The sequence below is a fragment of the Pempheris klunzingeri genome, chromosome 16, assembly GCF_042242105.1.
Source record: "Pempheris klunzingeri isolate RE-2024b chromosome 16, fPemKlu1.hap1, whole genome shotgun sequence".
Taxonomy (NCBI): domain Eukaryota; kingdom Metazoa; phylum Chordata; class Actinopteri; order Acropomatiformes; family Pempheridae; genus Pempheris; species Pempheris klunzingeri.
The window spans coordinates 12020785-12126442 of NC_092027.1; the positions used below are offsets into that span (position 1 = coordinate 12020785).

General features: G+C 41.6%; 9 protein-coding genes, 2 long non-coding RNA genes and 1 other non-coding gene across 15 annotated transcripts; 9 read left to right on the forward strand and 3 right to left on the reverse strand.

Moving 5' to 3' along the window:
- Window positions 1-531: 531 nt before the first annotated feature.
- On the forward strand, window positions 532-9393 carry mapk15 (mitogen-activated protein kinase 15). The gene is made up of 14 exons (XM_070846159.1): window positions 532-685; window positions 2035-2133; window positions 2362-2391; window positions 3300-3390; window positions 3872-4002; window positions 4755-4918; window positions 5095-5234; window positions 5334-5391; window positions 6625-6762; window positions 6956-7061; window positions 7207-7516; window positions 7805-7926; window positions 8034-8186; window positions 8283-9393. The coding sequence occupies exons 1-14, from the start codon at window positions 596-598 to the stop codon at window positions 8475-8477; spliced, it is 1827 nt and encodes a 608-aa protein (XP_070702260.1). The 5' UTR covers window positions 532-595; the 3' UTR covers window positions 8478-9393.
- Window positions 9394-10228: 835 nt separating this feature from the next.
- grinaa (glutamate receptor, ionotropic, N-methyl D-aspartate-associated protein 1a (glutamate binding)) lies at window positions 10229-24966 on the forward strand. The gene is made up of 7 exons (XM_070846873.1): window positions 10229-10314; window positions 17587-17926; window positions 18295-18410; window positions 18536-18736; window positions 19975-20103; window positions 21122-21265; window positions 23503-24966. Exons 2-7 carry the CDS (start codon window positions 17623-17625, stop codon window positions 23650-23652), a joined length of 1044 nt encoding a protein of 347 aa, XP_070702974.1. The 5' UTR covers window positions 10229-10314; window positions 17587-17622; the 3' UTR covers window positions 23653-24966.
- A 3421-nt stretch (window positions 24967-28387) lies between these two features.
- On the forward strand, window positions 28388-28518 carry LOC139216080 (U8 small nucleolar RNA). Its single transcript, XR_011585542.1, has one exon. It is a non-coding gene; the product is annotated as a U8 small nucleolar RNA (small nucleolar RNA).
- Window positions 28519-29225: 707 nt separating this feature from the next.
- On the forward strand, window positions 29226-30668 carry LOC139216062 (uncharacterized). The gene is made up of 5 exons (XR_011585537.1): window positions 29226-29281; window positions 30024-30113; window positions 30199-30262; window positions 30394-30460; window positions 30577-30668. It is a non-coding gene; the product is annotated as an uncharacterized lncRNA (long non-coding RNA).
- Window positions 30669-31268: 600 nt separating this feature from the next.
- fam83hb (family with sequence similarity 83 member Hb) lies at window positions 31269-44543 on the reverse strand. 2 transcript variants are annotated; one of them, XM_070846298.1, is made up of 8 exons: window positions 44267-44543; window positions 39137-39333; window positions 38666-38998; window positions 37116-37280; window positions 36840-36964; window positions 36181-36738; window positions 33647-36035; window positions 31269-32917 (listed from the first exon to the last, which is right to left on the reverse strand). In XM_070846298.1, exons 2-8 carry the CDS (start codon window positions 39257-39259, stop codon window positions 32897-32899), a joined length of 3714 nt encoding a protein of 1237 aa, XP_070702399.1. In that variant the 5' UTR covers window positions 39260-39333; window positions 44267-44543; the 3' UTR covers window positions 31269-32896. The 2 variants fall into 2 exon arrangements, with proteins under 2 accessions (XP_070702399.1, XP_070702398.1); XM_070846297.1 differs by lacking the exon at window positions 31269-32917 and having other exon boundaries at window positions 33131-36035.
- Window positions 44544-52608: 8065 nt separating this feature from the next.
- LOC139215905 (receptor-transporting protein 4-like) lies at window positions 52609-55559 on the forward strand. Its single transcript, XM_070846943.1, has 3 exons — window positions 52609-52717; window positions 54443-54614; window positions 55055-55559. Exons 1-3 carry the CDS (start codon window positions 52702-52704, stop codon window positions 55398-55400), a joined length of 534 nt encoding a protein of 177 aa, XP_070703044.1. The 5' UTR covers window positions 52609-52701; the 3' UTR covers window positions 55401-55559.
- A 1072-nt stretch (window positions 55560-56631) lies between these two features.
- On the forward strand, window positions 56632-74994 carry LOC139215372 (ankyrin repeat and IBR domain-containing protein 1-like). 3 transcript variants are annotated; one of them, XM_070846321.1, is made up of 21 exons: window positions 56632-56841; window positions 60230-60587; window positions 64042-64213; window positions 64347-64478; window positions 65236-65427; window positions 66567-66684; window positions 66797-67017; window positions 67289-67377; window positions 67469-67613; window positions 67927-68087; window positions 68352-68440; window positions 68686-68816; window positions 68944-69078; window positions 69315-69401; window positions 69530-69596; window positions 69823-69968; window positions 70888-71066; window positions 71237-71288; window positions 71461-71517; window positions 71677-71800; window positions 72170-74994. In XM_070846321.1, exons 2-21 carry the CDS (start codon window positions 60400-60402, stop codon window positions 73669-73671), a joined length of 3987 nt encoding a protein of 1328 aa, XP_070702422.1. In that variant the 5' UTR covers window positions 56632-56841; window positions 60230-60399; the 3' UTR covers window positions 73672-74994. The 3 variants fall into 3 exon arrangements, with proteins under 3 accessions (XP_070702422.1, XP_070702423.1, XP_070702424.1); XM_070846322.1 differs by having other exon boundaries at window positions 56632-56811; XM_070846323.1 differs by lacking the exon at window positions 71461-71517.
- Window positions 74995-75026: 32 nt separating this feature from the next.
- Window positions 75027-75738, forward strand: LOC139215373 (uncharacterized). Its single transcript, XR_011585518.1, has 2 exons — window positions 75027-75185; window positions 75245-75738. It is a non-coding gene; the product is annotated as an uncharacterized lncRNA (long non-coding RNA).
- A 1765-nt stretch (window positions 75739-77503) lies between these two features.
- snrpd1 (small nuclear ribonucleoprotein D1 polypeptide) lies at window positions 77504-81043 on the forward strand. The gene is made up of 4 exons (XM_070846705.1): window positions 77504-77627; window positions 78303-78379; window positions 79650-79841; window positions 80816-81043. The coding sequence occupies exons 1-4, from the start codon at window positions 77614-77616 to the stop codon at window positions 80890-80892; spliced, it is 360 nt and encodes a 119-aa protein (XP_070702806.1). The 5' UTR covers window positions 77504-77613; the 3' UTR covers window positions 80893-81043.
- A 694-nt stretch (window positions 81044-81737) lies between these two features.
- Window positions 81738-85417, forward strand: ggcta (gamma-glutamylcyclotransferase a). The gene is made up of 4 exons (XM_070846542.1): window positions 81738-82072; window positions 83651-83796; window positions 83884-84016; window positions 84164-85417. The coding sequence occupies exons 1-4, from the start codon at window positions 81956-81958 to the stop codon at window positions 84287-84289; spliced, it is 522 nt and encodes a 173-aa protein (XP_070702643.1). The 5' UTR covers window positions 81738-81955; the 3' UTR covers window positions 84290-85417.
- A 711-nt stretch (window positions 85418-86128) lies between these two features.
- adnp2b (ADNP homeobox 2b) lies at window positions 86129-93257 on the reverse strand. The gene is made up of 4 exons (XM_070846541.1): window positions 93022-93257; window positions 91755-91876; window positions 89480-89584; window positions 86129-89341 (listed from the first exon to the last, which is right to left on the reverse strand). Exons 2-4 carry the CDS (start codon window positions 91860-91862, stop codon window positions 86615-86617), a joined length of 2940 nt encoding a protein of 979 aa, XP_070702642.1. The 5' UTR covers window positions 91863-91876; window positions 93022-93257; the 3' UTR covers window positions 86129-86614.
- A 2804-nt stretch (window positions 93258-96061) lies between these two features.
- Window positions 96062-102674, reverse strand: azin1b (antizyme inhibitor 1b). The gene is made up of 11 exons (XM_070846173.1): window positions 102483-102674; window positions 101523-101666; window positions 100927-101125; window positions 100595-100768; window positions 100155-100327; window positions 99724-99937; window positions 99506-99580; window positions 98894-99059; window positions 98493-98602; window positions 97673-97878; window positions 96062-97579 (listed from the first exon to the last, which is right to left on the reverse strand). The coding sequence occupies exons 3-11, from the start codon at window positions 101026-101028 to the stop codon at window positions 97504-97506; spliced, it is 1296 nt and encodes a 431-aa protein (XP_070702274.1). The 5' UTR covers window positions 101029-101125; window positions 101523-101666; window positions 102483-102674; the 3' UTR covers window positions 96062-97503.
- Between the last annotated feature and the right edge of the window lie 2984 nt (window positions 102675-105658).

Below are 105658 nucleotides of genomic sequence, written 5' to 3' on the forward strand. Positions count from 1 at the left end.
AGCCATGATGCGAAAACCTTTAGTGTGTGTGTATAATTAATAAATTTAGATCCTCTTATAACGCCATAATGCTCTCCCATCGCCTGCAGCGCTAATCTCCTTGACAACACACAGTGCCCGCCATATGAATGAGTATACCCGGAAGTGTGTGCGTGTTTACGGCGGTCCCTTTAAGAAGCAGAGTACTCGTTACCAGGACGACAGGTAATGACAAAAGTCTACGGTTCGTCTGAGCAGCGGTGTGGGAGTATCGAAACTTAGCTTGACAAACAACATCAGTGTGTCCAGTGCGGATGAAACAGAGAGTGTTTTTTCAGTTTCTAAATGGAGTTTAAACCTGCTGCGTCTCCACCGACTGACTTGAATAGCAAGCAACGCTGACCGCAAGCAGAGACACGGGGTCGCATGGAGGTTGCCAGATAATCAACGGAAATACTCGACTATCGCCTCCATTCATTTGTTTTTAACTGTGCGAATTGTTATTCAGTTTCATGCTGCAGCTCCGGACCTGCTGCTGAACGTTTTGACAGCAGTTTTCCGGATATTCAACACCGAGCTGTTTCGGGAGTATGGTGGTGTTTTCTGCATAAACAAAATGAGCAAAACATATGAATCAACAAACGTGTCTGAGGTGGAGGAACACATTTCTCTCAAGTATGAAATCAAGAAGAGACTTGGAAAAGGGGTGAGTGACTTTTTGTGTCTCTGCTGGAGAAATGAAAGTTAATTTACTCCACACTATTCAATGCAAGGCAAAACTCCTTGTTGCACCTTTGGCATGGATCCAATTTTGGATTCAATCCATTTACAAAAAAAAAACCACCCAACACTTTAAATGCTGTTTCAGATTGCACCCCTATTAACATCAATCTGCTCTGTACCTGCACATCCATTTTAAGCCGCCTCTGTACTTTAGCCTTAAGAGAAATTCCTAAAATGATCCAGACTTAAGGTCCTCAGTGAATACCAGTGTTGTAAGCAAGGGGTTTATTTACTTTGGCAGGACAAATTCTTACTCTGCAGATCAGCTGATGTGTGAGGATACTTGTTCCCATTAGACTCCAAGCCCTTTTGTTTTTCTCTCCACTGGCATGGTTGCCACATAACTAAGAACAGCCTGCTTTCTTTCCATAAGCTGTCCACAGAGAGTCACAAATTGCTGCTGTGCCTCAGATGGCCAGGTGGTAACTGCCACGTCATATTGACTAACTAGACATACCTGAGGCCGGCCGGTTGTGACTCATGTTACACAGCTGTTGAACCTGTTTACAGCTGACAAGTAAAGAAGTGGTATGCTGCACAGTGATGCTTCAGGGAGCAAAAACAATAGTGAGGTGCACTGTGCCAATTATCTTCAGTGAGTCAGAGATTACTTTTACAGCTGGAGAAGTTGGTTTAAATTGTTCTGACCTAAACTGTGTCCCCTTCCCACAGTGACAGTGCTACTCCTTGTGCCTCTACAATAGGAGCGTGCTCTGATCTCCGGCCTCACTGCTGCCTCTGTTATGCTTGACTTCACAACCTTTGACCTACATCAGGCCATTCTCAGGGCTGTAGCTTCCTTTGAGGTCATGTCCTTACCCTATTCCTTTCAAGGAATATAATGATCAGAAGTGCAGTTTATGTTTTCTGAATAAAAGTTACACATAGTGGGTTTTTAAAAGGCAGAAACCCACATTTTTAGAACTTGCGTTGTGCCCTTAATTTTGACATATTTTGGGACCAATAGAGAGAAAAGTGTTTTAGACCATAATAAAATATATATGATATAACAGCTAAATGAATTAAACAACATATAATCAAAATGAACAGAAACTTATGCAGGGTTTTCAGGTATCTATTGTCTGAAGATGGAAGAGCTGCGTGGATCTTTTGTAGCTACAGCCTTGACCACTGTGTTTCCCGAACTTACTTCTCCATAAATCTGCAGTTGAAACCTTGTTCAAGTTTGACTTGGTACAGAGTGTAAGCCGCCTCCTGCACGCAGAAGAGGTGACCAGATGTTGTGTTAACAGTGTTTTGTATCTGTCTCAGGCTTATGGGATTGTCTGGAAAGCAGTTGACAGACAAACAGGCGAGATTGTGGCTGTGAAGAAGATCTTTGATGCCTTCAGGAACAGAACAGATGCCCAGGTGTTTGACAAGCCATTATCTTAACCTGTTAACTTTATTCATACCTTCAGCCTAATGTTCCCAACCTTTTTTTCACTAATGTAGTCGCTCTGTATAAATTGGCTCCCTTGCTTGTTTCAATAGAAAGACAAGAGATGGAACAGGAAACATTGGTGTGCCCTGTTTATGGCTGCACATTGTATATAGACTTCATATCCTAACTGTAATTTATTTTCTCTCCTTTTGCAGCGGACATTCAGGGAAATCATGTTCTTACAGGTAACAATAGTACTTGTATTTGAGTTTAAGTGTCACAAAGTCCCAACGACTGAAGGATTATTCATCTCAGACCAAACTCTTCACATTTGTTTCCATTATTTCTTTCTTTCTGAATAAGTGAAATGTACAAAATATTAGATACTCCCAATTGCTTGAAAAATATGCACACATGACAACAGGGATATTCCTTTTACATTCCTTTTATCCAAACATTTTATAAGTAAATTATTTATAGTTGGTTTCAATGATATTACTACAGTAGTTGCACCATGCCCTTCCTACTCTGGCATAGGACTGCTAATTCTTCCATCTGCTAATGTTTCATCATAATTTATTACTTTATAGGTCGAAACATGCTGTAAAGGTTTCAAAACTAATATTGCAGGTGTTTACTGTGTGAAAACCACTGAGCCATGACATTGTGTGGATACTCATATGTGGACCAATGCTGGTATAGCATGGTAAAAATTGCACAGTGGCAAAAATCAGCTGAAAACTTTTGCTTTAATGTAAAGTCACTATAAATCAGTAAAACTTGTACCAAGAATGATAAAAGTGTGGCAACGGATACGCTCAGCTTGAAGTAGCACCTGTCAGTTTTAAGTGCATCAAAATATCTTCAACTTTATTATTATACTTGTGTAACATTCCTGTTTTGCTCTTTATCTGCTGACCTACATTCATGTGACCTTCAGCTGTACCGCTGCCCCCTAATCAGCTGTTGTCATCTTCCAGCAAGACCAATCATGGGGTTTATAGTGACCGTTATGTAACCTCTGTCGAAACGTTTGTTTACACAACGTTGACACAATACCTGCCAGTTATTAGGGGTCAAACAGTAGCCAGAGTGGGCTTTCTGTGTATGTTTGTGCGGTGTCTTTAACAAAATGTTTCTGTGTTGTGTGCAGGAGTTTGGAGATCATCCCAACATCGTCAAACTTCTAAATGTCATCAGAGCGCAAAATGATAAAGACATTTATCTCATCTTTGAATATATGGGTGAGTGTTGGAGGTTATAGTGCTGCACACAAGCATAGCTTCGACAAATAATCGTCATTATGACTTGTCAACATGGGGAAGAGTGAAGGCTACAGTGGTTCATGGCTGTTAAACTTGGCACTGAAAATAAATGCCTGTGTGTGTGTGTGTGTGTGTGTGTGCGTATGTGTGGAAGGACCTCTGCTTCTCTTGGCTGACTGCGCTGTCTTACTGCTGAGTTCACAGATTGGCCTCCGCCTCTCTGCAGTCTAATCCATGACTGTACACCAGCATCCCAGCACAGTCCCCCACTGTTTCTCTTGTCCATTTTCAGAACGCTGCTTGGTTGAAATCATTGTCTCTGTGATTGTGGAGGAGCATGTGTTTAGTAACTCAATGCTGAAATCACAGTTGATAATGATCATGATAGTATAATTGAGGATGATTACAATCTGATCATTGGTCGTATTATCATCAGCTTTTGTTCTCTGCTTTGTACCAGATACTGACCTGCATGCAGTGATAAAGAAAGGCACCCTGCTGAAAGACATCCACAAACGTTATGTGATCTACCAGCTCCTCAAAGCCATCAAATACTTGCATTCAGGAAATGTTATCCACAGGGACCAGAAGGTAATGTTAAGCAGTAGTCATAGATTAATTCATACAGACGGTAACATGACAGTTATTTAAACATATCAGTAACAAACTTATTATTTTTGCTTGTTTTGATTGTATCACATAGGCCTGTTAGTGTTTTCCTTTATCACTGTTTTGTGGTGCTCTTAAATGTTGTTCAGTGGAACATTTGGAATATGGTATTTATGTATTTACTGTAGAGCTGCAACTGAAGATCACTTTCTTTATTGATAAATGTCCGAAATACTTTCTCAAGTAATCATTTAATAATTTGGTCTATGACATGTCTGAAAATAGTTTTAAAAAAAACCTGTCAATTTGCTCCACATTGCTTGTTTTGTGTGACCACAGATATACACCGACAAAAAAAACAGAAAAGCAGAAATTCACAATTAAGAAGCTGGAACCAGTGAATTGAGCTGGTATTTTTGCTAGACAAATTACTTGAGTTATTAATAGATTGTAAAAGTTGTCAAAAAATCAGCTAAAATCTAAGCTATATTGTCCAAAATATTGTGTTTTTGTAATCACATTTGCAAAACAGCAATACAAGTCTGCAGGAAATCTGCTGACATGGCAACATAAAATGGCTCTAACACTAGAGGCTTTTTTTTTTGCTACTCCTATTTTCTCGCCGTGTGTGATTTCTGTTTTCATACCTTGGCCCTGACCTCTCTGTAGACAAGTGAAAATCAAACCATCATTGTCCTCGTGAGTAATGTTTCTCTTGTCCGCGTTTCCCACAGCCATCCAACGTGCTGCTGGACAGTGACTGCGTTGTCAAGCTGTGTGATTTCGGCTTGGCCAGATCACTCAACCAGGTCCAAGAGGACAGTGGGAATCCAGCACTGACGGAGTATGTGGCGACGCGGTGGTACCGAGCTCCCGAGATCCTGCTGGGATCCACAAGGTATCAGCTGTGATGAGCATCTGTTGTCAGTATCTTCTGCTTTTTCTTCACAACAGTTGATTTAACACTGATGAAAGATGAAGATAACATAGCATTTTAACTGAAGGGACAGAGGACTTCTTTGGAAAGTGGGGCAGAGCCTATCTGACTGTAAAAGGAGTGCATCTTGTCCACAGGTACACAAAAGGTGTGGACATGTGGAGTCTTGGCTGTATCCTGGGAGAGATGCTGCTGGGAAAAGCCCTGTTCCCAGGGACATCCACCATCAACCAAATAGAGAAGATCATGAGTGCCATACCACACCCCAGCCCAGAAGGTGATTTAAGTATTAAATTCATTTAAACCCCACACAGTTTGTTTTAGCAATGGGCAGTATTCATTACTATGAGTTAATTCAATGCAATTTAATTTTCAGATATTCTCGCAATCAAGTCTGAATATGGATCCTCTGTCATTCAGAGAATGTTACTGAAGTAAGAAAAATCTTTTCTTTTGTTTTATTTATGTTGTGAACGCAGATCATGTTAACATTGGTGGGCGGGGGGGGTCATTTCATGTACATGGAAATATAAATAACCAACAATGCACCTGTTGCATTTTAATTCACACGGATTAGAATATTTATATGTGAATACAGAGCGTGCAGAATTGATGCGTGGCGACTTTCTGACCTTGTCACCCCAGGCGCATAGCTAATTTAGGGAGTGATGATAACAAATTTCCTCCCCTCCACTGGGAGGACAGTGATCAGAGCCTACAGGTATACAGGTGGTGGAGGTGATTACATGCTGAGAGAGCACGAGCAGTGGTTAATGCAGAGATGCAATGACACAGCAGTGACAAAGCAAAATCATGAACTAAGCAATGACAGCTTAAATAGCCCACCATGTGGATTTATGAGGTGTGATGGACATGTGTTGCAGAGAATGATGAGATGTTTGAGTCAGTAGGAAGAATCAACTTGTCTCCCAGCTATATTTCTGACCTCTGCACAGGACAGGATTATTAAAGGAACGGCAACAGTTCCGTTAAAAACACATACACACACCTGATTATCTTCCTCCTGCTGCTTATTTGTATTTGAAGTTAAACACCTATTTTACACATCAAAGTCTGTCTCTATAAAGCCGTTCCAGACGGAGCTGCATGAAGTCTAATGAACTGCCAAGTGGCTGAGTCAGCATCAGTCAGGGCTGAAGACTACCAGCTCTGGGGGTGTGGAGTAAGAATGAAGAGAGCTTACCAGACCTCTGCAGCCCACTCCTCATCTCTGATTAGTGGCTTGAGGCTGCTTTGCATTGCGGGCAACGTAGGCGTCATGTTTTCACAAGGAAGACAATTGCATTGAATAATATCTGTGCAACTAATTTCATTGTTGAAAGCGGGAAAGTGCAACATAGTCAATTACATATCACCAAAGTTTGTTCTAACTATACCTACAATATCGCAACTCTGGAAGTTGTAAAGACAAAAACAAATAAACAAACCTAGACCAAACAGCAACATAAGGAAAACAAGAGGAGGGCAAAGGGAGACACTTCAGGGAGGTAAACGTTGTTATTTAGTGGAGTGAATGGGATAGAGTGGCAGGTTAAATAAGTACCTACATACTTAATAGACCAAATTATACTACATACAACAGTGCTGTAGGCGTGCAATGCTAAACCACTGGAGTATTCTCTGAAACATTACTCCTCTGTCACCAGGCCACAGGTGCCTTTGGAGGATCTTCTCCAGCCATCTGTGCCTTCTGATGCTTTGGACCTGTTGAAAGGTTTACTAGTTTTCAACCCAGACAAGCGGCTGACTGCTGAACAAGCCCTCCAACACCCCTATGTAGCCAGGTATTAAGGATCACCAATTGTTTTTCCTCTCTGCTCTTTTGTTTGCTGAACAGTTAGAATCAATAAGTTATTCTGAATGCTATGCTGCCTGTGCTAGATCGAGACTACAGAAATCAATATTTGTATCATTATGTTTGCGTTATTACCATAAAGTGCTATCTTTTATCCATAACTATATTTTCTGTCCCTGGAGGTTTCACAGTCCAGCCAAGGAGCCAGCTCTCAACTATGATGTAGTGCTGGCAGTGGATGATGATGTTCAATTATCTGTGGTTCAGTACCGAAACAAACTTTATGAGGTACAAAATAGATCATTAATGTTCAGAAGGCAGCATTACATTTCATTTTTATACAGTAGACCATATACAAGCACACTTTCCAAAATACAGTTGTTTTTTTTATCTGACACTGATTAAACCTAATTTTCCTTTCCTTTACCTGCAGATGATGCTGGAGAGGAGAACTAATCAGGGGATGGTAAAGCTCATCCAGCCAAAGGACAGAGGTTGCGTCAGCAGTGGGGAGAAGCACAGTGTGAAGGATAAAGTAGAGAAGGGCCCAGGAGCAGTGAAGAGCAGTGACGATGATGACAATGAGGGCAAAATGCAACATGAAAAGACTGAGACAAGCCACGTGCCTTCACATACAGGCATCACCAAACCTGTGAATGTGCCAGCCCCCCCTGCTGTGGAGAGTCCATTAGCAAGCCCAGACTTGGGAAAAGTCACATATAACCCCATCACACATGCCCCAAGTATGTCTGCATTTATCTGTCCTACACAGGGCTGCCCATCAGATCTCTGTACCTTTTTGGTGCTGACCAAAACATGTTTACTGCATAGAGTATTAAAAACTGAAAGTACTGTACGCACTCTGTTCAGATTTGTAATAATATACTGGTCAGATAGCTCATGATTTAAATTAATCAATTTTAGACTGGATTTTAGTCCTTGAAAGATTTTCAGTGTTTAGACATTTTTCATTTGACGTCTTTGGTTAAATCAAAAGTCCACACAGTCACAGTCTTCTTTTCTTAATTCAGATGGTTTTGTCCGGGGTCCAGCTCATCACTACCGCTCCACTGCAGCCAGCAGGAAACAAGTGGAGCAGGCCAGTAATGGAAGTGCAACAACATCACCAACAGAGGGCACCAACTGTAATGTGGTAAGCAACAGACCGAAGTCCACTTAACATTCAGTTTTGTTTTCTCTTGCTGTGTTATAATCTTGTTTTCTTGATTTCTTTCTGTCTCTTATCACCACCCTAACTAGTCCATGGACCAGATTCTCCACCGTGGTCGCTCAGCCCCTGTAGCCCATAACCGGTCTTTCTCCTTGACCCTAAACCAAACCCAGAACAACCCATTGGTTCGCAAGGATGAGCCATCGCTGTCCTCTGGGCTTTATGTCACATCTGCACGCCTGGTATTTAAAAAATATATATATTTTACAGCTTGGTGGCTTTAATATGGTATAGCTAGAATGTCTGTCATGTCTACCTATATTTTTCTTCCCATCCAGAACCAGCGTTCAAATTCTCAGGTTCGCGAGACTCGGCCACTGCCACGGTTCAGCAAAAAAGTATTTCAGAGTAACTGTAATGTGTCAGCTGCAGGCGACCCTCGAGCCAAACTGGGCAGCTATTCCCAGGCCTACGGCACCATCAACAAGACTGACCTGGACAATCTGCTTCAAAGCCGCCCTTACAACCAGTAACTGCTGTCATGTCCCTGGTTACACACTGTGGGGGCAATGTGTGGTTGGAAACACAATAAAGTTTGCCTTGTACTAGGACAGTAGGCATGTGGACTGAAAGAGAACTTGTAAAAAGAAACTGATTAGACTGTTAGGTCAAACACCTCTTTTTTTACTGTGTAGATTGAAGCCATCAGTGACATTGTACACATATTGTAAAATCCAGTTTGACTTCATATTACATGTATCACACTGTATCAGCAATTCATGAAAATGTGTACATATGTGTATTTTCTTTCAGCAAGTTACAGCATTTCTCACAATGCTGAATTACCAACTGGGCAAAGAGAGTGAAGACCTCAGGGATTCAGGAGGTCTTCATGGGCCTTCACTCCTGAAAGCCCACATTAGCTGTGTCAATAAGTTTGTCATCATTTCCAGATTTCTTTGGGAATATGTATATTTTCAGCATATTATCAGCAGAAATGTTGAGTTGTCTACCTGTCCATTTGTAGAGAGACCATTTGTCAACAATCACATGCTAAATATTCCTAAATACATTTGTGTTTTAACCAAGTATCACAAACAGGGGGTCAATAGAAGTCTGCGAATACTTTCTGATCTCTACAACATTAAACCAGCCAGGATTTTTCATGTTGATCTATGTAGCTAATGAACTATAGCTTTAATGTCTTATGCACATTAAGCCAGTTGGCTTCAGATGGACACAGAATAACTGTAAAATATGCAAATAATTGTTAAAATTGATTATATGCACACAAAAAAACAACTTTTCATGTGAATATAGAAGCAACAAGCAGCGTTCCTCTAATGTGTACAGAAATAAAAAGATTTGTCTTTCCTGAACACAGTTTATAATGTTTAACAGACACGGATGACTGGCAGCAAACCACCGTAATGTTTAATTATAAACAGACATGGAAATACTCACTCAGATTTTTGCCTTTCATCAATGCAAGGCAAGTTTATTTGTATAGCACCATTCGAATGAACAATCATGTAACCCATTACAAGTGAAACTCCTGCATTCAGAATCTTACATTAGTGCAAAAAAAGATGTAGTCCTATTATGCCTCACAAGAAACACAAGCTAAATCTGAGGGGTCATGATATGATTAATGGGAAAGGAAAGAAAAAACAACTTACTTTTTACTCCACAAGTTTGTATTCATTTTCAAATGTTTCACTGATCTTGCTCTTTTTTTTAATTATCTCTTTGGGCCTCAAACGCGTATTCTTTCCCCTTTTAAGTCTACAGGGGAAATAACTCTTTGCTGGATAGTTTCCTATGTGATTTTTTAATTTGATAAGTGACTAGTAACTGTCAGATAAATACAATGGAGTAAAAAGTAGGCAACAATATTTCCCACTGAAATTAAGGGTTTTTTTAGGAGAAAGTGACACAAAAAGAAAAGTTTCGAACAAAGTGTAAGAACCTCAAATTTGTACTGTAAGTTTGGTGGCTGAGTAAAATATGGGTACTTAAATTTTAGTTGCATTCAACGTCTGCATACAGAAGTACCTCCAAACTACACTTGAGCACGAGTCTTTATTTAGGCATCTCTCCAGCAGTGTGTAGATGTTCCTATTGCGGTATTTTAGTGGCTAGTACAGACCTTTAACTTATTCATGGACCCGCACGTCCTTATATAAGAACACACTGCGTCATTATAGCAGCGGGACGTTGCGGAGGTTCCCATAAGTCACGTGATGACGTCGTGCGGTAACGTCAACTGCTCTCTGCCGACCCAGTTGGTCAGTCTGAGTCCAGAGCGTCGGAGGAGGAGGAGGGAGACTTGATGTCGGCAGCTACCCCGAAATAATCACATAAAAAAAGGTAAGAGCGTCAGACTTTGGCTCGGATATGTTAACCGTGTGTGCGGTTTGTTTAAATCAGTTATTTTCGGTGAGTAGGGTGGTCGTGCGGCTCTCCGTCAGCATCACTGCCTGCCGCCAACTGTCAGTCACCGACTGCAGAGATAGAAAGCGGTAAATTAATCAAACAGATGGCGATAACACACAGCAAATATTTAGTTATAAACAGTGAGCCACACACTGGGAGACAGAAATGTGGCTTTAACAGGAGCCGACAGCTCGGCACTGTAAACGTGGGGGCGCGGCGTGTGGTCGTCGAGCTAAACAATTATTATTGTTTAGCATCCTTATTTTAAGGATTCATCATGGCGACCAGGAATACCGGATATCAGTCGCCCGATCAATAGCATTTTATTAGTGTTCCTCTGCAGTGACAGTCTGGATACCTTGGGGCTATTATTTGTGACTTTGATGTAACAGATGATCGCAGTGTCGCATTTATCTGCGGTGGTGAGGCCTAGATGGAGGTGCGCCCGCTGCAGGTGCAGCATGAAAACGAGGCTCACTGTTTATATTGGCCTCATGGTTCTGTTTTGGTTTCATAACCTCTAAATACAGGACCAGACTGCTGTTTTAGTTCAGTCTACTTTGTGTTTAGAAGTCACTGTACATCACATATAGGACATATCTGTGGTGCTTTTCTACTGATTACCCTTCCACCTTATCTAGCACATGTCGGCGGCAACATTTGTTACAACGTATCACGCTGAAACAGAAACTGAGGCGAACTGAGTTGAGTTGAGATATTTTTGAGACAAAAATGTCAAATATTTACTGGTTCCAGTTTCTCAAATCTAAGAATTTGCTGCCTTTCTCTCCCTTATTTCATTGTAAACGTAATTTCTATGATAACAGTAAACTACATACATGTATACACATTTAAAGTTTTTAATTTTTGGTTGGACAAAACAAAACATTTACTGTATTGATATCTCCCTGGGCTTCCCCCCATATTCTGTCATTTAAGAGATCAAATCAATTTCAATGAATTTGTTTTTATTTTACCAAACATGATTTGTAATGTGGATTTGATCACAGATAGCAGGTCATATTCGTTTCACCTGCCTACAGAGGATAATATGGGTAAAATCCTCTATTGCGATCATTTTATGTCATGATATTGATATCTATCAAAGTTAAAGCAATTATTCTATTAGTTGATTAGTTAATTGGCTACTGTTTTTATAATTGATGTAATCATTTAAGTCATATTTTAAGTAATAAATAGTGAATATTACCAAGTTCCAGCATCTCAAATGTCAAGAGTTGCAGCTTTCCTATGATGTCTTGGACATTTCAAGATGTTTAAAGATGTCACTTTGTACTGTGAGGGACAGCTTTAACAATTGTATTATTTTTTATAGAAATGGTTAATAGATGCACCGTGAAAAGTAATGTGCTCAATAATCTGTAATGAAAATTGGCAGTTGCAGACCTAATATATTTTGTGTAGTAGTACATTTTAGAGCAATCAACTGAAAAACCATCCTCAGCTCTTTACAGCCTAGATCTTATGCTGTCTTTATCAACTCTCCTATGAATGTTTTTTATTCAGAGGTTGACAGAGTTATAGGTTGAGGTTCTCAATCGACAGTCTGGCTGTCCAGTGCTGACTGAAGCTAAGGCAGTACACCTAAACATGACGCTCATCAGCTCACACAAACAGCCTCTCTGTTATTCCCTGACAGCTTATTACCAGGACATGCATGATGCCATGTGAGCAAATTAGTTTGCTCTTCTTATTGTCCTGTTTTAAATTGATTTGCTGGACTCAACTGGCTTGTTGAGGGATTGTGAGGGAACTTTTTTTCTGTAATGTTGGTGGTTACATTAAAACTGTTGCCTGTGGATAATCATTTAGTGGAGAAACAATGTGAGGAGACTTGTAATAAGTGAGGCTAATGGATGTTTCTGCTGTTGTGTCACCACCTGACTGTGAAATAGACTTAAACTAAGAAACTGCCTCATTCTGAAAAAAGCATTTATGTGCCATTCAGTTTTCCTGTGGATTGATTGATATTGGGAGGGGGTATATTTATTCATTTGGATGAGTCTGTTTTGCTTACTCTTGAGTTCTGTTTGGCAAGATTTGGATTTTCAAAGATCAGCTGGCTTATATATTGACCAGAGCAATAGAGCGGAGCCATCTTGCCAACACCGCCTCCTGAAAATTGCCAACTGCTTACACACTGTAGGAAGTGAAAAGTCGTCTCACCACTAAGCTAGTGATAAATTAGCCATGCTTTGTTAGAGCTATGGCTATGCTACGTTGATGTGTTGCTGCCACCAGGAAAAAAGCATTTTCTTCTTACCTAAAGATACTATTAATTTGTGGGGGTGGTTCAGCGGTACCGCAGCGGCACAAGTTTGAATCAAACTCCAGCCCTTTGCTGCTTGTCATCCTCTCTCCCCCTTCCCCTCCCATCTTCACTGTCCCACCATTTAAAAAAATAGATAAATAAAAAAAAGTTGAAATGCCCCAAAAATAGTCTAAAAAAAAAATAGAAGATAATTTCAATTTATTACAACATGTTTTTCCTGTTTTTACGACATGTCAGTACTGGAAAATGTTGTTATAGTGCATGAAATGTTGATGTCATAATGACTAATCTGAGGTTTTCATGTCGATACACAATAACAAATAAAACATTGTTATAACAATTGATATTAACTGCTTTTATCACTTATAAAGAGAAATAGAGCTTTCTTTCACGGTGGCAGCAGGATGTTGTCATACTATGCTAACCTTCCTAAAGTGCTGCCATCTGTCACAAGGCCAAGTGTCTGCAGGTTTGACATAACCAGAGCTGCTGCTGACACGGCGGGTCACGATGACAATATCTTACCAGACTGCTGCATCTGTCGACAGATAGACAGACAGCAACACAGTGCAGGATTTATCTACCAGGTGGTCCAAGGGACTCCAATTTCATAACATCATATCATCGTATCAGTGTGCACTGAGCTCTTTGGGGAGTTTGACTGAAGTTCAGCCGTTTCAGCGGTTGGTTGATTGCGTCAAACAACCATGTGACCACACAGTCAGTCAGTCATGCTGCTATGAAACAGCATTTTATTTATTTGGTCTAATTATGTAGTTCAATGATATCACTCTTTGAAGCCCTGTGTGGCTTTTAGACAGGATTGCATGTTCAAAAATTGTATACTTAGCCTTTAAAATGAGTGGTATTTTCATTTTATTTTCCCTCCATCTGATATGTCCTCCCACTCCTTTTAACATGCTGACCTTGGTATAGGCCCCACTGCTTTGTGGGGCCCTTCCTGTTTTGTCACTGTGTTTCCTGGCATTGCTCGGGCATGCACATAGCATGTTGTAAATGGGTTTGTCGAGGTATTGTGCTAGCTTAATTGTGTTAATGTGGCTCTCTGGCTATCTCTCTGAATCCCTCCCTTTAACCCAATTCCCCTAGCAATAGCTATCAGCGGAGGCCATAGGGATAGCAGCACTGTCTTTATCCACAGCATTGGGGCGTCTCTCCTAAGAGGATTTGAAATCTCCCACGTAATGCTTGTAAAGCCCTTCATACAGTGCCTCAAACTGACTCACCATGAGAAAAAAAATACAAATAAAAACTATATTGTTTGACCACTTCTCAGACATGGAAGTGAAACTGTTGAGGTTAATGGATTGAAACTACTGTGGTTTTTGACTGTGTGTTCTTGTGAGATGAGTGGCTTGCAGAGAGGGGACTAACTTTTAATGGCCATTACTCAAGTGCCTTTAACCTTTCTTCTTTTAAAAACAGTGATATTTGTTTACAGTTTTTGACATCAGTCTAGTATTTTTTTAGTCATAGCATCCACACACATCAATGTCATTAGACAAATATATTTGCTATCAAAATATCTACTGAACTAGCTGTTGACACTTCATGCTTCATGTTTCAGACATCAGTGTCTCATTCTCTTCACTGCATGGTGTGTCACTGACGTTAATCCATCATACACAGTCAAAATACAGACAGATCAGAGCGGTGTGTGAAGCGACTTAATAATTCAGATAGTGTTTGTTGAGGTTCTGCAAAATCATACTTGGATGATATAATTTTATCATCTTATCATTCTATACATTTCTGTTGTCCAAACTCCTGATTCAGAAGAAGCTGTAATTATAGATTAACACTCTTAGTTACTGAAGTGTTCCCTTGTTACAACTTCTCGATTATGAGATTTTTCTGCTTGTCTTTGTGCTTTGTGATAATAAACTGAATATCTTTTGGTACTTGGACTGTTGGTCTGCCAAAAAGCAATTTGATGACATCACCTTGGCCTTAAGGAAATCATGATGGGCCTTTTTCACTTGATTTCTGACATTTTGTGGCCCTATAAGATTATTTTATTGATGGAAAAATTGTTTCATTGTTTCTTACCTCAAAATGATTATCCTGAATGTGATTTCAGTCTCAACCCTGATGTGGAAGTCAGGTCCTGAGTCACAGACCTAAATGCTTTACATGGACATTGGACAGGGAGATCATCACATGCTCTGACTGTTTGTGTCACATGATGAGTTAAGGACTCTTGGGCCATTCAGTTACATTTCTGGTTTCGTTCAGTCGACAGATGCTCTGTGTTGTGTGACGCAAGCAGACAAAACCTTTGATGTGTTACACAATCATAGGTAAAGTCTTTTTCAATTCAAAACCAGAAAGTGATTCTTTACAGTAAACCAAAATTGACTACAGTACAAACATTTTACTGATATGGCAGATGAATGGATTTTTCATGTAATTCAGCAAAACTGCTGCGCTCAGAGTACAAATGCCCCCCTTACACAACCATTGTTGTCCGGAAAAGCCGCGAGGGATTTGGCTCCTCAGATAATGATTGTAATCTGTTATGATCTAAATGGAGACTGTCAGTATGAAGCAGAGCCAGCACTTGCCATGTTTGTCTGCAGTCTCTCACTGCACTGTCCTGGTGATGGACAGACAGGGATCATGAGGACACACACTGGAGTCTGGGTGTGTTTGGCAGGGCGAAATAGAGCAGTGTTGCATAACACTCACAGTTAATTCAGTGTGGCCTGGGTAGAGAGGAGGAGAAGGATAGGGGGAGTATGAGAAACATGATTTTTAGCTGTCTGATCTGCCAGTCAATGGATATTTTTGCACACCTGTATATTTCTTTGATTGCTGTGTGTGTGTGGGGGGGAAATAGCATAAGGAGTGTGTTTTCTTGTGTTGTAGCTGTACTGTATACAAACGGTAGCTGCAGTTTAAACAGCCCCAGTCTATGCACCACTGTGAAGTCAGTCTGAGCTTCTCTTTTGAAGTCAGCAATCAGGGGAATGGCTTTTGGCTCCCATCCTGCTCAGCACAAGTTTTCCTCTGGGGGCTGTGGGCCATTTCAGCAAACCTGCACAGCTCAAGTGAAATCACCAATCAGCCATGTAAATCTGACCTCACTTACGGAGAGATTTCTGTTTTCCAGTGTGCAGCTCTGTGTCGCATGTGTCAATGCTTCATTAGCATTATAGATTGCAATGTAAATAGCACAGAGACCTGTTGGCTGTGCAGGGGCCTGGTGGGGGGAGGGGAGGTACACTGCAGTATTGGCCAGTATGTCCGGTCTCTTCCTGAGGCCAATCAAATTAATAATACATTTGGTTACCAAGGCACCACCTGCGTCCATAGTAACTAGGGTGAACAGTGTTTGCAGTCTCCTCATTTCTCTCGCAGCGTCCATCCCTGCTCCGCGTTCTCTGCTAGCTAAGCCCATAAAGCCAGTGTATGAGAGTGACAGTTTTATGTAGGTGTGACATCTGGTTAATTCACAGGAATCCACCATTCTCACTGCTGTAAAAGGGATCCAGCCGACCTCTGGTTGAATCTTGTCATTGGGAAAGTTTCAGATCAACAAAATAATTTTTCCGGTGTTTATTCACTACTGCCACCAAATTCCCCCATCACGACCCCCACCTGGCTGAGTAAAACTGACTGAAACGTAATTGTGAAAATAACCAGAAAATTAACTGATAATGAAAAAATTCACAACATAAATTCAAGTCAATTTGGTAGCACTAATTACATTCACCCAATGTGAACCATTAGATAGTGGGGTCACCCAAATAAGATTAAAGTGTGGGTGCATTATTTCATTGCGGTGGTTTATAATCTGTCACACATTAAATTCACACTGTCAAGGTAAAGTAACACATTTCTCTCAGAGCACAGTGACGCAGGTGTCTTATCTGGTGTTGATAGTAACTTGTGGCCTATTTTCCAACAAAAAATCACTTGCTGCTGCCCACCGCTCTTCAGTGAAACACTACAGGATTATAGGAGTGTGGACTTAGAAATAGTTTTCTTCTCCTCCCTCATCAGCAGAAAGCCTTACATTATTATCAACATTTTATGTGCATCATTTATTCATAAAGTTTGTTCATCAGGGCAAAAAAACCAAAAACATAATACCACACTTAAAGACATAATAATTCACACAGTGAAGTACTCTCTGTTTCTTGATGTGTCTTGTAGTTAAGTGCTCTGCCTCTTTCTCATGAAATCACTCAAAGTAAACGGAGCTGATTAATGACCACGTTCAGAAATAAACACATTTTCTCCTTAAAGTACTTCAGTCATCAGAATCCATGAAGTGAGCAGTGAGGCTGATCCCACTACAGCAGATAAAATAGAAGCATATTGGGCAACAGGTGACATGCTCGTCTGCATGACCTCAATGTTTACTTAATCATGTGTTCTTCTCCTTGATGCCCTGGTTGCTGAACTTGCTGAACCATTTCAAGGCCTTCAAGGCCTTGATTACAGCCAGTTGCTCTTCATCCCCTGTAGCCCCGGTCTCCTCCTGGGCCTCTGTGCTCTCCTCTACTGCAGGCGTCGCAACAGTCTCTGTCGTTAAAAAGAGCTGTATTGACTCCTCTCTTTTCCTCGTGATCACCCATAGGGTGGTTTTCCAAAAAGTAAGGTAAAATGGCACAAAATGATAGTATGCTGCAGCTCTGCTCTATACCGCTATCCTGTTTGATTGCCTGTCACCATTTTAATCAAGCAGATGCAGTGTTTGTGTCTTTGCCAATTTGGCTTAGGTAGTGTACTGTCATTACTTTTTCTCTGCTTCCATGTGGGACTTTTGAGATGTATTAAAGATGTTGAAATTGTATGAATGGTCATAGATTTAAATGTGCTTAGCTGGATTGTGCTGGATACAGATGATTTTGTAAGCAAACCTAATTCTACGTCCCTTCATATAGATTGTTCCAGCAGCAGAGTGAGCCTTCCCCCACACAATGTCCCAGGACAAGAGTGGATACCCTGTTATGGGTGAGACCAACCCACTTCATAACAACGTCTATGGACCCCCTCAGCCAGGTTTCGGCATGCCACCTCCCAACTACAGCCAAGCCCCAGGGGGACCGTACCCACCAGCAGCCGGCTACGGACAGCCGGGCTTCCCCCAGGCTGGCCCAGGTTTCGCCCCTGGCCCCTACCCTCAGATGCCTTATCCTCAGATGCCCTACCCACAGGGACCCTACCCTCAGGGGCCTTATCAGCAAGGACATGCACAGCCAGGCTTTCCTGGTGACCCCATAGGTGAGTGGTTAAACTAATTTGTAACATTTACGACTGGACCTTACTCTTGGTTTATCGCCTTGGTGACACATTCAGAGGTCTAATAACAAGCTGTACCTCCAAGAAAGTGAGCACATCATGTCATTTGACAGAAACCAGCGTGCTCAGTTTAAGTCATGCTCATTTATTGCTTTATTGCTTTGATAGAGTTTTCTCTGTAAACGGATTCATCACATTTATATCATTGCTGGCTCCACTCTCGACTAAACGCACATAAGTTGGCAATCAATGAGAAGATCAATGCTGCAACCACAGTGTACTGAAAACACCACAGCCATGTGTCCATTTCTCCAGCCTTTTTTAAAATAAATGTTGTGGATATTCACCAGCACCTGCCGGCAGCCCGGGTTACCATGGTGATGGGCCTCCATCTTACTACGACAATGAGGAATTCACCAACTCTGGCTTTGAGGACAAGACCATCCGACAAGCCTTCATCAGAAAAGTAGGTCTTTAACTGTGTTGTATGGGTCTAATAAAGGAGCAAATACAGAACATATAACTCAATATGAAAGAACACAAAAAAATGTTCATCTCACCAAAAATTGCATCATTTCCCTTTCCCACCAGGTCTTCATGGTCCTCACAGTGCAGCTCCTGGTCACTTTCTCCTTCGTTGCTGTCTTTACCTTCGTCGATGATGCCAAGTTGTTTGTGCGACATAATCCATGGACATACTATGTGTCCTATGCAGTCTTCTTTGTGGCTCTGATCGTCCTCAGCTGCTGTGGAGACTTCCGCCGCAAGCACCCCTGGAATTTGGTTGCACTGGTAAGGACTTGATCGAATACAAAATCATAAAGTGTAAAGCGCCCACATTTAAATTCTGTTTACATAATAAACAGATTCATGTCCTCTGATATGCACACAATGTGTGAACCATTTCTACAACGATGAAAATGTTTAGATGAACGCAAAGCTGTAGATGCTCCTGAGAATCAAATGCAATCAGAAGATAAATATACGATATGAGCTGTATTCCCATCACAACTCACAACTGTTGTAATTAAGTATGAGCAGGTTTGAGTACAGCTTGATGAACTGTCAGACACAAAATGCTTTCGACTGTCAGACAGTGGCTTTTTATACTTCCAGAGAGTGAGTGAAGGGTTGAGCAGAGAGGAGACAGAAGTAAGGGAGGAGCTGAAACTGCAACAGTAGAAACAGAAACATGAAGAAAGCGAATAAGAAGCAGCTGATGAGGAAAATATTCTGAAAGTGATTCAGAACGAGGCCAACAGTCAGAAGATGGAGAGAAATAGAATGAAGGGACAAATACTGTATAACAACTATATTCATGTATTGTTTAAGGGAAGTACATCTATGGTGTTTGTACACAGCACAGTCAAATTTTCATACACAGTAATTTCAGTTCTGATCAGCTGACAAACACATTTTTTTCATCTGTTGATCAAACTGTTCACTTCTGTGTGTGATTTTAAGTCAAATAAATTACTTCCACATCAGTCAGTTATTGTTATTCTGTTATACTCCAGAATAACATATCTATAATGAAGATGATGTCCTTGATGTGAGCCAGGCCAAAGGGTTTTCACCTTCTATTTTCCCGCTGCAGCTTTGACGTAAAGCAGGGAGTGCAGTTGGAAGGCTTTTATTGTGATTCAGCTGCAGAAAGTACCTGTACTTTCTGGCTAGTTTTGCCTGCACTGGTGTAGGGAGGTGGATTAAAACACGCCACAAAAGTGTAAAGGTTTTTTTTTTGTTGTTTTTTTTTCCACACTGTCACGACTTACTTGGACACTGGAAGTCAAACTATGCCTATGCCATCTCCACATTGCACCAAGTTGTACTTAAACACTGTGCCTGTCAGTGTACAGATTACATCAATTTAAGATTTCTAGAGAAGCCCTAAAGGCCGGTGTTACTTATCAAACAGTTAAATATAAAGGTAGGAAAGTGCTTCCTTGTAAAAGGGTGCTCTGAAATTGTCACCTGAATCTACAACATGTGAAGTGCATCATCATTTGTGTGTTTTCTGTGTCTTGCAGTCCATCCTGACCCTAAGCCTCTCCTACATGGTGGGCATGATCGCCAGCTTCTATGACACAGAGACTGTCATCATGGCCGTGGGCATCACTGCAGTGGTCTGCTTCACTGTCGTCCTCTTCTCACTACAGGTCAGCACACACAAACAGCTCCTTCAATACATGTCTTTATATCCACACACACACACACACACACACACACACACATATACATATATATATATATACACACATACACATACACACACACACACACACACACACACAGACAAAGGTCGTCTCTCCACTTCGTTATCTGAGTTGTTCAATTGTTTCCCAATGAGGTGTGCAACCCTGTTAATCTCACACTGTCCACTGAGGTCACACTTTTCTATGGGAATATTGTTATTTTAGCATTATAGCTGCTCTTCATCCCTCTGGAGTCCGCCTGCTAATCAGTGATTACACTGAGCATGTTTTATTTACAGTAGCAACTTTACTTGTATATCGTGTAGAAACAAGCTGAGAAAACCAGTTTAAAGTCCTGATGTGCTGGTTTTCACACAGTGCCTCATTTTTGTCTCAAGACCATTAAATATTTTCAACAGTAAATTATCAATATTTTAGTGATTTACAATGATATGCACACTTTGAATGCAAGAGACACAATAACAGTTTTAAATAAAATCACTTTACATGCAGATATACTGTAATATAATTTGGTTTCTTATATTTCTCTGCTCTATAGGTGTGTTTCACAACATAGAACTATTCTACAATAATATTGTAGTATTGTTGAGTAAATTAGAATTTTTATAGGTGTCTGTCATTTTTTTGGGTTCCTATTAGCTTTTTACTTTGTTAAACTGACTAAATGAGACATCAGGCTGATACCTGAGGTGCAGAAAAAATATTCTTTTCATGTGGGGTAAGCAGAGTTTGAAAGGTGCTAAACAAAGACAGAAATAAATACATAGAAAGTCTACAAAATAAAATCAAAATCAACCTGGACTCCAGAAGATTAATACATATATAAAAATATATGAGAAATATTAAAACCAGCTTTTTATGTTTTATTATTCTGCATTTGAATAAAATTTCTGTGAGTCTCATGTTTCATCACAGCTCATATTTCCCAACATCTTGTCTTTTCTCTCCTTCTTCACCACAGAGCAAGTATGACTTCACTTCCTGTCGGGGCGTCCTGTTTGTGTGCCTGATCGTACTGTTGCTCTTCTCCATCCTCTGCATCTTCATCCGCCACAGGATCTTGCACATCGTCTACGCCTCACTGGGGGCCCTGCTCTTCACCTGCGTACGTTTCACACTCATGTCTTTAAAAAATGTCATCCCCTCTTCCAGTTTTAGTGACTGCAGCTTGGTTTTTGCTTTTATGTTGAAAATTTTGCATTTAGTGCAACAGTAATGATCATCAGTAATGATGTCATTATTTACAAGGGCAGTTAATTTATCTGTAAATAAATTCTCCAGATGGGTAATTTGATGTTTGTGGGGTAATGGTGTCCCGTCGTCTGGATACAGTTATGAGACCAGTGGCATAGACGGTTTCCCACCTTCCAGTGAACTCTATCCTGCTCAATAAGGGATCATTACATCTGCAGAACGTTACAGACCAATTCACAAACAGGGTAGGAAAAAGATTCATGCTTAGCAGGAAAGTGGGACACTAACTTTGCTATTCAGATCTGAATATATGACCATGTATTATAAGAGCCAAACTCAACCAAAACAGCAGTTAAAACACTTACAATATTTTATTATCTAGAGGGTAAAAACTGTTTGGGGCCAACAAAAGAAGTAGACAACTTATCAAAGAGTAGGATTCAATCAGTCGGTCCAGGGGGTCAATACGTCCATGGGTTTAAAGGTTACTGAGGTGTCAAAACACTGTAAAATGGGGGCAGGGATTTACTGCTTTGGAAAGATCGCAGGGTAAACAGTAGAAATACAGAATCAACGTTACTAAGTAATCAACCAGGAATGTGCGCCCACACGTGTTTGGTTGACCACTGCAGGCCAAATGACATCGCATTGCTTTTCCAGCAAAAGTGGAGCCTTAAACTTCAACTCGCCGCCTGCATTGGCACCGTCACTGCATCAAAACAGTGGCTCCAGTCAAATAAAAGCGGGGCTGTGTTTTCTCTCACAGTATGAGGCCTGAGTGTCATAATACGTCCAACACTTATAAGATTTAGATATGTATGACAATATGATCTTTAATGCAAATAGACATGTACGGTATATCATGGTCACCCAGTGGCGGGCCGTTCATTTTACACCTGGGCTTTCAGTGGCGTCCTACCTGAATCAAACCACCTCTTAATACCATCATTATGACGTCATGGCTATAGAAACCATCAATATTATACAGAAAGGCAGTAATAACAGGACGTTGCATTGCAGACAGGTATCTCATGTTACGAGAATGAATGACGTCACTAAAGCAAGAAACCCAATTAGAAGAATTCAACAAGTCACCAAACACTCTAACCACCGACTCTGCATTAAACACAGAGTCGTTCAGTTGCCAATACCAGACATTCTCAGCAACACAATTTGCTCCTCGGAGCCTGTAAGCCGAGGGTACCGCTCGTAGTTGCTGACCTGAAAGTGGCGGACGAACCCTTTTCCCGGCTGGGACAGGCTTGCTAGCTTCGGGGTGGGCCGGCATTTCCTCAAAATGTCCAGCTTTTCTTGGAAAGTCCGCCTTGAAAATGGATTTCTAAGTAGATCTGCGACCAAATTAACATCTTCTCCTCCGTCAGCCATTGTGGGTTAAAAAAACTGCTATTAATACTTACGATTATGATAAAGTTTTAGCTTGTGCAGGTCGCTACAGATAAGAATCGCTAGCTTTGGCTAAGCTCTCTGACCAGCCAAAGAGAGGACGTGAAAATACTAACATCATCGTACGCCTGCTAGGAGGCCCTGGGGTCACCAACTCGAAATCTGATTGGTTAGAGCAACAGTTTCAGTGCGATGTATTTTAAGCTACGGGCGCCTGCACTTTTGATTCTGAAGGCCTCAGGGCAGATTTCTTTGACCCTGGCAACACATGATGGCTGAAATATGATTGGATAAAAGCTCTAATATAGACATACACTGCTGGAAGCACCCCAGCCCAGAGACACAGAGACACACTATGAAATGAAGAGAATAGACTGTTAGGAATAATCTAAAATGATTAATGGGAAAATATTAAAACGTAAATCAGTGATTCTGAGTTTAGGCCACAGAGAAGGCCTTGCTGGCCCTGACGGCCCACCACTGTGGTCACCATATATGAACATGCGCCGCAAAAACAATGGCGATGGCGAGGTGGATTTAGGAGGTTGTCAGTGGGCCGGGACAGTCAGCCGGGGGAGGTCACATGATCAACAGATGCCTTTATAACATCTATGACATCATAAAGAGAGCCAAATCTAACTGCTCTATCTATTTCATAACTATCTCATAAAATACATTTTTACATCATTTATCTTGGAAGTGTAGAACACTTGTGAAACGACTAATACCGTCCTTTCTCTGCAGTTTTTGGCTGTGGACACTCAGCTTCTCCTGGGCAACAAGAAGCTGGCCCTGAGTCCAGAGGAGTACATTTTTGCTGCCCTCAACCTCTACACCGACATCATCAACATTTTCCTCTACATCCTGGCTATCGTGGGACGCTCCCGTGAATGAGGCTGCACGCTAACAGGAGGGAGATAGAGAATGCCTCCCTTTATTGTCAAATGTTACTAACATGCCCTTTTCTCTCCAACTCCTTCAAGTTTTCTTCACTTTTTTCACACAGTACTCCTCCTCTCCTCTCCAGTCACACACCCACAGTTCTTTTTTTTAAACTGGTGGTTGGGCTGAGGAGGAGATGCAACCTGTTAATAAATGCAGCTGAGAGGGACACTATTTATTTAATACAAATCTTGCCATTAACGAGAGAACATAGCGATTTGTCCTTTCCTCAGTTTCAACCACTCCGCTTGCTGTAACTGTCCTCTGCCTCTACTAACACAGATGGCTACATTATGTCTACATTACTTATAGTAACGCCCAACTTCCACTTTGGCTCGGCACATAAAACATGTTATTCCGTGGGTGCTTGGCACTCAGCCTCGCCTTTCTGCAGAGTTTTAACAGAAAAAGAGCGGGGAAGGTATCAGTAGCGCTTAATATTGATGTAAACCAGCTTTGCCTGAAGAGAAGAAATTAGTGCTAGAAATACCCCCATCCTTCGGTCTGTTTCCCCAAACTTCTCTCTCCCTTCCAGCCTGCTGATGTAAAGTAACTCTGCATGGCAACACTGGAAACACAACTAAAGATGTGTTATGATTCTTCACAACTACCAGAGGAATACCTCTAGCTTGCTTCTCACAGCTGTAAATAGTTAAGTGTATTACTGTTGATGACCCCCCACATTCCCCTACTCATAACTTATCTATTTATTGAGATTGATGTAGATATCTGGGTTGCTCTGACGTTGCTTTAAGCTGGTGTTGAGGAAAACAAACTGACTGTTGTTTGGAAATTTAATAAGTTTAATAAGTTCATTATGAAACCATGACACACTGGTCACTCTTACTCAACAAAGTGAAACAGGCAAAAGAAATTAACATGCACTGGAAGCCAAAAATACTCACACACAACTTGAATGATATATTTAACATGAACAAAAAATTTTTTATTCTGTGCTTTCTGTTTTTATTTTTCACCTCGTGCATGACCCTCTCCTCTCATTTGCATGTGCTGATAATGCACACTGTACAGGTATTCCTGTTTTGGGGAGACAGTGTTGTTTGGCAGCCCTGTTAGACTTTTTTTTAACTCTTGTGTTTGTATCTAACTAACGTATATGTGTATATAGAACTCCCTAGTGGTTTGACGTGTATAGATAAAGTAATTCTGGGCTTTGTAGATCTGTTTGCATTGTATATTTGCATTAAATCAAAGTGGAACCACATTCCTCTACACTGCTGTTCGCTTTTCATTAAAACTAATACAGTGTAAAGCTGTTGCACTCTGTGTGGTCATTTATGTTGGAACAGTGAATTCTGTTAACAATTCTCATAACAAACCGGATGTGTTGTTTAGTACTTGAGCCTGACCAATGAATCAGCAATTTTTATCTGATCACAGATATGATATCAGCATTTAGCTGTAGTCTGAGAAAGAACAAGAAGTTAGTTTAGGTTGGCTGTCAACCATAGAGCTGAAACTATTTTTCAGTTATAAAACTTCAAACTCAGTGGCTATCTTTGTCACATTTCTTAACCAAAGGGAATACAAAATCACATTAACCAAAATAAGGGTTAAGGAGTCCTTATTTAACTTTTTGACAAGTAATGTGTTTGTTTTAAAATATCAGCCAATTCATCATGATTGATTTTTACCTCTTTAATATTGGCATTGCCCACAAAAATGTAGTATAGGTCAGGTTTAAGGCTTTTGAATGACAACATGGCTGATTTTTCCCCCAGTCATTGGCGACAGGAAGTCTCTGGCATGGTTTGCTTTCCCACCACAATCTTTAACTGTAACTCTAACTCTTCAGCTGGAAATAAATAAATAAAGACAGAAAGAAATAGGATAGTCTGCCACTGTGGTGCACGCGCACTTTTTACACGTTTGGGCCAAACGTCGCGTTCCGTGCTCGTGCGCACGTGCCTTTAGAACTCAGAGGGACAAACTGAGGACTTCAGTCACCTGGATAGTTCACTAAAAGACTCACCTGGCAGGATAAAGATGAGCGAACCGGCAGGTTGGACGGTGTAAACTTTGGTTGAACTTTAAATCTCTACAGTGGCAAATGTAATACGGATTTTAGAAACCAAAACTACAAGAAACCTGATGGACTACAGTTGTTGTTTTAACTGGTACCGCTAGCTAACAGCTACTAGCTAACGCTTTCAATTAAAGATTGATAACTGCATTGTAGTAATGCCGAATAGAAAGACTGGCTAAATGTTCAGTATCTTCCCTTATATAAAGCTTTTTAATCACTCCGTTACTTCAATTTTTCTAAGGTTATTCTTGTTAGCTAAAGGAGAAATGGCACGTTAAAGAGCACTTCGGCACATCCGGGAACTTCAGTTTACAACACGCCACACCCGCCCTCTCTGGGGGTAAATAAACGACACCCAGTAATCTTTGATGTGAAATAGCGGAACAAAATTACACCAACAGAAAACCATCTGATAAACAGTCTAGATCAGGCTGATGTCAGTCATTAACTCCACTCAGTGGTCAGAGGTCTGTTTTTTTTTTTTTTTTTTTTACCTTACTGAGTCTCCAGTTTAGCTAATTAACGGTGATATATTTTACTTTCAGCCCTGCTCCACTAACAGTGTGCTAGCTAACATTAGCACTGTGCCCTGACAGCTGACCAAGTTAACACTACCTTACAGCCTTTAAGTCAAGGTTAGCTTATGTTAACCCGGTCAGTGTAGCCGTTAACTAAACGTTAATCAGCAGTTGACTGTTGGTAGCCTTTAAACAACATGGGTCCAACTACGAGTTATTCTTTAACAAACTACGGTTTTATGCAATTATTGGCTACCTTGATTCTGCGGAGGATGAGCGCTCACAGGCTCTCTGTCGCAGTCCTGCTTGTGTTAGTAACACAGCTACAGCTGTTATTGTAAGTTCATGCAAGTAAAATTAGTTTGGCTCTGCGGCCCTTAAATAAGCTAAACTGGTTCAGGGTGAAGAAGCACTTGGAGCCCTAAAACCTTTCTATCAGGATCTTTTTCAGGACATGTCAGGGGAAGAAATCAGAGATCAGCAAAAGCTAAAGGGGGCTCTGGTTGATGTGTTGCCGAAGTGATCTATTCCCAGTTAGCTAAAAACTCAACTATCCTCATGTTAACTTATGTGTTCAGTCCGCTCTTACAGGCGTGGATAATGTGCAGAGATGTTGTTAAAGTTTAACCCCCAAAGTTGTAACATTGTGATGTTTGCTAAAGTTAGAGCAACCTGAAGCTATCTGTTAGTTACACTTTTAGGTAGCTAACACTTGGGAGTAGGCACAGTGAAACATGATGGGAAAACAAAATACTTTTAGATGATCTAATACTTCTTTTTATTTGAATAGCACGACTCAACATTGAGGACTTGGTCAGTGGCGCACCACTGAAAGGAGGTAAAATGGTCAAAGCTGCACAAATTAATGAAACATGTTGTGAAGCCCCAAATCAGGCTGAATAATTTGTATGTCGTCAGATGGAGGCACACAGGAGCTCAAAGTTGAACAGTTGCTGGGAAAATTAAGGAAGCTGCAACAAGGTAGGGTTTGGCTGTTTAAATAATTGGTAAAGGAGATCCTTTGAATTGTATGTAAGAAGTAAGAAGAGTTAGTTGACATGGACGGTATGTGTTTGTTTAGACCCAATAGCGACATCTTTTGAACAAATGTGGGATGAGTTTTGTTTTCTGGTGCACAATTTACACACCTCCATGTATTTTACATTTAGAACTTTTTTTTTTACATCCATCACTTGGACTGATGTAGTACAAAAAACTAAAAGCAATGTTAGAAGGCTTCACATTAAGGTTTAACAGCTTTTAATTTATATGTTGTAACCGTTTTGCTGTTTAATATTGAACCGAATTAATCACCTGAACTGGTTTCGTTCTACCATTGTATCTATGTAAAATATTTTTATTATCAAAGTTTTAATCGACTGTGAGGCAAAAAGTACAAGTGAAGTCGGAGAAGCCGCTGCATGGGTGGATAAATTGAGGATGTTTAAAGTCGCCGTCGCGTCCATCCGTCTTCGAGTTGAATTACGGTCTCCTTTGCGCATGCGTGACGCTGCCCTTGGATAAATCGACTATTAGGTTATTTAGCTGTCTTGTTAGGATACTATTCACGTGATAAGAATGAACAATAATCTAACGATAATCAATAGTTTGCTATTTTGCACACGCAAGCACGAACTTCGACTCTTAACCTAGCAAGAGCAGGATATGAAGTAACTATCTTGACATTTTAGATAGTCTTTGTCAAGCCACACTTCCGCTTCCGCTGGTTAGTCTCGTTGTTTTTGCTTTAATTACATCAAAAGCAGTTAAAATGACAATGTGAACCACGTGTAGCGTGTCTTAAAGAAGTATACTGCTCGTACAATGTGAAAACACCAAAACACGGAGCTCCGAGAGCTACTGAAAGCTTTGTGGATGTTCACCAATGAGAAGGCGAGTAGTGCTGGCTATCTGCATATGAACACGCGTTTCCTTTTAGTTTCAATATAAAAAGTTGTGGAAAGAACGAAAACCTTTATTTATGAACAAAGTAAGGATCGTAGGTTAATGAAAGGTATATTTGACCGCATCTAAGAAGTATAAATTGAACACAACCACGTCAACCCTGAGTTAGACAGCTGTACGTACTGATCATAACGGATCTGTTGACGGTTTAAAGACATCTTCAGTGAGGTATATCCTTACCTGTTACTCCTTCCGAGGAGTATCAGAAAATGATGAATGGAGCTTATGAGATATGATTATTATCTCCATCTTGTAGGGAACTGCAACACCCTGCAAGACCATTCTGACAATTGTGTTCAATGAAAACATCTCTCAGAAAGACATTTAAATGCTTTATGAACATAACTTTGTTCTTGAACATTTTAATTGTAATAGTTTAAATACTCTGGACATTTTTATGTATAGATGTGTATCTCATGTCACTCTGTTATATTTGATGATATTTCATGGTTTATATTAAGTGACTGAATGTTTCTGTATAACAGTCACAATGTAACAATCAGAACAGTGATCATGTTTTAGCTACACTGTGTGTGTTTAATCAAGGAAAAAGAGCCCTGGAAGGAGAAGTACAGGAGGTCAAATCAGTCTGTGACTCTTTGCAGAAAGAACTGGAAACTTGTAAGACACAAAATTATCACTAAAAAATGTATTTGATCCCATACAATATACGTATTTTACTTATTAGTTTTAGGCTGTCATTTACATCATGTGTTATTGACTATGTTTTAATGTACATTGTTGTTTTTTTTCACAGTACAAGCTGAAGCTTACCAACTGGAAAGAGTCCATAAAGAAAAAGATGGTACAAACACAGTCTAACAATCAGTTGTAAGGTGATTTATTGAGGCCCAATCAGTACTAAGACTTGATGCCAGGCAGAGTTATGGTTTTGGTTGGGTGTGTTAAATACTCTTCTAAATTGACTCTTTTAAATACACAGACAGTAATTATGGATAACCTGATTAGCATAATTATTGTGATGTTTTTCTCCAGAGTTGTGCAGGAAGCTGCAGTTCCAGTGTGAGGAGTCTGAGCAGGACTGCGCTGGGTGAGAATAACATTGTCCTCATCTATCATCTATCTGTTTCAGTGCTTTGCTGATGTTCAGACATCATGGACCTTCAACATCTCTCTTTCAGATCTCAGCTGTGTGTTTGTGATATGTGACACTAGATGGCAGCAAACCCTCTATTTTTTCTCAGATAAATTGGCTGAAGTCAGACTAATTGTATTTTTTAGATGTACTGAGAAAAATTGGACTTGGTTACTTCAGTCACAATGTTGCCATTTTCCATTTTTACTATTTAGATTTTCCTTTTAAACTTTTAAAATAATGCACAATTTACAGTACAATAATTTACCTATTTAATGCTAAACTTTTATTCAGCAGCATAGATTGACAAGAGTCACCTCCACTGAGATGGATTTAAATTATTGAACTATGTATATGTTGAATTTGCAGTTTTTGTAAAGCCCTGAAGAAATCTTAGTCATAGCATCAAGGCTTATGAGTGTTTGACTGTATTTCTGCCATCCTGGACATCACCCGTAGATTTGTCGGTGGCAGAAAAAAGACTTTTGAGTTTGTCAGCTGTTCACTCTTTTAGTTTTATGCGTTTATATGTTGTCTGTTTAGTTAAATTTCATTGCTCTATTCATTCCGTACATGCAAGTCATTTACATGCACATTTTCTAGTATATGATCATAATAGACTATTTAAATGATGTGTGCTTCACTCTGTATTTATACCACATCTCGTATTAAGAGATGCGTCGTGTGTGTTTTGCAGGCAGGTAAAGCAGAACAAGGAAAGTGACGAACTGCTGGAACAGTACAGATGTGAAATCCAGGAATTCAAGCTTAAACACAGAAAGCAGCGGTACTTGTTTAACATCCAATGATTTATTACATTAAACAAACAACCTTGTAAATGCCGTAAATAAATGTCAGCCTTGTTTTTGCAGGATGAAGTTTGAAAACCAACTGCATCAACTGATTGAGCAGCATAAGAATTTGCACTCCATCTTTGTGAGTTTGTGTATTTTGTATAAAAACATGTGAGACTTAGTTCCCATCTTTGTTTTTCCCACATCGCTGAAACAGAACGATGAAAATGTGACTTGTTCATATTACTGATGACCGTTGTCCTTCAAACTTAGACTCCAGAAAGACTCCCAGATGAAATAGAGAGTGCTGAGACGACAAAAAGTCAGCTGTTATCTGCTGGTAAGTATCTATGCACATTCTGCAAGCATGCACGCAGCAAAACATTGTTGTATATGTGTGAATGTGGTGTTTGTTGTCCATATCGAACCTCCTTCATCTGGACTTGATCCTCATAGAACAAATGAAGTTGGCTCAGCTGCAGCACCTCAGTGACGAGCTGGAGGAGGTGATGAAACAGACGCAGCCAGAGACAACAGCTGCAGAGACTCAGGAGGAGTAAAAATACACATTTGTAGAACTGGAGGTAATAATCTTGTCTGGTAAAAAGCTTATATGTGTCAAATGTCAGTCTCTGGATTCCAGGAGTCCAAGGGTTGAAGAATCCTGTCAGACTTTAAGAGAGAAAAACTAAAAGGCGACCTCAAAATAAAATGATAATAACCAGAACTTAAGTCACGACAGTTTGATTTACACCAGCGATATTTAGCTTAAAGGTTGGCTTACTAAATCTTTAATATTACTGTGTCCTTGGCTGTTGTTCTTGTACTTGATATCTTATATTGTTCTGTGAGGCATTAGCTTGTTTGCTGGAATTTATGCTAAATTTGATGTATTCATAACACCTGAAATATTTTGCATTGTGAGTGGTAGATACCAGTGGTAGTATGCTACATGGTGCCGTGTTCATCTTGCTTTAATATTGTGTATTTATATTATACAAAGGTGTTCGTATATTTAGAAATATTAAGTTTTTATAGTGTTGTGACATTGTCAAATGGGTTTTACTTTATGAATCTTATAGAACCTTTAATTCACTGAAATATACACACGTTCTGTATATAAATAGATACATGTGCACACAGCTGCATTCAACTTCTGTTTCAAAAAGATTTAATAAAAGACTTTTGTTTTCAAATACAATTGTAATACTATCTGAGGTTTAAAAAACAGAGCACATTTACCCTGTGCAACTGATTTCCCCCTAATTAGTGCCAAATAGTATTTCCAGCCAAGACCACATACTTGCATATTAATCAATAATAAACACATGGCACTTTGATAGCACAGTGAAGGTGTTCATGATCTGTTACTTCGAATATCACCAAACAGTTTCTTTATATAAATATGTACAATATAATCCAGCATAGAAAACAGTGTAACCCCTGAAGTGTCGTATAACAATAGATCCTCCGATCTTTTGACTCACTGTACAAAAACACACTAAACACTCAATTGTGTGATGCCCAGCCAAGCTGTCAGGCAGCCTGGGAACTGTACCATATAACTAAATCTTTGGTTTAATGGTGTTTACAGAACAACAAAGGAGTTAGGAGTCCTGCGTAGGGCGTAGGTCTCAGAAGTTAGTTGACTTATGCAAGGCGGCATGGCCCTGGTCCAGTACTGCTGAATGTAGCCATCCTTTTTCTCTTCCTTTCCTTCAGAGGTGAAGACTACATGAAAAGTCCAGGAAGGAAAGAGAAACGGGCACATTTTTTCTACAGTCATTCAGGGCAACTGTAGCTGCTTTACACTTTTATTTACATTACATAAGACAAAGACTAGTTCATTTTTTTTAAACTTCTCTCCTCTAACAATGAAAGCTTGTAGGCTGCCTTTCTGAGCGGTTATTTGACATCTTGAACCCTGAGAAGTGGTCCACGCCTTGATAGAAAGGTACATAACGCACTCATGAGAGGGTAAAGTTCACCTCAGGGTCTGCTTTTTATCAAAACTCAACTGCTGCTGCGTCAACATTAGAAAACACATTTTCTGTTTTCTCACTTTTCTGATTCTTATTGTGCCTCACTCTTTATTCTTCTATAATCTCATAGACTTGCCTCTAAATTTCCCCCCTTTATCAGTTCATCTCATTCTGTTCCTCTTCATATTCTCATCTTTGCTTTCCAGTTTGGGTTTATTGCAGTCCTCCTCGCTGCAGTGAAACCCTTGAATCCACAAGGACACTTTTCTCCCACTGAGTTTCAAACAAGCTCGAGCGACACAGACACACAGAAACACTGATACCACACACGTGCAGTCGTATACCGCCATGTTTAACTGGCATGCAGCTATTTTTTTCTCCCTTGGGTGAAATTTGTACTGTCCTTCTCATATAATCTCTAACTCCCTCAGTCACGTTCATACAAGCTTGTTCATAGGTAATTGCCCTACCTCTTTCTGTTTGGTGAAACATTAGCCCATGCAACCAGTGTACGAGTAGAGTCACTCTTCTTTCTCTCAGTCACCATATAAGGTAAAAGTAGTACCAGGTCTTGGCAAACAGGCGCATTCCAACCTCAATCACTTTAGTTTGTTTTCAGCATTTTCGTATATTGTCTTTTCAAGTTTTATTACTTCGTGTGAAAATCCAGGAAAGGCTGCAGTGTTGAGCCACAGAGGTACTTTGATAGTGTTGTTGGCACATATGGTCAATGGGTCTTTTTGATCAGCTTGCATAAATAGGCTCCATATAAAAGGTCGCTCCTCCATCTTTCGTTATCCCAGGCTATTCCCCATCTGTTAACAGAACAACAGGGATTAACAATGAATGCAACAGTGAAGCGTGTACAGCGATCTGCGTATCTCAGTGACACTTAAATATAACCAGCATACCAACGAGGTTAAAACCTGTTGAGTTGTATTTAAAATGAAATAATATTCGATAACAATCATATAGTTCTACTAAACTTCTAGTGTATCTATGAGGCAATGAACATTAGCTTATCCACCAAAATTTATTTTCACAGCTTACAAGCAGACACTCAAACATTAATCTGTCATTAAAAACTACTTCCAATTATACAAACAACATAATTATTCCAGCAATTATGCAGATTATTTGTACAAAATTATCACTTAAAACTTCCCCAAACACATGCTGGTTTATGTACATTTCATGACTTATTTCCACTTTTAAACTGACTGAGGAAAATCTTTATGCAAAATCAAAAATTTGGAAATACCATAACAGTTTATGGCTCAGAAAGTTGCAAAGATTGATTTCTCACATTTTGTAATTGTACAGGATGCTGCTGCATCTCAGTAAGTCAAACAATGTAGAATTTGGTCTTTATATTTGAAATAGCTGACTTCATGTCATATTATTTAGTCTAAACCCCTGATTCTACTAATGCATGTCTACTTTTGTTGTTTACACCTAAAACAAAATTTAGGTTAGTTCTAGGCTTTTGTTCATATCGCTTTCCCATCCACGCTGCAGACATCATCCTTGCAGTGATAGACTACCTCAAAGCGGCTGTAGACCTTCTTCTCCTTCCTCAAACTCTCTATCCTCTTCAGTAATCCCTCCCGCTCCTGGACGTTGCCCTGCGGTCGCAGGAATCGATTCTTTTTTAAGGAGTTTTGTCTTTCCAGCCCCTTCTCTCCGGCATCACTAGCCCCTCCTGTTTCTTCTCGCTCCTGTCGGTTCTTCTGGCTGTTGGCCGAGATCTGCTCTAAAATTACTTTGGTGTCATCTCGAAGGTTGCTACTGAACAGAACGGAGCTGCCCTGGGCCTGGTATCGAGATGGGCCTGACGTGCTGGTTAGTGTCTTGTGATTGGCTGTAGTTTGGTCACTAGTGGTGGATCCTGTATCTTTAGCTGATGAACTCTGCTTTTTGCTTGAATCTTCAGTGATCTCTATCACCTTTTGCACGCTTCTCTCATCTACTGACGATTTCCGTTCTTTATCCTTGGGCCCCAGGAATCCCTTTAGCCTCTGAGTCTGCTTTTTTAAGAAGTCAAGTGTCTTACCCTCACCCTTTCCTTCACCAAGTGTGTTGATGGATGTATTAGATCCCATAACTTTTTGCAGTCCTTCCTTTGATTCATCTCGTGGCAGCGTTGAAGAACTGTGAGAGCGGCTCTTTTTCAGTTCACTCTTCTCTGCATCTGTAGCGTCTGTGGTCAGAACCTCCTCTCCACAGGAGATGCGCCGAGGATTCAGTCCTTTAAGCTTCAGTGGATCCTTTTTGAAGATCTTAGGTGAAGGAAGGGGCTTTAGAGACTTGAATATATCCTTCTTTTGACCCTCTGACGCATTCTCCTCTTTATTAGGTTGAGTTGTCTCTGACAGCTTCAGGGAGCTTGAGGCAGGCTTGACAGCCATTATGGGTGGTTTTGAGGAGCTAACTGAAGGTCTGCGAGTGAGCTCTGCCAGTTTTGCAGCGATGTCTGTCTTCTTTGGTTCAGGTTGTGCTAAACTAATAGAGACGGTTGGGATCTTTGAACTTGTTGCATTGTTTAGGGGCGGTTTATCAGAAAGGTCTGGCTTTTTTTCAGCAGGCACTGAGGCTTGTGACGACGACTCTGTCTCCATTTTTGAGGCTTTTCTCTTGGCAGCAAGGTCTTTGAAATACTGGAGTCGACTGGCTGGATCATTCATGTTCAGAGAGGACGATGCTATGACTTCAGATTTCTCGACAGTTGGTGTCGTTTTTACCTCTTCGTTAGTTTTCTGAGGCTCCTCTTTTGCTTTAATCTCTGCTCTCAGTTGAATCTCCTTTTCCTCCTGCTGTTGAGCTTTCTCTTTCTGTTTCTCTTTTTCTTCTTTCTCTCTCTCCTTTTCCTTTTGTTTCTCCTTTTCTTTTTCCTGAGCTTGCTTTCTCCACTCAAAAGGCTCACGAGACAAGGACCTCCTCTTCTCTAGTATCTGGGCCACAATCGAGGAGGTGCGCACTGAGTCTAACTCCTCCTCTTCCTCTGTGGCTGGCTTAAGGCCCAGGCTACTACTGTGGATCTCCTTGGATGAGGAGAATATAAGCGAGGAACGGAGACGAGAGCTACGTTGAAGGAGTGGGTTAACGCGTGTGCGGAATGATTCATGTTTGGACAGGAAGAGTTCTGGAGCCTCTTTCACCTCCACATCCACACCCACCTCCCTTGCTGCACCTCTCTCTGTCTCTCTCTCCCTGTCCTTCGCTGCCTCCCTCTCTTTTTTCTCAAGTACAAATGACTTATAGTCACTGACTGATGGAAGCAGATCCTTGGTTGTTGTTGTTGTTGAGTCTTTATTGCTGCTCTCAGGTAAGACTGGCTTTCCAAAGCGTGGTCTCAGGATATCTGGTCTGGATTTAGGGGGAACGTTTGGTGGCTCCTTTATTCCAAAGCGAGGAGCTGAACTTTCTGTGGCAATTGGCTGCTGAGACAGTGGAGGATCTTCAAATGCATCAGGTCCCATAGGTTGAACCAGGCCTTCTTCTCCACTGTCCTCATAAGTGCTAAGATAGGAGTGGATTCTCCAGCTCCTTAGGCCTTGCTTAGCATCTGCATCTTGATCACAGTCTTGATCAGATTGTCTGGGAAACGGTTTCTTCTCTGGTGGATGGAGCTGCGTGGGTGAGCTCTGACAGGCATAAGCCTGACCTATGGTTGGCCTTCTATGGGAGGACCCTCCTCCATACCTCCCAGCCAATGGAGGTACCTGGTGCCCCTCAGGTCCTCTCAAGTCTTCAGATGAAAAGTAGTCTCTGGTATGGCTTCCAGATGGAGCCTCCAGGTCTGAGCGAAAGCTTGAGTCTGAATACTGGTCAATGGAGAGATGTGGAGGACGACCCCGAAGTCTGTCAAATTGTCCGTGGCCAGACCCTGGCCCGGGCCCTTCACTGTAGTAATGGCTACTTTGGGTCTGCTCCCTGTAAAGAAAAAAAAACAGTGGTTCTCATTTGTTTGATTAGAAATTCATTGTTATGTGTAAAGACATGTGCTCATATGAGACAGTGATACTGTGATGATTCTGAAAAAAAGTTGTACAGTTGTAGGTATTAAAGGGTTAACTACCTGTGGAAGTCTGTCTCGTCCAGATTATTCATGACTCTGTGCTTCATGTATTGTCTTGAAGATGTGTAGTTTTCCTGGGTGCCCTCTGCGTAGCTGTGCCTCTTGAAAACACTGGAATTCATCTCCATCTGCCTGGAAACTATGGACCTTCCCTGCTCCAGGAACGACTGCTGCAGACGAAACTGTTGCTGGGAATACTTCCCAATTGTAATTCCTGCCCCAGGTTCAAGGGTGTGACGAAATGGATCGTTTCTCCGGAAAGGAAGTCCGAGGTTTCGATCAGAGTCTCCATAGGGGAAGGCAGAGGGAATCTCAGGCTGTCTGCGGTAACCTATGGGGTTACGCAAAGACTGGGTCCTCTTCAGACCGAACTGGCTGCTTAAGTAGCTGCTGGTGCTGCTGGTTTCTGAAAGAGCAAGTGCTCCATCGGATGATTCAATGACGAGAGGCTCCGACTGAGCGAACAGAATGCGAAACTCTTCATCAAAAGTGGCAACCAGCTCCCCCAGGAAGAGGTGGGCAATGCAGCGGTGAATCTTCTCATAGGACCACATGAAACTATTAAGAATTAAGGAAAAAGCAATGGGGGAAATTTAAGTACTTGTGTTTGTAGAATGAATGGCAAGTTTTGGCAATTTAATAACACTGAAAAGGCTCACCTATAGTTGCCACTGAGTACAGCCCTGCAGTCAGCCAGTAGGAAACGATCTTTCACCTGCCCCTTAAATGATTTCCCAGTCCGGGAATAATATGTTATTCCTGCCACAGTCCTGACACGCATCATCTGTAAAACCAAATTTCAGTCATGTTATGGATACATGCCTTAGTGGAAGTCATGGGTTACAAATAAGAAAATAACAGAATAAATGCCACAGTGCAGCCAGCCAGTTGTTAGCCCAGTCTTTTCAGGAATGTACTGAAAAGACAAGACTCACAGGAATTAGGTCCAAGTTGACTTTGCAGTTGATGACCATAGAGACGAAGTGATGGGCTTCCTGCTCGTCCAGTAGGATGTAAACAGGAACGTGGCGTGCTGCTGCATCCAAGAGGTCAGAAAAAATGTCAACATCTGTGAACGTGTCCATCACCACAGCAATGACCTGGAGAACAAGAGCAAACACAAGAAAAAGGTTTGGTCAGTACGTGTGCTGTTTGTCTAGTTTTATAATGTTTACCTTGTTTCAGTTGATTAAGTGAATAGGTTGTTTAAAATTGCAACTCCTTGACATTTACACAGTTTGAAGGAACTTTGGCAGTGGCAGCTGTTCATTGTGTCTATCAGCAATAGAGGATAAGGTATATGAGCGTCCTTCCTATGAAAGTCCTGTACACAATATGTACATGTTAATGGTACATTTGAGGGGATTGGTAAAGGTTTCTCCTGGAAGTGTGAAAAATAAGTAGGATTAAATAGGACCAATTTATTTACTATAGATTCTACAGTACAAAAATTAAACTTTATTGAAATATTGGAAATATTGAGCACACCACAATGAAATTAAATATCACACAGTTGAAGAGAGGTTACGTTTGTGTTCCTCACTCAACTGCAAAATTACCAAGCCTATTTCAGGTTCTATAATTAACACATGCACATTATATAGTAACACAAATAACCGACAAAATGAGCATTTAACTGCACTAAGTGCATCAGCAACACTATACAAAAAGTTAATTTCTACTAAATGTATGTAAGAAATGTGAAAAACATGATATAGGAAGATTAATGACTTCTCTCCTAGAACCTCAATCAATCAATCTTTATTTATATAGCGCCAATTCATAACAAGTGTTCTCACACGACGCTTTCCATAAAGAGCTGTCTGTCTTCTACTGAATGTGCACATTGGAGGTAAGAACACTGAAGAGTCACATGTGTAAAGTTTATGGCAGTAAAAGAAACAAACATGTGCTCTGTAAACACACAGACAAATGGTGGACAGACACAGCCCACCACACCAACAGGTCTGACCACTTGTGACATTTGTCGTATACATTTTGTATCAATTATATATTTAATTTAGCCAAAGGCCAGCAAGTAGGACTTTCACCTGAAAGGGAGTGGTGGCAAAGTTGGCAGTGGCAGATAAAAAGATTTAACCAACAATGATATAGCATGACCCATACATACACTAGTTACTGGCAGCCCTTTATCTCTGAGGAGATTATGTTTAATTTGTACAGTACATACTGATAAGACAGGAAAAAAATATCTGTTTTAAGATATAGTGTGTTAATGTATTACATCATAGTTGTTTCCCAGTATAGCCACATTTAGATCAGATATCAAAAAGTACTGCATGTTCATGGAGGCAAAAACATATTAAGCATATTTGCCATGCACACTGAATGAATGTAAATTTATGAACGTGGAATGTCTTGATCTCATCTTCAGATACTGACTCTTCAGAAATACCTGCTGAAAGCAAACCGGATATTCAAGTTTAACTCATCCCCGTGTTTCCCATCCCTCCCTTTTACTTACTTGGCATGCGTTCTTGATGAGCCTCCTGGCCTGCTCCTTGATGCTTGGCATGTCTGGGTCGGAGGGGTTAACCAGAGTGGTGACCTCTGTGGGCCCGATGATGCTGTGCTGTGGCAGCGGCCACCCCAGGTCCAGCCCCGGGGCGGCCAGGTCGGACTGCATCGGCCAGTAGGTGTCAGAGGAGCCATCAGCCTCTTGACCTCCCTCGTGGTATGTCAGCTCTGGGACGTTGGACGTCTGGTTGGGCACCTGGATTTTGGACTTGATTAATTCAATTTCCGGCTGCGCCAGGAAACCAACCACATCTGCAGTCTGGAGGAACTCATAGTAGCCCTGGTGCGACATGAGACAACACACAAATTAATTACTTTATTTATTATATACACGTAGTTCTACTTTATTAGAACTACATGTATATATTTTTTGGAGCATTTTAAAGAACTATTTAGTAGAAAACTGCAGTTTTCTTACCTGTATGTCATTTTCTATCAGCGCATCAATAGCTAGCCGGTACTCCTCACGGTAATGTGGGGGCAGGTAGTTTGGGTCGAGGGGGTTATCACCAACCGATGAACTCTGAGATCGGTGTGCCATGTTTGGGGTGAGAGGTTGGGTCAAAGGTCAGGGCTCAGGTATGATGAGAGAGACAAAGGAGGAAGAATTTGACCCTGTGCAAAAAAGCCAAAAAGAAAGAGCAGGTCAGTGCACAGAGAAATTATGTAACCTTATTATTCATATTTGTTCTGACATATAAATCTCAGAGCAAGCAGAATAGTATGCAGGTACACAAAACAATTAAATATTATCACATGTTCAGTCACATTGCCTTTGGAGCAACTTAGATAACACACCGCTCCTCCATCTGTGATATATAATACCCATAATTCACCTAAATATTCCTTAGGGTGATGAGAGGAAGAATGCTTTGTGTCAGGATACACAGGCAGACATATTACCTGTAACCTCTTACACAAAGCGTCTATTGTTGCTAAGTTAAAGCCAGTGCAATAAGTTTAACAAGTACACCTTTAGTTTCATATTAACACACCTTTACCGGCACACAATACCACAATGTTATTCTTCTCAGCCAAGGTGACTTTTGTGATTCGCCATAGTTTGTGATAAAAAGTTCACAAGATTTCATTCTCACTTGTGGCATCACACACCCTGTTTAACGTAACATTACTTTAATATTCAGCAACAAAATATCCTGCTTGTGATAGCGTCGATGTTAAAGTGAAATTCAGTCTGGCTTGTGAAACTACTTGAAACTTGAAACTACATAAAGGTAAGAACAGAAGAACAGCTTATGGAAAATACAATGAGAGTGACAAAGAAGTCAAGAAGTCAAGTGAGAGAAAAGGGAGGTAGAAGGGAGAGGTTGGAGAGGTATGAGGAGGTGTATAGACAGGTTCTCTCTGCTTGGTAAATATTCATGTGGGTGCTTCACGCTTCAAGTTGCTACTCAGACGTCATCTTGAAAAATCTGTCGGTAATAACACACACATTGATTTAGGAGAGCGTGATGAGTAAGCCATTAGCTATGTCACGACTTGAACAGACTCAAACTTAATTTAAGGCAGTGAAAGGAGCATTGTTGCGTAACATGTGTGATTGTTTAATGAGACAGAAAAGGTGGATAATACTAGGATTTACCTCGCAGACTTTACAAGCCAAGTTCAACATTATTCACATACTTCAGTCCTCAAGTAGTTCTCTCACTCCAAGCCCAAAAGAGACAAAACATTAAGTCACCATTAAGAAACGAGAAACAGAAGACACAGAAAACTAAACAACACAAATAGACGCTTTACGACAACTAAAGACAAGAAGTCTGGACATAATAATAATTAAAGCTGCAGCTGACATTTATTTGAATTATCATTTATAATTACACAGATGCTGCAGATGACTTTCAAGATTATTTGCTTATTTATTTGGTAAACACAACGCTAGAAACAGTGAAAGATGCCTGTCTGAATTACAATAAAGCTAAAGGCGATGCCATCAAATAGCTTGTTTTGTCTGACCGACACACTAAAATCTAAAGATATTCAATTTACTATCACATAAGAAAATACCATCCCTTTCCACCAGTGACAGCAGACAATCACTGCCACTTTTGACTTTTTGTTTGGCATTAGATAAAGGAGGAAAGAAGATGAACATGTGGCAGGTCACAGGCTGGAATCCAACCCACAACACGGTTATGTGTTATGTATCATCAACTGAGCCAACCAGGACACCCCCTCATTAGTATTTAATGTGGTCCTGACAGCTGCGCGCTGGATGGGTCGTCTGATGGTGGAGATCTGGGTTAACAACCACTAAACACTTCAAGCACACAGAAAGTAAGCTGGTAAAAGACTTAAATCTCAGGAATATACACGGGTTGCTTTTGCACAAAGCAACGTGGTTTAAACAGGAAGTGTTTTCGACTGTGTGGATGTATCACCATGGTAATGGACAGCCTTAGCCTTATGGCTGATTGACAGTCTGGGTACATGATCAGGGTGTGTGTGTGTGTGTGTGTGTGTGTGTGTGTGTGTGTGTGTGTGTGTGTAACGTGGGGTGAGTAGGTAGTTTGTAAGGTTGTACCTGCTTGAGAAATGTGTGTCATGTGTTTTCTGTAAACTTCCATGCACACTTAGAGATCAGATAGCGAATGGCCCCAGGCCCACCCCGCAATCACAGGGAGAAGCCGGTTTACTCAGAGGCCTGGTGAGTCACTGGGTAGCCTGTCCCGGCCTAGCCTGCAGATAACTCGCTGTTCTGTGGTGATTCATCCACTGGTAAAATGGCTGACATCCTGTTTCCGTGCTCCCTTCTGGTCATAGATATTTGGCATTTGTGGTGAGCTGTTCCCATTTAAGAGTTCCATGGTGGGCAGGGAGGCGTGTTAGGCGCACATACTGCTTGTATGGAAACTTTTTTCTCTGCCAAGTTTCTAAAATGGAAGAATGCTTGTTGAAACTACTTTGATCTGTTTTGTTCAGTTCTTGATTTTAAAGAAATCTTGCAGCCTGAGGCTTGTTCTGTATAAGAGTGAACTGTGCTGAGACAGCAACTGATTGCATACCTGAGGGCTTGTGATGACAGCAGTAAACTGAGAGATACACACAACAGCAACCACAGTACTATTGTAATTGTCTGTAAGTAATTATTAGTTTCATTACAAATAAAGATTTTATGCATTTTCATAATTAATGTAAATGGCAGAAAATGGTGAAGATTGTGAGAGGTGGTGTCACAATCACATAAGACAAAGAAAAACAGCAGATTCTCACAATTGAGGATCTGGAAGTAGGTAATGTTCAGCATTTTTAGCACTGATTGACTAATTATCAGGATTGATGACAAATAAAACACTCCTCATAATCGACCCTGAGGTGGATATGAGGTAAGTGCATGATTTAAGAACACAGTAGCACTAAACAGAGCCGGGAGCAGTTCTTATTCACTTTCCTGAACTCTGGCTCACTGCAGAATGAAGCAACAGATGATTAAGGCAATGTAAGAATGACAGACTTTCTCTAACCCACCTGGCCGACTGGTAGGACATTCAAACAAATAGTACTGCTTTGTTTGTTGTTATAGCAACTGCCGTACGTATCAAACTGTAGGTAGTGACACATGATGATAGGGATCTTTCTCTCTCTTGTCTCACTCTCCGTTCCTCCCTTGGTTAAAAAGCTTTCCGTTGCCCACACAAGGACGAGCCTGCTCTAAATGTACCATTAACAAAGCCAGTTTGAAACACTAAACCACCACTGGGTAAGCAGGCGGCAACCGACTGCAGCTCCTCTAGGCTGATAAACCCAATATTCAGATGTGCCCGATGTTTGCTCACCAAGCGTGTAAATGCTTCACTCTCAGCATTCCTGCATGGGCATTGACATGAGAGGAGGGAGAGGAGGGAGAGGGAAGAGCAAGTGAAGAGCTGAGGGGGAGAAAACATCGAATCTGTCTCAGCATGTGAACCAGACTATTGACAGCAAACTCCAAAATGATACATTTTCTCTCCAACTCACACACACACACACACACACACACACACACACACACACACACACACACACACACACACACACACACCTGAACACGCCTCACTAAACAAACACTATGATTGATCCGGCGTACCTCTTCAGTCAGTTCATTTCGTGTGATTATTCGGTGTGAATGGAGCAAGAAAACCACCTGAAAACAGGTTTGGAGGGATGAGCCAGCTCCTGTCAGTCCCTTTCAGTGCCACATTTGTCAGATAAACACACGCAAACAGAGATAAGACTCATCTGTCTGTCTGTGTATCATCACACCTCAGCGCAACTGCTGAATGCCACAAAAAAAAAAGACAGCTAAATGTCAAGTGAATGTATACAGTATGTAAGAACACAAGGCAACACCTATCCTCCCTTTTTCGAAACGTGTTCAACACGACAGCACTGCTAGAAAAACAGGTCCTCAGAGGTTCTCGTCATCTGTTCCAATTGCCTTAATGTCTGTGGTCACCTCGAGTGGAAAACCCAACAATAAAAGCATAAAAATATCTCTACTTTGCTTCCCGTCTCCCCCAAAAAGCCTAATATTGCTCACACATGATTTACAACACCTACACAAGTAGACAATGACCCCTTGTAACACATACAATGCAAACAAAGCTATGAATGGGATGCGGCCTCGGCCATATGGCGAATGTGACAAGAGGGACTCTGTAATAAGAGGCAAACAGGCAGACGCACCAGTAAAAACTGGCACCACAAACTTTTTTTTCCCCACAAATTACAACCACATGCTGGACTTTTCCTTCCCAGTGACTCACTGTGAATGAATCAAGAAAGAAATGCCTGTAATGGTGAAGTTTCAAACTTGTTTGGGTCAAACAGAATTGCGTGATAAGATGGAGCCTATAGATCAAAGTGTGAGGGAAGTCTCTCTTGCTCAACAGACGAGCCTGTGAAGTATTATTAAAGGGCAAGGATGCTGTACTGTCCCACCATTTACCTCTAAATTAGAGGGATGTCAGGTCTGCCTAATGATATGACATGCAGTGCTCGCATAGCATTGTGCAACCAAGGCATTAGCCATGCTTGTAAATGTCCCTCTGCCTTTTCAAGCATTATTTATAACCTGCAGTTCCTTACAAAACAGTCCAGAAAAACCTCTGCACGGGCCGAAAGAGGTAGCTGTGTTAGTCTCTCTCTTGAATGTCTTCAGTCTGTCAGAGGCAGCCAAAGCGGAGCCTTCTGTGTACTTAAACTATACCAACAATACTGTTCAGGTTTTGCAATGCAGTGCAGCTACCTGGATGACTTCATCCTCTGTGAAGGCAGCTGATGGGGAATCCAACAGCATTTCACTTTTTGATTTCATCCACATTAATTAGAATAAAACAAATGTAACTAGGGTGTAGTTGGGAGATATTAAACCAGGAAGATAGCATTAGAGTAGAATAATAGAGCAGAACAGAGACAGGAAAGTCTAGTCTAGAAATAGGATATATTCAAGTGGTGATACAATTAGAAATAGAATAGACCCTCTGTACAAATGGTTCTTTTGCCCCACTTTGCACTTGCAAACTATGTCCATGTTTCCACTCCGTACCTCCTCACTTTGCTGCAGAACTCGTTCGTCCTCCTCTTATCTATGGACCGACAGACGGGTATCGCTCCCCCCCCAGATGAGTCCACCGATGTGCGTCTCCTTCCTGGCCGAGGGTCACATTCCTCAGATCGGGCAAGAACTCCACCCAAACCCCCGGTGCGCACCGACCAGCCAAGACAGGCGAGGGCGAGGCTACACGGACTCCAGGCCCGGGCTCTGCGCTTCCCTCGGCGGTGTGTGAGCCTCCAGAGCCGCCGCCACTTCGGCACAGGGCAGCGCGGTGAATGAGGAAGGAGCGGGGCCGCTCCTGTGAGGCAGGGCTTCCCCACCGGTGTGACTCCTCCCAGACCCGCCGAGCACAGGGAGCCATTGGAAGTTCACTCCAAGTGGCATAATTCAAAAGTCTGGCCTTCATGTAGTGGATCCTAATTGGTCTTCATGACACAGAGGACGTTTCTCCAAAAGTTTTTTAGCTTCTGTTTTTTGTGTTATGTGGATAATTTGAATAAGTGAATTAGTGTCTGTTTCATCCTGGATAGTTTTTTTTATCTGTCTGTGGCACTTGTGTCTTGCCACCTTTGACTTTCTGCACTTCATGTTGCACTGATTATGTGTTATTCATATTAGATGTAGCACCATTGTCCAAGGGTTAGGGCTAAATTGTATTAGATTTGTATATCGACAACAAAGTTTCACAAGTCTTGAGTCCCTGGAAGATTAACAGTTAGTGGAACCAGTTTAAAGCTGCAGCTTGTAATTTCTGGAGGAAGAAATAATGCAATTGTTGTTGTACAAATGAAAAGTTGAATTCACAGTCAATTAAATGCTCCATTTCTCAATTGGTGGCTAATATAACCAGACAAGTAGATGTATACTGTGTAAATGCCTTTACTGTTTCAGTTTGCTGCTTTTCTGCTCTATGACTCTTTTCTTTTTGTACCTATAGTGAGGGAAAATACAACAACATATGATGCCTCACTTTGGTTTCTTTGGAGACCATATTCCTCACTGAAACATTGCGTAAATGAGTCACATGCTGTTTTTCTTCAAGGCTAAACAACTTGTGCTGAATCAGCAAACTTCCCTTTTCTATACGAAATCCTCTGTATGACCTCCCCGCCCCAGGCTGTACCGCTCCGTTCCTCCTTTTATAATGTGTCCTGGATTTGGGACTCCTGTCTTTCTAAAGGCCATACAGTTGCAGCGCAGGTCAGGTAACCAAACTCAGATCCAGTGACACGGTTTGTCTTGGATGTCCCTGTGTACGTATGTAAACCAGAAATAGGTGCAACTGGATTGTTTTCACACTTTTGGCCAAAAGGTGATTGATTATTTAGTGTGTTAAAACATTTTAATTTTGACAGTTATTCATAGTGTAATATGAAGAACTTTCAAAACATTTATTTATATCTCTCTTTGTTTTGGTCTTTTTTACTTTTCACCACTTTTTTAATCCTCGGTCATCTACTCTGTGTGTCACTCGCTCTCAGCAAACATGACATTTAAACATGGCATAAAAATATGCATGCTGCATGTGTGTGTGTGTGTGTGTGTGTGTGCTTTATATGGGCCGTCCTTTGTCCTGAAACGTATCTGTCAGACAGGACACACCTTGTTTCATGGCCCTCTGATAGCAGCACACTTATGGGTATGATTGTTTGCTCAGCGCTGCTCCTAAGGGTGTGCCTCCTGTTGATAGTCTGCCTCAGCACCCAGTAGGCTGTGACACCCTCACCTTGTAGGAGCCATGTTTCTGAGCTCTTACTTTGCCTGTTTCCTCTTTTTTTTTAATCCATGCAAATGTGCAACTCTCAGCATGCCAGAGATATGGAATGAGAGCTGAGTGTTTGCATACAGCTGTGTGAGTGTTGCAGGTAGACTACGACAGTGTGCAATGAAAAAAAAGGGGGAATTCTGTGTGTGAAATGATATAAAATGATGTTGATATTAATGCCAAGAGAGAAAGCAACACAAGTGTCTGCTTACATGAACAAGCTCTGATAAACACTTGTGGGTACACACAGTCGCTGAAATGTAAGGCGCGGCCGTTCTAAGGAATGTGCTCAAGGCATCTTACCACACCCAGTGTCCTTCTCTCTCTTTCTCTCTCTTTTCCTCCCTCTCTCTCCTCCCTCTCTCACTCACCTGGCAGCCACAGGTGTGCAGGTCCAGGCAGAGCCCAGGCAGCAGTTAAATCCTGGCCTGCATCTCAACTCACCTGACAGAGGAGTCTGCGTCATCGGAGACTATTTGAAACAAACTTTATCGACGTGTCTGTTCAAGCACAACGTCGACAGTGTGGTTTTATACATGCAGAGCATAGTGTTTATTACCAAGGTGTTAAGCCACCACAAGCCTCTGAAACAGCCTCAGAATCTCAGATCTGGTGACTCCAAACAGCCACAGTATATTGTAGGATTTAATTAACTTTCATCAAATTGTTCACTGACCTCATTCCCTGTGTGGAGGCATCTGTAATCATGTTTCTCAACTCATTTATTTGGGTTTTTCCTTTAATTTCCCCCCCTTCTATGTATATAATTATGTAGACAAAAAATGAAGCAGGTTCTGCAATGTGGCAATGAGTATTAAAGGCAAAGTTTGACCTCTAAAACTCTCTAATTAACATGTTTTATCTCCTTTGTTTTGTCTGCACAAAAAGCCAAATGTAAAAAACAAGATGTGTCACTGTGAGGCTGCCAGGGAACATCCAGACACTCTCAGAAAACCACTGTAACAAATAATCCTGCACATAATCACTCTTAAAGCCACAATGTGTCATTTTTACACCGTTTTTGTTGAGATAAAATAAAGGAGCCATTATTTGTTAATTAGTGAGTGACTGCTTGTAGGTGAATGTTACATTTGAACAGTTTCCCCCTTGTCTAGTCTTGATGCAAAACTAAGTTAACCAGCTGTAGCTTCATATTTACCATACAGACATGACAGTGGCATCAAGCTTCTCATCTAATTCTCTGCAAGAAAGCAAATAAGTGCATATTACAGAATGTTTCTTTAACGATAATGGTTTCTTATCAAATCATAGAAATTGAATATGGGATTGACTTGATAGAATACATTTTTTTTTAAATGAAATAAAATGTAATATTTTTCCAGAACAGCTACTGATGAAACTTGTGGTGAGATTGTTTTGTCTGCTGTTTGCAAGGTCAGCAAGAAGCTTTCACTCTCAAGTCATATGTTTATACCATCATGGTGTCAGTTTAATGCTGGTGCACCAGTTTGTTAGGTTCACCTACCTGGTACTAATACTTTTATCGTTAAGTTTTGAATGTATCATACAATATAATTCAACAGCACCACAAACTGCAGCCTCCAATATCTTCTCTAATATCTTCATGAAGGGAGACTTTATTTCAGGGACATGTTTAGCTGTCTTAGTTTTAGCAAGGTGTTCCTAAGGTGTATTATAATAAGTGTTAAGCATGGTATCATCCTCCTCTTTCAAAGAATTAATTTAAAAAAATATACATGTTTTCAAAGATAGATGAGAGATGTGAAACAAAAACAATACTTCTGTATCTCTGGAAATGGAGAGTAACTCAGTGGATCTGGAGTCAGACAACATCTACTCTTCACAGGTTGCAACTCATTATTATTTCAGGTCTTTTTCAAACCGAGCCAGACATGTTTTTTTGTCAGATTGGTATTTGCTATTTGATCATTTTCTCCTCGACCTGACTTTACTTAAAGACAGCTAATGTAGATTCTAATGTAACTTCAGTGCTGTAGAAAGTTAATACAGAGAGGTTTCACTGTGAATCTGTTCTTGTTTTGTCTCTCTCTTTCTCTCTCTGTCTGCTTCTTTGTGGCCCTGTGAGCTTTCCCAGCATGCTTTTCTCACGCTGTAATGTCACACCTGAGTATAAGGTGACTCTCTGGAGCCTGGGGCTTTGAGGTCATCTTTACACCACCGTGCCGGGAGGAAAGGTGCACACACGTGTCCACTTCGACGCTACACAGTGTAGGGGTTGCTATGTGTGTGTGTGTTGGGGGTGGCAGTGTGCACATGGACTGTCAGTCCAATGAGACGACACTACATTCCCATTACCACCCACCATATAATGATAGCTCCTTTTCTCTCCACAGAACAAGATCCTGCAAAATGATTCTTCTGTAACTAGTTGTTACTGAGTAAGAGACAAAAACATGATCCTCAAAATGTAAAACAACACTGTTCCAATGTATATCTGTGGGTGTGTGTGTGTGTGTGTGTGTGTGTGTGTGTGTGTGTGTGTGTGTGTGTGTGTGTGTGTGTATATGTGTGTAACCAAGAGACCTGATTACGTAATTGCCATTATGTTGTTACGACAGATAACACCTAAATAATCACTGTCAAGTCCTTCTAAATTAGATATGTCTTATGAGCCTGCCAAACCTGCATGTGTGTCTTATCGCGTGCGCGCGTGTGTGTGTGTGTGTGTGTGTGTGTGTGTGTGTGTCCCTGGTTTGGAGACTGACATTATGCATTATAAGTATTTCTTATTTCTAGGTGGGGCCTCATTGTGAACCATAAACAACTCAGGTAGAAGGAAAGTCCCCACAGTGTGTGCAATGTTTTTCATTTCTGCTAACGGAGTGTGTGCGAACTGGCTGCGTCCCTGCATACCTGTGAGAGGTGTTGTCATTTTTGATTTGAATGTTACGGTCATGAAGTGATGGTAATGGTTATTGAGGAAACACCACACATAGCTTTACAGAAAGCATATAAACCAGTTTAACACCATTGCTCCTGCTACTACAGATGCCACAACCTTTATTGCTGCTGCTGCTAGTTAACACTAAGGAGCTTGAAATAGCAGCGAATATTTCATGAGCATAAGAACTAACATGCAGACTATGCGAAAAAGGAAGAGGTCAAAACAAGTTTTACCATATTTCCGAGTAGAGGGGTGACACAGATTAGTGTTTACACCAATACCTCTCAGTTTTCCAAAAATGTCATATGTGGGTTTAAAGAAAAACACGGTAGATCAACAGGTTGACAGGACAGATGGAGGCACCAACGTGAGGTAATGCAGCGATGGATATCAGCCACAAAACTGACAAAGCAGTTAAAAATCAGCACGATGGGGGGAACTGGTGCCTTTTCAGTACGAAGAGCAGGATACATCTTAATTTCTTCACAATGTGTGGATATAAATTATTAGTTTAATACATCTGAGGGTACACGTACATGTATGTAAACTGGTGAAACTTTAACTTGTTTGTTTCTGGTTCTTTCCAGCTGGATAATTGGTTACACAACAGGTGTTTTAATATTAATGACACTGTTTTAACCTACATATTTTTCCTTTTTTTTTTAATACCCTAGCAAAGCCGGTTCCTCTGTGCTACAGGGGATAAGTTAAAGATCACATTTTGACTCATGTGTGATGGATCTAAGCATGTCCTGGCGAAGGCTCCTGCAGCAGCTGCTGTATTGAGAACTGATGAAAATTGACCCAGTTTGCCTACTCTGGGGAAACAGCAATGGCTTGTAGGAAATCCCAGAACTCCTTAAAATACTTATTTCCACCGTGTACCAAAGGATGCCACCCTTATGTTGAAATGGACTGCAATTATGTTCAGTTCAGCATGAGCGCTTATAGAAAACAATCAACTGTGTTATACTGCTCCCTGCTGGACTGGACTTTAATGTGCTGGCTGCAATCTGTTGCATCACACTCGCAATGATGTTACTGTGAATTAAACAAAAACTACACTAATTACTGAAATATAATTATGGATTAACATACAAGCATGAGGAAAAAGATAAATGTAGGTTGGGGTGAACATGAAATTAACCACAAAATAAGAAAAAAAAGTGCTGAAAATTAATTAATTAATCAATAAAATAGAATACTTGAAAATTTAAAAAAATGAATAAAGATTTAGATTTTACACTATTATTTGTTTTTTTTTTAAACAATATCTTTATTGGGCTTTATATTATGAACTAATTAACAATATATTCAACATAAAACAAACAAAAAGCAACATAGTCCCCCCAAATAAATAAAAGAATGAAAAAATAAAATAAATAATTAAAAATAAATATAAACACACAGCATACAGCTCAGCAATTCAGCACCACTGTCAAAATTAATTGGCCTTGTAACATCTGAGAAACTCAGTTAAAGGTGACCATATTCTCTCAAAATCCCCTCCTCTTCCTCTGACAATATAAGTAAGTTGTTCCAGTACAACACAAGATGCCATCTCCCCCACCCACATATGTATTGAGGGTACGTCCATTTCCTTCCAGTATAAAGATATCAACCTCCTGGCCTGCAGGAGTCCAAAGTCGATGAGTGTTGACTGACTTGAAGTGAAAATACAGTTCTCTGCAAATATACCCAACACACACATCCTTGCGTGAAGAGGCACCCTCACAGCCTCAATCATAGACAAAGTTTGTATGACTGATTTCCAGAACTTCTGTAATTTGGGACAGCTCCAAACACAGTGAGACAGAATACCCTTCCCTTCCAGACATTTGCTGCAGGTATCTGGGATGTTGGGCGACCAACGATTCAGCTTGGTCGGAGTGATGTAAGTTCTCATCAACCATTTATATTGGAGGAGTTTCATCCTTGTATTGATTGATTGAGTTTGGGCTTTTAAACATGCACTTTCCCAATCTACTTCATGTATATCCTCTTGAGGATCGGATCTCCATGCATCCAGCCTGTCAGTGGTGGTTTCCTTATCATGTGCCAATAGAGCTGCATAAAATAAAGAAATGTGACCTTTCTCCTCTAAGTTTTGGATGTGAGACTCTCCAGATGTGATAGCGGAGGTTCAGATATAATGTGTTTGTATTTTGATATGATGAAATGTTTTACTTGTAAATATTTAAAAAAAGGTTTCTTTGGAATGCCATATGTTTGACATAGTTGGTCAAATGTGAGAAGACTACCATCCTCATAGAGGTCTGCCACCTTCTGTACACCTTTATGTGCCCACATTTTGAAACCTCCATCTGCTCTTCCTGCCTTGAAGCACACGTTGCCCCATATACGGGAAAGACGTGAGATAGGAGGAAGATCACTAACCTATACCAAATATCTATGGTATTTTTAAGAAAAGGGTTGTTTGTTATTTTCTTTAAACGTTTGGGATTTGCAGAGTAAAAACACAATTTTAATGCAAGGTTCAGTACTGATGTTTGTTCAATATTTACCCAGGCTGGGGGTGTCTCAGTTGAAAAGTAAAACATGGCTGAGCCTAACTGCACAGACCAGTAATACCATTTCAGGTTTGGAAGTTTTAGCCCTCCTCTTTCATGTGGCAAGTACAGCAAGTGAAGTCTCAGCCTGGACTTTTTGTTATTCCAGATGAACGCATTAAAGATACTGTTTACTTCATCAAAGAATAGTTTTCGTGGCGGTAGAGGGAGTGACTGAAAGAGGTATAAGAACCTTGGTAACACGCTCATCTTAATCATGTTTATTCGGCCAGTTATTGATATGGGCATTGTCATCCATCTATCCAGAGTTGCCTTCACTTCTCTGATCAAAGGGTCAAAGTTTCTTGCAACAGTGGTTTCAACGTCAGGGGTAATTTTAATTCCAAGATACACAAATCCCTCGTATGCATTAATAAACGGGGTTTGTATGATTGGTTTTAGCCTTTCGTCCTTATTTAAAAATAGTATAGAAGATTTTGAGTCGTTTATAGTATATCCAGAGAATCGTCCAAATAATTCAATTTGTTGCATTAAGGCTTGGTATGCTGGTAGACAGCTTTGTTAAAAAAACTATCAAATCATCAGCATATAGAGCCACTCTGTGTTCTTGTTCTCCTAAACGGATGCCAGACAAGTCTGTCTGTGTTCGTATTGCCATAGCCAAGGGTTCTATAGCCAGTATGAATAGCATTGGTGATAGTGGGCATCCCTGGCGCGTGGAGCGTTCTAATGTAATTGGTTTTGAAACTATGTTGTTTGTTAAAATACTGGCCGTGGGTCCTGTATACAAAATCTGAATCCATTTAAGAAAGTTGCAAAAAGTTCCAAATCCGAATCTTGGCAGAACATTAAATAAATATGGCCATTCTATCCTATCGAAGGCCTTTGTCTTGTTTGTTAATCTATTCAGTCAGGTTTGGAGTTCCTCGAGTGATGCAATGTCTGACTATGAACTTTTTATTATCATTTTCATTTTCTGTGGTCAGTAAGGAAAGAAATCCCCCAACATGTATACCAACTTGTTATTAGATTTGGTTGCATGATGCTGCCTCCTCCCCTCATCACAAGGAGCACAATGGATGGAAAATGAAAGTATGATGTTAAGTTTCGTTTTCCAGAGTAAAGGCTGCTGTCAGGTGATGAATAGAGTCCCAGCAGCAGCAGCAGCAGCAGCAGCAGCAGGACAACACATAAACAAGTTGAACGTTGTTTCCTTTCTTCTACCGGAGAGTCATCAAACATCATGAGCAGATCTACAGGTAACAACTCATATTTTTGTGTAGTGCGTTAATATACTGTTTAGTTTGGTGCTTAAAATATATATACTTTGATCCATTTGGTGCCACCTCAGCATTTCTAGTGTTTGTTATTGTTTTATTGATAGCGTTGCTTTTACATTTTCACGCGATGTTAATTCCTACTGTACTTTCCAAAAGGCGAATGTGACTAAAAGAAATCTTTTTGGGGCTCAGAACAATCTCTTTAAAGGTGCAATGTGTAAATTATAGCCATCATTTTAGCTTTACGCATTCAAAAATAATCACCAATGTCACCAAAGTGTGTAGAGATATCTGAATCAACATGTCATAGATGTCAAGTGCTGCAGAGATATGAATTAGCATGCTGACCAGCTGGCCTGTGCTGTCCTTTCATTTAATGCTTTGTCCCTGATGGTTGATACTGAGTTACTGTAGCGTCCCAGATGAAGACATAGTGCCGCCCCAGCTAGTTGCCGTAACTTCCTTCAAACTTCGCTGCATTTTAGTTTCAAGCTGATATTTTTTTGATTTCGATTAAGACCAGCAGACTTTGAACGATCACTTACTTCGTGGCAGCAGGTGGTGTGTCAAAAATACACTCAAAGGCATTGGTAAGGAAGTGTGGTTTCAATTAATTCAATTCAATTCAATCTTTTTATTGTCATATGTACAGATAGAAAGAAGTTTCACCGCACAATTCTGGCTTTGCCCTTTTGCTTTCAATGCAGCTTCAGGATTTAAAAAAAATATAATGATAAATAGATAAATAGAAAAAGAAAGGAGATAAATAAACAGTAGCTATACAAGAAAAGCTATATACAATTCAAGTTATATATACAATTGAAGTAATAAGAGCAGTGGACCTAACACCCGCTGCCCATAGACTCATACAACTACCAGCTAGACCAAACCTGGACCAGCTGCTCCTGGCTAAAGTCCACTGGTGGGAGTGGATTAAATCTATGATTATGACTATGGGAATCAGACTCTGTTTGTGCCCACATCTTTACACAGACCTGATCCACATCTTTACACAGACCTGATCCACATCTTTACACAGACCTGATCCACATCGTTTCACAGACCTGATCCACATCTTTACACAGACCTGGCTCTATTTCTAAACCCTAGATCAGGCTACTGCTCCTGACGGACCACTCGGAGCAGACAGACAACAGGACTTGGTGCAAGTTGATGGACAATTTTCCCCCACATGTCGACCTTTTATTGTGAAGATGAAGACCGTATCATCATCTCTATCCTGTTGTTGTCATTGCAGAAATTTCAGAAATTCCCTACAGAATTATTTCCTGCATACACAGTTCTTATTTTATTCTATATTTATTCCTGAGCTACTCTAAATGTAAGTGTCTTTATAATGAATGCTCTATGTGTGTGTAGCACGAAAGGGATACAACTTTAATTTCGTCGTTCAACCCTGCGTTGTAAATGACAAATACATTAATCTTGAATGAGATGAGGCAACAGCTATACATTTTCAGGACATTACAGGGTGTACTAATGGAGGAGGAGAAATGCTATCCTCCACTTGTGTGGAGCAGGTGGCATAGCTCCATACGTGGCTCCTTTAAGCAGCAGCAGTGTTTGTTATTTCTTTCAGTGTTGTGGCATGGAGACCTATATTTTTCTGACTGTAAAGTGGTAAAGCCTTGACTTTTTTGGCACTGTCTTTTCTCATTGTTTTTTTTGTTTCAATTCATGCAGACTGGACTCCTGGGTTGTGGACGGAGATCTTTACGGAGCTGCTGGATGAAGACAATGAGCTGGACTATGGAGACCAGTGGACTCTCAACTTTAGCTACAGCCAGACAGACACAGTCACCACGGAGGAAAGGAAGAGGGGCTGGAAGATCTGCTGCCACTATGCATACGGAAAGTATGTACTGTATCAAAATGTACAACTTTAAACTACGGACAGAATTAGACATTTAGGTCATGGAAGATGCAAATGTGCTTGTATGAGTGCAGGTCAAATATACAACTTTATCAGAATTTCCTCATGCAACATGTAATATGATCATGAAATTATTTTGTGATGGCGTGAAGGATATGTGCAGGATTAAAACAGTGTCGTTCTGTGGAAAAACCTGGTCCTGCACCCTGGGCAAAGAGGGCAAATCATACTAGTTATTCAGAGGAGCACAGGTTGTGATTTAATCAACAAAGTTATGGGAATACTCACCCTTTTTAGATAGTAATGTTATTCAGACAGCTCATTTCAAAAACATTCACAACTTAAAAGAATAGGAGCTGAGCTGAGATTACCTGAGAAGCTCTGTGTCTCTAACTCCTATTTGCTGTCTTCTCATTTCACAGTTTCCGGTGTGCATCCTGCAGCAAGACCTGGCCCTCAGCGCGGGTGGTGGTGTTGTTCCGCTACCGGCTGCGTGGTGAGCGGGGGACAGTGATCATGCGGCCCTTTGGACAGGCCTGTCGCAGTTGCCAAAACAATGAGTTTGAACTCCCTGGTTTTTCCGAGGATGTGGTAAGAGAGGCCCTGCTCAAGCTGTTCCGCAAAATCCGGAAGAATTGCTACGGAGATGATGATGATGATGACGGTGATGATGGATCAACAAGCTCTGCCAAAGTGTGGACCAAACCTCATGAGGCTTCCCTGTGTCAGGCCTGCATTATGGGCATTTGCTGCCAAGAAGATGAGTAGAAGTGTGTGTCTGTGTGTGTGACATTCTTTGGTACTTTGCACAAGTGTGCTGAGTATTCCCATTTTTTATTCAGCTCTAAATTTGGCTAATTCAGCTAGCTAATTGTGTCAATAATATGCCACGGTATCATTGTTTCTACAGTAGATCTAAGGTGTATCTTTTTGTGGCTGCTAATAAAATCTTTAGTCTGACCATATTTTGTTTTGGTTGTAATGATTATTTAATGGGTTTATGTATGGAGGACAAGTGGTGGAGATTTAATTATCTTCTATACTTCTTTTTTTATTTTGTTCTACATTCCAGACTCAAATATTGTACTTTTTACTCCACAACATCTTTTTAATAGCTCTAATAACCAATCACTTTACAGATTAAGTTTTTACATACCAAACAGAACAACAGCTATAACAACAATCCAATCACCCAAGGGGTTGCTGGATCAGTGATTACGAGCCAAAAATGTTGGGAACTGATGTCATCTCATAATGGCCATTCATTATACACTGTTGCCCATAAAGTTGGAATAAAATGATTTTTTACCTCTTCTCATGAAATGATTGTGACAATGTGATTTATTCCTGATAAATAAAGTGTATATCTTCTCAACTTTATTTATCAAACTCTTCCAAACATATCACAGTGAAACTTAAACCACAATTAACCTTTAACTGTGTATTCAGGCTTTAACAAAATTGGGGGTATTGAACAATTATTTCAACTTCATGGGCAACAGTGTATTTTCACTCTGAGTATATCTTACTTAAAATATTTAAGTAAAAATGTAAAATCAGGTTTCCCTTTAGGGAGTATTCTTACATTGTGGTATTGCTGCTTTTGCTCAGTTACTGGATCTGAATACAGATTACACACAACTACAGGCACAGAAACCGATAAACTATCGATTATAGATAGATAGAGTTTAATATACAGTACATCAGGTACGGCCAACTCTTTATTGAAGTTATATGATTTTAGGGTAAAAACAAATAAATATGAACATCTATTTTAAAGTCAGTTTCCCAAACTTATGAAGTGTATGTCCAAACATAAACGTATTAAAAAGCAGGTAAAATATGATTTTATAACAAGCTAACAGAGAGAACACAATAAACCAAACAAACCACCCAGCCAACCCAGACAGCCGACCAATCAGGTGACCGCTCTCCGTGTGACAGTTGGAGCCGCGCATGCGCAGTCCGCTTTTCTCTCTGGCAGCCACAACAACACAGTGAGGCGCTCCGGTCAGTCTCGCCCCTCCGCGCTCACCAACACCAGCAGCAGCAGCAGCAGCAGCAGCATCGTCCCCGCCGGGTCCGGTGGCAGAGGAGAGGATGGTCCAGCGGAAAATGAGCCGGGGATGCGAATGACAGCGAGAAGATAATGGCCCTCGATTTACGAAGGTTCCCGAAGGTGCGAGTAGTGACCAAGTGAAGCGACCGTGTGAGTACCGTTAAATCGGCGGAGGTTTGGTGGAGGCTAACGTTAACACAGCGCGCTAATGTAAACCTCGGAGGGGGGAGAGCTAGCGTCGGCAGCGGCAGGAGGGTAAGGCTGCCTTGGGTGTTAACATTTTCCCGAGCAGCCGCGGGGGACCCGTTAACACCCGTGGTAAGAGCGGTTTTATCGGGCGAGCTGTGCACCTAACTAACACGGCGGCTCCCCGGCTGTGTCGGTGATTCACACAGACTGTCAGTGTGCCGAACAAAGGAGCTTTAACCGAGGGGCCGCATGGACAGAAACATGCAGAGAGAAGTCGGCTGCTGTTTGTTTTGTGCTCCATTTCGTGCTGACACACTTCTTCAGGGGTAACCACACGAGGTCTGACCTGAATATTTAGCTGATACACGGTGACCTAGCTAATTTTGGTGAATGCCGAAGACGAGTGCATTTGAAGTAACTTGCACTGTTACTCGTTATGTGGCTCTTCCCTGACTTTGGCTCCCTTATATAAGTTTTATGTCTCTGTCTCTGCAATCTGACATTGGTTTACACAGCAATATGATCCACCCATTCTTTGACTGAGGTGTTTGGGGTGATGTGTATTAGCTGACAGTAAGTTTTCATAGCTGTAATGGCACCATGGTGGGTGGTGTTTGTTTTAAAGTCTGCAGTAGTTATTGTATCAGAGCAGTAACTGTGGGTCTGACTTTAAGGTGCTGGCAGGTAGGGCTAAAATGCTGTGTTGTGAGTTTATGACCAATCATAGCTGGACTGTCATACATATCAGTGTATTATTGATATCTTGATATCAATAAGTCACCACCTCTGGAGGGACTGCTACCGGTAATTCTTTTAATTAGCTCTAAAAGGATTAGTCAAAAGCAATTTCAGTCTCAAAAGTGTGGATTTGCTGCTTTTCTCTGAAACTGGATGTCTTTGGGTTTTGAATGGTTGCTCAAGCAGAGCAAGGCTTTTTTAGACATCATCTTTGGCTTAAGGACATTTCATTGACCAAACAAGTAAGACGGTTTGAAAGTAATTGTTGTTCTTCTACAAGAAGAAATGGACATTTACACCATTAATCTGACTAAATCTATTTTCTTGATCACTTTGTGCCAGAAAACGCTGCCCAACACAGTTCAAATGTCTTGATATGTTCAACCAGCAGGCCAAAGATTGTCAATTTTAAATGACATAAACAAAGACAAGCAGCAAATCTTAATGATTGGTGTTGTTGCTTGGAAAGTTATTGAATAGCTGCAGATTGATTTTTCTGTCTTCTGTGTTATTGACAAACCATTTAAGCTCTAACCCCTTGTGTGTAATATATATATATAAATATATATATATATATATAAATAAAGAAAAGCACTGAAACAGTCACAACCAAAATATCATTATAAACTGTGGCATTTCTTGTAAAACTTTGTGATGTTTCATGGATGTATTGCTGGCTGGGTTTACAAGAAACCAAGAGGGCAGTGACTCAAGTTCTTGTCAATGGGGTTCATCAGACAGGATTTCCAGACAAGATTCATGTGTTTGGGATTCTTGAGCTCATGAGTCATAAAGTCTGGATTATCACATTGCCTAAAATGGAGAATACCATATGCATTAGAGGCCTGCTTTGTGTAGACCTGTGATATAAGTGTAACTTAAAATTGTTCAGTTTTAAACATACTTTTGTCCCTGGCTGGATTTAAGGCTAATAGGAAGATTGTCTTGTCAGCAAGGAGTGAAACACTTCCTCAGCCTCCCTCCACCTGACCACTGAATGACATGTAGGCTCAAAGAGCTTTCGTAATAGTGGGTAATTGCACCGTCACTGCCAAGTGCAAATAGCCTGCTACTTGCGATCCCTGAAATTCCAAAGTTCCTCCATGTCCCGACTTCCTGTCCTTATTTAGTATGAGAGACAGAGAGAGACTGGTGGAGATACACAGAGAAGTGAAGTGAACTGGAAGTAAACCAGGGTGCACAAAACAGAGAGCCAAGCAGACAGACTGACCTATTAACTATAGTTACCCCCCCTCCAGATACACACACACACGGACACACACGGACACACACGGACACACAAGGTCCGGTCTACTGCATGCATCACAGGAGCAGAACTTATAAGATGCTGGTTATTATTCGCCAGTGGTGGCAGCTTCTGCACAGCCTGTATGTCTCCGTCTGTCAGTGTGTGTTTTCCCTGTCTGTGTCCCTGTCTGTCACTGCATAGAAATGGGAGGCATAAGAGGGGAGGCAGCCAGCCACGTTATTCAAATGTTCCAGAGCCCGGCCAGCCAGCGGCCAACTGTAGCCGGGCTAAAAGAGGCTCTTTGTGAGGGCCAGACAGATGGCCATAGAATGAAGACTGTAATGATACCCTCAACGGCCCAATACACACACAGACACATGCACTCACATACAGACTGCACTCATTACGGCATGTATTGGCGTGTGTTTGTGTGTCGAAGTCAGGACAAACTGTGTATGTGTTTCTGTGTGTGTGAGAGAGCGAAAGACGGAGAGGTGGGAAGGATGAGGAAGGAAATCAAGCAGAACACATTGATGAAATGGTGATTATGTACAATATGTGACAAGAAAGACTGTTTGCTTGTTTCCCATATCTGTTCTTTTTCACTACACTGTTATTACTCTTGTTTTATTATATTTTGTGATATTGAAAATTCTTGTCATGCCAATGAAGAAAAGTGAAAATTGAGAGGAAGATAATGAAATGATCACGGTAACTTGTAATCTACAGGAGGTTTATAAGCTGTTGCTGGGAGAGTAAACTGTCGCAGCCATAGCTGTGATTCTTTGGTTTAGCGCCTGAGAGGGAAAGTAAAACTGGTTTTGGCCCAGGGTATTAGTGCTGCATGGTTTAACACACACTCAGACTCTCATATCTCCAGTAGCAGACAAGCATGTAAACAGCCCTAAAATATGCAAATTCCTCACAAATGCAGGCTAACTGGACTGGCAGTGGCCAGCTGTGGTAATATTGACCATGCCTTTCATCAACTGACTAACAAATCGATGGCTTGGATATCATTAACCTTCCCCTCTCGCCTGCCCTCTTTATAATCATCTCTCTGTCTTTCTAGCTTCTTTCTCTTGTCCCTCCATTTTTCCTTCTATTTCCGGTAAGATAACATCCTCGCTGCAGCACATCAACTGATCGATGGATGGACTGATTGATTGAGCGGCTCTCTGTGTCTCTTGTGTTCTATCTGTCTCCTTACTTCTTCACTGTCCGACATTCTTTTCTCCCCTTTATCCTAGCTTCACCAGCCTTTTTCCCCACATTTATTCAAATTCTTTCCTCTTCTCACATCCCTCTGTCCACCATCCTTTTCCTTTAATCAATCTTCCCCTCTTTCTGTTTAACTTACAGGGCAGGAAAACACTGAGCCATGTTGCTCTAAGTTGTGACCTGTGGTGAACGGGGGAGGAGGAAGAAGAGGAGGAGGAGGAGGAGGAGGAGGAGGGAGGCGCAGGCAGGTAGACAGGCAGACAGGCATCAGCCAGAGCTCCCATTAGGTGGCCCTTTGCAAGCTTGAAGCCATGGGCAACACAGCCACTAAGTTTCGCAAGGCCCTGGTGGGTGGAGACGAGGCCCTGGCCTGGCAGCTGTATGAGGGCAACCCTCAGTTCAGGGACGGCTTGGACCCGAATGCATCGTACGGAGAGCAGTACCAGCACAATACGCCCCTGCACTATGTCTGCCGCCACGCCATGACGCGTCTCCTCAGGTAAAAAACATGTTTTTCTGGTTTTGATTTGGTTGAGAATGTCAGAGATGCTTTGATTGAATCAGACAGTCATTTTTGAGGCTGCGGCTTGTCGTGTTGTTAAGCAGTTATCCAGTACAGTTACAAAGGCAGTTATGCAAGTGAGTCATATTAAATTGAATAACAATTAGCCGCATGTCAGCTTTAATAGATTTCAGAGTCACCATTTTCGTAATTGTGCTTTTAAGGCAAGTAATATGACTCCGCAGATAGTCGCAAATACTGTCAAATTATGTAAATGATGTTACAAGGTAAAAAGTCTCATTGACATATGTTAGACACAGAAAAAGTGCATTAGCCATGAGGAACATTGGCAATCAGGTGCAGTTAGACCCAACCAACACTGATTAACAAAATGGCAAATCACAGCCTCAAAATTGGCCAATTATTGCAATAAGCAACCAGGAGAGTCTCAACAAAAAAGCAAACATGAAAGGGACACTTCACCAATATTAAACATGAAATTCAGTGTTCTTGTCATGAGGAGTGCTACTCAGCCTGCAAAAACAGCTGTACACTGGTCTGCTGTGGTTCTGGAGGAGGCTCTCTGTAGTCTGAGTAAACAACGCTATGATGCCGTCAGAGTTATACTCAAATTTATATCAAAGCATGTGTTACAAACTCAGGACGCAGAGTTTGTAATCCCGCATTTGTTTAGACCTGGCCATGTCTTGAGCAGAGAGGGTCTAATGAAAAACACTAGTAGCACTGGGGACTAAAAGTCAGGATACTTCTGCCTCTGCTGTGTAGATGATGTTGACCGTTATTTTTAATCTCTTTCTTGCGAGTCCTTGAACTCGGTGAAAGTGCAGTTTTCAATCATTGCAGGGCCACTTTAGGCATGTGAACACATTTGAATTCACTGCGTGGTTACTGTGCTGTAAGGACTTTCTTTGCATGCATACTTGGTGTAAACAGGTGTACACACATGTACCAGCACCCTTCCCTTGGATAATGTCTCAAGAGGAAGAATAAAGGGGGAGTCACTGAGTCTGACACAACCTAAAAGCAAGGGGTCAAACTAAAGAAAAACAAAAAACAGAGAGAGCGAGACACCAGTGTGTCTTTTTACCCCCTGCAGGGATAATCAGGCTGCTGGCCATGACCAAGACAGCTGATTCAATGACTCAAAAGCGGTCCTCACCTCCTCCTCCTCCTCCCCCCCCCCCCTCCTCCCCCTTCTCCTCCTTGCACTCTTCCTCTCTCTTGCCCTTTCTTTCCATGATTATAGGGGGGAGGTCAGAGGAAGCTGTTTGAAAAGGCCAGTCAATTATCTGTGCATCTGCATGTGTGCACACACCACATATGTGTGTGTGTGTGTGTGTGCGTTATAAGGGGGGGAAACTGTGACTCCACAACTGCTTAATGTGTCCGAGTCTGTGAATGTAACACAGTGAATCACGGTGTGCTATTTGTGTCCCTTCCCACTAACCTATAATGGACCAGAGAGGCGTGCTGAACGCAGCGCTCTGCTCCTGATAAGTATCAGAGGAAATGCTTCTTTGTTCCAAGAGCTCGATTGGACAGAGGCAAGCAGATAGACGACCGAGAAATCTCAGACAAAATAAAGACTCACAGAGGACAAGCGTGGGATGGTAGATGCAGAGTCTGTTTTTTAGATTATTTTTAACATGTGTCTGCTTCATGTTTATTCTCCTCTAGTTGCCTCCATGGGTTGGATTGGCTAGTAACCCCATGAGATGTGCAAACTGCGAAATCACAAGTAGACCGATTACTGGAAAAAATGGGGTGTAGTTCAGGAAGTGTAACCCTTCCCCCCACAACAACAGAACACAGTCTCAGAAAAATGTAAATAACAACTGTGACTTTGTTACTTATTGTGGACAACTGATTTTCTGTTGTTTGGAGAAGGCCAAGATGTACAGCAGATTTATTTGTCAGCATAAAACAACTATCTTCACGCTATAGGGCGTGTTTGGTTCTTTTTTGGTCACACACGACAAGCGAACTCAAAATTTTAGAGTTAATTGTACCCCCCCTTTGAGGTCTCCTGTTGTCATCGAATCGCCATACGGTCTGAACAGCTTTGGTGCTCCACAACTGCGGCAAAACATGTGCCCCAAGTGGCCTGTTGTTTCTAGTAGACTGATATTAGTGCCATCCATCCTCAACATGGGTCTTTGTGGGTGTGTGTGTAGAAGTGGGGGGTGCTGGGTTGTAGTTGAGAGGGGAATAATTAGTGATTATTGCTGTGTGGGTGAATTGGCAGTGCACTGTCATTAGTGGGAGGCTGCAGGGGTTTGTGGCTGACAGGATAAAAAGGTCAAAAGTGGAAGAGCCGGACAGCAGTGGAAGAATAGGCTGAAAGGCTGCACAATAAGGAAACATTCAAACACTAATTCAATAGTGGCTGCCGCTGTGCCCAAATTGCAGACGGAGCAGAGAGGGAGAGGTTTTACAACATTTTTTGTATGTATTCAATCAGTGGAAATCCAATGACATCCTATTATTTTCTTCTGTTTTGTTGAATTTGCATTAGTGAGAGGGCTTCTTTCAATTGCACCGCTATTCATGTTATACCACTGAGTAAAAACAGAAACCGAGTTTTGTCCACAGTTTAATATGCAGCCACCATAGGGTAATGTAGAAAACTATGTCAAATGGGAGAAAGACAATAGACAATGCAAAAGGGGCATTGTGAGGGGGTGGGGGTGGGGGGGGACAAGTTTAGGATACAACAAGGAGAGATGGAAGTTTTAATGGAAACGCAGAAAGAAACCAGAAAGAGGAAAAAACAGAACAGGTGGAGCCAAATGAAAGAGCAGAACGCTAATCAGTAAATGGAGGTTTTGACAGACAAAGAGCAGAGAAACTATTTACTAAACAGAACTGCAACCACAGCCTGACTTCCAGTGCAACTGGCACATCCATCATCGTGTGTGTGTGTGTGTGTGTGTGTGTGTGTGTGTGTGTGTGTGTGTGTGTGTGTGTGTGTGTGTGTGTGTGTGTGTGTGTGTGTGTGTGTGTGTGTGTGTGTGTGTGTGTGTGTGTGTGTGTGTGTGTGTGTGTGTGTGTGTGTGTGTGTGTGTGTGTGTATACACCCGCCAGCCAGCATGTCCATTATCTCAGAGATGTTAAACAGAAGTAGTCAATATTCTGCCATCTCTCTTCTCCTCCCTCTCTTTGCTCCTCTTCTTACCCACCAGCACTCATCTCACAATCCACCTCACCATCATACTTTATCCTCATGTCATCTCCACTCATCCCTCCATCTACCCCCTCCTCCACATATGTCTCTCTTAAGTATGCTTCACTCTGCGTCTGATTTAAGCTGTCTTCGCGTTACAGCTCTTTCTTCTCTTTCCATCTCACTTCTGAGCTCCTCTGAATTTGTTTTGTCCTTATTCCTCCTTCTGTTCTGTTCAATCCCTTCGCTCTCTCCTGCATCGTATAGGTCCTTCCTGTTCAGTAAAGAGGGGAACCCCAACAAGCGCAATGTCCACAACGAAACGTGCCTCCACGTGCTGTGCCAAGGCCCGCAGATCCTGCTGCTGTCAGAGGGAGCGCTGTCGCCACGACTGGCCCGACCCCAGAGGGACGAGCAGCGTCGTGCAGACTGCCTGCAGGTACAAACACCTAGAGAGAGTAGTTCAGAGTACAAGCTCGCATAAAAAAGTGTATTGTGTAGTTGTTGCCTTCGACAAAGTTGACTTACAAATAATGTTGTGGTTGTGCGTTTGTGGGTTTCCCCGTTGCCAGATGATCCTGAGCTGGACCGGAGCCAGGCTGGAGGGAGGCCAGTATGAGAAGGCCAATGTCAATGCCACCGACAATCACCACAGCACCTGTCTGCACTATGCCGCCGCCGCAGGCATGAAGAGCTGCGTGGAGGTGAGCGCGCCAACCACCAAACTCACCCGAGGATGAACTTTTGTTTTCTGCATGGCAGATCTATCTGTGAGGCTGGATTTTACAGCCAGTAAAATCTGTAGACAATATTATGCCAGCCCTTGAAGCAGGAGCATCTGCTTTGTGTTTTATTACTGTCAGATCCAAGTAGTGCTTCCTCTCTTGATTTTCATGTTTGTTTGTTTTTTCAGTTTAGGAATTAGGAAGTAAATCCAATTCTTGAATCGAAAGAAAGGCTAAATTCATATTACGGGCAGACTGGGGGAAAAATAACCCAGATATCATGTTTTCAGATAAGACGTTTGAACACATTTCTCTTCACCTCTTCAATCCCACTCCTTTTCCCCGCTTCTATTCACCTCTTTCATAACTAAAATCTGTCCACACCTCATCTTTCTCCATTTTACTAAACATCCTATTGACTTTTGTTGTGTTTGCTCCCTTGCCATTTCTTTTTTTTTTTCTCCCTCTCCCTTTGTTGTCACTGTCTACTTCCCTTTCTCATATTTCTTTTCCATTTTTACAATCACATCTTTGTTTTCTCTTTCTCTCCTCTCTCCTTCCTCCTGTTTTCTCTTTGTCTGCTCCACTTGCTCTTGCCTCTCGCTTCCTTTGTTGTCTTTTGTTGCAAGTTCCTTCAATTTCTTGTTCCTCTCCATTATCCATTCCTGTCTTTTTTTTTTTTTCTTCTCCCATTCCTTTTGTTCTCCCCTCTCTCCCTCCTCGTCCCTCCCTATAGCTGCTAATCCAGAGCGAGGCGGACCTTTTTGTGGAGGACGAGGACAAGTTGACGCCATGTGACCATGCCGAGCGGCATCACCACACCGAGCTGGCCCTCAGCCTGGAGTCACAGATGGTTTTCTCCTCCTCTTCAGCTCAGCAGTCAAACACAGACACACATGGCGAAACCAACCTGCTGCAATATAAGGAGGTGAGACCACAGTTATGAGATCTGGGAGTTTCTTGCTGGCCGAACTCTTAAAATTAATGTGCTATTTTTATGTTGTTTCAAGTGAACGCATCTCAGTAGGTCAGTGTTGCAACTTTGAAACAATGAGTCCTCTGTTTTACTGGTGATGTAACTTTTCTGATTTCTGTTTTGCTATTTTACGTAGAATGATTTTATAATGATAATTCAGGTATTTATCATGCTAATTTCATCTTTACTCTCTTTACAACAAGGACCACAATGGACGGTTGTGACTATGTTAGTGTTAATGTTCCCCCCCATCATGTCAAATACACTAATCTTAAATCTATGTCAGGTGGCTACAATTTCATGTAGAAAAAGCCAAGAATATTAAAATTAATTAAATTTAAACTTTTAAGGTCACGGAAGCTGTTCTAAATAGTCATGATAAAACTATGTGTGCCAGGCATCAGCTTGTGTTTACAGAGGGAAATGTGATACAGGCATAACTATTAACACAGTTAACACCTGCTGTTTCTTAAACACTCTCACATACGGAGAAGCAGATAGAAAAAATCATGTGAAGATGTAAAGGTAGATGATAGCACTTCTCAAAGACTCAGAGCCTGATTCTTACCATTCTTACCATTCACCTTCAAATGTCACCAATTTGTTGTCAATATATCTTCTTTTTCTCACAAAGTTATCTCATCACAACTTGCACTGCTTTCTACCAGTCTAGCGGTACAACTATACACATGTACACACGCCGTCTCGTGTTTCTCGGGGTTCTAGTCAAATAGAGGGCGCCAGCACAGGCTTCCAGCAGCGGCTGCTGCCAACTGATAGCGGTTTGATCTTACATCCTGCAGCCAAATCTATGCTAATACTTAATCTCTTTTCCACCACCACCAACCCCTGCTCTCTGTCCTTTTTCATTTTTCTTACACTATCTTTTTCATTTCCTCAAACATATCTCAATCTCATACTTTTCTCATTTTTGCTAAATAACGTTGTCCTCTTTCTCTGTCTGTCTTAACATTTCTTGGCCTCACCTTCCCTTTCTCTACCTCATCACTTCCTCTTTCTGTCTTTCATTTCTCCCTCCTCCGTTTCTCTGTCTGTATCCTCCTAACATTTCTCCCACTCTATCCTTTCAGCCCTATGAGGGACTGAAGCTTCAGGACCTGCGCAGGCTGAAGGACATGTTGATCGTAGAGACGGCAGACATGCTGCAAGCCCCCCTCTTCACTGCTGAGGCCTTGCTCCGGGCGCATGGTGCGTGTTTGTCTGTCATTCACTAGACCTTCACAAACCCTCACAGCACCATTGTGTTTGCAACGTTTAGAGAAAATTCAAAACTCGAAACTAATGTGTGCAACCTCTCTAGACTGGGACAGAGAAAAGCTCCTGGAAGCCTGGATGTCAGACGCTGAGGGCTGCTGCCAGCGCTCAGGTGTGGCCATGCCCACCCCGCCACCCAGCGGATACAATGCCTGGGACACCCTACCCTCACCCCGCACTCCCAGGACCCCACGCTCACCCCTCACGCTCACCCTCACCTCCCCAACCGACAGCTGCCTCACACCTGGAGAGGAGAGCCTGTCAATGGTAAGGAGTGACCTTTTTATCTGGCATCAGTGTTTAAATTAACTCTTGAAAATCTAATACAATGACTGTGGTAATCGTGACTTTTATTGGTTTGCTTCATATTTTACAGACATTGATGTCATTTTGTCCATTCCCTCCCTGTGTGGCATTATGAATAAAAATATCAGCATATACAGTATATTGTAATTTGTTAGGTACTATTGAGGCACTGTTAAGTGCCAGGTAACCTCTGAATATTATGTGATGTGTTTTATCCTCTGTCTCCGTGCAGTGTGGAATCTGTCTCTGCTCTATCTCGGTGTTTGAGGATCCAGTGGACGTGTCCTGTGGACACGAGTTCTGCCGAGCTTGCTGGGAAGGGTACGCGCCTGTGTTTGTTTGTGTAAATGTTCCTGCATATTTCAGTATGTTTAAACATTTATGCATCAATTTTCCTGTGTGTTTTTCTCAGGTTCCTCAATGTAAAGATTCAGGAGGGGGACGCACACAATATCTTCTGCCCGGCCTATGAGTGCTACCAGTTGGTGCCGGTGCATGTGATCGAGAGTGTGGTCTCTAGAGAGATGGACCAGAGATATCTACAGTTTGACATCAAGGTAATAAAAAAAACATACAGATGCAGTATATTGATTCTCGTGACGACTCACCACAGCTAAAGGAGTGCTTTTCTGCCAACTGTAAATTTAAGTCGTGTGTTTCTGATATATGTCCATTTTTTGGTGCCAAAGATAATGAAATTTTCTTACTTTCTGTGTGTTATTCCTGTATTGTGTTCACTTCTGCTCTTTGCATTCCCTCCTGTCTTCTGTCCTGTTCTTCCTCTTTTGCTTCTATATCCTCTCTCATTAATCTGTGTCTTCTGTTTCTCTCCCATCTGTCTCCCCCCTCCTCCCTCTCTCCCTATTGCAGGCATTTGTGGAGAACAATCCTGCCATCCGCTGGTGTCCTGCTGCCCGTTGTGAGCGGGCTGTGCGGCTCACCCGACCAGGCCCCGGGGACAGTGACTCACAGAGTTTCCCCCTGCTGCCCTCCCCAGCTGTCGATTGTGGAAAGGGTCACCTGTTCTGCTGGTAGACATCATCATTTTTCAGCCATATGCACACGTACATCACTACATAAATACAAACATTTAACACACAAAAGTGACCTGAAAACTTAGACGAGGCAACTATTATTTTTAACTACATGTTTGTTTCAAATGAAATTTTCTGTACCTTCTTCTTACTTTTATTGTCCAGCTCCTCTTTCTAGTAATGAGTGACTGTTGTAATGTTGCTTTAGTCTCATTGTACTCTCACTAATCTCACCTAATTCTCAACCTTCCCTGTCTGCAGGGAGTGCCTTGGAGAGGCCCATGAGCCATGTGACTGTGAGATGTGGAGGAACTGGCTCCAGAAAGTCACAGAGATGAAGCCTGAGGAGCGTAAGTCTCTTCTTGTATTGAGGGTCATTTAGCTGCAACTCAATCAGCTGGTGCCACAATGAGGCAGATAACAGAAGCTGTCATGACTGCCTACCTGGATGTTTCTAATATATTATTATAACTAGTGGCAGGTGTTCAGGTTATTGATCTTTGCCAAAGTCGTGTGCTGGAGGGGTGTATCTGTGGGGCAGGTGCTGGATAATTGAGATATTGCTAATGTGTTTGTTTGTTCGGGCTGTCAACAGTGGCAGGTGTGAGCGAGGCCTATGAGGATGCTGCTAACTGCCTGTGGCTGCTGACCAACTCCAAACCGTGTGCCAACTGCAAGTCACCCATTCAGAAGAATGAGGGCTGCAACCATATGCAGTGTGCCAAGGTATACACATTATTCTCTGTCAGATGTGTGTCAACATTTATATAGAAAATGAGTTGTGGCCACTGACTTTTATTCATTTTATGCTGTGTTTTGATTAGAAATATGACACTCTGCTCCCTCTCTGCAGTGTAAGTATGACTTCTGTTGGATCTGTCTGGAGGAGTGGAAGAAGCACAGCTCATCAACAGGAGGCTACTATCGCTGTACTCGCTATGAGGTTATCCAACAGCTAGAGGAGCAGTCCAAGGAGATGACTGTAGAGGTATAAACACACACACACACACACGCTCACTCAAAAAACAAACGCAGAATACACACTCTCGCTGAATATATCCACACAATCACTCACGTACTTGCTCACATTTCCACCTGCAAGAACCTCTCAGTCACCTGTCGGATGATTCATGATTGATGCACGTGTTCACATGACCTACAGCATTTTATGTGCACACGCACTGACACATGCACTGAATGAAATAGAGCTGCATTTTTTTACAGGCAGAAAAGAAGCACAAAAGTTTTCAGGAGCTGGACCGTTTCATGCACTATTATACTCGCTTCAAGAACCATGAACACAGTTATAAGGTAAATATTACCTATGCGTACACATGCATTTGTAGCAATGCAAAGTTCGCCTGAATTTCTAAAATGCTTCTTGAGACATTTGTTACAATCTGATAATCTGATGTGTAATTTCTCTTCACGTCTGTTAGTTGGAGCAGAAACTGCTGAAAACGGCTAAAGAGAAGATGGAGCAGCTCAGCAGAGCCTTCATTTGTCGTAAGTCTGTCTTATACTGAACTCAGCCTGTTGTTAGTCAGCTGTGTGTTTTACATGTTTTTACATGCGTTAATCCTATCTGCACTATAACACGGGCTGGCCTTTCTGCTACAGGAGGCCGTCAAAGACTTTTGAGTGTTTTATTATGCTCAACAATACAGAAGATTGAGACTACACCCAGTTTTTACTCCGCTGGCTTTTTGTGTGTTTGTCCTCTCGTTTCCAGGTGAAGGCACCCCTCCAGACACACGGTTCATAGAGGACGGCGTGTGTGAGCTGCTGAAGACGCGACGTGTACTGAAGTGCTCTTACCCATACGGCTTCTTCCTGCAGCAAGGCAGCACCCAGAAAGAGATATTTGAACTCATGCAGGTAATCTAATACATATCTGTGACATGCAGGCGTCCTCTGTAAGAACAAGACTAACAACTTTAAAGCCCCTCCAGTGATCCCTACAGACTGCTGTGTTCATTAGACCACATGGGGCTAAACTGGTTTGAACAAACGGAGAGCTGTTAGTAAAAACTGTGACTATTGAGGTTTTGTATTTCTAAGATACAAATTGGCATTTTGCCCCGAGGGTGAAGCTAGATGACAGGTCAGGGGGTCAACAAAAGACAATGAAATCATTCTCATCCTCTCAGGACCGTGAATATGGCTTGTAGTTTATTCAGATACTATGTTGTTGTCTGTCGTCGTTAGATACAAAATACCCTGCACATCATGGGTTTCTTTTCATTCTCTTAATGTTCCTCAGACACAAAGCTCCATTTAACACACCACTTTTCATAATATGTTAAGATTTGACCTGAATTCCAAAGTGTTGGTGCATCGTATAATCTGTTTGGTATAAAGTTCACTGCTTCTGTTTAACTAATGTTTTGTATTCTCATTACAAAGCACTAATCTACTGTTAAGGAAACAAGATTTTTGACTTTGTAAGATAATTACCTCACATTCTCTGATAAGATGGCTCACTTGTGGTAACTTGTGTAATATTTGTTTTGTCATACAGGGTGTTGAGATTGTAGTGATTGATATTAACTCAACTTAAGCAGTGCAGAGCCTCGGAGAAATGTCTGAACTACCAGAGGTTTATTTTGAGCTTAGACACTTTCAGAACAGACTTAAAATTGGATGTCTGGATGTTGGAAGTCTCCTGTGAGATCTCAGCTCATGTCTTATCTGTAGTAGGAGTTAAATACAAGTCGCAAATCCCTTTTTTAAATTTGAATTTCTAATCTCTGAGCAGAAGGCAGGAAGTCAACATGTCACCTCTGTTTCTTCTCAGACTGATCTCGAGATGGTAGTGGAGGATCTGGCTCAGAAGGTCAACCGGCCGTACCTGAGGACGCCCTGCCACAAGATAATCAGCGCGGCCCGTCTGGTGCAGCAGAAGAGGCAAGAATTCCTGGCATCAGTGGCCCGTGGCGTCGCTCCCAATGATTCTCCTGAGCCTCCCCGCAGGAAGTATGGACAAACCTGATCACGCATACTCGTACAGTACAAGTTTTGTGCACTTCTTCATCCCTCCAAAGGGCAGGGATGAAGAAGACAAAGTAAAGGTATCAAAACTGAATGTTAATGTAAAGTTATCTGCGTCATGTTAGCAAACATTCTTGTGTTTGTGTTTGTTACAGTTACCCTGGAGGATCATGGGACTGGGAGTACCTTGGCTTTGCCTCCCCTGAGGTACAGAAAATCCTCTTGTCACACCAAACACTGAAACACTAACTTTTTTTGTTCAGCTAACGTTTCGGTTCATGCCCAGCTAATGCTATTCCCTTAACCTGCGCTTAGTGACCTAAGTCATCTAATGCATGACTACGGCTGCAGCTGACGTAGTTTGCTTGTGTGTGTTAAGATGGGGAGTCGTCACTCTGTACTGGGAGCAGGAGATCAGAGAGACAGACAGTCGCAGGTAATGCATCATAGCTCCTGGCATTTTGTGCATACGCATGGGCTTGATTCTGTTTTCTGTGCTTAAGATTTTGAACCTGCTCAATATAAAATAGACATATAGTGAACGCAGCTTTTAGAGTTGGCATTGTAATAACCCACCTTTAATCACTCTACACAGGATTATGCTGACATCCAGTACCGTCGCAGACACAGGCCACGGCGCAGAGGAGACATGCTGAGTCTGCATAACCTCAGAAGCAGCAGCAACACACCAGAGACCAGCAGGAGGAGTGACAACACAGGTCTGGCAAACATGCTAATGGACTATATAATATGCTTGTGTAAAGCCAATGTTTTATACATTCTATAGAACTCAACAAACGCTGCACTGTACAGGTAACATTTACGTATAGCACCGTATACAGCAGACAACAGATTTTTTTATAGCAATAAATTTGCACAAACTTTTGATCTTAATCCAGCTCTGTTCTTTGCCTCCACCTATAAATTTTGACCTGGCACTAAGGCAGACAACCAGCAAATGGGATTTTAAGTTATTGCTCCATATATCTGTTCTGGTGGAAGCACACAGGGGCATTGATCACTAGGATCAATGGGCAGTCAAGCTATACAAAGCCCCCCTTGTAGTAATGCGACATTTTGTGTTCCAGAAGGTCCAGAGAGAAGTGAGGGCCGCAGAAGAGCGCTGGGCTCGCTGGATGAAGATGACCCAAACATCCTACTGGCCATTCAGCTGTCCCTTCAGGAGTCCCGCAGAGAGCGAGGCCTGGAGGGAGGGATGGAGGGGAGAGTGGAGCTGGAGCGTGGACTGGACAGAGGGCAGGAGAGGAGGCCAGGTCCCGCTGGAGACCTGGGTGATGTTGCTTTGCACTCTCTCAACTCAGACGGTCCTCCAGGAGCCAGAGGCTCCTCCTTCCCCACTTCTCTCCTGGATCCCCCTCGGCCCCCAAACAGGACAGACTCCACCCCCCAGCCTCCCACATCGAGCTCCCTCCCGCTGCCTCCCCTCCCTCCCCCGCCTCCCTCCCTCAGTGCAGAGCTGCTGGAGCTGGGAGACAGCCTTATGAAACTGGGGAACATAACCACTCCTTATGACCTGGACGCGCACACACAGGAGCAGCTCTGCTCACACCACACATACAACCACAGCACACTCACCGCTCCCTACACCAGTGAACCCGCTTACAGCGACTGCAGCCATAGACAAGACCAGAATGCACTCATCACTCCATTCGACCATATCACCATCACAGATCCTCGCTATGACAGCAAAGAGCAGAGTTACTGCCACTCCAGCGGTTATTTGGCTGAGGCTGAACACACTGCCTCCTGCGCACTTGAACGCACCCAAAACCCCACCCATCCTAGTCCATATAACCGGGAACACGCTGCCACGTATGACGGCACCCCAAAACCAGACAGCTCTTACAACCCCTGCCCAGAACACAGTAGCTCTTACACTCAGGAGCGTCCTGCCGCCTACGCTCTTGAACGCCCACCCAAAACAGACCCCCAGCCCCCTGCCCAGTTGTGCCTCCCGTCTCCAGAGCTCGAGCCGGAGCTGCTGCTTTCACCGGTGATCCCCCCGGGGGGCCCTTTCACCCCTAGCGACCCTCAGAGTCTGGAGGCCCTGGACCCCACAGCCAGTGCCCAGCTGCTGGACAACATAATGGCCTGGTTTAACAACAACATCAACCCCCAGAACAACCCCCAGAGCCTGGCCCTCATCCCCTCCCCACCCACCACAGAAACCGACTCCTCCCCTGACACACACACTGAGACTGAGTCTGAGGGCCAGACCTCCAGGGACGTTACCCCCGCCCCGATCTGGCAGCCCCTGGAGGGCAAGCCAGAAGAGGACGGAGGGTCGGCGAGTCCCCGTCTAGGTGCTGCGAGCGCAGAGGACCCGAAGGCGTTGAGGCCCAGCACTCTGGACCTGGAAAACAGAGAGGCTGACGAGGAGAGTGTGGATGCAGGGTGTGTGGCTGACCTGTCGCTGGACGAAGCGCACACACACCCGTGCTCACACTCCCAACGTGGAAACAGTCCCGCACACACTGCCCCGGCCACAGAGAGAGACTTAGACCTCATCCTTCAGTTAGAGGGCGACCAATCACCTGAGGAGTGGGAGGAACAAGTACACCTGGTGTGACTGTGACAGAACGATGTGGACAGGGAAGTTTGAGCCAAATACAAGAAGAGAGAGGAGAGAGAGTATGAAAGAGGAAAGAATCACAGACTGGGAACACTAGAAAGAAGCACTGATGGAAAAATATAAGATAGAACAGTGATGCCTCAATGAAAGATGTAGGTCTTTGGGAGTTGAGCGTTTACTGTGTGTATTATACTGTATCTAGAGAGGACATAAAACCCTGCGGACTTTGTCCAGTAAAGATGATGTCATACGCAGTTTAATTTTTTTTTTTTTTTGAAGTGCTTTTGTCTGCTCTAAAAACAGACAAACTATTCTTGGACAAAAATGAGTGTTTAAAACAGAGTACATCGATGGAAAGCTACTGATATCATAACACATAAAATGCTGCACAAGTTTTTATTTGATTTTATTTTATTTATTCCCTCCCCTCTGTATATTTGTCTCCTCAGTTTGTCCAGGGTGAAGCTTTGGTGCTGATCATGCTAAAATCCAGACTTGCCTCATGCATCCACACTTGATTACCACACTGACCCAACCACGAGCCGGTTCAGAGCTCCTAGAGCCAAATATGATGAGAAGCGTAGGCTTGGAGCATGTTTAGCGTACTGTACAATCAGAGGGCCTAATTCTGACTTTTGGACCTTCATGCACACTGTGCCTGCTTTGTTAGAAAGCCAAGACACTGCTGATCGTTCCCTTTGTTTGGCTGCAGAGAACGGTGACACTACAACATGCTTATCTGGATTTTATGAGAGCGGTAATTCTGTTGTAATTCTCCAGTGATCACAGCAGAGAAGCTGTCTTGTCCCTGTGCACAGGGGTCAGTCAGAAGTCAGTCTCAGATCTAGAGCAGCGCCCTTTAGAGTCAGAGGGAACTCGGTGTCTTGCTGAAAGGCACTTTAGCATCATGTGATGGGTGCTGTTTGTCAGGGGGACTTGAACCCTCTGTTTTCCCTGCGCTCTTGCACCACTCTGCCACCCAATCCCAATGTTGCTATATTGAACAGTTGCTTTGGCTCAGTTTCAATGTGCAAAGGTATCAGAGCATTACAGCACTGTGTTCATCTGTGAGTTTTAATCACTAATGTAGTTTAAAATAAAACAGCTTTTGCCAAATAACAGTAAAAACAGTACTTCTCATCAAAACAAAGAATTCAGTGGTCAATTTCCTCAAGATTATTCAAATAGGAATGATAAATATAATGTGTAACTTATGTAGAAGTCAGTATGACATTGGAATAATGTAGAGTAAGACTGACATTTGGTGTTTTATTCAACAATACTAATAATACATTACTATGTTTATATAACCTTTTAGAAAAGTGATTTTTAAAACGTGATTCACATGAAGTAGGATATGTCAATCACTGGTAGGTTTAATCATCTAAAATACTTAGATGTCGGAAAGCAATTTACTGTAATAGACACTCAGTATGTTGCAGCATTTTCAGATTTTTACACCTCAGTAGCCGTTTTGTTGCAACCAGTTGAATGTTAAAATAAGGACAAATGTTTGCACACGTGCTGCATTCATTCACTAATCTGTACGTTTAGTAATGAGTAGTACGAGGTGTCTGCGTGAGTTCAGTGTTTGTCTCTTTGCACATTGAAACTGTTGAGAAAACTGAGCCAAAGCAGTCAGTCAATACTGTAAATGGAAAAACTTAGTTTCTTTTTTATATCATATCTGCTCCACTACTGATGGCTCGTGCAGTGTGCTGTTGATAGAAAGGAGACGGGTCGGCTTCTTACTGTAATGTATCGTTTTTTTATTCCTTATTATAGAGGTGAAGTTTCTTAAAGTTGAGACCAGAGTTGGTGGGTCTGTGTGCCTTTTTTGTTTCAATCGTATTTGTTTATATGTTGGTATTTATTAGTGTCATTACTTTTTAAACATGCTCAACAAAGTTACTAGTGAAAGATAATGGAGACCACAGCACCGTACTCTGAGGCTTTCGATGCACATTACTGTTGTTTGTCCACACACCCCAGGTTTGTTTTAGCAGTGCCCACATTTTGGCCATTTGTCTTGGAACAAAACTGCTTTAAAGCCTCATGAATGAATTGATTTTGTCAATTATTTACACTTAGAGTTTCCACTATAATTAACAACTCACTTTATCTGACAGTTGCTCAAATGTCGTTGGCCTTTCATTTTCTTATCATTATTATTATTATTATTATTATTATTTTTATTTTTTTTAATTTTAGGATCTTGAATCTTGATCCTGAGTTGTCATTCAGCCTTTTATCTTAAACCTTTATTGCCCAGCTGTAATGTTTACAAGAGAATTAAACACTGCCTGTTGTGCTAAGATAAGATTTGGTGCTTTAGGGACTGAAATGATGATAATGGAGTGTTTTAATCATACTTTCATGGCAGGTCAAACCAATGTAAAAGATATCTTGTCTACACGCAAATTCATATTTTGTTTAAATTTCCCCTTCTACTTTACAAAAGTAACCAGTTATACTGAATGTGATACGCAATCAAAAATGCATTACCTATAACTGATAGTTTGGGTTTTAAGCTTGTTTAAAGTGTGAGGTCTGCGGTGCTCCACTGAAGTGATCTTGACTTTAAAGCCCTAAAAGAACACAGTTTTCCTCTCCGTACTGAACACTAGACTGTGAAGGTGCTGACAAAGACATTTCATAACGCAGACTGAGATGTGAGGGCAGCCGGTGACGGCTGGAACATTTGAGACTTTGTTTCCTGAGGAATGGCTTGTTTGACAAGGACTGCACACATTTACTTTAGGTTGCATGGCTGCAACGCAATGAAAGCACTGAGATCGGGGTCTTTTAATTTGCACAAGCATGCTGTTAATATTAATCCAGTGCTGCCAGGGCAAGATGTTGAGGGCTGATGAGTGCAGGTTTTATTATTATTATTATTATAATTATTATTTTTTTTTTCTTTTCAGTTTTCTTGATCTAGAATTGAATTTATGGTGTCAAAGGGGAATGGTCCTGTGCCATTTTGTACTCCACATATAATGTTTATATTTTATCGATCCTTCAACCAACCACTTCAGAATTCAAATAAATTAAATTGCACTCTCTTAGATTATACTTGATACATTCCCAGTCGGTCCATAAGAGAGGTTTGATGTGTGGCCAAAACTGTAAATGAAAGTGTCAGTGCAAAGTTTACTCTCAATAAAAAGAGCTGAAAGTGTGTTGCTATGAGATATTTTTTTGTGTGTTTGGCAGATAAAAACAATGGGCTGCTTATACTGTATGTGTGTCACTGTTTCCCTGAGCCCTCTGACCACTGAGCCTCTCATACTGCACATGTGAGGATTCCTTGTTTTATTTTTTTTTACATTTACAGACAATTTCCACTCGTCAAACACAATCAAGTAAAACAAGTTAATATCCTGCTTAAGCATACTTTGTTTAAATGCTGTTGGCGGGAAATATTAAAGGAAACATCTCAAATTGTATTCATAGATCATTTTGCCTGTTTTATCTATTACTCAAAACATCATGCCATGGCTGCATAATAGAAAGGCACCAATCAACACCATTGTAATGGTGAAAAATACTCACTTAAATGACTCTTTAATAACATCTACTGACCTTCAGTAGAAGCTACTACAAAAAAAGGACATTCGATCTAATTTTATATTGGGATTTTCCCACCGTGACAAGTCAAAATATCCGCTGTGAACGGGCTCTGTACTGCTCTGTTTATAACTGAGTTTATTTGTCATTTACATGAATAAACTTCAATAGTTTTGAATCTGGTCGGTACTCCACCGCTGGGCGGCACTGTTGCCATTGGCACCGCTTTTTCTTTGCTGTCGCTCCGCTGATGACGTCGCATGAACGCGACTGAAACGTTCAATCGTATAACAGCGGCCTGTGTTTTCACTCGAGCGCTGTAATTTTTTGTCTCCGGTGGAGGATTTGTCTCTACTGTCCGTCACCAACATGAAACTTGTCAGGTAAGCGGTACCGAGGAGTCACCGTGTACTGAGTGCGGTGGTTATGAGGTGATAAAAACATCGCCAGGCGGATGGATGGATGTAGATGTAGATGGTGATGAGAGAGGCGGGAAGCGGTGAATGGAGGCTGCCCGGTGCTACAATGACCGGGCGCCAAGCTTCGACATAACCCGACAGATAAACATACACACTCACACACACGTTATGTCTTTGATTGTTCAGCGGCGGATATAACCGATTAATCATGCAGGTATTTTAACCGCAGTGTTTGTTAACTAGCTTTAACTAAGCTGCTGATATGGCTAGTTAGCTAGTTTACTCACAGGCCCGGTCTGTGTCTCCTTATCGTTATTCTATGCAATCTTCAGTTAGCGTTAACATTTAGCGACATAATTTAAAAACCTTAAATATGTTAAAACATTTATTGTTCCCTCTCTAATAATCATACAGATGGGGCTTCGTGTTGTTAGCTCGTCCCGTCACAGAGCTTTTGTTGTGGTGCCCAAACCTGCACAGCCGTTTGCTAACGTTAGCTAGGAAGCTAACAGGCTAATCTTCACTTCAAACGACGCCTAGAGTTGAATTAGTATTCGTGTTGGAGTAGAGATCAGTAGAGCTCAAAGACCGATGTGACTACCGTAACACATAACATCGTTCTGTGAATCTTTGAAACAGGTTTTTGATGAAACTCAGCCATGAGACGGTTACCATTGAACTGAAGAATGGCACCCAGGTCCACGGCACGATCACAGGTAAGAGCTACCTGGAGCCTCATTAACATGTGATGGAGTTTCCTTTTTTATACAAGAAAGCTGCAGTTTTTAGATGTTCAGATATTCATTGTTCATGCTCGATGATTCAAGTTCATCTGATCACAAATTGTATCCATAAGCGACACTAAATGTACACTCAGTAGCCAGTTTGAGGTCCACTTAGCCTAATTTAATGCATCCTAACACAGCAGTCCTGCAATAAATCCTACATACATAATTAAGTTTTTAATGGTGTATGTGTCAACTTATTGTCCACCATGTCTGCTTCTTCTGTTTTTTCTTTAAACTCCTCTTTGTGTTGGTAAATAATAAAATTGCATCAGGGCCAAAGTCAAGGCAGAGTGTAGAAACAGACTAGTTACTCTGTAGACTCCAGTGGTTAAAGCTCTGTTCTGTTGTCTCCTGCTCACTGTGATCACTTGTAGTGTGTTTCTAATGCAGCTGAACTAAGCCTTGAATTGCGCTTTGAGTTTAACCAACTTGTATTTTTGGAACTGACCAGCAAGGTAGCTTGTAATTGACTAGTCGACTATTTTTGCACATCCCCACAGCATATTGGACCTTATTCCAGATGCATCATTTTGTGATTAAGATGTGTGATATGCAGGTGTGATTCAGGTTGTTTGAACAGTCTTACCACATGTTAACAGCTTGTTCAGAAAATGCCTCTCAGGTGGGGTTTTTACTACAGTGTGCAACACAAGTAGCCAACAGTTTTCAGGACGGGGGTAGAGATGTGTTCCCAAAAGAAAAGTCCTTATTTTTAGTCAGAAGGAGAAACACACCTTCTTTCCATCATTTTAAAAAGCTTGGATATTAAGGGGCGTGATCATACGTCATGGGGGCTTTTTATGTTTATTGCTGTATGAACCATTATATGTAAACTGGAATATTCACATTCACATTCAGCTTTGTAGGAGTATTGTCTTATTAGGAATAATTGTAAAAAGACAATACTATTTAGTGCATGTAAACCTAGTCACTGATGTCACCATCCTGGAGTCCACCTGTACATCACGTCAGTAAAGAGAAAAATTGAACCACGGGAGATCAGCAAAGGCAAGATTCTCAGTGGATGTTAAGTTGCTCTTTAAATTCAAATGTGGCTGGATTAGTGTGGATGCACTCTGACTATCACTCTCTGGTCTCAGTTATTATTCCTCTCAGCTTTGTTAATTGGAATGGATGCTATTTTGTCCAGGTTAGTTTTCAAGTTTTTCATTGTCATGTCTTTTCTTTTCTCGTGTAGGTGTTGATGTGAGCATGAACACCCATCTGAAGGCGGTGAAAATGACTCTGAAAAACAGGGAGCCCACTCAGCTGGAATCACTGAGTATCCGTGGCAACAATATCCGGTACTTTATCCTTCCCGACAGCCTCCCACTGGACACCTTGCTGGTTGACATCGAGCCAAAGATCAAGTCCAAGAAGAGGGAAGCAGGTGAGCAAAGTATTAATTGGAGAGAGAACCAAGTTACAGCACACCAGGCATCATATGTGGCTTCCTGTTGTACTGGAAAGTGGAAAGTGCCAGAGCGGTCTAATATTTTAGTGAAACCTTGCTTAACCTCGCTGTTTGTCAAATTATGTGGACACCCCGAACTTGAGTGATCTTGAACTGTGTTTAGAAAGTGGTGCTTGTTTTTTTTTGTTTATGCCTGTATGTTATGGTTACCAAACTATATACTGACTGCAAGCTATTTACACTTTGGCTCTCATCAAATTGTGATCAGGACAAGTTCCATTTTATACTGTAATGCGTCAGCAGCTGAAATAAGCCATACACTATATCCACAGGGTATTTGTCGTGTTTATAGTATCAGTGTTCAGAGGACTGTTTATTTTCTGTAAGTTGTTGTTTAGCTGAACATGATGCATTATTTGTTTGTGTTCCTACAATGATGGTGTTTTTGCCAGTGTGTTGAGCTCTCATGGCTACTGTAGCATTACTGTAACATTTTACTCACTGCATAAAATATCAGAAACACAACTAGGATGGCATGAAGCCCCAAAACATGTACTTTAAGTGCAGGGTAGTTCAGTGACAATAGAAGACCGATCATTATACAGCTTATCTACAGCCCAGCATGGGCAGTGGCTTGGTGGTGAAATTGCTCATTACCGTGACCTGTAACATTAACATTTAAAATGTAACTGATTAGTTTCTGTATGTTTTAATAAGTCACTCATGTGGGACACAAAACTGTTTGAAACTGGTTGTCTTGTACTTTGTTTACTCACCATGTGCTGTTAATGATTTGAATGATGCTTGTAATGGCCAGCGCCCCTTTGTGTGGATTGATTTTTCACAAATGAGTTAAAACATTTTGTGGCTTATTTAACTATATTGTTACACTCAACATGCTGATGAATCTTTGACAATTGTTGCTGACTGTCGCTTATTTGTCTTCTCAGTGGCTGGACGGGGTCGGGGCAGAGGACGAGGACGTGGCAGAGGAAGAGGACGAGGCCGGGGCGGCCCAAGGAGATGATCGCCAGGCCGTGCATTTGTTGGCCACCTCCTCACTGTTTGTACAGGATTTTTTTTTCTCAGAAGAAACGTTTTTTGAAATACCATGTTGTTTTTGTTTAATTTTGTTTTTCCTTATTTTGTACATTAAAATCCTTTTTGAAGAGGATAAATCCGACTCTGTGTATTATTCTTGAGAACAGGGTTTGTTTTGTTTGTGCATGGCATAATAAAGTAAATCTTTGCATGGAAATGTGCATTCCCCAAATGCTTATTAGGAAACATTCAACATAAATTGTAATTGTTGCATTATGTTTGAAAAGAAAACGAAAGATCTTAAGCTTTGTCACATGGTGTATAGTGGGGCTGTTAGAACAAAATGTGATGGTCAAAGTAACATCACACAGCAGCTTATCTACAGGATAATGCATAAAGGTTTGTAAATGTATATATTCTGTTAGGACACTTACTCAACAGTTATTCACAATTAATGTCTGTATTAGAAACATGGTATAATTGGGGTAATTACACCCAAGAACAAAATAACAGCATAGTTAGATGTAGCTACAGTTAAAATGAGAGCCACAACACTGGCAAAATGTTTTTACAGATTCTACAAAATCAAAACTTACTAAACCTGTACTGCTAGAATTAGTGTTAACACTTGTGCAGATGTAAATGTAGATATTAACTAAATTGTCTACTCAGAACTGCTGGTTTTGTTTGCACCGGAACCGGAAGAGACAACCAAAGAGTCACTTGACCCGGAAGTAAATAAAAATGAATCTAATATTACAAGAGAAGTATCAATAATCCTAACATTAACAAAGTCTGTATTTACTCTCTCTGAGTATATGATAGTCATAGTGGGCAAGGCCGCTATGTCCATCGTTCAAATAGTGCCGTCAACAAAAGCGACGTCCGTTCACAACCTGGACATAATTAACGGAATGTTCCTTTAATTGGAGGAAGCAGCCTCAGGGACACCGGCTTTGGGACTCCGTAACCCTCGTAGTTAAATATTAAGTTTGGCTGTGCTCTTATGTCTCCTCCGGCCGGCTGTGATCCCCAAACGTATATTAAACATGTCCGGTTGTCCCAGCGGTCATTTCATGTATTTCGCTTTCGGAAGCAACTTGTTGAAGGAAAGACTGCAGCTGGCAAACCCCTCGGCGGTATTTTGCACCACCGGTCGACTGAAGGTAATGGATCAAGATCAGTGTGTAGACCTGAAGAAGCCTCTTGGATGGGAGGCGAAACGTCTTCAAGTACCTTCAACAAGTCCAGTAGATTTTTGCTCAAATCCTAAGAAAGGATCACTCTGTAGCTTTATTTTGTAGCTTTCCCCATAATCAATATCGGGTTCAGATCATGTGGAAATTATCGAACACACAACTGGCGACTAGCTAATTTTGTGTAAATCTATCCTGATGCTCCTTTGTCCAGATTGGCAGGGTCTGTGCAGCAAACATGACACATATATTTAGTAATTCGTGCATCAACTATGTCAATGTAACGTCTTTTACGTTACACCACTTAAACGCAGCATTGCTTAGCTCGCCTTAGCTAGTTAGCTCGATGCACGTGAACGCACCACGATGTCACTAAGAGACCGTTAAAGCTGGTTAAAATGAAAGCTGGTGGTAGACAAAAGTCCAGTTATTTTATGGCAATGTTTTGGTTACATGAGCTTATATTCGGTCTTTAAGTCGGCTGACAGGTGCCCTCTTAACTCTGACATGTCAAACAGTCCTGTTAATAACATTAAAGAAGATGCTCAAATATCAAAGATGACGCTTTAACAGCGGAAACCCAGTAGGCGTGTCTGCCTCGGTGTGACGAGCATGGTGCGGATGGAGGGCCACAGACTGAGCAGGACATGTTTAGTATTTTAATAAAATTCAGACTTTTGCGTAGCTAGCTGTTGTTCAAGGACAGTCTGACTGTCAGAAACAACTGTTAGCCTGTTTTTGTTGTTAGCTTATATAAAAGTTGCCCTCTGATTGGCCGAAAGAAAGAAGCACTCTGATTGGCCCATGATGGGGACAGAGACAGAATTTGATCGATTTGGCCCCATAACATTTGGAAAGTCTAGAAGAACTACACATTTAAATAAGTGGAGGGCTAGCCAGGACCGAGACGCTCAAATCTATGGACGGATTGTTACTTCCTGGGGGCTTGTTATTATATCATCTCTGGAGACTATTGTAACAACTTGAAATGTGTGATCTTTGTCATAAGGCTGTCTTTGGTGTCTCTTTCCTATATCATCTCTGATGTTTAGCTAAATCAGGGCAAAACGGTCGGCGTTACACCGTATTTGTTGACCCATCAGATTCTGTGAACGGTCTTTCAACCTAACCTCATCCCATCATGTCTACATCAAACCAACCTGTCGCAGAATCTGCTGGGTCATCAGAATATAGGGTACCACCAGAAACCTCTTCGTCTTGGGAAAGTGACCAAATAACAATGCACATCAGGGGGTCCCAACATGGAGAACAAGTGGCTTGGTCATCTTGTCTGTTATTGTCCCTTGTTTGTCCCCCACATGACTAAAGACGCAGCTGCAACAACAGTGTTGGAGCGTACTGTCTGTGGCCCGGCCATGTTGTGATGGCCAACAGCAGACAGGCCCTCTGGGGACCCTGCTGAAAACACAAACATAGCGTCTGTCTTTACATCACAATGACATAAAAGGTATTTTGTTCAAAACGAGCTGTGCCTCATCACTGTTCACAGCCTGTTATCCTGCACCCTTTTTGTGTGCGTGTTTACAGGACTATGAGTTGAACTTTGGTCTGTGGGAGAAACATGTGGACAACACTTGGCATGGTGGAGTGGCCACCATCGAGTCCCATCCAGGCGCCGAAGTGTGGGGGGTTATCTGGAATTTGAGCAACGAAAACCTCACCAGCCTAGACAAGTGAGACGCACAAACATGCAGCTGTTCAGCAGTTAGTGTTTGTGATTTTGCCCGACACAGCATGGCTCTTCTTTTCTGTGTCTTCAGCCAGGAAGGGGTGAGTCTGGGAAAGTACTCTCCGATGGAGGTTTCAGTGGAGACTGATAAAGGACTGATGCTCTGCAGGACTTACCAAATGAACAATTTCCACGCCTGTCCTCCATCTCCTCAGTACAAACAGGTGTGTGTATGTAAACACAAACATTGCCCCGAAGACGACACACTTGACTTGAGCCATACTGTGCAGAAAATGGAAAGAAGGTCCAGTGAATTTGTGGCTGAATCAGTGTGTTGATTCGGACGTCTCTCTCTCTGTGTTTCACATAAGGTTGTGTGTCTCGGTGCAGAGCAGAACGGACTCCCGGTGGAATACCTGAAGAGGCTGGAAGCCATTAAGACCAACAACTACAGCGGCCCCTCAGTCCTTGATCAAATCAGAGCAGTTACAAAGTAGAGACCATTGACTGTATAAAAGAAGTGGACGCAGCTTCTGCAGCTGAAAATTGAAGCCAATGCTTAAGTGCATTCTTTCTAATGTCCAGCAGGGGGCGACTTCGCTGACTCCAAAATGAAATCTGATTGTATGGAAGTCAATGAGAAAGTGATCTTATTATCTATACAAAGTATGCTTTATGACGAGACTACCGTCTGACTGACCAATTAGAGGCGGTGTTCTTGGAGCATACGCCACTTCTGGCTCCAGAAAACCAAGATGGCGACGCCCATTAAACCAAATTTGAGGCTTCAAAACAGCAGTCCACGAACCAATGGGTGACCTCACAGTGGCTGCATCCAGTTGTTTTATACAGTCTACGGTGGAGACTTAAAGTTCAAGACTGGAAACATCACTTGACAAAAAACAGTGTCACAGCAAGGTCCATTTAGTGGCTGTTCGTAAAAAGTAGATTAGGAAACAAAATAGAATACAGAGCAGCTACTAAGTGTATCTTGTCTTAAGTTTGACTCAAGGTCAACTTACTAGCAGTTTATTTTCACTGCCTTTATTATTACCACCTAATAGTGTACCAAGAGTAATTACACAATAGTATGCTTGTAACATAATATGTATTGTGATGGAAACTGAGCGTCAGTTAACAGAACGTGGGAAAAGCCTCGTAAGCAGACCTCAAGTAACAATATTTTTTTGCCAAACAACTATTTTCTAGGATTGAGACCAACTCCATTATGAAGTTGAATCAGCACCACTGTGTGGACAGAAGTTATTAATGCACACAGTGGATAATAAAATGTTTGGCTGGGCCCAAAATACAGCTGATCTTTGATTATTAGCCGACCGATTACTTTTAGAAGCATGTTGACAAATGTGTTAAACTTTAGAGACTGAAATGTACCTGACAGGCAGAAGATAGTTTAATTCCAGTATTTCTCAGGGGAATATTAAACACTGATGAACCACCATCATGACTTCACTCTTGTCAGCCTTTTATTGCACTTCTTTTATTATGACTTTTAACGATTACTTTCTACTGATAAAGGAATAAAGAGAAGCCTGAAGATTTAAGTAATTTTCCATGTCATTCAGTTTTACACATAAAAGACACATACCTTGGGGTGCTTTAATACAGCTTCATTTAAAATTATATTTTATTTTATTACGAAATGAAAAATAAAAATGAATCATTTATACGTAAAAGGAAACCACTTTATTTTTTACAGCACAGTGGCCTTGGACAGAATGAGCATTTGTACCTCTCCCAACATTTTTGATCCTCCAGGAATTATAGAAAATACATGTATAGTACAAAAAAAAAAAACAGCTGTCAGGAGAACAGAAGATATACTGTATGTTGAACACTCTTTTTAACATGTTCTATGTTATGTTGAATCTCTAGGTAAATTTCCACAAGTCTATGCAAATATGTAGACTTCACAATGGCACAAATCATGATTTCATCTGACAGTAAAACAAAGGCTCATGCAAGCAACATGGTCAGAGATTTATAATAACCAAGTGTTCATAAACTCCGCAACCTGACTTCTCAAACCTTTATACATTCTAACGATTTTGGCTTCAAAAACTGCAAGATGAACATTCACCTGAACGGTCTGCCGGAGCTGTGAGCAACGTTTTCCTTGTAAACTGTTTAAATGGAGAGGGGAGGAGCTATGTGATCAGTCTGAATGAGAAAAAAACCCAAAAAAATAACAAAGCTGTGTACATGACACAAATAGGTCCAAATGCGTAAAGCAAAGAAAAACATTTATAAAAAAGGAAAGCATAATATAATAAATCAAGTCTATGTTGTAGTCTTGATATGAGCAAACAAGCTATGATGTAGGAATTGCAATTTTGTACAAATGGGCATAAATAACTGGTGCAAAAATAAGCAGCTACCTGGAGCAAATCAGTGCGTGAGTTGAAGTCAGTAGCCTTTGTTGAATGAGAGATTGTAACCAACTAAATATTGTTGGAGTTCATCAGCCTGACACCATAACATCTCATAGACAATACATCTGTATATTAATTATTATGTTCTAAAAGAGCGTCAAATTAGGATGTGGACCATTGCCGACATACTGGAGTCAAACGAAGCACTATTAATGAAGGCTACATTAATAAACTGCCCGCACTTAAAGGTAACTTGTATGTTAGGAGATACACTGTATGTACTGTGAACTTGTCTAGTAACTGTTAACACAAAAGGCCGTCATTAAACTATCCAGGTTTTATTCCATTTTTAAATTAAGGATTTGCATTATTTGCAGTTTTTTTTTTTTTTTCTTTTTAAAGTTGTTCCACTTTCACACATTTCTGAACTCATTCCATCTGCTCCTCCCGGTCCCCATCCGTAACTTTCTCATTTCCACTTTCATCCATCGGTTCTGGTCCATCCTCACTGTTTTCAGTCTGCTGTGTTGAATTATCGGCCGTGTGATCTGCGGTATCGGCGGCCTGCGGTTCCGGGATGATGAGATTGTGCTTGACTTTGCTCAGTTCTATCATGTTGAAGCCGAGGAGGACGGAAGCTGTGCTCCTCTTGACACTCTTCATGCACTTGCTGCGCTTCTTGCTGAAGAGGGCCGCCAACTCTGCTTTGGTGAGGGACAGCCTCCTGCACAGCTCGTCGGTCTCGGATTTGGTCGCGTAGGGGTTCACGTTGAAGTATTTGGATATGAAGTCTCTGCGCTCCTCGTTGCAGCGGCGCTCGACCGGCGAGGGTTCCAACACCAGCTTCACCGTGGAGTCGCTCTGAACGACGGGCTCCGGAGGGGGCAACAACTTTTCCTGCTCTCGCAACTTCTTGCGCATGGCCGCCTTTTTTTCTCGCTCTCGCTTGTTGCTCTCAATGACCTCCATCCATGCAGTCTCCAGCCTCTTCTTAGCCTCCCTCTCTGCTTCTGTTTCCGAAGGCCCTGCAGTGGGTGCAGGTGGAGCTGCACGAGCTGGAGCTAAAGTCGGTTTCATAGTCAGCCCTTGTGGCATTTGGAGAAAGTAGAGTCCGGATGGCTGACTGAGCTGCTGAGCTGGTTTTGCAGGCGGTGGCGGCTGCTGCTGTGGTGCCGGCATAGGTTTGGGAGGCGGTGGCTGTTTTGGTGAACACCGGCACCGCTGAATGTGTAGCATCACCGCCTGCTGGGTTACCTTTCCCGTGTACACACCATTGCAGTATATGCACTTGAAAGCCTCTGTCTTGAGGATCGCATGAATGGTGGGCGCTACAAAGTGCTTTTGTTTCAGGTGCTGAAGATGTTTGGATTCGTTCTGAAACTTTTCATCACAGAAGGGACAGTAAGAACTGTTGATTTTCACAGGGGCAGCGCAGATTTCTGACTGGCTGCTGGGCTGCAACTTAAAGAAGATCAGGTCGAGGGAATTTGTGACCAGGGCTAGATTGACCTCTGTGTCTCCTAGGACCTCTTTAGGTGCGGTGGTGTGAACATCAAAGTAAGGGAACAGGATTCCTCCCACACCCTTAGAGTAGACCCTGTATTTCTGTCTTAAAAAGTCACAGTACGCCTTGCTTGTGGGATTGTGCTGCTTCACGTGCTCAGCAAGCTGTTTGATTGAAAAGAACAAAGCCGAACAGTACAAACAATTCAGGCCATGCAGGAGGTGTTGGAAGACGCTTTTTTCTGAGAGTAGAATTTTGCAAGTTAGACATTTGACAGTTTTGTCAGGCATTTTCTTCAAGAATGCTGCTCGTGCTGCCACACTTTCTGACTTGGTAGTTGTGGACTTTGTCTGGTGAGCGACCTCTGTGTGTATGTCAAATACATTGGAGGGGAAAAGTTCATTGCAGAGGGGACAGGTAATCCACTTCTTAGTTTGTGGTGAGGAGTTACTCGTTTGGTCGACGGCCTTGAGAGGGGTACTTGTCTGAGAGACAGGCACTGCTACTTGCAGTGGAGCAAACGTATACGTGGGCATGCCATTCATCTTGTTGCCAGTCGGGATCAAGTGACTCAGCAGAGACTGTGAAGTCAGCATGGTACCCTGTAGGGTGATTTGGTTCGCTGGTGCATTTTGTGTAACCACAGCAGGCTTAGATACAGTTCCAGTAGCCACACTAGCCTGTAGTCCGGTCGGCAGAAGAATTTGCTGCGTTTGTGGAGTCTGTTGTGGCTGACTGGAAGCAGGCGCTATAGCCACTGGTGCCTGTTTCAGAGACACATTAGACATTGTGGGAAGCTGGACCATAGATGATCCTTGGGGCAAAGCACTTCGGAGGGCTATCGTGGCACCAGGCTGCAGCAAACCCTTAGCTTCAGCACTCGCTAGCTGCACTAGCGCTGACGCTTGAGGTGGGAGGAAAGCTTGGTTCGTTCCAGGAGCACAGATCAGAGTAGTACTGTTTGTAGTTCCTTGTAATTGCTGTAATGCCAGCACAGTCCCAGCAGGTTGGCCATTACTTGGTAAAACCAGAGATTTACTGTTTATCATCTGAGGTTGCTGTGGTTTGGGGGCAATATTTGGGAATGTCACAAACAAACCATTCCCATTAGGCGTTGATTTAATGTAGTACTTGTTCTCATAAATCATACTCTGAACTTGTGTGCTGACTGAATAGTGCGATGGCTCAACCAGCATGTGATGCAACATTTGGTCTAGGTTCCCAGTGTTCACCCTACACACCTTGCAGCAGTACACCTTTACAGATGTAGTGCCTTGAAGGTGTAATCTGTATCCAATAAACTGTTCTGCCACACTCTCCAGGTGCTTGAGAATGATGTGCTTCTTCATCACAAAGATAGAAGAGGCTGGAAATCCACACCTCCGACACTGATACCTCTCGTTTCCACGATGGGTGGGTAAAGACGGTTCCCTTGGCGGCTGTATATGAGCAGTGTGTTTGGCATGGAAGAAAAGCGTGTGCTTCTTGACAACCTTGGGGTGGCCGATGAAGAGGCACTGAGAACAGGGCGTCAGCGCACAGAATGTCTGTACATATCCATGGCAGCGAGAGACGTGGCTCCTGAAGTTGTAGATGTTTTGTGACGAGTACTTGCACATGCTGCAGCACAGGGCTCGAGACCGATAAGGCCACTGAAAGGAAGGAAAAAAGAAAAGTGATTTAGCGACATTTCTAATCATTTAACAAATACTCCAACTGGCAAATAATCTTTTTAATTGATAGGTGTTCATTATTAAAAGTTGTCAACAGCAGTTTGGTGTCATATTTACCTTTTTCTGTTGTCTGCTGCTGTATCCATCTGTGAAATCAACCCACTCAGTATCCTGAAAGGTCTCTGCTTCATCCGAGTTTTTCTCAGACTTTTCATTGAGATCCTGTGCAGTAAACAAACAAATATTAACAAGTATACTGAAACAGTGCTGCAATGTAAAACATGTCCGTCAAAGTACAGATACAACTATCAAACATGACATACTGATGGTGCAAAAATGGCGAAAAATGGCAGGCCATTCTGCCTACAGTTTAAAATAATAGCAACGCATCATATAGTATGAATGAATCATACAAGCTGTTGCAAGTTTATAACGAGCACATATCTAAAATTAATGCAGTATAATTAAAAAGCCCTGCAATTAAATCCTTCATGATTGAACTGTGTGGTCATTTTGGAGGCTGCAGCTTGTGATGAACTGTATTACATTATGCAGAGAGATGTTTCTAATATTTTGTCCAGCCTGTTTGTATCGATGAGGGTACAGTAATAGTCAAAAGTCTCTCTTATCTATATTATTCAACAGCACCTCATCTACAGCATGATCTTCAAGTTGAATCGACACTTCTCTAAAAACAGCTTCGACAAGTCTTCATGAAGATGTTATGTAATAAAATTTGAAGCTGAAAAAACAGATAACTACAGTGGAGCAAAAGGTAAAGCGCTTCAATCTGAAATGCAGAAGAATCAAGTCAAATGAAACGGAAAAACAGATGAGAATGTAGTCAATTTTCACATCTGTGTAAAACCAGTGTAGCTGAGAAATAGTTGACAGCGCTGACACAGTACTTGTGACTAATGTTCATTTTTGCACTATTCTTTGTACCGTGTGGTTTAGGGATGGGTATCGAGAGCCAGTTCCAGTAGGGATTCGGCTCCAAATTGTCTGATCCATCGATTCCTTTAATCAATGTCGACAGTCGGGCATTACAAAGCAATGACGTTGAAGTCAAGTTCTTATTGAGGGTAAATAGCCTGATAGAATAACATCTGCATTGTGAATTTTTACTAAAATCTAAATGAAAACGAATGTTGTACAAATATTCTCATTTCATCTATTTTAGATGATGACTGACTGTGTTCAGACTCAATAGATACGCCAATAAATTAGTTGCTGGTATCAATAAAATCACATCAATTCCCGTCCCTAGTGTGGTGTGTTTGTATAATGCTGCCATCTATCACCCTTAGAGTTTTAATGCTACTGACAAGAATCAAGTGTAAAATCTCTGCAGTTTTGTCAAAACAAACCAAGCACTGCTGTGGTTAAAAGAGCATCTGTTTCCTAACTTGTTGCTATGGATGTAGATTAGACTAATATATATATACACATATATATGTACACAGTATATAATATACACACACATCAGTATCAAAATATAAGAATATGTGTGACTAGTCACGGGTAATCTTTTTGGTGGAAGAAATCCTGAGAATCAAACACGGCCATTAAACAGTCCTGTTCTTGATTTGCTACATTATGCACATCAGCTCAATGCCACAGAAAATCTCTGATAGTGTACATGACATCATTATCGTCCAACCCCACTTGTTACCATAACAACCAAAGAAAAAAAAAATCTCTCAATGGCAACACGACCATCATCATATCACATTCAAATCTGATTGTAATGCTTTATGATGGCAGTATTCAAATGTTTGTAACCCAACTTTAACAAACACTGTCGACCATAAATTGATTTATATTAATTTTTAACTGGGAGGCCGTCGACATGCCTTGTGTTGTGATGATTGCATTAAAAATCAACAGTGCTGAAACATGACTGATGTCGTCACTGTTAATGAGCAGTAAGCATCTATTACATCAAGTTTGATAAGTCAATGATACCTAACTTGCTTTGTATGTAAATGACATAAATAAAACGCATTTCTCCAGAATCACAAGATTGGGTAGCAGATGGTAGCTCTAACTCTTGACCCATGTTTCAGATACTACAATTCCTGTTATGGTTGTTATTCTTAAACTCTAATCTGCTTTTAGTGCAACGACCGTTGGGCTATTAGCACTGGATCTGTAAGCACAGACTAGAAACTTTAGGCCACAGACGATATACATAAATCATCATAACGAGTCTAAGTATATACAGCAAAATGCTACTGCACAATAAACAAATAAAACAAACTGGCTTATTAGCTGGGCTATTTGTAGCTAACCTATCTCGTGTGAAGTATCAAATACAGCGACCTACTAGCATAGGACCAGGCACACGTCTTAACGGAAAACGCAATTATTTTTCAAGATTAAGACAAACCTTCAGCAATTTCTGGCAGTCTTCCAGGCCGATCTCACTTAGGATGCTTTTCACAGCCTTGCGTGCCTTACGGATCTTCTCAATATTTCCAACCGGGACCTGATACATTATTCCCCACAAGCCTTGTAAAAGAAAACAAGATGTTAAGGAGCTGTAACACAGACACCATGAGGGAATATCATCATGCTGAATCAATTATTCTGTGTATTTAGAGTGCATAATATATGTGAGTGTTTTCATGTGTGTGTGTGTGTGTACATACACACACACACACACACACACACACACACACACACACACACACACACACACATATAAATATATTAAGAATACTGAGATGAGTATGCATATGATAACTTGATATGCATGTATGTGTGTGATTGTAATGTGTGAGTAATTTATTTTTATTGGCTTATTTTTCCTTGAGGGTGTTTTTATGTTTGTCTGTTATCATGTTTTTTGAGTTTCATGTGTTTTGAATAAAAAAAATTAAAATGTATATCGCGGTGGTGACACACTTCCCAGTTTCCACTTTTCACTGCTGCCCCAAATACAGCTGTTTGGTGATGGGAGACAAATCAATGCAATTATTTGTGGTCAGCATGTCAATATGTCCAGCATGTATGCGGACAAGCCATTTAGATAAGCCTATCATCTAATTCCGTTAGGAAATCAAGATATTGAGCACCTATTGTTTTGCTAACATAAACTTGCAAACAGACTGAATTATTAACATACTGCAATATAAATGATGTAGTAACATAGTAAACTACAGATAACACTGTCTGGATATTTTGCTATAAAATGACTAATATAATAATAATATCAATTGAGTAATCATATAACTATTAGAATGAAACAGCATGACTGTACATGGATAGTATGCCTGCTAAGCACAGTGTTCACATAAATAAAGCCCATAACATTCACTGTGCAACAGCTGATCTCACTACAGTGTAAGCCTCTGTATGAATTATACATGATTACTAACGGTGGCCATTAACTATTGGGTGAGAACAAACTCGGTGAGTTTAAAGTGTGCATTTTGATCCAGATCCCCCCCAAACTAAACATGTCCCTCACACAGCCATGCTAGCCCTGCTGCTGTCTGTCTGTGTGCGTGTGTGTCTGTGTGAGTGAGTGCTACACACACTGGAGTCATTAAAAAGCCCTGCTAGCACGCTGACAGTGACAAGCCGGGTCAGTAAGCCGGCCGTGCCGCTTCTTCCTACTTGAGGATGCAAGCAGCGTCCTCTCGGATATTTACCTCGTCTTATTTTCAGTGTAGGTTTACGTAAGTTGTCGCTGTGCCGCCTCCGACAGGGCTAACGCTCTCCACTTCCACCGGCCCTCAACTGTGTGTGTGTCGGCAAGCTGCGTCTGCTCCCGCGGGCTGCGTACAGATACTCATCCGAGCAGCATCCTCTGTCCGCACACACCGCGGTAGGAAGAGTGTAGCCAAATGTGAAAGGTGATGTTTGCGAACCCCCTCCAGAGATAAGTTATTTCTGGTGCTGCTTTTGTCCCTTTCTTCCCCTATTGAGGAAAAAATGGCGCTCAAGTTCAGGATCTTACGTAGCTGTCCTCATTTGCATATTGTACAAACTGACCAATGGGAGGCCTCTTAGCTTAAAAACTGACAAACTTTTTATTCTCTCACCAAGACTCTCCGTCGTTGTTCCCCAGTGTTCAGGTGATCAGCTTCACAGTTGTGTTTAGATTTCATGTAATAACTTACTTGTTAATTAGAATTCTACATCAGATAGCTAGGTCAGGGGGGCGTGGCTACCCAGACCCCCACTGGCAGTCATGTGGTACATGACTAAGGCTAACCAATGAGCTGTCGAGAAAATGAGCTAAATGGGCGGTCCCTGTGGTGTGACGTCATATCATGCTACTTTTTTTAGCCAGTTAAACTGAAGCACCATTTTGATTGGAGAGGAAGTGAAACTGATAGGTTAGACTTATTTTAGCTAGCTTAGCATAAAGTGTCATGACTTTCCAGCATGTTCAATGATAACAGAAAAAAACAAAATGGCTAGCGACCAGCGTACAGGGATTCATAATGGCGAAACTTTATTTTAGATTTTTGTAATTAGTGCTAATTGTAAAAGTTGATTCGAATCACATTAACAATCGTTACGTTCAGCTTTTCCACCTTCCATCTTGTGAACATGTTCACTTCCGCACAAGTTGAGCAAAACTTACAGCCTATCAGTTAGCCTTTACAAAGAAAGGTCAGCCTGTTTGAACACAAATTAACAATTCGTGATAGTGATCATGTGATGTTACGATGTTACTTCGTTGAGGACTTTTGATGTGCAATTGTTTTGCGTCACCAATCTACCACAGCATTTTTGACCCCCAATGCATTATATTAGCTATTGTTACACGGTACCACGGGCTGTAATATAATCCTTCCTCCTCACCATAATTGTCCATTATTCCCTCACATATGTTACTTGCCATTCCTCATGTGCCAATGTTTACCAGACCACTGGGAAAGTTTTTTAACAACCAAATTTAAAATTTGACTATGAGGATCACATTTACCATTCTGTCCGGTGGTCAGGCAGTGCAAAACAATGGTCATTTAAGATGAACTTCATAAGAGACAGAGTGAAGTGTCAGCATCCATGACGGCTGCACTGCAGCTGATTGCGCTGCCGCATTTCTAGTAAAGTCAGAGCAGTCACATCCCAAAGCTTTATTAAATGAAACCAATCAGTGAGCCACCAATCAGAATCAACCACCAAGAGTTCATTCATGCTTTGCTCGATCATACCAAACATCAGGCTGTGAATCCAGAGAGTTACACTTCAGTCATGTCTTTTAAAATCCATCACCTCTATATTATAACCTTGTATTCACAGAGTCTATTTGTTTCTATGCTGCTCTGCAGTGTCAAGTTATGTGCACCGGAGTACGTGCTTTGTTCCCGAAAGTCTCACCAGTTGCCTGCCATGTTATTATTATCATCGCCACCACTATCAAATAAACCATGACCATTTCTTCTAAATACACTCGATAACTCACTTTTCTGACCATGGTGACATGCACTGAGCGGCAAATCAAAGCATGTGAATGCTCCACTGATCTATTTGTCTAATCCATTATCAGACTCAATACCGATAACATACACTTAAACATGACACACTTAATTGGAGCTACAATGGCTCCTCTTAGAGCCCTTTAGCTGGTATTCCCTCTCTCACATACAACACCAAGGAAGCGCGTCAGAGGCTGTAATCTATTTTGAAGCAAATTTCTCCATAGGAAATCAATGGCTTGAAATTAAACTTGTTGTATCAGGCAAGGACCTTATTGGGAGTGTCAGTGTATCATGTTCAGGAACACCCTGACAGGTCATGTAAGGTCATTTCCATCCAGTAATGTAATGTCCCAAATGTACCCTTTTACCCCGCAGCTAATAGGCCACCCTGACAACCTTATCTGAATTTTCACTGCTAAAACCTTTTAATAACTGAATTTAAAGATGTCTAGTTGAACTGAAAAGTGCTTTGCGACCAGATAGATGCTGTAATATAGTGTTAAGAGGGTGTGGAGGACATACTGTAGATGCTGTACTCTATAATAAGTAGACTGTAATTTAAGTGTTTCGCATATATAATGTGTGTCGTCGAAGCCCATGCCAGTTTTCATTACAACACAACAGCAGGATTCATTGATTAAATGCCCTTTTCTGGCCAAAGATGATGCTGCAGTGCTCTGTCATGTCATAATATACATCTAAACTGATTGGGTTTCATTTTCTCAATGGATACAATCATAAAAATCACATTAATATACTCCTCTAGTATATTAGGCTAGTATAAAGGACAGTTGAATTAATAGCCAAAGAACTGCTCATCCATCAACAACGGAACAGGATACTTCCCTGTTGTAACAAAATTAATACCAGCATGAGCCATCAGTACGAAAATGTTTAGCTTGAGTTTTTAACTTAATGAAATGATGCAGCTGTGTCTAGATAAAGGAGATACAGAAATATTACCTCATTTTAATGACCAAACAGTGTTTAAGTAAGATTGCTTGAACCATCTCCAACTTTTACTGGTTACAGCAGGAAGCAGGATCTCATTCATGTCTGCAAAAGAGTGAGTCCAAGCAGCCCTAAATCTGGATTACAGATTGTTTCCAGGACATTTTAACTACTGTGCGACCAGAACACACAGCAGATCAGAAACATATGTTTCTGAGTTATGTTGGCCTACAGTGAAGATTTTTTATCAAGAACGCGTGTAAGAACATAAAGTGCTCCAAAGATCACTCATACTCAAGATAGATGATTTCAGTCAGAAATGTATTAAATTAATCACTTTCATTACTTTAACAAGCACAATTTACAGTCAAAAACAGGCTATGGTCCATTAGTGCCTTAGACAAGCAAGTAATTAATACATTAGTCATTTGTAACACACGAGGGCAGGATTCTTTTAAAACTGCAGTTAAGTCAGATCACCTTTAATATTATTATTAGACAGGAGAGATTTAGCTGTACATGAGACTGTGCATTTTGATCCCCCATTACTTTAGAGGCATGAGGAAACGTCTGGCATGTTATTTGTCATTCACACTGCCTCAGAGAGGTCTGTGTACAACTAGGATGTCTTTCACTTGAGTGATCTAGACACCCAAGTCCACATCCGCCACATACAGATCACTGATGTTTGAGCACTCTTCATAAATGGCTCCTTTGCTGGTTTTTCAGATCCTGGGGGGGGACAAGGACCAATCCCTTGGCAAGAGACACTAATAATATAAAGATCTGAAAAATCAGGGCTGCATTGTTAAATGTCACAGCATTTCTTTAACCTACAAAAAGATTTTGTGCATTTGAAACCACATTAACCTCTCTCTGTATTAGAGGCAAGGAGTGCATTAGGGTGTATCATGCCTTTGAGTATAGGGGAAACCACTGAGGTCACAAATGGCAATCACAGCACACTTAATCCATGTAGCGTTAAAAAACACATCAACATCTTATCAGGAAAACACTGTTAGATGGGCCACAGCATAATACCTGGGCAAAACACACTTAAAGATGGAGCTTTGAATATGCCCCAGTAATATCTGAATCCAATAAATAAAAATGCATTGAGGTGAACTGCAACAAAGAAAGAGGTTACATCATTGTCATAATTTCATTTAAACTATGCAAAGTGAGGGGTCTGAAGTACAGAATCCACATGAGGCATTAATTCTTCTAAACACTTCAAAAATCATCTACAGACAAAATGTACTGATGTTGAACAGACACAGGATTTACACGACTGTCAACAGGTAATCAATAGAGGACATGATTTAAATCAATTGTACATTTTGTAAACTGGATTTGATTTAGGAAACAAACCGCCCCAAATGTGTTGGGGGGGTCCCATCTCCACAGAGTCGTCCATTTTGTTGCATAATGTCATTTGAGCTTGGGCTGGAGTTCTTTTAGCTGACAGATTTCAGAGACATCAGAGGGAGGATCTTTTCTATCTTCTAGATAAAATTTTAGACAATTGTGGTATCAACGACCAATTGTTTCTAATTTCCGGAGATAAAAAAAAGTCAAATTCCTTGAAGAAACAATAGGACACTGCATTTCCAAAAAGGTGGCTGGAATGTTGACCACATTTTGCCCCGTGTCCCAAATACCTCGCCGACCCCCCCCTCTCACATGGTGAGAGCAGAGGCTATGGAGGATCTGTGCAATACAATATGGGACAGGGGCAGAGGGTAGTTACGCGCTGTACTGCACCATGGAGAAGTTCTTCATGGCACTGTCCAGCACCACGCCGGCCTCCTGCATTTCGTACCTGTGGGTGACACGAAGCGTCAGAATCAGGTCTCCCGAAACACTTCATGGTCTTATTACTTTGTATTGCATGCGAATTGCCCCTCACACTCACCAGTCAGAGGTGGAGACAGTGTAGTAGATGGGCAGCTGGGAGGAGCTGAACTCCTCCAGGCCGCATGCTCCCATGTTGGAGAAGAGAAGCCAGTCTCCCACGCTGAGCTCAGGCAGCAGGCAGCGCTCCACCACACGGTCCAGCTGGTCCAGTGATGGGCCCCACAGGCTGCTGGGATACACCGCCTCCTCAGCACACAGCACATGCTGAAGAGAGGAGAGAGTGTCATCAAAACTAAACTAATAACTTAAATGCAGTAAAAATACCAATAAAAGTAACTGATGGATCACCATTTGCAAACTGTATTCCTATGACGGCTAAAAGATGTTAGTCGCATTTATGAAACGAATTACAACACAGAACACAATTTCTACATCACTGTCCATCTTTGTCTGTTTGTATTACCCTGACCTACTTAATCAAATTACTATTTAACTACAGTTCCAGTTTGACTTCATGTTGTGGAGTTCATTTATAGTTATTTTATGATTGTAAACAGGGCAAAGAAGAGGAAATTCATCATGAACTGTCATTACTAGTCAGATCTGGTGGGAAGTACAGGTGGGTAGTGGACTGCCATTGACCTTATTAACTAATGTCACACCTTGAAAGAACAATTTATGTTTAAATACGTGCGCTTTGTAGGAAGGACCCAAAAACCAATGTAGGGTGCTATAAATGGGACAATTCACAATCTAAACCAATTCCTGCTTCCCTAAATACTCATAACGCATGACCCTTTTTTCCTATTCAACTGGAGCTGCTATCGGATGCGTCGATCTTGAATGGGGTTGAGTCTCCTGGGTGGAGGCCTACTAACCTTGTGCACTGACGGGGCAGTGATGGAGATTCCCAGCAGCTTGCGGCTGAATGGACCATAAACACCCTCATTCATGTAGTACAGGAACTCAGTATCTTCATTGTTCTCACCTGTGTAAATACAGTGGGTAACCATATCAGAAATATAGAACATACTGTATTATTTACAAACTGAGGACTCGGAGAGGGACTTGGCCTGAGATAGTTTTGTTATAATTATGAAACACCCAAGTGTAAAAAGAAAGAAAAAAAACTTGACAAAACAAATATGAAATAAAACATTCTGTCTTTTCTATGACTGCATACACAGCATTTATCCACAGTCAGATAAAGGCATTACAGTCAGGACTTAACTAGACTGCAGGGGACAAACGGAACCTCTGAGAGAGTGAAGTAACTCACCCTGAGGGAGGCTGTCCCAGTGGCGGGTCACCACCTTTTTGCCGATCACGTTGACAGCCAGGCTGAAAGCTGAGGCCACGTAGAAGCTGCCCGGCTGGGCCAACACTTGCACGCCAGACAGTGGGCTGAAGTAAGCACCGAGCAGCGGCCTGACTGCAGACTCAACCTGCACACACAGAGTTACAGCAAAAATGCCTTCAGTGGGTTTTTCCACATAACAACGAACATGCAAAAACTTTTAAAACAGTTTTAAACATTAAAAGCTTAGAACTGTTTAAGTTTTAAACATTAGGATTTAACAGCTGAAATATAGTACTTCACGCATGCTGTTAGTGAGAGGCTACTTATGTGATATTGGAGTTGCATATAGATGACAGAGTATCATCACTGTTGAGGACTTCAATTTGGAGAAGTTCTGAATTTTCCCCTGTGTGTTCTTTAGTTAAGTTTCATATCTTAAGCAAAGTGTCTGCAGAACATGACACCACCATTTGTGATTTTGCTTTCTGAAAACTTTGAAGTGTAACAAGAACGAGGCCAACTGGGGACAAGTTCCACATCCAAAGTCTGATTAAAACATACCCAATCGTGTCACAGCTGGTTAACTCTTACCTGTTTGAGCTGAAACTCTGAGCCGGTAAATCCACCACCAATGTCCAGGATGTTCATGTTAAAGCCCAGATCCACCTGAACAGAAACAAGTCATTACCGTCAATGACAAATAAAGTTGCTGAGGATATCGTAAAACAATCTTGAGTTGAGTTTATATGTATTAAATTCCCACTGATTAATCATTTCGTAACTTAAGATATTTTCCAGACACTACTCACCCCCATGTCAAACACACAGCGGGCATCTGACAGCGCATGGGTGTAGGCCTGTTGCAGGTCTTGGCAGGAGCTGGGAATGTGGAAGCTCACCCCCACCACCTGAACTCCCTGCTCCTTGGCTGCTTCCAGCAGGTGCCGGCTGCTCTTCAGAGAGAAGCCAAACGCCATGCTAGTCTCAGCCGCATGGGCCTCAGTAGTCAACTGCAGCAGCAACCTAAGAAGGAACAAACAAAGAAACATCAACCAGGGATCAAAACATGGATGAAAGTTTTTGACATTGAAAGAATTCCCACATTTTCAGGCCAAGGGAAAAAATATTTACTCGTCTATCAAAACAGTAATTACACTCACCCAGTATTCAGTTTTACAGAGGAGCCTGACGATTAAAAGGAATGAAACAAAAAGTTTTGCTGCATAATCTGATCCCTTACTTTGCATTGGGGTGCAGGCGGGAGATCTTGGACAACTCTGCCTCATTTTCACACACAAGATGCTGGATGTTGTTCTTGGCAGCATGCTTGATGTGTGCCAGCTGCTTGCAAACACCAGAAAGAATAATGTTTTCTGGTGGCACGCCGTGCTCCAGCACCAGGTTCACTTCAGTCTGGGGGAGAGAGGACAAACACGTTACAGAAATTAATGCAACAAAGTCTAAAAGTCCCATAAAAACAATCAAAATTGAACCACGTGTGTTGTGTGTTGCATAAGTGGAAAGGATAACAGTCATCAGCTGGATAGTAATCAATTGAGTGCCTGTAATGTAATTGCCCCAAATTGTCAAGTGCTTTCATAAGAGGATGAAGCACTGGACACTTTAAAAAAAAATACGTCAAAAGCTACGTGAATGTGATTTTGTGAAGTTAAAGCTTACCTTGTTGGCGCAAACAAAGCCAAGGCCCAAGGAGGCCAGCATCTCGATGACTGCAGGGCTGCTGTTGCACTTGACTGGGTAGTAGGGCTGCAGCTGTGGCACGACGCTCTGCCAGCACACATGCTGCCGCATCAGGGCGCCGAGGTCACCCGCCACAAACGCACTCTTCTCCACCTGGGAACACAAGAGGAAGTGGAGGTTGCACTGAGTATACAAAGCAACTGCCCAAACCACATGTGCCAATGACAGTGTCGTGAAGGCAATTTGAAGGATCTTGGGATTTTCTTCAACTGCAACCTGAGTCTCTTAAAAGCTCTGCAACGTGAACTTACCAGAGCCTGCTCACAGATGTGTCCGTCAATGACATCTTCAAGGGTCACTCCTCCCTCCAGGAGTTCAATGATGTAGCTTGGTTTGTCAGCAAGTCCTTTCATCTCAACCGTATTCCGCTAAGCCGACAATCATAAAGAACAGATAAGCAAGTCAGGGGGTCACGACTGAGCCAATGGGGTCCTGCCGGTATGCAACAAACTGGAAAAAGAGGAAGAGGGAAAAAAACAAAACACATGACTATTAATATCACCACAATAAGCTTTTTTCCCCCCCACAGCAATTTAACCAAGCAAATGAAAGACTCAAGCACAGAGCTGTTGAACTTCTACCCAAATGAGTTTCCACTGTTTAAAATCAGCAGCTAAACATATATAAAGTCTGTGGACACAAATAGCCTTCTACACATGCTTTATAAATCCAAGAAGTCTTAATTTATTCCAAAAAGAAAAATAAAACCTAATATTCTTCCAATACAACTGTGTTTAATCACACCATGGTTTGTATGTATGCCAGATCCTTCCTAACACAATGATCCTGGACTTTGATACAAGTGTGTGTGTGTGTTTGTGTGTACAAGAGTCATTGAGCCACTCACATGGACAAGTCAGGAGATGGACTTGTCCCGCTATCAGCTAGGATCCCAAGGTGGCTCAGCGTTGAAGTCAAAGTGCTCCCGGTAAAGAGCCGCCCCTAGGCCCTCTGGGTAGCGCTCATACACCTGTGCAGAGACAGGGGAGCCCTGGGGGATAAACACACATAACATTAGATATAAACACACTGAAAGGTCACTGTCCACCACAAGTTAAATCACATGAAATGTCTTGTCGTAGGGCAGTCGTTAAGACTCTTAGAAAGTTTACCACTCTAATCTATGGATTCACATTTGTTGTCACTGTGGTCAAAATTTCACCAACAAAATCGATATGTTAAGCAACTCTCGTACCCGTTTACGTGGCTTGTTTATTCTAACCCAATTATCACCCAGTATATTATTGCTGCCTTAATCATTATCTCATCGGGCTATTTATAAACTCTATTAGTCTACATTAGGCGATTATTGTCTAAATCAAGCACAGCGCAAGTAGAGTCACAACTTCACAAATGAGTTTTATTATGACAATGCGTAACCAAAACAAAACATGAAACGCCGTACAACACAAATGTGATTAACGGTTATATTTTACACGTAAAAGTAGGGCTGAATTTAACACAGGAAACACAAGAGAGGAAACGCACTACTGAGAGACTCCTGGCAATGAGAGAGAGAGCAGCTAACATTAAGCTGGCTGCCTACCACACGTCGAAGGAAGACGCTCAATAACCCCCAAACAAACCTCAACATAGACACAACACAAGAATAAAAGCCAGACTGGAGTGCTTAAATCGCATAAAGGTGTGCTGTTATAGTTAAATTTAACCACGAAAACATCGCTTAAACACAGAATTCAATGAATCGGTCTGTCATGTGCGCTAAGAAGGCAGAACGACCAGCCCGCCATGTTACGTCCGCCTGCTGGAACCGAGGAACTCAACCGAAGTGTTTCGCTGTACTTACGTGAGATAACGGCCAGGATGTTTTGGAAAATCGTCTTCTCTTTTTCGGCGGAATTTTTAAAGAGTAGTGGGCACAGCGATATAAGAAAGAAAGGGGGCTGTTTTTGCCATATGGCTAGATGGAGGGACGAGCGTCGGTTAGATTAGGTCTTCTCTGTCGGTTGATGGGCGGAGGACTACTGGAGCCCGGCGGCGGAAGAGGAAAAGGTAATCAACGGCCCGTGGGCGGGGTCTGACGGCCAGCTGCACCAATCAGCGTCCAGCGTCTTTGAGCACACACCAAATATGTATTTCCGTGACCCACACAGGCCGCCGTAGATCCGAGATGTTACGTAACCGTAAACTTTCCGTAGATGGTCGCTCGTCTCTGTCAACCAGGTCAGGTCTGCTCTTGTTTACATGGGAACAATTCAGCAGTGGTGGAGGAAACCCCTATAAATAAAAGTGGCAATACTACACTACAAATGCACAGTTACAAGAGAAGATCCTGTATTGTTAATGTTACTTCAACATAAAAATGTTAGTATCAAAATATACTTAAAGTACAAAGGATTTCAGAATAATATATTTCATATTACTGGGTTATAATTAATTCTATAAAATAAAATATGTTAATTTACATATCCATACTAATGGATAGCTTGTCAATTTTCCCCTGGGGACAAATAAACCCTCATTGTTATAATAAAGTGACTACTGACTGATGTAGGGGAGTAAAAAGTACAATATGTGCCCCTGAGATGTGGTGGAGTAGAAATATAAGGTAGCTGAAAATAGAAATACTCAAGTAAAGTGGCTCAAATTTGCACTTCAGTATCATTAGTAAATTCAGATACACTGCACTGTAATTCCAGCTGCTACAGTATGATTTATGTGTGGGAGAAGGGCCCTTTGCAAAAACAGTCCACTCACAACTATAAAAGCATATTTTAAAGTAGAGTAGATATTTCACCACAGACATCCACTTGTCTCTGTGCACTCGCTGTGTAGTCTATTAAAATGCCCACAACTAGTAATAGATATTTTATTGAGTTTCCAAAGTTCATTAAACAATAATCTGCTGTAAGCGTGATGGCGTGGCTGAAACTTTGTACTGCTGTTTGAAAGCCATAAGGTAGCCCTTTGGGTTGTTTGTTTAACTTTGAAAGTTGTTGTTTGAACTAGCCACTTACCAGCTTGACCTGTCTTTGGCATTCACAGATGCCTTGAGGATATTTGTTATTTGTTTTGTTGTGTATTTTCCTTGTTTAATCTTCTTTACACGTCTGTCTGAGAATGCTTAAAGGCTGTTGGCCTTGTTTTAAGTCACATGCTTGCAATAACCGTTTCCTCTTTGGAAATAGTGTTCATAAGACGTTTATGAGTGCATATATGCACGACTTATGGCTGGGAAAGTTATGTGTACAACAATGCGGGAGAGAGGGCAAACACAACAAGTGTACAACAGTGGCGTGACACTGATAAACTTTCACAACACAAGACATAAACATATAAAATGTGCCTCTCTCTAGGCTGTGTGTTGACGTTCACTGTGCGCCTGCTTGTGTCTCACGGAATCTGAGGGATTATTAAGATTCAAGAGCTTAATGAATATTTTGTTGATTAATCCTTAAGCCTTTGTCACACCCACGTCTAACCTAATTTCAGTTGTGATAATTGCACGTTTTATGCAATTCAGTTTGATCGAAAGAAATTCATTTGGTAAAGTTTACCTCATTAAGCATGGTGGTCAGGAGTTCAGCACTACACTGAATGACTGGCAAGCCGAGCGCAAAAACTCAGCCTCCAGCCACTGCAGTCGTATGACTTGTGTTTCTGTGGCACTGGAGCAACATGCTGCATGGCTTCATCTGTGTGTCTGTAGCTGTCTGTTTGTCTTATAGCTCTTATCTGTGTTTTATGACACTAGCTCCAAGGGACACAGTGTTCACAAAAAGACGCGGCCCAGAAAACACCGGATGATGAACAACAAAGAAAGGCCTATATTGAAGCTCTATGACACTGATACTTTGGAAGCTGGCTGGCCTTCTATGCTATGTTTAGAGACTGGATTAAATGTATGGATTTATGTTGTACAGTAATGCAAATGGCCCTGAAGTACACACTACAGGAATAGCTAAATTTGGGCTTTACAGCCTTTATTTTTGAGAAATAAGGACCCATTTCTAGATACTCATAACTGGTTTCTACAAAGCATAAGGTTTAAAGCTGAAATAAAAAAGAAAAGTATTTGATTCAAGTTTCACATCAGGGTCCATGAGGACAGGAGAAAATTAGATTTCGTGCTTTGGTTCTGCTGAGTACAATTAAATGCTTTCACTGTCCTTAGACAGGACATTGAGCTTGCAGCCAGAGGAAACAGATATAAAAATTTAAAAAAAATTAAACATAAAAACATTTTCCTATGAAGAGTTCAGTCAGACAACTTGTGTGTTGTGTAAGGCTTGTTAGACGGCTGGGCAGATATATTCACCAGTATTGGTTCAGCCTCCGTAGCCTTTATATTCCAGCTGATATGTAACAAGAAATATCAATAAACAGATGTCCAAAGTATTTTGTCATCCGGAAGGTATTTATTATTAATAACTGCTATTTTTTAACTATAAAACATCCCCTTTGTAGGCTATAAATGTTGGCCTTTTTTACAGCACACATTTGGACTTGTTGCAGTGGGAAAAGCACAGCCGTTACTAATATTATTAACAATGGCTGATTCGTGTCCCAGAAAGCCACCACAGTGTGACAGTGAGCCAGCGTGCACAATACCAGGACCATGAAACTGAAGCAGCAAAATGGAGTTGAGCTTTCATTGATTTTGTTATTTGCACCTGTGGTTTCTCACTTTGACGGGACAAAATGTCCTCAGTGAAAAAGGCCTGTGCCTTAAAAAACTAATTTAAAGGATCCTCATTGAAAAATGTTTGTGAATTTAATGTGTTTTTATAGATATTGATATTGGTATGAGCCTAAAGTTCCAGCAATAGCCAGACTTTAATATAATGGTTAAAGTTGTTCCAAACTTAACTCTAATGTTGACACTTTTGAACATTTAACAGTATGGAGCCGGGACAGTGATTGTGACTCAAACAAATATTGGCAGTGAAGAATAAAACACAGAAATCAAAGCTAATTTTATTTTATTTCATTTAAAAAAAAAAAAAACGAATTTCCCCCCGG

Bases quoted from the DNA above. Each gene is read 5' to 3' on its own strand.
- azin1b (XM_070846173.1), bottom strand. From the start codon at position 101,028: ATGAAAGGACTTGCTGACAAACCAAGCTACATCATTGAACTCCTGGAG. The intron at 100,328-100,594 runs GTAAGCTTTAAC...TCTCTCCCCCAG, and splicing joins GCTTTGTTTGCGCCAACAAG to ACTGAAGTGAACCTGGTGCT. The intron at 97,879-98,492 runs GTTAGTAGGCCT...TCCTCTCTTCAG, and splicing joins CTGCCCCGTCAGTGCACAAG to CATGTGCTGTGTGCTGAGGA.
- mapk15 (XM_070846159.1), top strand. From the start codon at position 596: ATGAGCAAAACATATGAATCAACAAACGTGTCTGAGGTGGAGGAACAC. The intron at 5,235-5,333 runs GTGATTTAAGTA...TTTAATTTTCAG, and splicing joins ACCACACCCCAGCCCAGAAG to ATATTCTCGCAATCAAGTCT. The intron at 7,062-7,206 runs GTACAAAATAGA...CTTTACCTGCAG, and splicing joins ACCGAAACAAACTTTATGAG to ATGATGCTGGAGAGGAGAAC.
- fam83hb (XM_070846297.1), bottom strand. From the start codon at position 39,259: ATGGCACACCGATCTCAGAGTTCATCGGTTGGTGATAACCCCCTCGAC. The intron at 38,999-39,136 runs GTAAGAAAACTG...ATGTCGCACCAG, and splicing joins TGATAGAAAATGACATACAG to GGCTACTATGAGTTCCTCCA. The intron at 37,281-38,665 runs GTAAGTAAAAGG...CTTGTTCTCCAG, and splicing joins TCATCAAGAACGCATGCCAA to GTCATTGCTGTGGTGATGGA.
- LOC139215372 (XM_070846321.1), top strand. From the start codon at position 60,400: ATGGGCAACACAGCCACTAAGTTTCGCAAGGCCCTGGTGGGTGGAGAC. The intron at 68,088-68,351 runs GTAGACATCATC...CCCTGTCTGCAG, and splicing joins AAGGGTCACCTGTTCTGCTG to GGAGTGCCTTGGAGAGGCCC. The intron at 68,441-68,685 runs GTAAGTCTCTTC...GGCTGTCAACAG, and splicing joins AGAGATGAAGCCTGAGGAGC to TGGCAGGTGTGAGCGAGGCC.
- adnp2b (XM_070846541.1), bottom strand. From the start codon at position 91,862: ATGTATCAGGTCCCGGTTGGAAATATTGAGAAGATCCGTAAGGCACGC. The intron at 89,585-91,754 runs GTTTGTCTTAAT...TTTACTGCACAG, and splicing joins ACTGCCAGAAATTGCTGAAG to GATCTCAATGAAAAGTCTGA. The intron at 89,342-89,479 runs GTAAATATGACA...CCTTCCTTTCAG, and splicing joins GCAGCAGACAACAGAAAAAG to TGGCCTTATCGGTCTCGAGC.
- ggcta (XM_070846542.1), top strand. From the start codon at position 81,956: ATGTCCGGTTGTCCCAGCGGTCATTTCATGTATTTCGCTTTCGGAAGC. The intron at 82,073-83,650 runs GTAATGGATCAA...GCGTGTTTACAG, and splicing joins GCACCACCGGTCGACTGAAG to GACTATGAGTTGAACTTTGG. The intron at 83,797-83,883 runs GTGAGACGCACA...CTGTGTCTTCAG, and splicing joins AACCTCACCAGCCTAGACAA to CCAGGAAGGGGTGAGTCTGG.
- grinaa (XM_070846873.1), top strand. From the start codon at position 17,623: ATGTCCCAGGACAAGAGTGGATACCCTGTTATGGGTGAGACCAACCCA. The intron at 20,104-21,121 runs GTCAGCACACAC...TCTTCACCACAG, and splicing joins TCGTCCTCTTCTCACTACAG to AGCAAGTATGACTTCACTTC. The intron at 21,266-23,502 runs GTACGTTTCACA...CTTTCTCTGCAG, and splicing joins GGGCCCTGCTCTTCACCTGC to TTTTTGGCTGTGGACACTCA.
- snrpd1 (XM_070846705.1), top strand. The intron at 78,380-79,649 runs GTAAGAGCTACC...TTTCTCGTGTAG, and splicing joins GGTCCACGGCACGATCACAG to GTGTTGATGTGAGCATGAAC. The intron at 79,842-80,815 runs GTGAGCAAAGTA...TTGTCTTCTCAG, and splicing joins GTCCAAGAAGAGGGAAGCAG to TGGCTGGACGGGGTCGGGGC.
- LOC139215905 (XM_070846943.1), top strand. The intron at 54,615-55,054 runs GTATGTACTGTA...CTCATTTCACAG, and splicing joins TGCCACTATGCATACGGAAA to TTTCCGGTGTGCATCCTGCA.